The 144,179-nt window shown below is 43.3% G+C and overlaps 2 protein-coding genes across 2 annotated transcripts; both read left to right on the top strand.

Moving 5' to 3' along the window:
• The first annotated feature begins 11,146 nt into the window (after positions 1-11,146).
• Positions 11,147-11,818, top strand: LOC147424819 (uncharacterized). Its single transcript, XM_086499994.1, has one exon. The coding sequence runs from the start codon at positions 11,147-11,149 to the stop codon at positions 11,816-11,818; it is 672 nt and encodes a 223-aa protein (XP_086356120.1).
• Positions 11,819-72,348: 60,530 nt separating this feature from the next.
• On the top strand, positions 72,349-143,944 carry LOC147424818 (uncharacterized). Its single transcript, XM_086499734.1, has 4 exons — positions 72,349-72,772; positions 87,925-88,168; positions 141,978-142,102; positions 143,620-143,944. Exons 1-4 carry the CDS (start codon positions 72,530-72,532, stop codon positions 143,704-143,706), a joined length of 699 nt encoding a protein of 232 aa, XP_086355860.1. The 5' UTR covers positions 72,349-72,529; the 3' UTR covers positions 143,707-143,944.
• Positions 143,945-144,179: the final 235 nt, after the last annotated feature.

The following is a 144,179-nucleotide window of genomic DNA, read 5'->3' as shown; positions in this document are numbered from 1 at the left end:
GCACTATTATGCAACAAAATGTACGTCGCAAAGCATATGAGGAAAGAAGCAAGAAGGTTAAGGTATCACCTCAAGAAGAAAAGCCACTTAAGGAGGATGCAAGTCCACCCAACAAATAGGGACACATGATCTATGAGACCAACTCACGCTTGCGAATAAGCTTTTGGAATTGTAACGGGTATCCATGGAATGCAGGAATTGGCATTGATGAGCTTACCAATGACTCCGATGTGATACTTCTTGTCGAAACATGGGAGCATGATGCGCAACGAATTCTTGGATTTGACAAATACGATGTGCATTCTTTGATGTGGGCCAAAAATGCAAAGCAACGAAGAGGCCAAGGAGGCGTAGCATGTATGACCAAAAAGGGTTTGAAAGATGTTTCCATTGTCAAAGAAGATAAGTATAAACGCTACTTATGGCTGAAAATCAGCCCACCAAATGGTCAAGTCATGTTTGTGGCCGGTTGCTACATTCCTCACTATGACTCCAACTTTTATGCTTGCTTGAATATGGATAGAGATCAGCCCTTTGTTGAACTAGAGGAAGACATTGCTCATTACAAAGATCAAGGTGAAGTCATTGTTTTTGGAGACATGAATGCTCGCACAAATATGCTACAACACGACACACAACAAGTAGACATGCCTCATGTCTCAAGAAGAATGGATGACTCATACATGTATAATCGAAGTTCTAATGATGCAAAAGAAGTGGATCACTATGGAAAGTTACTTCTACATATGTGCAATAGTACCGGAATGCTCATTGCAAATGGTGTATCTCTATGGCAAGGCACCAATGACTTTACATGTAGAAAGCACAACGGTGCTAGCGTGATTGACTATATGTTGTTCTTGGAAGCCACTCTAGAATGCATACAAAGCTTTACACTTGGTGAATGGAATCCGGAATCGGATCATAGGATGTTATGTATTGACCTCAAGTGTGGTAAACGGCCCAAGCATGTAGCTTCCAATCATGATGTGAATCATTTGTACCTACGTCTAGACTTCAAACGAGCACTTATATATGCTGATATGGTGGACCAAATGTTAAGCATGATAGAGCATCAAGAGAGCCCAACATTAGAATGCAAGTGGAAAGTTTTCAAAGAAGTAATTTTCTCTTGTGCGAAGGAATGCTTTTCGGTGAAACACATGTCTTGCAAAAGGTCTAAGAAGGGTAGCACCAAGAAGAAATGGTTTGACATGGAATGTAGTCAAGCCCGAAAACACTTGCTAAGATTGGATGCAATCAAAGACAAGGAAGTTTACTTGGAATGTTCACACACATACAAAGCACTTGTTCAAAAGAAGAGGAGAAGGTGGGAAGTCGAAAAACAACTTCTTTTAGCACAAGAGAAAGCACATGCATGTGGCAAGTTTTGGCAAAATCTAAAAGGCAAGCGCGTTGAAAGCTTTGGTGACTTGACTCTTGAGAATATGTATATGCATTGTAAGAATCTCTATGAGCAACCCAATGTTGATAAGATGGAGTGTTGTAGCTCCCTTCCGTTTATGTCTCCCTTCTTTACCATTGAAGATGTATGCCGCGCGCTTGAGAAACTTGCTACTCGTAAGGCAGGTGACCTTCAAGGTGTCAAGGCTGAAATGATTAAATGGACAAGCAAGAAAACACGATATTGGATATGCGATATGTTTAACCTTGCACTTCAGTATGGCATGCCTCATGATTGGAGTGCAAATTGGATCAAACCTTTGCACAAAGGAGGAGATGTAAACAATGTGAACAACTATCGCACTATAATGGTTGGTTCTTTAATGGCAAAGTTATTTGGATGTATCATGGAGATGAAGATAAGTGAATGGGCTGAAAAGAATGGCAAACGTGCACTTGGCCAAGCAGGTTTTCGAAAGCATCATAGCACTATTGATCACCTTGTCACTCTTCGAGTTCTTATGGAAGCGTCTCGATTGAAAGGAAAAAAGTTGTATTGTTGCTTTGTGGATTTCAAGAAAGCTTTTGACATGGTACCACGAGGAAATCTTTGGAGACGTATGCAAAGCCTTCAAGTGCCGAGAGAATTTATGCATGCAGTCTTTCGCATCTACCAAAAAGTGATATGTCGATTACATATGGGAGATGGAATTTCAGAATTTTTTGCAAGCACTATTGGTGTCAAACAAGGATGCCCACTTTCCCCAACCCTCTTTGGGCTACTCATTGATGAATTGGAATGCATGGTTCTTGACTTTATGCAGCAAGAAGGCATAGAAGAGGTTAAGATTGGAAATGCGGTGATCATGCTTTTGCTTTATGCCGATGATGTAGTGCTCTTGGCACATACCTTAGAAGATGCACAAAAGCTTATGAGTGTCTTGGAACGCTTTTGCCTACATAGCGGGCTGATCCAAAACCAAGGTTATGCTTGTAAAGACCCTCAATGATGAAAATCCATGCATTGTATATAACAATGAGAAACTTGAAGTGGTAGATCACTTCAAGTACCTTGGCCTTGAGGTTCCATCCAATCATAAATGGAAGGATTGTGCAATGCGTCGCTTGGAAGCCGGAAAGAGGGCCTATTATGCATTTGAGAACATGTGCAATGCAGGAGAGATCAAGTGTTGGGCTCTCAAAAAGTACCTCTTTGACACATTGGTGACACCGGTGCTTCTTTATGGAGTGGAGGTGTGGGGTGGAAGCATCGGGAAGTCTACTTGGAAAGAGTTTGAGAATGTCCAAAAGCGTTTTCTCACCAACTTTCTCCAAGTCAAGACACAAACACCCTACATGCTCTTACTTCTTGAGTCCGGATTGCTTCCCATTGAGGTCTTGGGCATGCAAAGGGTTGTGGAGTACATGCGTAAGACACAACGTAGCCCTTTGCATCGACTTCCTAGAATCGCATATGAAGCAAGTCAAATGGTTCAAAAGACATGCAAGAGCAAAATACTAAGTTCGGGGTGGATGCTTGATATCAAGAAATGGTTTGGAAGATGGGATGCATGTCACTTGGTCAAGGATGCGTCGATCGACTCCCAAGTTAATGAGGCCTTCTTACAACGCCAATGTATCACGGCTTGGGAGAAATCCGGAGGTTCTCGCTTCAGCCATTACACCACACACGTTGCCCCAAACTACAAATCTCTCTTCTTCTTGGAACGAAGTAACCGAACCCATTCCTACATCCTTGAGCCCATCCCGTTGAGTGCGATCCGCACCATTGCCTCCATTCGTCTTAGCTCCCATTCTCTACGCTGCGAGACAGGACGTTGGGGCACTGGCGAGGAGTGTCATCGACTTTGCACCTTATGCCCTCGTCAAGTGCGAGAGAGTGAGTACCACACACTACTTGAGTGCTCAGCTTTTGACCACATTAGGTCCTCTTTTCCCCATATATTCAGCCATGATCTCTCCCTACATACCTTCATCTCCCAACCACGATGTGGACTCTCTATTGCGACGCTCATTTCAGCCATTTTTGAGCATCGAGAGTCACTTATGAACTCCACTCACACCACGTGACATGTTCATTTAGTCCCATAGGTCATATTTGACCTCCCAGGACGATAATAGAACTATCTATCTCTCTCTCTCTCTCTCTCTCTCTCTCTCTCTCTCTTCTCTCTCTCTCTCTCTCTCTCTCTCTACCTATGGTGAGACTGGAGAGCTATGCTCGCTCTTAGCACGAGCACATCTAGGACGGTTGACCAGCTGAAAGGCATCTAACAGGGGCGTTAACCTACGTGTGCAGCTCACTTTTTGGCCGCCAACTGGCTGGCTGGCCGGTGTAGTCCACTCCCCACCTCTTCCAGCCATAGCCAACGGCACCTTCGCTTCCAATCAGAGCAGGCATTTTCAGAAAAACCGTCTCCTCGAGGGCTGGCCAGAGCAGTTGTGCTCAAGATTGGCAGTGAGCCGTGGAAGATTCCTCAGCATCTTCTCATGGCTAGAGACTGGCTGCCCGACACGATGTGCTAAGGCTATCTTTTTATGTGTTCGATCTCGAGAGGGTATCTATGAATGACGGAAGGGTGTTTACCATAGAAGCTCTCTCTCTCTCTCTCTCTCTCTCTCTCTCTCTCTCTCTCTCTCTCTCTCTCTCTCTCTCTCTCTCCCCCCCCCCCCCCCCCAGAGTGCGGGCGATGGACTTGTGATGACGGGTGCCATAAGACCACCTCTCTCTCTCTCTCTCTCTCTTCCATCACCCGCACTCTCTCTCCAGAGTGCGGGCGATGGAATTGTGATTCCGGGTGCCATAAGACCACCTCTCTCTCTCTCTCTCTCTCTCTGTGTGTGTGTGTGTGTGTGTGTGTGTGTGTGTGTGTGTGTGTGTGTGTGTGTGTGTGTGTGTGTGTGTGTGTGTTACACACACACACACAACTTACTTTCACTGGAACACAATAGATTTGCCTTGTGTTATTGTTTACCTTGATTATCTAATATTGGTTTTGAGAATCCTACAAGGAGACCTATGCCACTTGGCAATACCTCATTGGAGGAGATAATATTAAAGAGGACGAAATATGACGCTTGTGGTAAAAAGGGCATGCCTGCGCGTCAACCTTTAATAGCAGTGTAGCGTCGTGCAGGAAAGTAAACAGCGCACGCACACACACACACACACACACACACACACACAGAGAGAGAGAGAGAGAGAGAGAGGAAGAGAGAGAGAGAGCAATTGACGACACAGAGCAGAAGAGAACAGGTAATTCTTTTTTTTCCATGCTACTCGTTCTTTTTTCCATGCTACTGCCGGGGAGAGAGAGAGAGAGAGAGAGAGAGAGAGAGAGAGAGAGAGAGAGAGAGAGAGAGAGAGAGAGAGAGAGAGAGAGAGAGAGAGAGAGAGAGAGAGAGAGAGAGAGAGCGACTGTTGCATGGGCTGCGATTGCTCAGCCGAGCAGGGCGGAGATGGGCTGAAGACACATCTACTGCGGAGAGAGAGAGAGAGAGAGAGAGAGAGAGAGAGAGAGAGAGAGAGAGAGAGAGAGAGAGAGAGAGAGAGAGAGAGAGAGAGAGAGAGAGAGAGACTACTGCATGGGTTGTGATTGCTCAGCCGAGCAGGGCGCAGAGAGAGAGAGAGAGAGAGAGAGAGAGAGAGAGAGAGAGAGAGAGAGAGAGAGAGAGAGAGAGAGAGAGAGAGAGAGAGAGAGAGAGGGGACTCTTGCGTCCACTATAGCGATCTGAAGGTAGTTGTGTTGCCCTTCATAGCAGCCCAATGTAGAGAGGTCCTGAGCGATTCGTCGACAATATCGTTGACAGTCTTGTCATTCTCTAGTGCTTTTGCATCCCTACCATCATCCACGTCAGCGTTGACGTCCTCCTCAAGGAGAGCAACCCTCTCCACTTCTCTTGGCTGCTTACGCGTTGGTCGCCCAATGGCTTTTTCAAGCGCTGCTGGGAAAGAGGAGAAATCAGAGCAAGAATGGGGAGCTATTCTCTCTCCTGAACAGTTTCGTATTCTTCGCCAGACCATGCCTTGCCACATAATGAAGCAAGGTTGCATCTGACGTCTTATTCTTGACCGGTGTGAGAATGTCGTAGCTTGGTTCCGGTTCCACTTTTGAAGAGCTCGAAGAATGGCTCTCATGACATCAACATGGTCATACGTGAGAGCCAAACCTATAGCAAGCTCTCCTTTATCATTTGCCATCTTCCAACTATCAGGAAATTTGGTCATTATAGCCTCAGCAACAATGCCTCTCTTAGGACTTTCGGAAATGGCAGCCAAGTGCAGGGGACGCGAGAGCAAGAGCGTAAGTGTAGGTAAATCTATGATCTTCAGGTTTTTCCTACGCTGCAGATTATAATTACTTCGGGTCAGAGAGAGAGAGAGAGAGAGAGAGAGAGAGAGAGAGAGAGAGAGAGGGGGGGGGGGGGGGGGGGGGGGGGGGACTGGTGCATCCAAGTTAGGGAGAGAGAGAAGGAGAGGGAAAGAGAGAAAGAGAGAGAGAGAGAGAGAGAGAGAGAGAGAGAGAGAGAGAGAGACAGAGAGAGGGAGTTTGTGTACATCTTGGCTCATTCCAAGTTCTAGAGAGAGAGAGAGAGAGAGAGAGAGAGAGAGAGAGAGAGAGAGAAAGAAGAAGAGAGTTTTAACGTCGTAGGAAACTATCCCAAGAGACCTTAAAGATCTAGCCGACGAGGCGTTGAGAGAGAGAGAGAGAGAGAGAGAGAGAGAGAGAGAGAGAGAGAGAGAGAGAGAGAGAGAGAGAAGAAGAGAGTTTTAACGTCGTAGGAAACTATCCCAAGAGACCTTAAAGGTCTAGCCGACGAGGCGTTGAGAGAGAGAGAGAGAGAGAGAGAGAGAGAGAGAGAGAGAGAGAGAGAGAGAGAGAGAGAGAGAGAGAGAGAGAGGTAGAGTGCAGTCTACAATCGCAAGATGCTAATAAAGACAAAAAAAAATCACGATGATATTGTTAGTCTAAGAGAGTTTTAACGTCGTAGGAAACTATCCCAACAAACCTTAAATATGTACCCGACAAGGAGTTGAACGAGAGAGAGAGAGAGAGAGAGAGAGAGAGAGAGAGAGAGAGAGAGAGAGAGAGAGTGCAGTCTGCAATTGCAAGATGCTAATATAGTCAAAAATAAATAAAATCACGATGATATTGTTAGTTTAAGAGAGTTTTAACGTCGTGTGAAACTATCCCAAGAGACCTTTAAGATGTAGCCGACGAGGAGGTGAACGAGAGAGAGAGAGAGAGAGAGAGAGAGAGAGAGAGAGAGAGAGAGAGAGAGAGAGAGAGAGAGAGGAGAGAGAGAGAGAGAGAGAGAGAGAGAGAGAGAGAGAGAGAGACAGACTGCAGTCTTCAATCGCAAGATGCTAATATAGAAAAAAAAAGATTCACGATGATATTGTTCGTCTAAGAGACTTTTAACGTCGTAAGAAACTATCCCAAGAGACCTTGAACATCTAGCCGCCGAGGAGCTGTTGTACTCAAGAGACAGAGAGAGAGAGAGAGAGAGAGAGAGAGAGAGAGAGAGAGAGAGAGAGAGAGAGAGAGAGAGAGAGAGAGAGAGAGAGAGAGAGAGAGTGCAGTCTGCAATCGCAAGATGGTAATATAGACAAAAAAAAAAAATCATAATGGTATTGTTAGTGTAAGGCTTTTCGATTATATTGTTGAGCAGCAGCCAATTACTTTTTTGAAGTAATTCACGAAGATATTGTTAGTCGAAGGCTTTTCGATTTTCTAGCTGCCTCCAAGTGGGGGAGAGAGAGAGAGAGAGAGAGAGAGAGAGAGAGAGAGAGAGAGAGAGAGAGAGAGAGGGAGTCTGCGTGCATCTTGAGTAATTCATGATCATATTGTTAGTCTAAGGCTTTTCGATTATACTGTTGCCAATTACTTTTTTGAAGTATTTCACGATGATCATTTTTCTTTTTTTTAAGATTTTACTAAAAAAACTAGCCCCTCTAACACTAGAGGAAAATCATAAGTCCCCTTCAACACTGGAAGGGATAAAAGTGGCGGGGGAAAGGCACAGTCCTTACGGTATTATAAAAAATGTGGAGAATTGTGCCAACTCCACACCATACTTATGTATGGTTTTTTTCCCACACCACACCAGCATTCTGTGCACGATGTTTGCACAAAAAACACTAGCATTTTGCACGTGCATGATGCTGTATTGTGCGGTTTACTGCAACAAATAATTCCATGTTGTCAATTAACGCAAAACTATTGCATTGCCTTTTTTTATTGAGAAACCATATTTCCTTAACACTGTCATTAGTTGGTGATTTAGTGATGAAGGTTGTTCATCTATTATGCAGTACTATGATGTTGTTGTTAAAAAGCCAGGGATCAATTGATTTTTAGTATATTGTTTACTATCATCAATTTATCGTTCCAAGTTTAGAGGTCGTTTTTTTGTGTACATATCAATTTAGTGTATTAAGAAGAAAACCGAATTTTATTTCTATTGTTGTGTAGATGTGAAGGACTGTATAACTCTCCAAAAGCCTGATCACTTCGACATCAATCGTCCTCTCAATTGCAAATGTCGTGCTCTCCCTTTCACACACTATAGGCATCATCTCATTTGTGCACGCCCCCGTCTTAACACTAGAATGGTAACATGACACTTTTATGTCCTTGGACACTTTTGTGTCCTGTTAAGTGACCATTTTGCTTGAATTATTTGAAGAGTATGAGAATGGATTTCTAGGTGCTATATATCCACAAAGTTGCCTTATGAGCTGAAAAAAACTTAGCATTTTTTCTGGAGTATCCATCTCACCATTAACCTTACTCTTGCACAACATTTTTGAACGTAAACTGTGTGAAAAAACGGGTCCTGTTTTTGGCTTTTTTTCAATTTTTGGCAACTATACCACTCTAAACTTCATGTTTGTGAGGTTTAGATGGCTAGAGGTTAGGCCTTCACAGTTCTCAACATGTTTTGATGCTTGTAGGGAGAGCTAAGTGTTAAAATTGAAAGTTATGACCAATTTACAAGAATTGCATAATCCTGTTCTTTTGCCAAAATTAGCACTTTTATGATTTTTTGGGGGGCTTTCTTGATATCCAAATTCAATTTTGATTGCGTAAGTGTAATATATAAAATAAAGCTAATCTTCCTTGAGTTTTGGGGGACCTAATATGCTATATAGCGTAGTATATGATGATGGTTGAGTTTTTTGATTGCTGAAGAATACGATACATTTTAGAGTAGCAAGTATAACTTTCTCGATATTGCTAGTTTCTTAGGCCAATTGTGTGTATTTTGTAGGTAGTAAACATATCTAATCATAGAATACAAACTTAGCTAGATATTGAGTAGTTTCTATGGGTTTCTAGAGGTCATAATGCTAAACCCAGTTTTTTTATGTTTGCTGTATTTAGCACTTTATCATTGCCCCCAAGGTTCCAATTGTAAGAGATCCATTATCCTTTTGACATGCTCCATGGCTCCTTTTTAATCCAAAGGCCCAAAGGGAACTAAGAAAACATGTATATAGTATGTGTATTGAGCGTGACTATAGAAACTTTGATGATAGGTCCGCAGAATAGCAAAAATGCAACTTTTTTGTACCTTTTTTTTTTTGCCCAAAAAAAAAAAGTGAGGTAAAAGCAACCATATGTTTTGGTCACCAACCCATTGAAGTTAACGGGGCATTTTATCTCATGTCCTACAAAAATCCCCACTCTTATTTATATGAAATCAACCGTAAGAAATTGCTGTTTTGGGCAAAATGCACTGGTCCATCAACTTTGGAGGCTTGTAGTGACCAAGGGATGAGAAAAATTACAAGTTTCTCATTTTTTTAATATGTAGTAGTTATTGAACTATAAGCTCATGAAAGGATTTTTCAAAATGAGTGGATCTAATATGGTTTTGGAAATTTTTCCCAAAACCCTGAAAGGACACTTTTATGTCCTGTTAGGTTACCATTCTAGTGTTAAACTGTAAAATTGAATTTACTTATGTTGTGGCATAAATATAGAGACCTATATGACACTCCAAAAGCCTGATCACGTCGACATCAATTGTCTTATTGATTGCAAATGTCGTCATCTTCCATTTGTGTGCATCCACGTGCATGTTGCTGTATTGTACGGTTTGCTGCAACAAATAATTCCATGCTGTCAATTAACGCAAAACTTCTGCATTGCCTTTTTTATTATTGAGAAACCATATTTCCTTAACACTTTGTCATTAGTTGGTGATTTTCTAGTGATCAAGGTTGCTCATCTATTATGCAGTACTATGACATTGTTGTTGAAAATCCAGGGATCAATTGATTGCTAGTATACTGTTTAGTATTATCCATTTATCGTTCCAAGTTTAGAGGTTGTTTTTCTGTACATATCAATTTCGGGTATTAAGAAAAAAATTGAATTTTTTTTTCTGTATATTCGATTTAGGGTATTAAGAAGAAAACTGAATTTTACTTTTGTTGTTGAGTAGATGTGAAGGACTGTATGACTCTCCAAAAGCCTGATCAATTCGACATCAATCGTCCTCTCGATTGCAAATGTCGTGCTCTCCCATTCACACACTATAGTCACCATCTCATTTGTGCACGCCCCCGTCTTAAACTATAAAATGGAGCTTAGTTCTATTGTGGCGTAAATATAGAGACCTAAATGACACTTGAAAAGCCTGATCACTTCGACATCAATCGTCTTATCGATTGCAAATGTCGTCATCTCTCATTTGTGTACATCCCTGTCTTCAGCTGTAAAATTTACCACACACCAAAAGAATGATTGCATCAAAACCAATCGTCCTCTCGATTGCAAATGTCGTTGTCTCCCATCCAAACACACTGTGGTGATTGCGTCCTTTGTACACACCCCCATTTTAAACTGTAATGTTGCAATTAGTTATAGAATTCCATTGTTTAAACTTGTCGACTACAAAGATCCGATCCCGTTCTACAACATTGGCTATCATTTTGACCCCCCCATGTCGTTGCGCCTAACCGAGCCACTTTCCGTTAGTTCCCATTGTAGGAGCACAATTCCCATTAGTTGTTACCCTTAGCACGCCATCCAATGTGAAAAAATTGCACTTTCTATTAGTTTGTACATGGAGGGCCCGTCCTAGGTTACGAGCATGGATCTTGCCCAAACATATTGCACTGCTTTATCAACTATTTGATGTCATTTACAAAATTCATTATATACAGTAGTTTATTGATTTCCATTTCCTCCTCCTTGTCAATACAATACCTGTAATTGCTGCAAGAAATCTAGCTCCCCTTTTGAGCTGTGAAGTGATAAATGCTCTCGCCAATACATCATAATGTCATTTGAATGGTTGTAGGTAAAATGCTTCCCGAACAAGCAATGCAATTAAAAAAGAGATTACGCACACAATTAGTGCGTGTAGTGGATGCCCTCACATTAGACGAGATAACAACAACCTTGCGAGATGAGCGGCGCTTGCAAGCCTTTCTCTCTGAAGTGGTCCGCTCAACAGCCTTAAAGTTTGAGGGTGCAGATATTAGTGACGTGCAGCATCTTCTCTTTAGTATTGTTGGAGACATGCCAAAATGCTCTATCGATCTGCGAGCTGACTTACCAGAAGATATACAAATGGAGAAATTATAACATTGGTATAATTGCTAGAAGATTGAAAAGGAAAATCCACTCGCGCAAGGAATATTCACACAAGAAACACCTTCAGTAAGAAATTGTGGAAGGAGACCCTTCAAGATACCAGAGGATCGATGTCTAGTCTACACATTCAGAAAACTGTATTCAACTCATTTTGCTCTGTCACCTTGGGCATTCCATTTGAGGCTATAAAACGAGGAAGGAAACTAGGATCTGGGTCATATGGAGACACTTATGAATGCAAGATCGAAGGGATTTGTTTCCTTCCGTCGAACAATGTGTACTGCTGTCAGGAATTCAAAGGTCAAGCAAAACAACAATTCAAATCATTCGCAATCGAGAGCAGTGTTGACCTAAATCAACGAGGTATTGTGCGTGCTCTTGCACATACAATTCAATCACCATGGATACTTATATTTCCTTACTTCAATGGATCTTCCCTTGGCAATTTGATGGAGTGTGTGCCTACACCTTTTGGAAGCATCAGTGAAATTGTACTTGCGATGGGTGATCAAAAACACAAAAAACCAATTGAACTGGAGTTGCAGCAATGCATGCTTATCACCTCGTCTTTGATTCATGCACTAAGAAAAGCTTTGGCATTTGCACATCACAATGGAGTTATTCACAATGACCTTCACCCTTGGAACATTATGCTAGACTTCACTAGAGAGGGAATACCAAGAGTAGGCATTATAGATTGGGGTCTTGCCCTTCGACCACCGTATGAGAGAAGACCAACAAATATTCGTAAGCCAAAAGAGCATGCCAAAAGGCCTTGGTGAGCAGCTGAACTATTGAATACCAGATCTACATGCCCTTGGAGCAAATCAACCGATGTATATGCACTTGCATGGGTCATCAATCAGCTCGGTATTTTTTGCAACGGATTTTGTGTGTATTACAAACTTGACTTAATACAAACAAGCACTGCTATAGAGGTTGAAGCCATACAAAATATAATCAACAATGCCTACCTTCTGGAGAATCTGTCTGAAAGAAGGACGCTCGCTAATTTAGATAAATATCTGGAACATCTGCATATGCACCCCGAACAATGCTTGCGTGCCATCTCTGAAATGTGTATTTCTTTTTTCCAATGATCCTAGAAAATTTAGCGCAACTACCAAGCTCTTTTTATTTATTTAACTGAAAGTTCCATTATGGTTTGCAATAGTTCTTTGAACATTAATTTGTTGCCTACTTCCATTATATTCATCCCTTCTACTTTTTTTTGTCGTCCAATTTCATTATATTAGTCCATTCTAATTTGAATCAGACTAATTTGTATCTGTTGTGTTCACAATTTCATTTAAGTGTAGGTCTTCTCAATGGCAATCGCTACTATGCTACGTGCTACCCGCAAAAGACACCGAGAATACCACTTTTCAAACTATGAATAGACGAAAAGTCCTACTCTGTCCTGTTGCTTCTTCATGGTTTAATGTGCAACATATTTATGAGGCTTGGCAAGAGGAATGCAACATCACAGCTCACAACATTTCCATTTGCGGAAGGTGTGGCATTTGCAATCTATCAAAAAAAGATACCCAGAACGATGGTCTTAATACCACATGCATGAAGCTAGCAAATGCAACCTTATTGCAAATAACTGCAATGCATAATGTCAAAGTGAATTAGACTTGCTGTTCTGCTTGCCTGAAAATTTCAAGAGCAAGCAGCTTTGTCATCTTGCAACCCGACTACATACAAGCCATCCTAAACACAAATCAACTAATTGTGCAACTCCTTAGCATCATCGATGTTACAATCAGCATCACAAAAACAGCAACTGCGGTTGCAAAAGGCCTGCTTGATAGAAGATCGTTACTCGACAATCCACTAATCTGCTGGTCGACAAAGCAAAACATGTCTCGGCCAACTTCGTTACTTACAAACACGCCACTAGCAGCAGTGCTAGCATACAACATAAAGAATAATCCAATTCTCAAGAAGTACTGGTGCATCATTGAGCAGCCAAACAAAAGGACATCTATATGTATTCTATCAGCATCAGCTATATAGAATATTGTAAGGGACGACTCAGAGAACAATCCATTTGAACTTATGCAACAAGCAGAAGCACAATGTGAAATTAGCATATTGCAAAATTTGTTCAGCACAACAAAGAGAACTGCATTTACTGCTAAAGACAAACACGAGTTTGGTTCCATACAAATACGTGATACTGCTTATCTAAGCGAGCGAATAGTCAGCTTTCAATACAATGGACTTCCGTCTCATGAATCTGAAGTGCAGGATATTACATTAGAATCAAGGATATTCCCTTTCCTCTTTCCCACAGGAAAAGGAAACTACCAAGGAGAATTCAACTTTAGTGAATACATTAGAATGAGAATCGGAACTTCCTTCTCTGTATACACATTTTATACACATTGTACAAGCCATATATTGCTCATGATGTACCAATTGAAACAAGCTATCATGATTGCAAACTCCACAAATAGTACATTTTTACAAAGGGATATTGATAACTACAAACGAGCACACACCGCGGCATCTACACATGATGCAGTAAAGCATATTATTTGATACAATCTCCCAGCCACAATGCCAGGTACTCCACCATGGCATTGACGAAACTTGAGAGACCTCATAACAATGGTGGACACGTGGGGACTACTACATCTGTTCTTGACATTCACTGCTGATGAGGTTTCCCAAACAAGATGGCAAGAAGTCATCACAATTGAAAAACTTGCTCAAGGCTACAACCAAGACTTCAAGTGGAACGATTGCCCTGTAGAGTGTGCAACACTGTTTCACCTTCACTTGCACGCTTTCCTGAATAAATACATCATCAATGGAAGCAGCATACTTGGTCATGTAGAGCATCACATGGTGCGCTATGAAGTGCAAAATCGAGGCTCATTGCATGCACATGTCATACTATGGATCCCTAGCGAAGATTTGTCCCGAGTTACAAACGAGATTGCTGCATACATACCAGCAGAATCACAAGACATCTTCACCACCGAGCTGCGGACCCTCGTTACCACAAAACAAATACACAGATGCAGAGACTCTTGGAGAGTCATGGGATCACCTAGAGTGCAAATACGACTTCCCGTTTGAACCACAATACATCATGACTTCAACTATGGATGCCTGTACCGCTAGATGGCTTTACTATCGTCCTGGGTATGACCATCGAAATCTTGTCCCGTACCATCCCACAATCTTGCTCTTGTGGAAGGCACACATGAATATTCAAAGAGTCACAAATTCATCTATATCGCATTACCTTCTCAAATATGCAATGAAACTAGAACCCCTTGGAACTGAACCTCTCCACAAACGATGCAGCAAAGCTTGGAATTCACGGCTTGGACAAAGTAAAGCTTCAACTAGTTGCAGCCTCTGTATTATCAAAGCCAATATCTGCAACAACAGAGGCAGCAATCAATTGTTTGAAGATTCCAATCATCACAAAGAGTCAATGGGTTGAGTACATCGACTCCTCTCCACCATCGCTACGGTAAAGGTTGCTATCTCATAGCCAGACTATAGTCATGTATCCAATTGATTTATATTGCGCAAGGCCCCTTCATTTTGAAAAGATTACATTCTATGACTACCACAAAAGATACAAAATTCTAAAGCCACACGAACATACTCCTGTAGTGAGTTTCCGTGATGCGTACAACAACAGCATCATAGAGAAACAACACCTCGTCAGATTTACAGAGTATGATCCTGGTCATCAAACAGAGGGATTCTTCTTCAACGTCTTGTTGCAAAAACTTCCCTTTAGGAATGAGATGGAACTTTTATCACCAACCAACACACTCTCTTCTTACTTCCTGGAGTGCAAAATCCGTCGGATTATTCTTGATGATGAAGACTTGGAGGTGTACATAAATGAGCACACCCAACGCAATATGCTCGTCTCTGAAAATACAGGACACACTTTAAACCTCATAAAACAAAAGTTCATCCTCAATCGTGAAGATCCACTCACTTGTATAGTGAATGACACAGTTGAACCAGGAGTATCTCAAAGTCGTGCTAGAATGCTGAAGCTACTGCAAGAGTTCGCTGAGACCAACAATGCAGTTCTTACCTCTCAACAACAATAAATCTTCGACCGTATATCTGGCTTAAGTAATGGCCTTCATGTCATTACAGGCGTTCCAGGATGTGGAAAAACATTCCTCATAAAATTCTTCACCTCAAGCTTCATAAAAAATAATAAGAGTGTTATCCTGACTGCATCAATTGGAGCGGCGGCTACTCGCCTTAGCAACCTTGCAACTACAGTCCACTATCAATTTAGGATTCCTTGTTCCAAACAGCATTTTCCACAAGCAATTCATCCCACAGATGAAAGATTTGTCGCTATACATGGTGCCAACGTCATTATCATAGACGAGATATCAATGCTAACGAGTACAATCTTCAATATGGTCGTTTGCCAAATAGTTAACATTAGCAACGAAACACTTCTTGACCCATTCAGTCAAAAGCTCATCTTGCTTTTTGGGGATCTGGCGCAACTTCCTCCAGTCTGCCATCACCAGGAGCCATTATGCCATGTTTGCAACATACAAAACTCAGCTTACATCCCTGCAGCCACTACCCACAACATGACTTTCTCACTGCAGACCCCGTTTACGTCCAATTCTTGGATACAATCCGTGTCAAGCAACCAACAGAACAACAGATAGCACAAACGCTTTCACAATGTGTAATTAATGAAACTGAACTCCTGCGAGTAATCGATGATGCTACTACATTGATATGTACTCATAGGGAGGATGTATATAGGTACAACAACTTGATTCTATAAAAGTCCTTCTCGGCATCCGATATTGTTGTCATTCCACTGAAGACCAATTCTCTTGACGAACCATTACTGCAGGAATGGCTCCAAGACAAGGCATTCCATGAGATGGACAATATTGCAATTGGGGCTAGATGTATGATTACAGAAAACATTAACTTGGCTATGGGTGCCCGAATGGCTCCACTTGTCGTACACTTTCCTATTCATACGACTGTAGCGGTCAAATCATATTAGGAAATTTCAGAGGTCATTTGGAGGGCCATATGAAGAGAGAGAAAAATAGAGCGCGTCCAATGAGCATGAAGGCTACGTTACGTAGGAAAGTACGTAAAAAGACTCAAAAAATAGGAAAATAGCATAAAACTTTCACGAATCTAGGATTGTAGCATAGTAATTTCCTTCCTTTTACCGAGCTTTTAGGTGCTTGCATGTGGTCCCACTTCTGCTATTCTCTTATGGTCATTAACGTACTAGAGGGTGACCATTAAGCCCGCATAAGATATTGGAATTCTAAAACACTTTCCCTCCATTAGAATGCTTTCAAAGTGAATCTCCCTCCACTAAAGCTTTTCTCTGAGAGCTATGGCGTCCACGTCTTCTCGCCCAAGAGGCTCCATGTGTTTACTGTCTCTCACACCAACAACCAACAACTGCACTTTGCCTAGAAGGCCAAGTAGTAGCATATCCTCAATTACAATACCAGCTTCAATAAGTGCAGAGAACCAATGGGTTGGACAAAGGATAAACAAAGTTTCATGGGTCCTCATGCAACCAAGAAGACCCAAGGGGTCTAGTGGTATCAACGTTTACCGCTCAGCATGGAAGGCCAGAGTGTTGGATTTCAAAGTTGAAATCGGCAAAAGATCTGTAAAGGAAGTTCTTGTTCAGCATGTGTTTACCCATCCTGAGGTGATAGCAAACGGTGGAAATGTATCAGATGTACATCAACCACGTTGCAATTGTAAGTACTCTTGACATGTGAACTTACTGATACTCTCATTATAACTTTTCTTATATATTTTGCAATGTTTCTCCCGCTTGTTATGAGTAATGTGTCCATTCTTCACATCTCAATTACATTAGATTTGTCATTTGTACTTATTGATACTCTTAGTTTAACTCTTCTTATATATATTGCAGATGTTTATCCCTCTTCTTATGAGCAATGGGAGCCTGTGGTTTGCATAATAGGCCTCTTCCATGTTGTTCATGCCCACATTGGTTCTCTAAAGTACTCAGAGAGGAGCAGCAAAAGACTGGCTGATGAGGGAATCTTTTTTTATGACCACTTTTACCAACTCAGCTCAAGGAATAAGAATGGCATGTTGGTGAAAGTGCCTCTACCAACCGATTGGAACACTGTGGACTGGCCAGTTCCCGAGGAAACAATGGTGGAGGCAATGCGAAGTAAGCTCTACAAGGATATACAAAGGTCTCTACGTAGCTCTATTCCCACCAAACTGGTTAGAATTGCAAACTTCTGTCCTGTTGCACTCTTCATAGAGCTGTTTCATAGCTACAACATCCGAGTTACAAAAACTATGTTCATGTGCAAGTCATTTCAGCAGTCATCCTGTGACAAACTTCTTGACAAAGGATGGTATGCAAAGGAAGAGATTGGTTTACGGTGCGAGGTCGCGCTTGATACTCTAGTTGTCAAGTACATGATAGCAAGCCAATGACTCTTACTCTCGTTTTGGTATATGCGATCACAAATGCTCAACGGTAAGTACATTCCTATGGACCAGGTTTCTGCAAGTTTGGAAGATAATCCTGCTGTGGATGTGGAAGTGATTGATAAAGAGCATGGCCTACTATTGGTGGTCACAATAAGGGAGCTATGCAGTCTTCAGCATTTGCGGCATGACATCATTGAAGAGTCAATGGACAAGGACCTATCAAATTTTTCCTTTTTCCTAGCTGGCCGTAAGGTGATGCGGCGAAGGGAAAAAGATATTTTGTGCAAAGAGTTGGATGGTCGGGTTGAAGTAGTGTCAATGTAACAGATATTCTTGTGAACCCAAGTGTATACAAATGACTTTCAAGACATGAAGTTTATTGAGCTCATTTTTCAATTGTGCCCTGTGAAAAAGTGTGCTTGAAATACATTTCTTTACCACGTCAAATCTCTCTCTCTCTCTCTCTCTGTGTATATATATATATATATATATATATATATATATATATATATATATATATATATATATGTTAGACAAGACAAAGACATGATAGAAGAGTCATCTTAATTCATTAGAAAGTACAAACTCGTCCGTGAACAATGGACTGAGATACAATTTCTGTAAGTATGGAATCAGAATGTCTTCAAGGTAAAAATCGAAGGAATGCCCCTCGAAAGAAGGTGGTGAGACAGTTGTTCCCGGCGGATTTAGTTCTCCCTTTTCAGGAGTATCATCAATTAGTAGTGTATTAGTTGCATCAAAGGGTACACCGATTTGGCTAAACGGTTTGTACAAAAGAGGTAAGTGTGGTTTTTTAGGGTGGTAGTGGCCCTCAACGGTAACGCATTTTCTTTGATCATACAAAAAGGCAAAATCTGACGTGTGAGCGTGGCATACACTGCAAACTATTGCAACTAGTGGCGACAAGTTTTGCCTTTGCATTGAAGACCATATGGCAACTCTGAAGCGCGGAAGAAGAAACTGAATAAATTCCTTGGTTCCTGGACGAACCACGACTTGACAAGTTCCCATCCGAAACGTTTGCAAATCCTCAAAGGGTCCTCTTTCACCGAGAGGCACCCGCATCAGCAGCAATCCATTGACGTCCAAGATAATCAACCTCTGTAAAAGTTGACAAGTACATATAAGTAGTTAGAAGCTGAACATATTTTGCCATACTTGAATAGACATTACCGGAACAACCGTATCTACAGGTAGCAAGGGTCCATACTGGGTCTCTGTAGTGTTCATGTCGTTGTTGCTCTCCTCTGCTTTATCTTCATAGTCATCATTCACATCTTCATCAGGGGTCTCCCCCATGGCTCTTTCTGCCTCATTCAAGGTTTCCTCCAAGGTCTTTTCGTCTCCCTCGGTTGATCGGCTTGCCTCATACATCCTTGCCTGATCCATATCATTTTGCTCATCCCTAGGCCTGCTTTCCTCATCCATATCCTTTTGCTCATCTATAGGCCTGCTTTCCTCATCTTGGGTTTCAGCCATAGGCTCTTTTGGCTCCTCCACTGGCTGACTTGGCTCTTTCATTGTCTCCTCTTGTTGTACCTTAGCACCTTCCATATGCTCATTTGACCTTTCCTCATCCTCGGCTCTTTCATCTTCTGCTGAAATGACCCCCTCGGCCCGTTGTGATTCCACTGTATCGGATGTAGGGGTTTGTCATGGTGGCACGTCATGTTTTGTAAGATCAATAGTGCGCTCATCCAAGCCGCTATCTTCAAGCTCTCTAGGGCTAGACATAGTAAGCAGGTGTTGTATTAAACTTACCCGGTATCTTTGCAAATAATCATATGTGTAGTTTTTTAAAGCACTCTGCAAAATTGAAAGACCACATGGTGAGAATTCTTTTATAGACTAAACCAAAACTAACTGAATGCATTGCCAAATGGATACCTTAGTCATGAAAGGTTTTAATGCAAAGTAGCTTTGCAGGACATATTCTGCATGGAGAAGACATCTCCAGCCGCAAGAATTTCCATCGGTTTGATTTGGGACAGGTACTTCTTTGATTGGGGCCTTGTATAGTTCATACCTTCCACATAGCTTGCCATAGGCAAGCAACAACCTCTTTATACAACTGCACAAAGCAATGTCAAGATGTTAGCATGAGGCTTCAAATTTACATGGATATCTATAAGAAACACTTTCTGATACAAAACACTTACAGCCTAATTTCAGGGTGGGTTCCTTTTATTGAATTGAACACCCACACTGCTGGTTGGTCAACATCAAGGCATATGAGACTCCAGTGATGGTTGTTCTCATATGGAAAGATGATCACAGTAACTTCCAGCATAGCACAGTGGAGAAACCAACTCTCAAAGGTCCCAGATGGACTGTTCTTTTGTCTAATAATCACTGACATTTGTGGATCAAGAAGAAACACCTCTGTGTGAGTGTGCAGTGGGAGTTGACTTTTGATCAGGCTGCAGAGACTCTACCTGAGTTAGCAAACCTATTATCTGAGTTTTCAAAGCTAGCAAGATAGTAACACTTACTTAAGACAAGCATAGATAATTGTGTCTGAAATCTGAGCATCTGGATTCTGCAATAAATTAATGTCCACTTTTTCCAGAGCTAGCTTTCTGGCTCCATCTACAAATGGTATCTCTGTAAGCAAACCATCCTTCATTGAAAGTAGAGTTTCTTGATTGCTTGCCTCTATGGATAGGGTCACATTGCACTCTGTTTGCCTCTGGGACTCCACTGCTACTTTTGCTTTCTCCTTAAGCTCTGCTTCCCTCATGTCCTCTGTTTGGCGAGCAATAGTCTCTGCCCTTGCCCTTGTATTCACATCATGTGTGACATCTACAACTTTGAGTTGTGGCACTAGCTCCGGGGGGTATAACAAAATTTTCCTCATTTTCTTATCCTTGCAGACATTGGGGACCAGTAGTTTGTCATACCTCCACCTTATTCTTTTCAGTGTCTCACTATCTTTGTCCATTATAGTAACCCTGTGGGCATGGGCTGCAACAATGGTCATGTCACTGAAGTACTCCAGTAGGAAGTCCTCTGCTGCTTCCTGTAGAGCCATTAATGCCACCACCTTCCACCTTTTGGTGCCCCAGGTAGCTTCATCACATATGGACCTCACCATCCTCTGGAAGGGCAGCTTTGGTATGCATAAATCTACACATTTCTGTGCCTTTCTGATTTCTCTGAAAAGTCCCATGCACGTTTGCAACTTCTTCATCCTTGGCTGTTTCAGAATTTTATTTGGTTTTCCAGGTCTTTTCTTTGGGGTTGCAGATCTGCTACTTGCTTTAGATGCTAATCCTGGTCCCTTGCCTGCCTTCCTTGCAGTGGCTTTTGTTCTAGCCATCTCACTGTACACCAAAAGAAGAGTCTCAATCCCTTTCTCTCTCTCTCTCTCTCTCTCTCTCTCTCTCTCTCTCTCTCTCTCTCTCTCTCTCTCTTCTCTCTCTCTCTCTCTCTCTCTCCTTTCTATAGCTTAGCATATTTAAATAGAGAGAGAGAGAGAGCCCATTACTAAAGGCGCGCGCGGAGCACGTTTTTACCTCAACAAACACCTCCGCGCGCCGTTAGTATAGGGTAAAATAAATACTCTCTCTCTCTCTCTCTCTCTCTCTCTCTCTCTCTCTCTCTCTCTCTGGTCAATGCACAGTACTAACGGCGCGCATAGAGACATGCACTACGGGTATGCCTCTCTACGCGCGCCTTTGGTATAGAGAGAGAGAGAGAGAGAGAGAGAGAGAGAGAGAGAGTATGCGTGTGTGTGTGTGTGTGTGTTTGTGTGTGTGTGTGTGTGTGCCTCTGTGTGTGTGTGTGTGTGTAAGTTATATTTGTGTGTGTGTGTGTGTGTGTTTGTATTTTAAAGATGTGTGTCTGTGTGTTTGTGAGTGTGTGTGTGTGTGAGTGTGTATGTGTGTGTGTGTGTGTGTATGTGTGTGTGTGTGTGTGTGTGTGACTGTTTGTGTGGGTTGTTTGTTAAGACTGTGCTTGGTACTGTGACAGAAACAGAGATAGAGAGATAGAGGCAAAGGCAGAGGGAAAGGCAGACCTTCGTTATGTCGATGGGTCGGCTTGCTGTCGGAGACGCAGACGACGGCTCTTGCACTCTCTCTCTCTCTCTCTCTCTCTCTCTCTCTCTCTCTCTCTCTTTCACTCACTCTCTTTCACGAGGTGTGGTTTTTCTCTCTCTTGACCTCTTTATATGACGTACAAAAGTATACGGTTTCAATAATGACCACACGTGTGACAACATGCAAATATACTCTAATTTATAGTGACACGTGGGGCACCGCCGTGTGTATCCGTTATAAGTGTGATTTTGAGAGAGAGAAAGAGAGAGAACAATAGAGAGAGAGAGAGAGAGCGAGAGCGAGAGCGAGAGAGAGAGAGAGAGAGAGAGAGAGAGAGAGAGAGAGAGAGAGCCATAGAAAGAGAGAGAGTGATAAAGAGAGAGATAGAGAGAGAGAGTGATAGAGAGACAGAGAGAGAGAGAAAGAGAGAACAGATTGTGAGAGAGATAGAGAGAGGGACTCCTTACTCTCAGAGAGAGAGAGAGGGAGGGAGAGAGACAGAGTCAGTTTGACACACAAAAAAGCAATGGAGGAGACACCTCCCTTGGAGTTCCTGCAAACCCCACCAACAAAAAGTGATATCTCACTCTTTCTCTCTGTATTTCCAACAGTTGGTACAAATTGTGTGTGTGTGTGTGTGTGTGTGTCTAAACAAAGAAAAACCGAGACTGTTGTTCAGCACACACACCTCAATACACATACTTCCATAGACAGAGACACAGACACACAGACACACACACAGATATATACACATTGTCTCTCTCCCTCCCCTCTCTGTACATGTTACTAACGGCGCGCATAGCCAACCAAATACTGGCTCCAGCTCTCTCCGCGCGCCTATAGTATAGTTATGACTCTCCGTCAATTGTACTTAAGGCGCGCGGAGAGAGTTGCAAAAAGCACTTTTCCGTCCTTGCGCGCCTTTAGTACAAATAGAAAAATACAGAGAGAGAGAGAGAGAGAGAGAGAGAGAGAGAGAGAGAGAGAGAGAGAGAGAGAGTCTGTGTGTATTTTTTTAGTGTTCTTTGGAGAGAGAGAGAGAGAGAGAGAGAGAGACTATGTGTGTTTTTGTTTGTGCTTTGGTGAGAGACAGATATATATATATATTTATTTATTTATTTATATTTATATATATTTATATTTATTTATATTTATATCTATCAGGAGAGAGAGAGAGAGAGAGAGAGATCATGATGGTTTGGTTTTGGCAGAGTTGTCATGTTTCCTGATGGTTTGGACTTGTCATGTTTCCTGATGAATAGGATTAAGGTCCATTAGGCAGAAGAGGCTGAAACCTAATCCAGAGCTTGTGCCAGGATTTCAACCCTTGCAGGCTCAGTTGCTTAATGTATCTGCCAAAAGAACTGTTGACTTTTGTCAGGACATATCTGAAGAAAAGTCAATTGGTGAAGATCAATCAGAGAGGTCACCAGGGCAAGAGGATCCCTCACCCTACAAGGCTGTGGTGTCCTCTACAGTACTTCTGAAGAAAAATACAAGAAAGAGGAATATAGACTTCTCAGATGATACAGATGTGCTAGAAGGAAGTCCATGTGCAACTAAAGGTAAAGACAAAGAGGATGTGCCTTCTCTGGAAGACCCAGCTGCAATTGATGAGAGGCTGTTTGATTTTGCAGCATCTTGTGGTGCTGGGGACAAGTTTGATCTAGTTCATTCTATGTTTAATCCAAAGTTTGACATTGAAGACCTGTTAGCTCAGCACAGTAATTTCTTGCAGTCCTACAGAGATAAGTTTGAAGTGATGGTGCAGGTAGGAAGGGTTGTTCTGCCTACTATGACTCTTGTGCATTTAAATGACTGTGGTGGAAAGGGACAAGGACTGAAGAAGTATAGGGAATTACCACCTTCTTGCCGACATTCAGCCTACCCTTTGCATCAAAAAGAATGCAAACTCATTCAGGAAGCCTTTGGCTTTATGATTTACCTGAACAGGCTGTTTGGATTCCTCATGCAGAATCCTGATGAGGTGTTAGAGGAGCAGGATGCAGCACCAGATGAAGAATGCGAGGAGACAACTCATATGCAAGAAGTCGAGGAGGTTGAAGACACAGTCGACCTTGAGGTTGAGGCAATTGAAGTACAAAGAAGTAAGATGCTCTCTGTGAAAACCACAGAAATCAAACTTCCATTGGATGTCAGTAACTTCACTGAGAAGCATGCTCAGATGATGTTGCCTGATGTGCCTGACTTCAGGATTGGAGACAGGACCTATATCTTCTTACATGATGTGCAAAGTGTCTTTTATTTAAGGGAGGATTTCTCCCTGGCTATTATTTCCAGAGTCCAAGAGGAGAGGAGTGGATTTGTTTCAGAGGATAGTAGTGATGATGAGGCAATGGAAACATCCAGCAATCCAATGGAATGCCTTCGAAGATGCTTTGAGAAAGCTGAAAAATACAAGGAGACACTACCTGATGAATCCACCTTCCAAGCAATAAGACAAAGCCTAAGACCATCGAAAAGTAACAAAGAAGTGGAGGATTGGTTTAACCATTCAGGTCAGGGGTCAACTACATCTGTAGACCTGTGGCAAGAAAACCTCTTTCTGCAGGATGAGAGCTTCATGGTAACTCTCTCTCTCTCTCTCTCTCTCTCTCTCTCTCTCTCTCTCTCTCTCTCTCTCTCTCTCTCTCTCTCTCTCTCTCTCTCTCTCTCTTTGTGTCACTTCTGATATGGTATGTGCAGTCTTGGATTGCTGACAAGGATGACTTCCTTCGGCGCCGGACAAGAGAGTATCGAGGAAGGGATGCGGCCCTAGCACAGTACCTTTCAAAGCTTTGCGAGTCGCCGATAGTAGTTTTTCACAATTCCATGTCACAAGAGGGTTCAATAGCAACTTACACATTCAAGACACTATCACGCTTCTTGGGTGGACCGGTGCTGCCCAAAAGTGCAGATAAAGTCATTCTTGTGGACAAAGTGTTTGCTAGAGATTGTTTTGGTTACTGCCCAGGCTATACAGGTGGTCGGGCAGCGTACTACTACACCTACACAGCAATGGCACTAGCTCTTGGTAGACAAAACCCAGATGAACTTTTAGAGTATGGAAAACATTTCATGATTCGTTACAAGGGTGACGTGCCAAAAAACAAAATTGAACCTTCAAAATCTTGATACACTTCAAGTAGCAAGTGTATAAGATCATGTATTACATAAATTTTGTACAATGTCATCCACTCAGAGTATCTTTCTCCACTTGTGATTCACATAGACAATTGTCTCTCTCCACCTTCGTTGACTTTCATGAGCTCCGGAGTTGTTGTATGCCATTGATCTTTTAACTTTTTGTTGTTGTAAATGTTTGATGGCTTGTGCTGTTGCTGAATTTGCCAAGACTTCTTTTGCCTGCATTCGATGAATGATTCTATGATAGAACCATTCAAATAGTTCTCTCAAACTGTTAGCCTTGATTCGAGAGCCACCATGTCGTGTGTGCCTGAAATAAGCATTTCTCGCCATGTAATGAGACTTTTCCATCCCTTGGGTATTCCATATTGCCGGGTTCCCATACTTCTGTATAAAATATGGCAAATGATTGAAGATGATGTGCTGGATATGAAAACAGATTAGTTAGAATGTTTTACAGTCACATATTTGCACATAAGAGAGAAAGAAATACATGATAATACCATGTAGTGAGTAATCTGGTGTCTGTCCATGCTGTCTTGAATGATTTTTTCAGAAGGTTGAGATTTTCCTTGAACTTGTTCATATCACCTTGTGACCAGTCATCTTTGTCGCACATCAAAAATAGGATGTCTATTGATCGCCAAACCTCAGCCTTCGCGTTACGAGTAGTTGGTTCGTGGTCTTTGACTGCAATATGTAGCTTTTTCCAGCTCTGATACTCTACCTTGCTAACATACGATGTGTTATATATTTTTCCATGTTTTGTTAGCTTTGGATCTCTTGTACCTTGGGGCTTAGATAAAAACCTCCGTGCCTTCACCCCACAGATGGATGTTTTGCATGGGACATCCTTCTCAGCAGTTGATCTCTTTTCATCCCGCTGGATTTTCACATTGCCACCATGAAGCCCCATATCCGACAGTACCATTTCTAAGCACTGCAGGGCTACTTGTCGTTCTGCGGAGTTCTTAATCTTCTAAGCAAACCCGATGTATAAGTAGACCAATTTCTCCACAATTCTACAAAGGGCATGCATTGTACAAATGTGGACATTCACAAGTGGTATTTTCAAAACCGGTCGAAAAGCAGGATCCTCAATGTGACATGTTGGAGCTTTTCTCCACCACTTTGGGTCCATGACCTTTGCAGGCTCCATGCAGAACAAACACGGTGACTTTGCCATTGCACCCATTCCACAATTATACATGCACTTTAATGTTTTAAGGTCGCCTGCAAGATGCCACTGAACTTGAAAGTCTCCCCTTCCATCTAGACGTAGTACCTCTCCCTGGTTAGTCTGTCGATCAATCACCTCCGGAATATTAGTTCGATGGAACACCCAATATAGAATCTCATGATCTTCTTTCTTTACCTGCAACACAAAATAAATGAGACTTAAGTAGATCTGAACATTTGAGCTTACTTGAGAATCTCGCTTACCTCAAACGCACCAAGCCACCATATGTTAGATTCTGATTGAACACTAAAATATAAAGGATCATCACTGAGACACTTTGAGAGGGCTCTATTCATTAAAGTAATAGTAACACGCTCTAGCTTTTTCTCTTTAACAAGCTCACACTCATCCAGTTTTAACACAAAATGTAATACCCCACGTGACTCTTCAAATGTGATGTTGTAAAACTCCACCATTCTCTTCTGTAATATCCGCAGGTCCATAAAAATATTGTTGAACTCATCATATGCCATGTTTGCTCCATGGCCACTGTAAGTTGCTTTAATATGAAAGGGCTGTCCAAGATAGTCTCCCTGTGCCTCGTTAAGCTGAAGCTTCTCTTTCCAAACACTTGAGGCTGATGGTAGAAGTTTGGATTTTATACCCTTCCTAACAAAGATGGATGAGATAGACTTTTGGATAGCCGAATATCCTCTTTTGCTTACACCAAGTGAATCAAGTGTGCCTTGTATCTCTTTTGCAGGCACTGAGTTCTCTGAAATAAAGCGGTCCACGTGGTTGAGATTTACTTCCACTTTGACTGTGATGGAGTTCAGACTCTCACTTTGGCAAGTTTTCTCAATTTGGACACGGATTTAGTATTCTTGCATCCACTCACACAAGAGTGAGAGTTGCTTATGCTCGTGTGGCTACAGATTACAGGCAGTCACAGACTTTACAAGTTTTTGGAGACCTTTGCAGACAGTTTTCTTATGGGATGCATTTTGATTCCCTACTTGTGTATATGGATATGCGCTTTATGCTTAGCTGAGCTATTTGTCCCAGATTGGGCTCACTTGGTTTAGTGACATTCTTTATGCCTGCAAATTGTAGAGCTATTTTATGCATATGAGAGCATTGTTTATTATGCAGTTGATCCTGGTTATGATCATGTAGAGGTCAAGTTAATCTCCCACTTTGACTTTCACTTATGTTTGCTCCCTACTTGCGTATATGGCTATGTGCTTTACGCTTACTTGAGCTATTTGTCCCAGATTGGGCTCACTTGGTTTAGTGACATTGTTTATACTTGCAAATTGTAGAGTTGTTTACGCATATGAGAGCATTGATTTTGACGCAATTAATCCTAGTTATGATCGTGTAGAGGTCAAGTTAATCTCCCACTTTGACATTCACTTATGGAAATTGACATGTGTGACAGTTCAGAGTCGGTAGTGATGACTCCTGAGAGAGTGCAGTCGCGTAGTCATCAATATATATGATGTTGGCATTGTGGTTACATAGGGTACATTAGGTGCTGCTATTTCAGATCTATGAGGAAACAACGTAAGTGTGTGCCTGATGTAGCGACAATTTTCACACATGCTAGAGTGGTGGCTTCATATGCCAGTGCGATGATGTTACGGTTATCTTTAGCGTTCCTCCTACTTACGTGTCTTTGAGAGGTGGCACTTCTCCCCATTGGTTGTTAGATCAGGATGTAGTTTTCCATGTCACACCACATCATGAGTGGTTTAGCACTTTCTCTAGGGGGAGCTTTGGTTGTGTACACTTGGCCGATGGTTCGGTGTTTGACATTGCAGGTGCAGGGGATGTTTGCATGTCATTACCCCGTGGTGCATCCTATATGCTATGCCATGTGTGCTATGTTCCTCAATTGAGACAAAGTTTAATGTCAGTGAGACAGTTATCACATTGTGGGTGCTAGATACTGCTTAGAGAGCAAGTCTTTCTAGATGCATTGTGGATCACTAGTGATTGCTAGGGGAGACCGCAGTGGCTTGGTATATCCTATGCATGTATCTGAGGTATGAGACGGCATAGTCTTGGTTTTGTTGTTGGCATCGTTGAGTAAAAGACGAGATGTGTCTCCTTTGTGAGTGAGCTCCACCATGCTCATGAGACAGAGCATATAGTTGTGCAAAACATGCCATGCTCATGAGACATAGCATATAGAGGTAGAGTGGAAGTGCTCTAGTGAGACATAGCATGTGTTGTCAGAGACTGTGAAAACAAAGGTAGAGCAGGTCTGCTCCCTAGAGACACAAATAGAGATGATAGACATGGAGTTCTTGATATACTCAAGCTAGAGGCTGATGAGTTGATACCAAGACACATAGTCCACCTATGGATGAGAGGGATGTAGCCATCCTATTGTCGATGATGAGACATCCACACGTGATGAGTAGTCTTGATGATGCAGTAGATAGTTATGTGCGCATCTGTCACATGTGTCAAAGCAAGGGACTTGCTGTACACTGTGTGCGAGCCACAAATGGCTACAAGCACACAACCAAACTATTTCTAGGAAGCTCAAGAGAGCAAGGGTGTGTCACTCACCGCCCTACGCTCGCCTTCGTGGCGGATTCCTCGCCGCAAAGAAGAAGGAGCTACCACCGTGCCGCGCTCAACCGCCTCGTCGTTGCCGTGCCGTTGCAATGCTTGATCACTCTCTCTCTCTCTCTCTCTCTCTCTCTCTCTCTCTCTCTCTCTCTCTCTCTCTCTCTCTCTCTCTCTCTCTCTCTCTCGCAAACAAGGAGATGAAGAAGAAGATGGAGATGGAGCAAGGGCACTCTTCAATTGCACAAATGAGAGAATGAGTGATTTTTAGGTTTAGGTGACTTTTATATGAGCTCGCTGTCAAGAAGTGCGCAGTGCGACTAGGAAAGCGTCGGACCTCTGACTGTGAGGATTCGTAGCAAAATCAAGCAAGGCGTAGAGGATTTGAAGCCAAAAACACACTAAAAAAGAACAAAACTCCAGCCATGAAAGCTCCACTTTGAAAAATAACCAATACTAACTCAAAACTCTTGTGTGTGTGAAGATTAGGTGTAGCCTCGCTCCCAATTGCACAGATGCAGTGCTCGTTCGACCTGTTAAAAACCCTAAATTTACGCTTCGATTCTTCGTCGTGACTATTTCACAGAAGCTTTAGTACTTCATTGGAGAAGCCCAAGTAGTTATTTGAGGAGGGGAAACCCTAATTGGAGGCCTCACAGCCTCAACCATGTAGTGGAAGCAGCACGGGACTGCACTAGCACCCTGTAAAGGAATGGTTGTATCTCCTTGCTCATGTGCCCAAATGAGCTCATTCTTGGCTCTAAAAATTCCCACACAACTTGAGAAACAACTCCAGAATCGTTGATGTGGCATTTTGAGCTATTTTGAGCATTTTTAAGGTTATTTTTGACCATTTTTAGGCCATTTTTAGCCCAAAAATATCACTTTTTGTCCGTAAAAAGCCAAAACGAGCTGGGAAAAATCCCTAAAATTGTGGAAAAATCCCATTGGGCTCAAATTTCATGTTGAACCTCATTTTATCACTTGGTAAGCACTTTGGACACGTCTTTTACGCGAGCGCACGAAACTTGCTATTTTTGGTCGAGATTGCCCGCATTGAACTTTCTACGCAAAACGAGCGTGCCACTTCGAAACACTTGACATTTGTACATTCCGAAAGCAAATTAAGCATATATTTATGTGAAAAAAAAGCATTCCATAGTACCACGTCGAGGGCCTCATTGTCCCCACAAGGTATATACAGAGCTACAACCGTGGCATCTATTTTCGCATATATCACACTATGTACATAATAGCATTTGGTCCCATACATCATAAACATTAAGAGTGAGGTAGATATTATTATTTTTCATATTATGCATGTGCCATGGCACGACATCCACCCCCTCTAAACCTGCACATCCTCCGGCATGTGCCACTCATATCTTTTGCAGGTTCAGTCTTCATTCAAGTCAACATACATATCAATTTCGTCATCACTTGCAACGAAATCTAATGCATCATCCTCTTGTTCTTCATCCACATCCATAGCATTTTCATCAGAGCCTTCATTTTGACCTTCCTGTGAATCAAAGGGATCTGTATCACCTCTTCTTTTGAATAACTTGATTCTTTTCCCTGCAATTGGAATCTTCATTTTTGTCCCATCTAATTCATGCAAGGTATAAGTCGCATTCCCATGTACATGTTGAACCACATAAGGACCAAACCATCTCTTTGAAAGCTTTCTTATTGTTGAATGTTGGTTTTCAAGACTACTGTCATACACCAACACCCAATCACCTTCTTCAATAGCTTTAGGTCTGAGCCTATGCCTCTTATCAAATCTGTCCTTATTCTTTAACCTTGCATCTTTCAATCGTGCTACTGCAATCTCAATATCTTGGGGCCTTCTTTCTAACTGTTGTATACACAAAGCAAGAAGATCTTCCCTACTCATTCCATCTTCCCAAGGCAATACATTCCATGTGGGAATTACATCCTCAATTGGCATTATAGGTTTCTGACCATACATCAACTCAAAAGGCATATAACCAGTAACCGAGCTATGAGTTGTACGATCAACCCATAAAGCATAAGGCAATAACCTAGGCCACTCTCCCATTTTACCTTTGTAGGCCTTAGCCAAAGCTTTAATGATAGGAGGATGCCCACGCTCTGATTTTCCATTTCCCTCAGGATTATATGCAGTAGTGAGAGCAAGTTTAATGCCCAACCTAGAGAAAAACTCCCTTGCTTTGTCAGCATCCAACTCACCCCTGTCCGCTGTTATTTTCCCAACACATCCATAACGGCTAATTATATCATCCAAGAGGAACTTACATATCTCTTCTGTGCTTTTTGTTCTTAGAGCACCACCTTCAACTTGGTTGGTTAAGTCTTCTCGTGCAAGCACTATGTATCTCATTTGCCATAAGCCCAATGGCATTGTAACCAGATCTACTACCCACTTGTAAAGCATGGCCAATGGGTAAGTAGGGTGCAACCCATCATGATGACGTACATTTTAATACATTTGACAGGTTTCACAGGACTCCACAAAGTGAGATACATCTTTATACATACCTTTCCACCAATACCTCTCTTTCATTTTAGTAAAGGTGGCCCATACACCTCTATGTCCAGCATAAAGACTCTCATGAAACTTTTTCATAAGCTCATTTTGAGCGTCCTTATCATTCACGACTCTCATTGGCATTCCATTTCTTTGTTTTGGACGCTTCCATAAGTACCCATCTTTCAGAAAGTATCCATAGGACTTTCTCCGTATTCTTTTGAACTCTTGATCAGTCCACCCTTCTTGCCTTGTCAAAGTGCTCAGATAGCATCCAATGAGCAACCAGTCACCTTGATATAGGTCCTCTGTAAATGACTCAAGTGCATTTGACAGACAAACATGATCACTCTTGGCATGAGAGATACTATAGAACTGTGTGCCTACATCATCGCCCTTGACAACCATGTCTTCTTCTTTTTCATACCTTGCTCTTGAAAGCATATCTGCAATAATTGGATTATCTTTCCCCGCAATATGCTTAAATTCTGGATTCAAGGACTTTATGTAGGCAATCTATCTCAACATAGCAATGTCAGGAGTTGAGCAACTTGTTATCATTCCAAGAAGGGGTAGACAATCAGTCTCCACTATTACATTTGCTCCTATCAAATACTCTTTGTCACATTTCAAAGCTGTGACTACTCCCCATAACTCTCTTTTTACCTGTGGATAGTTGCGTTGACGAGCACTTAGGACTTTTGCTCCAAACCTTACCACATATCGCTTGCCATCATTATCATCTTGCCCAATTGCCCATCCAATTCCTGTGGGGCTAGTATCCACTGTTACAATTACATATCTTCCACATTCATAGTTTTCTTTCCTCAAAGTTGGAGACATAAGCAACAACTTCTTTAATTTCCTCATGGCATGTGTATGCATTTCTTCCCATTGAAACTTTTGGTTCTTTCTCAAAAGTTGATACAAAGGCTCTGCTACATGTGCATAATGCGCAATCCAGATAACATAAAACACGCATGCACCCAAGAACCTTCGAACCTCAGTGACATTTATACATTTCTCTTTCATTCTTTGGATTACATCAATCTTTGCAGGACAAGGCCTTCTACCATATGGCCCGCACATATGTCCCACAATAAGAACTTCATTCACACCAAACACTGACTTTTGGCCAAACAAGGTAAGGTTCACCTCTTCCAACCTTGACAAGATATTATCACAATCGTTGATATGGTTTGCCACATACTTTCGGCACCCCCTAGAGTCTAGAGCCACATCTTTATCACTTACATCACATCCTTTGATTGGCACATCATCAAGGAAAGGCATTGTAGTTTGCGGTATGAAGTCACGTAGGACTTTGTTCATACCATTCATCATGTGTGCAACTGAATTCGTTGCCCCCTGAGGTAAGGTGCACATCCTTACTAAACCCAAGGGTGTCCTCATGGTAGTCAGGTCCCTGCTTTCCATTGCTATTTGGAACTAATCATACCCTGAGTACAAATCTCCCATAGAATATATTGCCCTCCCTGCAAATGCCTCTGCAAACTCATCAACAATTGGCCCTATACCCATATTTCTGATTGTCACCTTGTTTACAGGTTGCATATCTTGAATAAATCGTAAGGAACCATTTTTCTTTGGAATAGTGAACCACCTGTTTGAATATGGAGCACAAGAAGGCTCCAAGATACCCATCTTGATCTTTTCATTAAGCCACTCAATGAGTTTTGGCAAATGAGCCTTTGGAACAGGAATAGGTCTCAAGTTCCAAGGTACATGAGGGATAGTGAAGATCACCATAGGAGCAACAATGGATGGATCAACACACCCTATCTCATAAGGCTCAAATGCAAAAGCTTTTCCGTGTTTGGCAAGCATGTCTTCAAAGCATATCTTTTCAACTTTTGTCAAACTGTCCTCGCAACCAACCTTCAACTCTTTCAAAGAATCCTTTGTGAACTTGTGTCCAATCTTGCTTGGGTCACGAAGGCTAGGTTGCAAAGCAGCTTGTTCCATCTTATTTGTGCAGTCTTTTGGTAGAGGTAATGCCACTGGTTTCACTTTCTTTGCCACGGACTTATACTTAGTCTCCACTCGTACATCAACACTTTGAGAGTTTTTGAAATCCTCAATGACTTTGTACATTTCTATTGAGCATACTTTCACGACCTCACTTCCCATATGCAAATTGCAATCCACTAAAGACTCCAAATCTTGCATAGTATCCACAAAATAACACTCATCAAACACACCTGCAATGCATTCATCATCTTCTAGCAAACCATTCATCTTCAAACCTCTTTGTACACTATTTACATGTTGTCGTTCACCCCGCTTTAAGTCCTCACACTCTGTAAAAGCAATAGATCCATATTCTGATAATCCTACAAAACCTGTAGAAAATGTATCCTTTGCATATACATCATGCGAGAACTTTTGTCTTCTTGTACCACTGCAATCCCGCTCTACAATGGTACATGGCCAAAACCCCTCATATCCCTGTAGTCCTTGAATTCTTTGTTCGTCTTTGGCAAGGGTTGCTCTCTAAGACTTTCACGGTTCCTTTCATGGTCCACACACACAGTAAGTAATTGTACTGCACGCTTTCCATCCCTGCTCTTTATTCTTGCATAAGCTGACCCATCATCCATCACCTTGGTTTCCATGCGAGTAGCTGTGATGTATGGCTATCCAAGGATAAGAGGATATGTAGACATCTCCTGTACAAAGAAATTTTGGTCATCTTTCACATCCCCAATAGTCACCTTTACATTTGGACAAGCTCCGTACAACTCCCCTGATGAGTTGTTTGCTGCACGAATCATCCATCCATGATTTATATCAATTGGCCATTTTCCTTTTTGATAAAGACTCTTTGACATGAGGTTAATTTCTGACCCATGATCTATCAACGCAATGTATGGCTCTTCCAAGTCTCCCACTTTTACCAAAGTCTTAGTAGTTGCTCTTGCCCAATGACTATTCAAGTAGTAGCTCTTGTGAGTGGTCTCCACTTCATCTTCATCATCCAAGAAGCGAACGTGTTTTACTCCTCCCCTAGACTTGTAGCATCCAACAATAGTTTCATCACCTTGTTTGCCATAGATCTGTACACCCTGTGCATTTAAAATCTCTTCTTCACCCTGTACATGGATAGATTCAGTAAGAGACTGCCGCTTCCTCTTTATGATATCAATTATTTCTTCGTGGAATTCCCGCTTTGCTATACCAAGGACCTCACCCAAGGTAAATTCCACCTTACTGTTTAGAATCCTCTCTTCCAAAACCTTTTTGAGATCCGTTGCTGCCTCTATATCGGATTGGAGTTTGTAGGCCGGACCCTTTGCTTTGGATTTTGTTGCATCCTTCTTCTTGTCTTTAGAGGCTTCTTGCATAGGCACTTCGGGGATAGGCATTTGTTGTGGGGAAGGTGATCTAGGAGGCACTGTGTCATTTCTACCTCCACTCCTTGTTGCCCGCTTTGAAGGCCTTTCATCCCCATTCTCGCGCCTACGTTTCTCTTCAACAATGGCCTCATTTGCTTGACATTTGGTAATATATGCATGCACTGACAAAGAGTCCATAGGGTCATCCCAACCTGTTTCAAGCCGAATGCAATCTCCAGCTTCATGTAAAACCTCTGTAGTCATTTTACCCTTCATAGCAGACTCTATAGCGCATGGCCATAGCTCTCCAATACCATTAGATTCCTCTTCTCCAACCTTGACTGATCCTTTTTTCTGAATAGGATCCACCTTCAACCCATAGGCGGCTGCCTCAACCATTGAGATGGCATGGCTAGTAGCCATGTCCTCAACTAGTTTCTTCATCCCGCCTTTGCCAAAGTTTGTTCCCAAGAGATTACCTATTTCACTTAAGTGAATTTTTCCATCTTTAAAGAAAACAAGCTCCTTTGTCAAAGCGTCTTTAAAACTTTCACAATCCCTCCTTCCATGGTCAGTACTATCACACCATATGCATCTATTGACAAAGCCTTCTCTGGTTTGCGGTCGTTGCCCTGTAGATTGACCTGATGGTTGCCCCTTTTCTTCTAGCCTTGTAAGCTTTAACTTGAGCTCTTGCATTCCTTTGACAATATCATCTAGGATGGATTTATCACTCTTTGGAACCACAATCACAGGCTTTATAGGACTCTCTGGAACACTTGGGACTGTTAAGTATGGAGCCTGATTTACCCTTGTAATTTTCTGTGGTAAAAGCGCACATTTGTAAGGCCCCCATTATGAGGAGAAGCCATCGTGCGTGAAGGAAAATCACTCACCGGAAACCAAAATTTTCACGGACAAGAATCAGGGGCAACTTTAAAGGCCTTGGGGGCGGAGGTCCCCGATACTTTTTTTGCCGGAATATTCTTTTTCGCCGGAATATTATGGCCGGACGGCAGCCGAAAAGTGGTCGGAAAACAATCGGTCGGTTGGCCAGTGGCCGGTAGTCAATGGCTGATGGCCGGTGGTCGGAAGTCAATGGCCGTTGGTCAGAAGTCGGAAGTCAATGGCCGGTGGCCGGTGGCCGAATTCACATGCGGACTTGTCTTCTCAAGGGCGGCCACACATGGGCGGATTGGAGGGTCCGATTTGGACTTATTCGCACAAGGGCGGCTACACATGGCTGTCTCTCATAAGAGAGGGCAACCCTTTTGGCCTATAAAAGGAGGCCATTTCTACACACATTTCATAGAGTGTGAAGTTGATGCAACAAGGTGAGTGTGAGGTGGTGAGAGTGAAGCAAGGCGGGAGCTCTATTAAGGGTTTAATCCCTTTGTAAACTACTTCTTCTTTTGAAGTGCTAAAGCCATTCAGTGGCTGCTTTCCCGTGGACGTAGCCCACATTGGGTGAACCACGTATATCGTGTGTACTCTCTCTCTCTCTCTACTCTATAATCTCTTGTGTGTGAAATCTATCTCTCTCCATTAAGTAATCTACTCAAATATCTATTTAGCTACGTCTTATTTCCTAACATGGACTTGAGTAGGGTTGACTATCATCTTGTCTCTTCGTCGTTGTCGCTTAGCTAGCAGTGAAATGGCGTCTTCGACCTCATTCCAATCAGTCTTCAAACCCTGTTCCGCATCCTTATCCCCAAGTAGTAGCTCTAACTTCTCTTGAATCTCTTTACCTGCGGATTGCAAAAAGAGCTCTGTCTTCTCTGAGTTTAGGGTATCCTTTTTAGTTCTTGAAAGTTGATCATAACGGCGTTCAAATTCCCTTAGCAGTTCGGTAGGCGAGAGACCCTCTTTTGGCCGAATTACCCACTCTAAGAAAGTCCTTTTTGTTACCCTTTCGGAGTCCTCCATGATATACTCTTCCTTCAAGGCGAATTTGAATGCTTCCCAAGTTGCCCCATGCTCATTTCTAATTCCCCTTACATGCTCTCTGATCTCGGGAACCACAGCAAGTTCAAAACTTTGCACCATCTCTGCTTCGGGCACTCGATGAAGCTCCATCTCCTTTACATATCCACAAAGATACTTTGTTACATATTTACCTTTAAATTGGTCCAATTTCTTCACCACAGATTGAAGCGCTTTGGTTGAGGAGAGCTCCCTCCTTTTCTACAGCTTGCTGCTGCTACATAAACACTACAAAAGCTTGAAACATTTGCATTGTGACTGGATCAAACCGAACCCCCTGTTGCTCTTGTTGCTCCATAGCTTTAAACCTTTCTTTTGATACCTTCAATGAAGCTTTTGAACCCTCACCCTAGCCTACTTCGCGTCGGGTTCACCAAAAACGTGTCAAGAAGTGCGCAGTGCGACTAGGAAAGCGTCGGACCTCTGACTGTGAGGATTCGTAGCAAAATCAAGCAAGGCGTAGAGGATTTGAAGCCAAAAACACACTAAAAAAGAACAAAACTCCAGCCATGAAAGCTCCACTTTGAAAAATAACCAATACTAACTCAAAACTCTTGTGTGTGTGAAGATTAGGTGTAGCCTCGCTCCCAATTGCACAGATGCAGTGCTCGTTCGACCTATTAAAAACCCTAAATTTACGCTTCAATTCTTCGTCGTGACTATTTCACAGAAGCTTTAGTACTTCATTGGAGAAGCCCAAGTAGTTATTTGAGGAGGGGAAACCCTAATTGGAGGCCTCACAGCCTCAACCATGTAGTGGAAGCAGCACGGGACTGCACTAGCACCCTGTAAAGGAATGGTTGTATCTCCTTGCTCATGTGCCCAAATGAGCTCATTCTTGGCTCTAAAAATTCCCACACAACTTGAGAAACAACTCCAGAATCGTTGATGTGGCATTTTGAGCTATTTTCAGCATTTTTAAGGTTATTTTTTACCATTTTTAGGCCATTTTTAACCCAAAAATATCACTTTTTGTCCGTAAAAAGCCCAAACGAGCTGGGAAAAATCCCTAAAATTGTGGAAAAATCCCATTGGGCTCAAATTTCATGTTGAACCTCATTTTACCACTTGGTAAGCACTTTGGACACGTCTTTTACGCGAGCGCATGAAACTTGCTATTTTTGGTCGAGATTGCCCGCATTGAACTTTCTAGGCAAAACGAGCGTGCCACTTCGAAACACTTGACATTTGTACATTCCCAAAGAAAATTAAGCATATATTTATGTGAAAAAAAAAGCATTCCATAGTGCCACGTCGAGGGCCTCACTATCCCCGCAAGGTATATACAGAGCTGCAACCGTGGCATCTATTTTCGCATATATCACACTATGTACATAATAGCATTTGGTCCCACACATCATAAACATTAAGAGTGAGGTAGATATTATTATTTTTCATATTATTCACGTGCCATGGCACGACATCGCCCATTCACACTTGGGCACCCATGCTTAGCCAACTAACCCTTAAATGTTCGAATTAGAGTGCGCCTCTCATCAACGATCACCCTTACCCTTTTCCTATTGGACCAACAAGCCCGGCCCATGACTACTAGAAGTGGACACCGATGGTTAACATGCCCCCCTTCCTAATATAGATTCCGTCCTCGGAATATAACAGTGCAGCATCGGGATCCACGATAGGAGTACTTGTAGCAGAAGAAAAACAACATTGTGAAAGCTCAAAGGCAACATGTGCAGGCGTGCAATAAGTGAGATGCATACATGATATTCTAGGAAATGAAAAAAAAATAATCAATTGTAACATTGCCAACTAGAGCAAGCATAGTACCTGAATAAAATGCAATTGAGTTAAGGTCTATTAGTTGATTCTAAGAGAAGTACGTTACACAAGAGCTAGGGCTAAAGTAAGTACTAGATTGTCCAACGTTAATTAAAAAATGTCGAATAAAGAGTAGTTAACCCTAGGAATGCCCGTCGCGGTCTAAAGACTAGTGATCTTGTCACTTATACCACGTAAGTGTGATCAACATAAAATACAAGGAAGTTTATGCTATTTGCTTTCTCTTTTCTCTTTTTTTTTTCTTTTTTATTTGTTGTTGTTGTTGTTGTCATAGTTGCTACAAGTCGCTGGGGGACTCAAGGTCTCAAATACCAACAGTTGGGAAACTTGAGGTCTCAAATACTAGCTAAACACATGGACTTCCACAACACAAGTCACACTTAGGTGGAATAAGCTAGAGAGAACTATATCCTCATAGCTTAAAACATTACTAAAGTTACTACAACTAATAGACTATTTAGGAATTAAAGACAACAATTAAGTGGTATAGTTTAGCCCGAGGTCTTGATACCTTCTTAAAGCCAACTAATAGACCAAATTCAAAGAGAAGAACAAGGTACTAGAAGTTTGAAAAAATTATAGCATCTAAATTGGCAATGTCACAACTTCATAAATTTTATGCATTGTTAGAAACTCAAATGATAAGATGCAAACATGTAATTGTGGAAAGCATAGATAAAGGGAAGTAGTACACCTAATATAATGGAGAACATCCGTTGTAACATGTAAACATCCATTGTTGTTGTCCTTCGAAGGCATCCTTATGTAGTCACAAACTGCACAATAGTCACCACCAAACATACACCTTCCATAGGCGCATCAGTGAGAAAAGGTACCAACTCGTATTGAACACAATTAAAAAACATAAGGAACCCTAACCTAATTATTTGCACTCCCCCTAGAGAGTCAAGGGAATAGGATATTGTAGAGATTGGGGGGGACCCTAAGGCTAAACCCCTATCCTCATCATCGAAAAAACAAAGTCATCATCCATGAGACCATATGTGCCATCCGTGTAATCATGTAAATCGTCTTTATCATTAGAGGCACCAATGTTTACTAAGAAGGTCACTAGATGCATATAGTCATCTTGGTCAAGAGGGTATTCTTGTGCAATGGGAGAGACGCTCTCTACTAAGTATGGATGAGTCGTAATCAAGTGACGTATCAGCCATCCTAACTCCTCGAAATTCCTCTCACATGCTAGCGTACCTACCAAATCCCATTCACAAGCAAGCACCGAAAAGACCATGTGAAACACTTGGGAAAAGTAACGAGGGTACCTCTCACACAAGGCAGGAGTGGATGACTCTAGCGTACTAGCCATATCTGTACACACAGATAGATGATGGTTAGAGTGCAAATATTACAAGGGTCATGTCAAAAGGTCGTGGAACTCGTAGGTTCTTAGATTTTTGGTTGGGGGCTCTTGCTCTTTTACTTTTTTATTTTTGTTTTTTGTGAGTATAAGGCTTTATATATACATTCCCTAAGATTGGGAGATTTAGAGGTCAGGGGGAGCAAGTGAATGATTGATGTCAACAAACACTCCCCCCTTCCTTGGGTAGATCATATCTTTTGAAATGATGTCGTCACCTTTTGAAACCAATTGTTCCAAGTTTTTATGTGTGAAAGCTTTAACCAATAGTTTTCGACTACCCTATGTGTTTCATCTAGTTGCAAGGGTGGTAAGGTACTCTTCCATGATTTTATTTGCAACGTTGTTGTAGGCGATGAACTTACAACGGGAGGTGCAAACTCTTCCTTGTTTGTATGGATATGTACAATGGTAGGTGGAGGTTGTGTCGAGGCTTCTATTTCCGTATAGGAACTACATGAAGAGCAAGAAGCTTCATTTGACTTCCCTGTTCCTGAGTTAGGGTGGAACAAATCGTTCCCTGTTCTTAAGTTAGGTGGAACAAATCGTTCCTACCAAAGAAAGAACAAATAGTTCTTTCTTCTGTACCCAAACTAACTCTGGAGCGGGTGTGTAGCATTCCGTGATTTTTTCTTTTCGCGATTTTCAATTCGTTTTGGAGCTACAGGATTGGGCTCACATGGCCAGGTGACAAGTAAGAGCACAATTTACGTTTTGGCACCTAGATTTGATCATTTCCTTCATAGTAGCCTTTGGCTTCCAATAGTTTTTTAGGAATCCAACGCAACGTTTCTTTACATTAAATGGGGCGAGTGGGACGTCTCTTACCAGGCTCCTGTCTTTTAACACTAGCTATGGTCACTAAAGAAACTTTAGGGACCCACTTGTATGTTTTCTTTGCTATATTAGGATGGGTCTTGTGTGTCTCAAGCTTTATTTCAACTACAGAAGTTGAAGCTTTAGAGAGTTGGGCTATGGGGACATATGGTTCAACCTCTTGGACATGCAATGCTTTCGGTTTTATTTCCTTAAGAGACAATATCTCAGGGACTATGGCTTGAGTGGCAGGGCTAAGAGTTGGTTTGTGCGTTGTGACACCCCCCCATCCCCCAATCAATAGTGCACATCCACGTGCGTCCTATGTTTATATTACCCTCCATAGTTCCAACAGGCATGACCAAAAAGTCTTGAGCTACAACCCCATTTTCATAACTGACAGAAGTGTGTCAGATTCCAAAAATGGCAGCTTTTTTATTTGTTGAAACCCTTAACTTCGATAATACTCTCAGATAGAGGTGGATTTCCCAACTGACACCACATCCCGTATGATAGCAAATTATACTTAGCACCTGTGTCCAATAAGGCGTTATATAGCACTTTTTCATAGGTGCTATTTAGCTCAATAGGGTATCCTAGAGGTGTGTCAAAGTCCAACCAATCATCCTCTGTTTCAACGTGGAATACATGTGTAGCTCCATGGTTGGCCTCTTGTTGGTGTCTTATGGGTTGTTGTCGCTCTTTAGCCTTAGCTTGAGCTTGTATCTTCTTCAATTCTGTTTGTGCCTTGGTTGCCATTTTCTGGATGGCACGAAGCTCCTCTTGGCTTAAAGGATCATAGTATCTTTTAAATTTGCTACCATTGAGGAAATCAATGGTTTCAACTTCATCAAGAGTCTCCACACGAATGGTCCCTTGTGGGGTGATTTCACATACTCTATATGGTCCTTTTCCCGCATATTTCAACTTTTTCTTTTTGTTACGCACTCCATACATAAGGACTCTATCACCAACATTGATATCTTTGTTCTTTAGATGACGGTCAAACCATTTCTTCCTTCTATTTTTCTCCACAAGTGCATTTTGCACAGCCAATTGTATTTCTTCATCTAACCTCTCAAGGATGTATAAGCGCTCAACTAAAGGGTTACCATCCCAACCTTCTTGTGAAGCTACGTGCAGACTAGGAACACCACCAAACGCTTTGAAGGTATTCACCCCAGTTATCTACCAACTTCCGATGAGCATCACATGCCCCTATATAATTAAGCCATTCTGCGGTAGATTTCTTTTCATTTATTCTAGCATGCACATTTGCTCGATATCGTCGCCTCTTATATCTCTTACTCTTCTTGTCTAATTTTTTATTACGTTCGATCTCCAGTGAAGAGTCACTAGATGAATCGCTACTTGTGTCTTCTGCTCCCTTGGATAGATTGTCATCTAGGGTACCACTGGGCCTTGAATGGTTTGTCCCCACATTTGCACTAAGATTTAACTCAGATTCTTCGTCCTCAAAGTCAATTTCAATTGATGATTCTGACCCTAATGCTACTGGTTCCAATGCCAGTCAAACCTTCATCTTGTAGGTCATTAGAAGCTATATGCATTGCTTCTAGCATATTTAAGGGTACGCTATTTGGATTGTATTCCCCTCAGGTGTTACCCACGTCGTCCCCCTGTTTCCCCAAGTGTCTATGGTTGCTGCTAAGTGGACCCAATCCACATTGTCCGACTTAGTCATCCCAGGTAGAACATCCATATAAGGAGAATCTTTTCCAACATCAGTGTCCACTTTACATGTGTAACAATACTGCAATGGGGCCGAGTGAACTGTGGTGTCATATCTATGATCAATTATAAATCTGTTTCCTAGAGGATGTGCTCGACCAGTTACAAGATCCACTCGAATGACAGAATATTGGAACTGCAAGTAGACATGGTTTTTAGACCAGTCATGCACCATTTTTGCTTCCGTCATGAAAGGACGTCCTAAGATCATCTCAGATGCCATAGTGTGCTTGGAGAAATCCATAACAATGAAGGTAATTCTTGAGATCTTCTAGCATCCCAATAGGTTTAACAATAGATCCATTGGCCATCTTTACTACTATGGTTGTGGTCCCAAGGTGAGGTCTTCCCATAGTTCCCCAGCAATTTTTAGTCACAATGCTAACCCCAGTGCCACCATCAAGGATTCCCTTCACAGTTAATCCCTTGGTAGTGATTACTATCGTTGCATTGGATTCGTCGCCCTCAAAGTATTGTCCCAACTTATTAACAGGTATTTCTACAACAAGGTTCTCATTTAGGTTGGGTTGTGGATCTAAGTGTTCCTCCTCTATTGGCATCTCCCTAGATCCATCCATCTGTGCAAATTGTGGTAGCCCGACCTTCAGTTCTCCATCGAGGAAAGCTCAAAGAACTAAGAATAGCTTAGGGTCTCCATATAGTTTGGACATGATGGTGGTTCTAAATTCTGAAGCCATGAAATCCATTAATTCGGCAATGTTTAAAGCCACCTTTTGGGATTCAGTCTCTTGACGTGGGGAAGATGGGATCTCCATTTCTCCGATAGGGTCAGGTATCCCTCTATAAACAATCTTTCCAACAAGAAGTGAGTACGCCCACTTGCCCATGACTTTAAGCCAGTTTCTTCTTGGATGACACTAGGTATGGCTAGGGGTCTATGGACTTGGTGAGGTTGTTGTTGCGTAGGAAACAATGTGTTTGTAATCTGGATCTACCTAGGCGCTGGTTCTAGATCCCTTTGGGTATCTTCTACCAAACTCCTTAATTGCTTGACTCACTCGATCTCCTCTGTAGGGTTTGGGTAAGTTCCTATCTCCTTCTTGGATCCTAGCCATTGTGGCTTATGATGATCTTCCTTGTTGGTTTCTTGCTTAGTGGTCGTTTTGGTCTCCACGGTTTCACTTGAATCAGAATCCTCTTCAACGTCGTTCATATATACGGGGTCATCACCAGTCCCTATGTTGGTCTTTGAATTGGGGTCTGACTTCTCTGCTTTTTGCGATCTCTTCCTTCGTGTTTTCTTCTTCTTCTAAGATTGGGCAATGATGTCGTGTCTCCTTCTTCAAGAATATAATTTTGTTTTTGGAGCATCGATCGTGTGAGTACGTTTACTGGTGCCACATGTGTACTTTGTGATGGCTCCTCGGTAACCTCAATCAAGTTTAATGGCGTGATCTTCAGTGCATTTGGAGTATTTGGACATTGGGCAATCAAATGATTTATGCCACATCGATTACACATGAGTATCGGCATTGTAGACGTGCTCACTTGATTGGTTTGCATTAGTGTAGCATTCTTTTGTAGCCTAATAGGTCACTCGGCCACACGATGAGGACCTCCACACTCATAGCATTGAAGAGGTGGTCTCTTGGCAGTGTAATTGATATTTTGGCCTCTTACAGCAAGAGCAGCTACTTGATAGATAGGTTTGACTTGTCCCCAATAGTCCTCCATGTAGTATTGTGGACTTTCTTCAAGCGCATCAATCCCATAGGCAATATTATGGTCTATATCTTCCTCACAGCCTTCCAAACAAGCAATAGATGACTCACAATCCACTTGATTCACAGAAGTGATTTTTGGATGCGATGGTTGCGGTCCTAGCACTGGAGGTGGTAAGGGTGTTCTTTGAACAACATTCTGGGCCCTAGGGACCATGTGTTGTGACGTTTGTTCAAGAGGTGGGGCCGGCATCAATGCAGGCACTCGAAGTGTGTCTGTCTATGCTAAGGTTGGTGTATTGGCCATCGCGCGCTTAAATACTATGCAATCCTTAGCTTGATGACCATACCTCCCACAGGCATTGCAATTCCCATTGAATTTTACTCTAAAAGTAGGGCATTCACTAGTACTATGCGAACCATAGCATACTGAGCACCATTGTTGCTCCCTTCTTGGATACATATGATTGTTTTGTGGAGCATGATTGTCTCTAAAGCTCTCTCGAATGGCCTTGGTGAGATTTGATAAAGTCATCTCATATATCTTTGGCTCCTTAGCAATAGGCTTTAGGGTCATTGGCTGATGCCCCGATGATTGCGAGGTAGTAGATTTAGGCTCAGCAGACACTCTTTCTCCTTGAATCATTAAATTATCCTCCAATTGGATCGCATTGGGGGTGACTGATTCCCAAGTGGTGATACCTCTAATGACTAGGCCATTGTAGATATCCTCATGGCGTAATCCCCTAATGAATCTATCAAGCAATTGGTTATTATTGAAGCGCTCATTTGGATTACAACAAGAACTCAAATGCTTCAAGCGACTAATAAAGTCTCTCACCGACTCTCCTTCCTCTCGTTGGGCATTCTGGAGCTGAGAGGCTACACCCCAAAGCACTCCCTCTCGTATGTATTCTTTCAAGAATAGTCTCCTAAGAGTAGGGTAAATCGTTTTTTCTTCCACCCTTAGGGTTCTATACCAATCCTCAGCTTTCCCACTTAAGGTTAAGCTTAAAGCATTACTCTTATGTAGGTCATTGTGTTCTCCTAGGGAATCGCATATTTGTTCAAACACTTTGATATGCTTTCTCACATCCCCGTCTCCACTAAATTTTTGTGTGAGCTTGGCTATTTGTACTGCCTTACTTCTAGGCTCTCTATCAGGCGTGTTACGCATATTCTCAGCAATAGATTGATCGATAGCTTGAGCAAATGTTGCCAAGTCACCTAAGTGAGCAAGCACCATGGGTGAAGGTGCTCCAGAGACTACATGTGGAGTAAGTATTGGCATTGGGCTTGGCACATAGGAAGCCCTTGGGTTCCAAGTTTGGTACGATGTTGTGTCATGTGGTGGCCCAAAGTTCATATGTGTGGCCCTAGGCATAGCAGACGTAGGATGTAACATGCTAATGCTTGCCGGTATGGTCCCATGGAAATAAGAGCTTGGGTGTTGTGGTTGTGGAGCATAGGTTGTTGAAACAATGGGAGGGGTAGGAACTACTTGAGTACGAGGACCCATAGGTGTATACGATTGGTACACACTTGTAGGTACTGTTGTTGCAGGCATTGAGCTACCATGTAGGGGTGCTTTACTAACAAATGAGGTCCATGGCATGTTTCTTGGCATGCCCATCATTGGGGTAGGCATGGTAGCCTTGGTGTCATCAAGGGAAATATGAGCTAGACTTGGAAAGGTAAAGCTATTACTTGTGGGCTCAAATTGCGTTGAGACCCTTGGCGAAACAACATATGGAGGATCCATCGGACTTACATAGAGAGTCTCCATTTGCGATAAGGTCGGTTGTTTACCCTTCCTTGTATCCAAGAATCTCATGAGACTTGTTGAAGGCATGTGGATCCCCTTGTTCTATCTCTCTAGCTCAATAACCCTATGGATGATCTCACAGACTCTTTGTTGTTGATCCTCTACACTAGTAGCACCTATTGTGGATTGTCATCTAACCAACCTACGTGATAGGTGTGACCTGTGTATAAGCCGGTTAGAGTTTTCGTTTGTAGTTCGTACTCCTAGTTCTCATTTAGAAATGCTCCATCTAGGATTGAAATGCTAGGGGTGTCTTTTGAACTAGATGCAATGTGGCTCTCTATGGGTTGACCCTTAGTGGTTGCTAATTCAGGAGCACTCGATTGCTCTCCTAGCAAGGATATTGACATAGGGGCCTTTGCTTTTAACTCTCTTCATTGCTCCATCTTGCGTAAGCTCTTGATTTCCTTTTCCCTAGCTGCAATGATATATCGCTCAACCTCTTGCACTTCGGCAAGGCTTCTACCATCAGGTAATATAACCTCGGAGGGGAATAGCTCTAAAGAGTCAAGGAGTGCAGTGAATGGAATATTCACGTGCACACCCTCCAAGAGCATGGGAACTACGCTGATCATGAATGGCGAATTTGCTTCCCCACCCCCCTCATTTACATCGTTAGCTCCATGTTCCGAGCGAGTGGCTCTACTAAAGGTTTCCTTCAAGCGGCTAAGCACGCTCGGTCCAAACCGTGGGCCCATGGCATACATGTCTTGGCTTGAGCTATCATAATTAGGCATTGGGTAACCCTCCATGGTGTCATAGTTAGAGGAAGAGTCACTAGATGCAATATGCGGGTCCTGAGTGGTACTACCTTGGGTTCCCACTGAGGGCCCGGAACCTAAGGTAGATGGGTATTGAGAACTCGCAAAAGTCAAAATGCTCGCTAGTTGCTCGGTCTCTAGCACACGACCAGAGTGCAGATGCATGTGCCTTTGGCACCCTACAAGCGTCAGCAAATACCCTTGAAGGTTAACCGCTTGCTTTTTTGGGCGTTTTGTATCCCGTTTTCACTCGTTTTTTATGTTTTTTTAATGTCTTTTTATGATCGATTTTTGGATTAGAGCGTGTAATAGCTCGAAACGAGCATATCACTTAGGGGGTTGTGGTGTGCTTTATAGCACAACGTTCGGTTACTTGAAGCTCCGATGGTCCTCAAAAGGGTCGATTTTTACTTAGACGTGAGGCTAAAATAAGTAATTCCAAAGGGTGACGGAGGCCTGAGCCTGAGCGTGGGCTTGGGCTTGGCCTTGGGGAATGTTCTCGATCCCGGTCCTACCTTTAATTTTTTTTATTTTCTTTATTTTTTTTGGATAAGGTCGCCGCGGCCGCGTTGCGCGCACGAGCACACACACACCTAACCTACCTACTTGCAACTAACAGAGCTATTGTTACACACTAACACAGTACTACAACAACTATTGTTACACACTAACACAGTACTACAACAACCTTTAATTTTTTTTATTTTCTTTATTTTTTTTGGATAAGGTCGCCGCGGCCGCGTTGCGCGCACGAGCACACACACACCTAACCTACCTACTTGCAACTAACAGAGCTATTGTTACACACTAACACAGTACTACAACAACTAATTAACTAACAGATCTACTTACTGTACCTCACATATCTAACATTATAGATCTAATACCTTAAAGCTAACACCTTATGAACAGAAAACACAGTACATTGCAAAAAAAACTGTACACTGCAGCAAAAACAAAGGTCACAAATCCTTCTCAACAAGCCATATACCTTCTTTCTCTATGTTTCCTACATTTCATAATGCACCACAAAGTAGCATATAGTGCTATTCCAGCTTAGTACAGGGCATTTCCCCGGCAACGGCTCCAAAAATGTGCACATCTGTCGCACGTGTCAAAGCAAGGGACTTGCCATACACTGTGTGCGAGCCACAAATGGCTGCAAGCACACAACCAGACTAATCTAGCAAGCTCAAGAGAGCAAGGGTGTGTCACTCACCGCCCTATGATCGCCTTCGTGGAGAATTCCTCGCCGCGAAGAAGAAGGAGCTACCGTCGTGTCCTGCTCAACCGCCTCGCCACCGCCATGTTGTCGCAATGCTTGATCACACACACTCTCTTTCTCTCTCTCTCTCGCATACACACACACAAGGAGATGAAGAAGAAGATGGAGATGAGCAAGAGCACTCTTCAATTGCACAAATGAGAGAATTGAGTGATTTTTAGGTTTAGGTGACTTTTATATGAGCTTGCTTATTCACACTTGGGCGCCCATGCTTAGCCAACTAACCCTTGAATGTTCCAATTAGAGTGCGCCTCTCATCGGCGATCACTCTTACCCCTTTCCTATTGGACCGACAAGCCCGGCCCATGACTACTAGAAGTGGATGCCAGTGGTTAACAACTGAGGAGGCTAGTACAACCAGGTTTGCACAAATTTAGTCATCGTTTGGGCATCTCATGTATGACCTACTAGTGTCGAGGCACGACCTAACAACTACAATGGGAGCATTTGCAGCAAGGATTGTCAGTCGTACAATGATTGACACTAGCATGATGCATAGTGGAGTTATGCAGACTACACAAAGCTATTTCTGGGATTTACATGCAAGCTCTAGCATGGATACGCACGCTCACCTATCAGTAGACCCAATAAGGCCGCATGTAGATAGACTAAGCGAGTCAGTATCTGCAGGTTGAGAGAGTCTCTCACCTATTTTATTGTACATTCTAGTAGTTTAACAACAAGTAGCACTCACTTATCGGCACATTCACCTTTAAGTGGGAGGTTGTTGGGGTAAACACGATGTGCCTTTTGCTCGAGGCCAGACATCCGATATCACACCACCTATTGACCACTTCCTTATTCATGTACATATACAATGAATAAGAAGCTCCTCATTTTGAGGCTTGCTCCACCCACATAGTGCATTCTCTTCTGCTCTTCCCTATCCTACACCGCACCGTGCACACATGCATCAGTGCACCACGGACTCTTTCATTTTCAACATTATTTCCTCCTCTCTAATAAGTAACATGGACAAGGGTGGACATCATTTAGGGGACACAAGTGAAAACCAAGTCGTAGATTTGGTGCCCCCTCTCCTCATGCCCCATCCCTCATTTAGAAGGGATAGATTGTAGGGGCAATTTAGTAGATCCTCAATTAGAAGGTGACGAATAACTTGACTTGCACATGTAGCTTGACCCGAGCTCATTAACCTCAGTACATGATTTATGGAATTAGTTGCACACTTTAATACCGCAACCATTGGAATGGTGTAGGCCTAGAAACATGAATAGTCACTTGGGTTGTAAGGCATGTTTCTTAGCTTATTTATTCAACAATTTTTTTTGGATTCCTAGTGTGTCCACAAATGGACATGTGTTGCATGTGAGTATTGAACATCAAGGCATGAAGCCAAAATTTATGTCAACAAACAAAAAATTATGCCCACATGTTGTGATGTAGTCACTCAGAAATTACCTTCCTTTGTACCTTCTTCACCAAAGTTTATAGGAATTAGCTATTGTAGCAAGGCCAACCAAGCATGACTACTTCTCTTTCTCCTCAATGAAAGAGAATGTGGGTGCCTTGAAGTCTGCAGCTAGAGCAATAAACCCATAGATGAGTTGCAAATTGATTATTTTGACATGACTTAGTGGGTCACATTTCCCTCTACAAGTAAATGACATCCCTCTCTTAGTATGTGTTAGGCACAAGGCGGGTTAGGAGTGTGAAGTTGTAGGTAGGCATCAAGTTTGCGGGCTAGAGGGCTCTATGGGGTGACCACGATTACAACGCATGCTACAACCATTGTGGAATTCGGAGCTTTGATGGGCTGCATGGCATATGGTGTACTCACACCAAGTATGTAAACATGTAGCAATGGCATTGGGCACAATGTTGCAAGTCTTTGGCTTGGCAAGCTTCTATCCAAAGTGCCACGTAGTGGCATTCCAAGAACCAAGAGAGGGTTGGTGGCTAAAGCACAAAAGAGAAGCACCTTTCTGTTAAAAGTATGTACTTTTTGCTTGTGCACATACAACTTATTCCCTCTGACCCAACACTGTGCCACGATATTATGAGATCGTCCTAGATGCTCTAGTGGCAGAGCCAAGCTCTTTCATCTATCTCTTGCCTCTTTCTTTATGGACTCTTCCATGGTGTTGCCTCTTTGATCCATGCTCTATTGTTGCCATATCAAGGTGCTAGGCTTGTGTTATGTTGCCTTGCACTTGGAATATCTTATGATAATCTCTAGGCTAGACATGGCTAGTCAAGGGCTTGCTGTAGGAGCTATGGCTCAAGAGGACATGCAAGTTGTGAGCTCTTTCTGGGGGTAATAAGGGAGACAATGAGAAGTATGGAGCATGCCATTTTAACTCTTCAATCAAGAAGATAGAGGTTCACACATTTCAAAGGAATTATTTGTATTTAGACCAATCATTAATTACAAAAGTAAATTGTTGAATATAAGCCACAACAAACCGTATCTGTTTTTGGTTTCTAAGATATTGTATGTGATAGGTATACCGTATGGTGTGAAAATGTTAACAAAACACCAAGCAAAGATGAACAATAGAGTAATGCCAAATTTATTTTGCAGCTAATAAATATGACATTGTTTCTTTGTGTGTAAAAACTCCATATTTGGAAAATACAACATCTCTTGCTTTTCTCTTCTATGCTTATAAAATTAGAATCTTTCCTTGCTTTGTTTGTCATTGGGGAGTTAGTCTCATTGCTCGATACATAATGCTATAGCTTAAGCATTTCCAATTGCCATCTTTTCTTTCTTCACATATGTTTCCTCGTTAAGCGGGCTCATGATTTGTTCATTTTTCATTTAAAATGGATTGGAATTTGGGGTGCCCTCCTCAGCTATATCTACCACATGGTGGGTTCAATGGGATCAATGGTCCCCATGCAATGGCAGGCCCATCGCTTGATCTCATCCTTTATCTTATATACTGATCAATGGCTTGTGATTTGTTCATTTTTTATTTAAAGTGGAATGGAATTTGGGGTGCCCTCCTCAGCTATATCTACCACACAGTGGGTTGAATGGGATCAATGGTCCCCGTGCAATGGCAAGCCTATCGCTTGATCTCTTCCATAGATTAAAACTGATCTCGAGATCTCCATGTTAGTTGTTATCCCAAGATTAACATATTTGGATTTATTTTTAGGTTTTGTGCCTAAGCCCACACCATGGAGCTTTCCCCTTACTTCACTTTGTCTAGATTCATTGTATTTGCCTACTAGACTTTCCTACCACTTTTAGTTTATGCTTGCATTGACTCCACATGGTACACACACCCATGGAGAAGCATGCATGACCTAGAAGAGGTTTGGGCCGATCTTGATGCCTACCATCATCCATGTCATCGAAAGCTCCCTCCATAAGCCTATATATTGGCTCACTATATACTTGCACTTTAGTTCGTGCTTGTTATCTTTCTGCATCGAGTCTCCTCATTGTGCTTAGTGTGGCTGCACATGATGCTAAGCTGTCTCTATATTTTTAGGTTTGGGTCTTGTAGATTTGAGTAGGTTAAACTTTCTCTCATAAGCTAGGCCATTTCAATCTCTCTCTCTCTCTCTCTCTCTCTCTCTCTCTCTCTCTCTCTCTCTCTCTCTCTCTCTCTCGGATGATCACCACTCATAACTCTTACATTTGCATTTAGGTTTCCGCATAATGAGATTGGATTGATAATTCACTTGTGTGTGTGTGAGCACAAATCCCATTTTTGTACTTCACCTTTGATCTCATCATGGTCCCAAATCTTTGCAATTAACGTGTGTGTGTTGAGCTCCTCAACCATAGCTCTCAAATGAGCCAATTCATGGTCAATTTGGGGTCCATTTGGCCCATTTTCTCTCGGCCAAACTGTTACACAAAGCTTAAGTGTTGCAAAAGAGGGCTTAATCAAGGAAGCAAAGTCGGTGGTGTGTCTAAGGCAACTGCTCTATTTTTTGTCTTGTGAGGTCGCATGGTCAACATCAACTCCTTTGTATCCCATTTTCAGGTTTGACCACAGGCTTCCCCCCACGCCTTTGCCTTGAGAGCCCTTCACCTGATCGCCTCCTTGTAGCCTTGCACCACTTGCATAGTGGGTCTTCCCACCAACTGTGGAGACCTCATACCAACTAAAGGAGCCCTCCCACAAATCTGCAGAACATTGAATTTTGAAGAAGGTGTTCCCACGAGTATATTTTGGCTACCGCTTGACACACACAGTGTAATGGCCTATGATCTTTGAGGATAGCCGAATTAGGAAAATTAAAGAGAGCATTTTTCTAAGACTACTTTGAGAAGATATAGGGCGAACTTAATTGATGGTAGCAGCATAATCATAATACTTAATCAACTTGGCATGAACAATACTTTTGAAAAAGAGAGAGTTTTGAGAACTTGACAACAGTTGAGGACCAGATTTATGTGGAGCCGCTCTCTGTTGGGGTATAGGCGCCTGTGCCTTGCCCGGCCGCCCAGAGTTTGGGCGCCCACTGACTTGTATACCTTATACATAGCATAAGTGTATAGGGGGTTGCTCACTGATTGAGTCTCCCCACCCATATCTGTGTGTCGTGTGCTCTTCTCCTTCCTCTTCTCTCCTGCACAGTTCCTTCAATTAGTATCACAGCCAAGTTCAGTGAGTTTTTGCATAATTGCGCGCGCACACTTTTCAGGCAGATTCTGGATTCGGAGCTTGGAAATTCACACTCGGCGCTCCGGGAGCTTTTCCAGCAGGTGACCTGCGGTTTTACCCCCCTTTCGAAGCTGTTTATGCCCTCAGAATTTCGTTCTGAGCACTACATCAGAAGATAGGTTTCAGCTGTGCAAAGAAACCCGTCTTGTGTAGATTGGCAAGTAGGAGGTGGATTGGTTTGATTTGCTTGATTGTGAGCATTTGCAGGTGTTACAAGATCGGGTTTGACTCCCACGTACAGGTTGAGTCTAGTACTCCCACAGGTGTTGCCAGTTGCAGTTGAGTGGTTCTTCTACAGTGTTGTGGCTTGCATACATGGTCTTTGAGCGGGTAATGCTCTATGTATGCTTATGGGGTGAGCAGTAGATCTTGTGAGCAAGTGCAGAGGTTGGTTGTGGATGATATGTATGGTCATCTGTGGTACTCTTTGTGAGCATTTGTTGGACACAGGTTTGCAGATCTTATGCATGTATGTTGAGTGTAGTTAGATGCGCATTGATTGCTCATTGTATTGAGCTTGCAAGACAATGGTTATTTTGTGTTGATAGCCATTGTGCGTCGAAACTCTGGCGAAATTTTTCTGAGAGTTTTATGTGCATCATTTATGCGATCTAGGTAAAGATTGCGGGTTGCACTCAGCATTTGAGTGCGGTGTTCTCTGCAGGTGGGAGATTTGTGCGTGTGTATGCATCGATACCACACAGTGTGGGCTTGGTGATTAGCTCACAGATGTATGCTCTATGATGGCGTGTGTGCAGGTGATCTTCCGACCGAACAAGTCATAACTTCTTGGAGAAGTTTTGGGGTGATTCTTGATGCGCTACGGTTGGTAGTGTGGGGCTGAATTACGGACTGTTTTTGGCCATGCAAGAGGGCTGAGAATTTTGTAATTTTGGGCTGAATTTCAGGGCTGATTCGGTGAAGATTATGCACATGGTTATGGTCGTCATGAATGCGTCTTGTAAGTAGTGCGTTTGATTGCAGTGTGATACTAGAGCAGGCGAGGCTTGTATTGACATTGCGGGAGCTCTATTTTGGAGTGTGTCTCACAGGTTTTATATTGTGTTTCTAGCCATATTTGTAGACAGTTTCCAGGTGTTGTTGGTGAGGTGGTTTTGCTATCTAGCTTGCTACTTGTGCTCATGGTAGAGACAGGTGATCGATCAGATTGTGACCTCTCATAGATGCGCGTGTTTGATGGGTCAGACTTTGCGGCATGGAGAGATTGTATGCTTGATGCACTGACACAGTGAGGGTTTCATTGACCATTGAGTGGTGATCCAGGTAGACCTTCAAACATGTCTGATGATCAGTGGTGGCAGGAGCTAGAGGAGATGGCACTATCTACGCTCTCTTTGCACCTTGCGAAATCTGTATATGCTCTTGTTATGTATGAGAATACTTCGAGAGCACTTTGGCGCAAATTACATGATATGTATGATAGATCTGAGTCATCAAGGACTCGTGTGAGACATGTACATTCACGAGTACGCCGACAGGTGACATGTTGGTATTGTGGTCATTCTAGACACGTTAGACGGCGTTGTTTTCGTCGTATGCGACATCGTAGGAGACATGGCATTCTCAGAGATGTATGTAGTGATGCCATGGACTCAATTGCTTTGATAGTTGAGGCAGATGTAGTGTCGGAGTATACTAGTGACGGGGATGTCACTTTTACCTCGAGCTATGCACGAGATGCTATACATGTGGATAGTGCACTCCCTTCGCAGTGGTTGCTAGATGTAGATGCTATGTTTCATGTCACGTCGCATCCTGAATGGTTTTGTAGCTATTCTAGCGGGATGCTTGGCAGTGTACGTTTGACCGATGGATCGATGCATGAGATAGCAAGTGCAGGAGATGTGAGACTGTCATTATCGAGTGGTGCATCTTACTTGTTCGACATGTGTGCTATGTACCAGATTTGACAGTGAGTTTGATCTCGATTGGTCAGCTTAGAGATTGTGGATGTCAGATTTCGCTTCAAAAGCGAGATTTTGTGATGCATTTGGGTTCGCTAGTGATTGCAAGAGGTGCCAGGAGTGGTCCAGGTTACCCATTGCATGTGGATCACGGGAGAGACGGTGTTGTCTCTGTGATCATGCAGCCAGGTAGACAGCGAGAGAGCAGGCGAGTCTCTTTTGCTTGTGGGTTGCAGGATGCTTTGCATGGAGTGCAGAGTAGTGAGCTCATTGTGCACACAGTTGGGGCACGACTTGAGCAGTCACATAGAGAGGTGACAGAGTTAGACATTCATGCTTTGCTAGTGACTGAGCAAACCAGAAAGTCAGTTGTGCAAGATACTTCTATGCAGGATAGACAGGTAGAGTGGTCTTGCTCTAGTGAGTCACGACAGGAGAAAGTTGTGCAAGAGTCTATGCATAAGGAGTTAGAGCATGAGAGCTCTAGTGAGTCACAGCAGATTGAGTGGTCATGTTTGCAGTGGATGATTGTAGAGGAGGCTGAGACATCAGCGATTATGCAGTCATTCCTTTCTATGCTCGACAGTGAGCATGGGGATATAGTTGTGCAGGATATGTCTTCTAGTAGACACCTAGAGCAGCTGGTTTGCTCTGAGGTTGCACGACAGGTTGATGCGTCTTTTGCGGACAGTCAGGAGATGAATGTGGCTGACACGCCTTGTCAGTCAGAGATGCCTATTGCCAAGGATATATATGTCGATGCATGCTCCGTAGAGCTAGCAGGGCCCGCTAGCATTGCATCGGCATTCGGTGGTCTCATGTATGAGATGCTGATCTTGAGATTGGATATCGCAGCTGTAGTGGGAGCATTTGCAGTTGGGGTTGTCAGTCGTTTGTTGACTGATGATGGCATAGTGCACGAGGGAGATATGCAGGTATTGCGTACATACTTGCAGTACGTGTGCGGTATGTCTGGTGGTGTATGGACTTACACAGGAGCAGGACATCCGGATGCACACGATCACAGCCAGCCAGTGGGCATCGATTGAGAGCAATCTTCTCTCGCCTTTTGTAGTCTTTAGACTAGGTTCCTTTGCTTAAAGGCACAGTCGCCTTTAAGTGGGAGGTTGTTGGGGTATAGGTGCCTGTGCCTTACGCAACCGCCCAGAGTCTGTGCGCCCACTGACTTGTATACCTTATATATAGCATAAGTGTATAGGGAGATGCTCACTGATTGAGTCTCCCCACCCATATCTGTGTGTCATGTGCTCTTCTCCTTCCTCTTCTCTCCTGCACAGTTCCTTCACTCTCCCTTCCAATAGGATTTTGTATTATAGGTTCTCCGATCAAGAGAGACTTGGTACATTACAATCTTTGTGTTCCTTGTGACCTAGGTGATGCAATGAATATGGAAAGCTTCATGCATCACGAGCATAACATAGACTTTGTAAAAAGCATTAACTATCCCCAACCTCAGTCCCAAGGCCTCAAACACCTTCAAAGATGGAGAGAGCTAGCGGGGAACGAGGGTAGGGAAGAGGAAGAAGAAACATTCTTAGGAGAAAGAAATAATTCCTCACTTATCATCACTCTTCTTGCTAGCATACATAATAGCATAGTAATGAAGATGGAGAAGATGGCAAGTCTAAGCATTGAAGCTTGGCTCTTGGTTGGATTTGCATTCCATAGCCAAGAGTGTTCGTATAGGCTCTCAACTTCTCGACAAGCTTGGAGAAGGAGATGGAGTTCTTGCACTTCACCAAGTGAAGAATGAGAGAAAATGTGTGTGTGTGTGAGAGAGAGAGAGAGAGTGAAGGAGTATACCCCCCAAGCACACCCCTTGCTTGCTTTGGTCGACCCCCCCTTGTAGCTCATGCTCGAAGCTCATCGGACCCCTCCAGGCCTAGCCAATCACATGCAAGAGGTTGATCAAGCAACAAGGGTAGGTTTTAGACAAGTGCCCTTCTTTCCCCTTTGAGGGAGAGAGTCTTGATAATTGCTTAATTAATTATTTAATTAGTCTAAATGCTCAATGGACCCCTTTTAAGCCTATCCAATAGGATTCAGGCACACCTTGATGGCAACATGGGTAGGGGCTTGACATGTGTTGTGTGTGCTTCTTGAGGTTGCGCTTACCTTATGTGTGTGTGTGTGTGTGTGTGTGTGTGTGTTCTCTCTCATCCCCCTAGCTTTAGGGCTCGACCCTCCTTTGTAGGGATTTTGTTGACTTTTGGAACTTAAGCACCTTAACCAGCAAGCACGACAAAGAACCTCAATCTTGGGTAGTGTACCCACAAGCACCTCAAGCTCCCTAGTAGGCAAGCACGACAAGCATCTCAAGCATCTTAGTCAACAAGCATAACAAGCACCTCAAGCATCTTAGTCAATAAGCAAGACAAGCACCTCAGGCTTGGGTAGGTTTCCACCTCAAGCTCAGCCCTAGCTTACCTAAGGTCAAAGGACTTTTAACACAAACCATTGGAGTTCTTTAACGAAGCTAACCTTAAGGTCTTGAAGGTCCATTGTCTAGCCTTGCTCTTTGACAAATCATCTCTCATTTGGACCCCTTTACCTTTGGCCCCATGTTGAGATAGACCCGTAAATACATGTCTATATTCTAACCCTTATCCCTGTCTATTCTCCAACTTAAATGATCATTTTAATATGAGAAAATCATTTGGGTTGGTTGGGTGACGTAGCTCACGCAAGCATGTATGTTCTTTAGTCCATTTCATTCTCCCAAGTAGAGTGACAAATTCTACTTGAGAGACTTCGTCATCACAAACTTGATTCTAAGCATGCATACTACTTTATTTTGTGCACAATAAAAAGATAATTAGTCTTATAAGAAACATTGATCATTTAAAAGAAACATGTACATTTGCTTACTCCAATAGCATTGTAAGCATTGACAAGGTTCATACTACCCTTAAGCTGTATTTCTTGCATCCATCTAGCATCTTCATGATAATTTTTGAACTTAATAAGATATCGTCGGATAATTTTACCATGTCATAGTACCTTGTCTTCATGCCGAAGGATAGCTTAGGGTTGTAGCACCTCTTCTTGGTCTTTGATTTCAGGAGGGTCTTCAATAATTGGTTTACTCGATGGCTCTCCTTTGTAGGGCTTAAGTAGGCTCACATGAAAAGCATTGTGTATGAGCCAATGGTTGGGCAACTTGAGTTGATAAAGCCATCTCATTGATTGAATTCAAGATTTGAAAAGGACCATGGTATCTTTTTGCTAGTTTAGCATAGTACTTTTGATGGCCCGAAGGATTTTTGCCCGTCGTTTGCCTCAATCGAACCTTGGGAAACTTAAGGAAGACCCAATCATTTTTTTAAACATTAAGGCCCTTTTGTGCTTGTCAGCAATAGCTTTTTGCCTTTTTTGAGAGATGGATATAGCCTCCTTAATCTTTACGAAAGATTCTTGTAGGTCACGGCTATACTCATCGGCAACGAAGATCTTCCCATGTACCTTAAGTAGCAAGGGACTTTTAGGTCTTCCCTCAATGATTTCAAAAGGTGTTTTTCCCATAGAAGTATGGATAGTATTATTGTACGCATACTCTACAAGAGGTAAGTACTTTTCCCATTGTGAGTGTTGATCTACTTCTGTAACATAAGTATATAGTAGATTGAGTATTGTAAGATTGGCTATCTCACTTTGGCCATTCGTTTGTGGGTGATAGGTCAAAGAGAAATTCAATCTTGTACCTATATTTTCAAAGAGACGTTTCCAAAAATTATTCGTCATTCTAGGATCTCTATCTAACATGATGGATGTTGGCAATCCATGGTGTTTGAAAATTTGAGATATGAAGAGAGTTGCCATTTGGTGTGCCTTAATAGTTTTTTTTACAGGAATAAAGTGTGCTTGCTCGCTAAACCTGTCAACTATTGTCCATATTCCCATGGATATACTCTCCGATGGTGAATTTGGAATAGGCAATGGCTAGAGTAATCTAGGTTGCTTCCCTCTATCATACTTTCTCTTTTGGCATACCACACATTTTGAAACATACTCTTGTATGTCTACTTTCATGGTAGGCCAATAAAAGTACGTCTCTACTCCTTGAAGAGTAGGTTGAATGCCTCTATGTCCCGCATAGGGAGGAGCATAGGATTTATACATAACTTTCTCACGAAAGGAGTAAGTCACACATAGCCTATTGCCATGGAGAAGATAACCATCTTGCAAGGTGAATGGTTCCTCTTTCTTCCCCAAAGCAAGGGCTGACATTACATCTTTAAAGTCAGGGTCAGTGGCATACTCATCTATCATAGAAGATAGATCATTGTGAGTAGCTATAGACATCGCATTAACTTTTGGTCATTGTGAAAGTGCATTGGCCACTTGATTGTGCTTACAACAATGTGAGCAATATGAACATAAAATTGCAAAAGAAAATTTGCCCACCTCATTTGTTTGTCGAAAAGCTTGGTTTGCATTATGAAAGTACTTGCGACTCTGGTGGTCTGCACGTAAAATAAATGGAGTTCCCAATAGATAGTGCTTCCATGTGTTTAGGGCATGTAGAACAACTAAAAACTATTTCTCATAAATGCCCAAGACTTGTTCATCCGTGTTGAGCCTTCGGCTCTCATATGCGATGGCATGCCCTTCTTGAAGCAAGACTACTCCAAGGCAATCACCACAAGCATCACATTGGACCTCAAATGGCTTTGAAAGATTCGGAAGCATAAGGACTGGTTGGGAGGTAAGCTTCTCTTTGAGCTTTTCAAAAGCATTATTCTCCTTAGCAGTCCATGAGTACTTAACGTCTTATTTGTTATGTCATGTAATGGTCCGGCTATTTGATAGAATTTTGTTATGAAGCGTCTATAGTATGCACACATATCAATAAATCTTCTTAGCTCATGTATATTCCTTGGATTAGGCCATGCTTTTATTACCTCCAACTTTGATGGATCCATACGGATACCATCTTGAGAGATAATATGACCTAAGTATTGAATCTCTTGAAGGAAAATTTCACTTTTCTTTTGATTGAGAAAAAGCTTGTTCCCCCTCAATGCTTTAAAAATCATTTGGAGATGTTTCTTGTGTTCCTTCAAGGACTTGGAGAGATGATGATATCATCAAAGAACACTCCAGTAAATTTGCGGTAGGGTCTAAAGTTCTTTTCCATTAAACGATTGAACGTGGCTAATGCATTAGTCAAGCTAAAAGCCATGACTAGATATTCATAAAGACCAAATGTTGTATGAAACGCGGTCTTTAGGATATCTTCATCCACTATACTTATTTGATGCTAGCCACTTTTAAGGTCAATCCTACTGAAGTAGGTAGAGCCTTGTAGCTTATCTAATAGATCTTCTACCCGAGGCATGGGAAATCAATCTATTTTTTATAGTGATATGGTTTAGTGCTCGATAGTCCACACACACACGGTATGTACCATCTTTCTTTTGCACTAAAAGAATTGGAGAACAAATGGGAGAGGAGCTAGCCCTCACCATCCCTTTGTTTATCAATTCTTGTATTTGCCCCATGATCTCCTCTTGTTGAGCTTGAGAAACTCGATAAGGAGGCTTGTTAGGCGGTGAGCTTCTTGGTAGGAGCTCAATTCGATGGTCATCATCCCCTCGTTTTGGAGGTAAGTCCATAGGGATATCATGAATGAACATATCTTGAAATGCTTTTAGAAAATTAGACAAGTCTAACTCTTCTTGATTCCTACCATTTACATTTGATGAAACATTAGGGCCTTTTGGGGACTCTTTGACAAAAATCATGTACATACAAACTGAGCTCTTTATTGATTTATCAAAACCAGGAGGATTTACAAGTGCTATAGTACCACTAGACTCACTAGCATCTATATACATGTTCTTTCCCCTGTAGATGAAGTAGATTCTCCTTTCAAGAAACATGTTGGCAGCCATGCGGTTGAACGATGGTGCCCCTAGGATAGCATCCTCATGCTGGATAGGCGAGATAAAAAAGTCTTCTTTGTTGACATAGCTTTGTACATGAAGCCTCAACTTCCCAATCAAGGGAGTAACGGAGGCTTGTTGTCCCTTGAAAGCTGTGTCAACCGTTACAATATCTCCCATCTCAAAAGCTTGAATGCCCAACTTGGTGGCCAACTCCATTGATATGAAGTTGTGAGTAGAGCCAGGGTCAAACAAGAGGAAGACATCATGCTCCCTTACCTTTCCCCAAGCATAGCAGAGAGGTGATCCTTTGCAATGAGCATCCTCTTTTGGAGCTTCGATAGTGGAAGCTCTAGGATTCTCTTTGCGGGCATTTCTTTTGGGGCAAGAACGATAGCCATGTCCTTACTCCCCACACTTAAAACATTTGTGTTCCTTGGGAAAAGCTTCAAGCTCTTCAGGAGAGAGTTTGTTTTTACCTTTGTAAACTCCCTTATCCTTGGACCGATTGTTGTTGTTGTTGGAATTGCCTTGGGAAGAATTTTGGGCATTGGTTTTCCCCTTTGCATCATTTTTGTCTTTGTTTTCCATGGGCTTGACATTCCATCTAGCCCCTTGTTGGAAATTGATGCGCAAAGCAGCCATGGTGTGGTGGATTACTTCGGTGATAGAACCAGGCCGCTGGGAGTTGACGTACTCGACCATCTTTTCAGGTAATCCCGCAAAGAATTGTTCCTTTTGCTCGGCAAAGTCTATCTTTTGAAAGATAGTAGCCTTGAGATGTAAATCCCAAGACTTGTCTACGTATTTGTGGATAGACTCATGGGAGAGAAGTTTCAAACTCCGTTATTCAGTAAGCACGTTGTCCTTTGAATCAAATTGCTGGATGAAGGCCAATACTTTGTCGGTGGAACCAAAGGTGCCATTATAGGCGAGAAAAGAGATACTCTTTCCTCCCTCTTTAAACTTCTTGAGCTTTTGTGACCTTCGCCATGCATGGTAAGATTTGCAATGTCCTCCCCTCTTGTATACTCTAGGAGAATAGCCATAGCTTTCATCAAAAGAGGAGGAAGGTGAAGAAGAAGGAGAAGAGGGTGCCCTCTTTCTTGCCCTTTTCTTCCTTTGTCTCCTTTCTTCCCTTTCGGAGTGACAAGGAGAAGGACTGTGGGTTGATCGTTTCCTCTTGGGAGGAGTTGGCGACCGTCCAGACCGCCGTCTTCATGGAGCTACATCTTCATAGGAACTTAGGGATTCATTACTTTCTTGTTCTTTGTATTCTTCCTCTCGTATGGGAGAGAGTCTTCTTTTGGGGGTCTCATCAAGAGGCCTCCTAAGATCTCTCTCCTCATGGAGAGGAAGGGAAATCCCATAGCGTGAAGTTGTTGAGTAACTTCGCCTTGCAAAGCACGGTTACCCATAGTTTGATGCAACCTAGTAACAAGATAATTGACAAACATGGGGGCATCATCATTAGCACCTTCATGTGCAAAATCAAAGTTATCAATATTCATTCTACTCTCTTGATTATTGACAGCCATGTTAACAGAATTTGTGTGTTTACTTAGTGTCTTCTTTGGCAATTCAAAACTTTAGTTGTTGCTCCTCTGAGCCTTTGTAAATCAGCACTTAAGCATCTACACCCACAGCTCCAATTGGTTAATTAAAGAGAGTAATGGAGTGGGTCTAATATTGTAAATTTGTCGAGGGATACCTCCTTTCATACTTATGACTAGATGATGGTAAAGCCGTAGGCAAGTTTAAAAAGACCCCATTATTAAGATCAAAGCTCCCGAGGTGTGCATCATATCTTACCTAGTGGGCTCAATAAAACCGATAATAGATCCCAGTCCCACTTACCCTAATATAATCAACAAAATCAACCAATAATAGGCTACTTAAGGACCTCTCTTCTTAAGCAAGAAAAGAGAAACCAAATGCTCTGATACCAATGTAATGGAAATGGCCTATGAACTTTAAGGATAGCGAAATTAGGACAATTAAAGAGAGCATTTTTCTGAGACTACTTTGAGAACAGAGAGGGTGAACTTAATTGATGGTAGCAAACATAATCATAATACTTAATTAACTTGGCATGAACAATACTTTTGCAAGAGAGAGAGTTTAGAGAACTTGACAACAATTGAGGACCGGATTTATGTGGAGCCGGTCCCCCTCCAATAGGCTTTGTATTATACATTCTCCCATCAAGAGAGACTTGGTACAATACAATCTTTGTGTTCCTTGTGACCTAGGTGATGCAATGAACATGGAAAGCTTCATGCATCACGAGCATAACATGGACTTTGTAAAAAGCATTAACTATCCCCAGTCTCAGTCCCAAGGCCTCAAAAACCTTCAAAGGTGGAGAGAGCTAGCGGGGAATGAGGGTAGGGAAGAGGAAGAAGAAACATTCTTAGGAGAAAGAAATAGTTCCTCACTTATCATCACTCTTCTTGCTAGCATACATAATAGCATAGTAATGAAGATGGAGAAGATGGCAAGCTTAAGCATTGAAGCATGGCTCTTGGTTGGATTTGCATTCCATAGCCAAGAGTGTTGGTAAAGGCTCTCAACTTCTCGACAAGCTTGGAGAAGGAGATGGAGTTCTTGCACTTCACCAAGTGAAGAATGAGAGCAAATGAGAGAGAGAGTGAGGGAGTATACCCCCCAAGCACACCCCTTGCTTGCTTTGGCCGATCCCCCCTTGTAGCTCATGCTCGAAGCTCATTGGACCCCTCTAGGCCTAGCCAAATCACATGCAAGAGGCATATCAAGCAACAAGGGTAGGTTTTGGACAAGTGTCCTTCTTTCCCCTTTGAGGGAGAGAGGCTTGATAACTGCTTAGATAATTATTTAATAAATCTAAATGCTCATTGGACCCCTTTTAAGCCTATCCAATAGGATTCAAGCACACCTTGATGGCAACATGGGTAGGGGCTTGACATGTGTCCTGTGTCCCTCTTGAGGCTTGGGCTTACCTTGTGTGTGTGTGTGTGTGTGTGTGTGTGTGTGTTCTCTCTCATCCCCCTAGCTTTAGGACTCGCCCCTCCTTTGTAGGAATTTTGTTGACTTTTGGAACACAAGCACCTTAGCCAGCAAGCACGCAAAGCACCTCAAGTTTGGGTAGTATTCCCACAAGCACCTCAAGCTCCCTGGTCAGCAAGCACGACATGCACCTCAAGCATCTTAGTCATCAAGCACGAAAAGCACCTCAAGCATCTTAGTCAGCAAGCACGACAAGCACCTCAAGCTTCGGCACGGTTTCCACCTCAAGCTCAGCCCTAGCTTACCTAAGGTCAAAGGACTTTTAGCACGAACCATTGGAGGTCTTTCACGAAGCTAACCTTAAGGTCTTTAAGCTCCATTGGCTAGCCTTGCTCTTTGACAGATCATCTCTCATTTAGACCTCTTTACCTTTGGCCCCGTGTTGAGATAGACTCGTAAGCACATGTCTATATTCTCACCCTTGTCCCCGTCTATTCTCCACCTTAAATGACCAGTTTAATATGAAAAAATCATTTGGGTTGGTTAGATATCAGGTTTTATGAGACACAATAGGGCATACACATGAGGAGCTCGACCATTCTCTTTAAGCTCACACCCTTCATCATCTTCTTGTGTATCCCCCATCAAACCCATTTTTTGTGTGTGTACTTCCTAAGTTTGAAAGTAAACCCCCCAAAATTTGTAAGCCCTAATTCAAGGGGTTGATTCTCAAGCTTCAAACTCTTTATACTTTAAGAGGTGCTACACAAAAGTGGAGAGTGGCTTCACAAAACAATTTGTAAATCTTTTTGAGAGGTTTAGTGTGCACAAAGATTGGACACTGCTTGTAACGGAATTGGACTTGTAACATGGAAAGTAGCGGAATTAAAATAACTATAGTGATCATTTTTAAGAGAATTCTTCAAGACCCTACACCTTGTTGTCTACCATTCTCAAGGAGAGGGATTTTTGGCCTACACTCTATTGTCATCACTCTCTATGGGAGGCACTTTTTTTTTTGGGTACACCTATTTAAATAGGAGACTTAGACCCCACTAGAAGGTCTCTTTGACATTTGATGTGCTCAAACACAAAAAGGTGAGAATTGTTAGGTTTTGTGTTTAAGCCCACATCATAGAGCTCTCCCCTTACTTCACTTTGTCCAGACACAAAAAGGGAGGATTGCTAGACGTGAGCCCACACCATGTAGCTCTTCCCTTATTTCACTTTATACAGATTCATTGTATTTGCCTACTAGAATTGTCTATCACTTCTAGTTGATGCTTGCATTGACTCCACATGATACACACACCCACCCACACACTTATGGAGAAGCATGCACAACCTAAAAGAGATTCGAGATGATCGTGATACTTACCATCATCCATGATGTCATTCACAGCTCCCTCCAGAAGCCTATATAATGGCTCACTATGTATTTGCACTCTAGTTTCATAATCAATCCAATTTCTACTTGTTATCTTTGTGCGTTGAGTCTCCTAATTGTGCTTAGTGTGGTTGCACATGATGCTTTCACCATCATCATCATGAATGCAAGTCTAATATATCTGTTACGAGACTGGGCACCCTCCTGTTGTAGTGGTTAGCTGCAATTGGGATAGCTGAGCGTAATGGTTAATTATGTGCTGTCTATTTATTTTACTAATTGAGTTGATGATGATTTTGTAGAGTGGAATGCGGGGAGTTGATGAAGAGGCGACGGCAATTACTCTTGGCCATTTTATATTTGCACAGGACCTTAGAACATCATTTCAATAAACCACTATGGCTCTGTAAATAGTTGTAGTAGGAACTCCCCTTATGGGTCATGCAAGAACTAATGAGCTTCACTCATTTGCAAAAGTAAAGTGGTTGTAAAAAGAGGGCCCTCAATTTTTGGCACCTTAAACTCAAAATAATATATTAAATACCAACTCCACAAGAGAGGTGCCGTGGAGTTTGGGCTAGATTTAGGCCTTTCTCTTGCAGATTCTCTTCTCTACTCTCTTAAGCTATGGTTATTTGTTGTGTACTCTCTAATCTAGTCTCCATCTCTTACACATCTCTTACACTCTCTTACAAGCTTGTCTATGTCAATTCTATGTTTACTGTGTGTGTGTGTGTCATAGTCTAGGTGAGTGTGTGTGCTTGGAAATTGAAAGAAGAGGTGGACAGTTTGATGGTGATTGCTTGGAAGCTTGTGTTGAATATTTTAAGCGGTCGATCTCCCCCTCTTCTCCCAACAGTGGCATCAGAGCAAGGTGGTTCCATTTACTCGGAGTAATTATGCGGCAAGAAGACTCGATTTCATCAATCAAGAAGCTATGGTTACAACCAAGGTACACTTAGAAATTTTGATGCAAATTTTCATTAAGGAATTGTAGAATCCGAGCAAGGATCAAGGAAAGCTATGTCGACCACAATTCAAAAAAATCGACAAGGCTTTGAAATCTTCTCTTGAAGACTCGAAGGTCGAAGAAAAGAGAGAAGGGGTTGAAGAGGCCAAGAAGACCTTGTTAAAAATCCGGGAGCGGAGTTTGGGAGGAAAGTTGCACCCAATCAACTAACTCAAGGTTGAGTTGTCAGAAAATTGACAGTGGGAACGACCTCCTGAGCCGAGAAAAGGGAAGCTCTGCACTACACCAAAGCGACCGTAACTGCATCCGTACGAGGTCGCCTTGGGCTGCTAAGCGTAAGTTCCCCTTCTGCAGAGATCGAGACGGCCCACACAGGGCGCTGCATCTCCATCTCCCCCTCATCCTGTCGCTTTCGGCTGCCTGCACGCTGTCGACCACGTTTTTAGCCATGCTTTCACACCTTTTATTAAAAGGTGAGGTTTAAATTAAAAGCCAGTTGACCAGCCGCCCAATGGAAGTAAAAATATAAACATAAAAATCACACAAAAACCTTGCTAACCCCCATTCACACCATTCCGCTCAAGTTCACTACATCTACTTAATGAGCTACACCTCCTACCTCCACTAAATCAGTCTTCCAACTCAATTGGCACTTCCCCGTTCGGTCGTTATTTCCCAAAAAGTATCGAACTCATAAAGTGCCATCAAGAAATGGAGGGACAATTACCGAGGTAAGTCCAAGAAGTTCGAGTTTCCCTTCTTTCAAGTCAACGGGTTGGTATTGGCACGAGAGATTTCCACAGTTGCCAAATATTTTTGCAACAAAAAGTATTTTGGGCTAAGGGAGACTCGACGCTGTAAAATTCAACTGGCTCGGTGACACACCGTCGGACCGTCTACTTCTCTGGCAATTTCCTAGCGCATCGCCATTTCGGACTGGACGCCACCGCTATTTCTCAGCTAAGTATATTACATTTTTGTTATTTATTTTATTTTATTCCGCATATTGCATCTGTGAATATCACCAAATAGCCTCTTTAAGCACTACCATTTTAGTAATTATTTAAATTATAAAAAAAAAGCACGCAATCATGGCACACCTTCCTCATGCACCCACGATTGCAGAGCAACTTCAAAATTTGTAGCAGTCACTCACATATGAACGCATGCGAAGGCAAGAACTTGAAGATAAATTATTGCATTTTGCACGCACCGAATCTGCACCGGCACCCAAGAAAAACAAAATTAGCAGAAAAGCCTTCACTTTCAAAGATTCTGATGGCACTAAAGATGCTAGCACGGTTATAGCATGGGTTAGTCAACTAGATGACTATTTTCATGATGAATTTCCCGAGTGTGAAATGATAAAGTGTGCATTCAATCATCTCACTAGCAGCGCTGCATTGTGGTGGAACGCCACCAAACAACATGGAAGAAGACCACGCACATAGAATGCATTTAAAAAAGTGTTTTTACCCTAATTTTTGCCCACACAGTACAAAGCTAAAGCACGACATCAATGGGATTTGATTCGACATGGTAGAAATGAAGATGTACAGGGTTACACTGACCGTTTTTGGAATTGTCTAATTCAATTGCAAGCTATTGAACATGTTAGTCGCAGGAAATTGAAGCGAAAGTACATATCAGGCTTGGCACTACAAATTAGTGCTGAGGTAGATATGTTCGAACGAGATTCTCTGTCAAAGGCCATTAATTTGGCTCTCAACGCAGAAAAGAAGAAAGGTGGACATTCCTCTCACACTGATCAACCTGCTAACTCTAACCGCAACAAGAGACCTCCTTTCTCTCCTAACTTTGACAGAAGCAAACACCAAAGCCGTACCTTTTACAAAAGACGAAGATTTGACCATCCTCCTACCACTGCTCAACCTCATACGAGCAACAACCACAACAACACTCAGCAACAAGGCAACCAGCATCCTTTCAACCAGCGTTCTCCTCCAAATTCTAATGGTAACAAAAAGGTGAAGTGTTTTAAATGCTTTCAATATGGTCACTATGCAGATAAGTGCCCAAATGGTCATGCTAAGGGCAATGGTCAATCCAATGGCCATTCAAATGGAGTCAACAGGAATTCAAGTCAAAAACCCTTCAACAACAACCGCCCCAACAGAGCTACTCTTAACCTCATCGAAGATGCTACACCCGACGACAATGAAGTGGAAGTTAACTACGGTGAGGGATATAACCCTGATTATGATAACGATGACAACCCATCCTCAGGTACTCCTATATCTCCTCACACTTTGTTTAAAGTGCAAGGCACTGTTAAGGGTGAAAATGTCACCATTCTGCTAGATGATGGTAGTAGCCATGATTTCATTTCCACACGATTGGCACAACAACTATCACTCTCTAAAATTTCATCACCTCATAAGGTAAAAACTGTTTTTAATAATCAACGTTTTAATTGTAAAACTCAAGTCACTGTTGAAGTTTGTATTGGTGAATTCACACAAGCACGTACATTTTTGGTAGCACCATTGCATGGTCTTGATATGATTTTGGGAATGCCATTTCGTCATGAATTTGACCCGTTGATTAATTATAAAACACGTACAATGTCTCTCACTCATAATAATAAAACTTTCTCTATCCAAGCAACACTGGCACATCAAAAATTTCCACTCCTCTTCCACACTCAAGCCAAACGAGCAATTCGAAAACAAGGGAAAACATATTTAGTATTGGTAAATCAAATTTCTGTTGAAACTGAAACTTCGTGTAATTCCACACACGATGAATTTCTCTCACAATTTAAAGATTGTTTCATGCATGATCTGCCACCTGGAATTCCACCATCACGCCCAGAAGACCACAAAATTGACATCATACCGGGTAGTGAACCTCCTTGTAGAGCACCTTATCGTGTAAATCCTACAGCACACAGGGAAATACAAACTCAAATCACTGATTTACTTGACCGAGGCCTAATCCGACCTAGTAGTTCACCATACGGAGCTCCAATACTTCTTGTCAAGAAGAAAAATGGAACCTTTCGTATGTGTATCGACTACAGGGCTTTAAACAAGATCACCATTAAGAATAGGTTTCCTATTCCTAGGGTGGATGATCTACTAGACAAACTAAAAGGGGCACACATCTTTAGCAAAATTGACCTTAAATCAGGATATCACCAAAGTCAAAATGATTGAACATGATATCTACAAAACTGCTTTCAGAACACAAACTGGACACTATAAATTTCTTGTCATGCCATTTGGTTTGACAAATGCACCAGCTACATTCACACGCATGATGAATTGAATTTTCATTGACCATCAAGGTTTTGTGATTGTACTTTTTGATGACATTTTGGTATTTAGTAAATCTGAAGAAGAGCATAAGCAGCATTTAACACGTGTATTTGATCTGCTTGCACAAAATCACTTGTATTTGAATCCTGAAAAGAGTTCATTTCTCCAATCTGAAATTGAATATTTGGGACATATTGTATCGGGTAAGGGAATACATGTCGATCCAAAGAAAATTGAAGCCATTCAATCCTGGCTTAGACCCAAAAACTTGCATGAGCTACGATCTTTCATTGGTCTTTGTAGCTATTACAGGAAATTTGTTCGTAATTTTGCTTACAAAGCACATTATTTGACTCTCTTATTGAAGAAAAACACGCCCTATGAATGGACTAATTTGCAAGAAAGCTCATTTAATGCACTTAAACATGCTTTGACTAATGCACCTGTATTGCAATTGCCTGATTTTGAAAGACCATTCTTTGTGGTAGTCACTGATGCTAGTGGAAAAGGTATCGGTGCAATCCTTATGCAAGATAACCATCCAATTGCTTTCGAAAGTCATAAATTCAAACCGTCTGAAACAAAGTTCAGTACTTATGATAAAGAGTTGACTGCTGTGGTACATGCATTGAAAATATGGAAACACTATGTAATGGGTATCAAATATATAAAACTGATCAACAAAGTATCAAATATTTACTTTCTCAACCCTTAATAGATGATAGACATATTAAGTGGGCCGCTTTTATTCAAAGTTTTCAGCCCAACATTCAATACCAACCTGGTAAAGAAAACGTTGTAGTTGATGCTTTGAGTAGAAGACCCTCACTTAATCACCTATCCACCATTACGGGAACTTCATTTGACACTATGTGTGACACTTATGCACATGATGATGACTTCAAAACGACATGGTTGCACATGCTTGATAATTCTGTGCACACATTTCTCGAATACACTATTCAAGAAAACTTCCTTTATTTCAAACAAAAATTGTGTGTGACTAAACCTTTCCGTACATTAATTATTGAAGAATTGCACAAACCTCCTTACGTTGGACATAGAGGATTTGCTGCAACTTTTTTAAATTTATATCGTGATTTCTATTGGCTTACTCTGAGAATGGATGTTAAACAGTATGTGTCAACTTGTTTGATTTGTCAAAAAATCAAAGCAGCTACTACAGGTAAGAAATTGGGACTTTTACACCCTCTCCCCATTCTTGACAGACCTTGGGAACATATTTCAATGGATTTTGTTACTGGTTTTCCACTCACAATGCACAAACATGACATGATATGGACTATTATTGATCGTTTCTCTAAACAAGCGTACTTTGTTCCATGTAAGAAAACACTCACAACACATTAAACTGCACTTTTGTTTTTTAAGACGGTTTTTTCACATCATGGTTTGCCTAAAGTGATTATTTCTGATCGAGACTCAAAATTTTGTAGTGCTTTTTGGACTACTGTATTTGAAAATCTTGGCACTACACTTGACTTCACTTCTGCATTTCATCTGGAATCTAATGGTCAAACCGAAGTCACCAACCGCACTATTATTGACTTGTTAAAAGCTTATGTTTCTTCTCAACCTAAGAAATGGGATGATTACCTACATATTTTACAATTTGCATACAACAACACCACTCACACTGTCACGGGTAAATCTCCATTTGAAATTGTATATGGTCACTCACTTCCTACTCCTGCTTCGCGTCTTTCTAATGTTGTGCCTGTCCCGCTGATGATTTCACTACTGACTTTCATGATATTTATGCAAGTGTGCATTCTGCCATTAAACACTCACAAGAACTTTACACAAAGCGTGCTAACAAGCACCGCAAGGCACACCAATTCAAAGAAGGTGATCATGTTTTACTTCGGATCGAAAAATGAAGGATCAAAAGTGTCAATACTAATGTATTTGTTAAGCTTGCTCCTCGTATTTATGGACCCTTCAAATTTCAGCTGTCATTAATGATGTTTCTTTCCGTTTAACACTACCTGCACATTGGCACATTCACAATGTCTTTCACATTAGTCTTTTACACCCATTCCGAGGACCCCTACCTACACACCACATTTATGAAGACCCACCTTCACTTGTAGACCAAGAAGAGCAACTCATCCCTGACAAAATAGTTGACCATGAGATCATCACTACACGCACTGGAATGGTTTATAACCGTTACCTTTTGACTTTCAAGGGCCACCCTAGAGAGGATGCCAAATGGATGCCTGAAAAGTTTTTTCGCAACTTTCCCGACCTTCTCCATACTTTCCATCACTCACGGTCCAGTTGATTTCTCTATTGAGCAACTGAGGACAGTTGCTATCCCTGGTGGGAGGGATGTTACGAGACTGGGTACCCTCTTGTTGTATTGGTTAGCTGCAATTGGGATAGCTGGACGTAATGGTTAATTATGTGCTGTCTATTTATTTTACTAATTGAGTTGATGATGATTTTGTAGAGTGGAATGCGGGGAGTTGATGAAGAGGCGACGGCAATTACTCTTGGCCATGTAATATTTGCACAGTACCTTAGAACATCATTTCAATAAGCCACTATGGCTCTGTAAATAGTTATAGTAAGAACTCCCCTTATGGGTCATGCAAGAACTAATGAGTTTCACTCATTTGCAAAAGTAAAGTGGTTGTAAAAAGAGGGGCCTCAATTTTTGACACCTTAAACTCAAAATAATATATTAAATACCAACTCCACAAGAGAGGTGCCGTGGAGTTTCGGGTTAGATTTAGGCCTTTCTCTTGTAGATTCTCTTCTCTACTCTCTTAAGCTATGGTTATTTGCTGTGGACTCTCTAATCTATTCTCCATCTCTTATACATCTCTTATAAGCTTGTCTATGTCAATTCTATGTTTACTGTGTGTGTGTGTGTGTCATAGTATAGGTGAGTGTGTGTGCTTGAAAATTGAAAGAAGAGGTGGACAGTTTGATGGTGATTGCTTGGAAGCTTGTGTTGAATATTTTAAGCGGTTGATCTCCCCCTCTTCTCCCAACAGTATCCCCTTTAATCTATGTACTTAACATTTATAACCACGTGGCTTCACATTTAGAACAAGATATATATGCAAGTATAATGGTTAGGGCGTTGGGTTCTCACCTTGCCTTTGAGAGTTCAAATCTTGGGTTCGAGGGCCAGGACGTCCCGAGATTAGGAGCCCCCCATATCCAACCTCCATCGTCAATCCCATGCAGCCCCCGCCCTCCTGTCAAATAAAGCTAAGGGGGTGCCCTGGAGGTGAGAGTCACCGTGACCTGCATGGTTGCTTTTTCCCGGGCCTTTTTGTTTCCATAAATGTGATGAATATATTAGAAAGGAAAAGAATTACATGTTGGCAGCCCCACAGGCAACTGCTGCAAAGCAAAAGCATAGCGGGAGAGGAGGGAGACAAGTAAAAGGTGAGTATCAGGTAGAAGACTAACAGGGAGCATACTAAGCAGTAGAAAGGAGGTCACCGATTTCTTTATGAAAGTAGAAAACGGTTGCCCTCTTCAATTTGAGACTCCAGGTGGCTGATGTTGATCATCGTGCTCGAAAGCAGTTCTGCAGAATGCAAACTACTAAAGGATGAGATTTGCGTCCTACTTTGGACCCGTTTTTATGGCCACGTCAAAAATCAGTCCGTGAGAGTCTAGAGAACGCAACGTGATTGTCCTGGATTCGAGCATTGATTTCGTCTCAGGCGCCGCTTGCCTTTATAAAACCTTCCTTTGAAGCAAGACTGCAGTCAAGAGAGCAGCTGCAGGGAAATGCTGCGGCAAGCAGGCGTGCGGGCCTGTCGGACTTTGGTGGGTCGTTTGCATAGCAAAGGTTTCCAGCACACCTTCTCGATTCCCCGTCAACCCGTGCGCTACTGCTCTGCATCACATGGCCTCCCTCCTCCCCGGCGCACCATCGCCCAGCTCTACCTACACATGCTGGCCAAGCGCCCTATATTGACTAAGAGCGTCACTGCTTCCACCATTTACTTCTTTGCAGACATCGCATCTCAGGTCAATATGAGAGAGAGAGAGAGAGAGATAGAGAGAGAGAGAGAGAGAGAGGAGGTGTTTCTACTTGGCTGATTATTTGCATTGGCTGCCTGGCATAACCAGACACACGAATGTGGTACTTGCACATGTATGATTATTGCATATCCTGTATTATCTGTGCGTGCAAGCAATCACTTGGGTACATATACATTCAAAACCTTAACTGATGTTTTTGGATGCATCTTTACCAGAATGAACCGATTCTACCTTTTTAGCTTAGCAAGGAAAGGGAAAAGGTTATAAAGGAGACATGAGAAGTGCAAATTTTATCACCAATTTGGCAAATTCTGATACCATGTTTTGGGTACAAAAGAGAAATGCTAAAATGAATCTAGGAGTGCTACTAGCTGGAACTGTGTGGGGTATGTGTGATCACTGATACAATCGGTGCCCAGTACAAGAGGGTGATATAATGGGTCATGAGTCTATCTTCATGTGTACTCTGGATGTCGAGATAGTATGGCTTGAATCCTCTATTGCAGTCTACATCTATGCTGTGAAGCTCCTCTCCTTGCTCGCATGCGTCTCGATCTCCCAAGCTCCAATGCTTGGTCAACGAGAGTACCGTGGGTGTGAGTATGAGTTGAGCTTCGCAGTGGTGGCTGCTCCTCCATTTGTCTAGTGTTTGGTGTGAAGAAATCGGTAATCTGTCTTTGGGATTGTCTCTCTTCAAATCTCCTTGGTAAATTGTCTCTTTGTCTGTGTAATTCAAGTAGATACAGTCCAAGGTATCTTTGGTCCTAATAGCTCATGACTCTGGAGAAGGCACCTTAGGAATCCAAAGGTTCCGCAGTACATGAAGGTTTTCTTATGGAAGGTTGTTTGGGGTGCTTTACCGACGGGGGTGAAGATTCAGGAGAGAGGGATTGGGTCAGATCGATGCTTGGGGTGCAGGCTAGCTAGTGAAGATTTGGCCCACCTATTCATGGACTGCCCAGCTATAAAAGGCCTCGCAGGGAAAGTATGCAAGTGGGTCCAGAGAACATGGAAAATTAGTTTTTTCAAGACTGACCTATGTCCTGGAGGGAAAAATTCAGGTAGTCGTGCACTCCTCGTCAGCACTCAGTCGTCATATACTTCTTCTTTCATAATGTATGGCAGACAAGGAACCGCCGTGTTTTTGAAGGAGGATTTGAGGTGGCAAGCTTGGCAGAAATTATACAAGAAAGCAAAGTGCTAATATGGGCACTCGGGCGCAAGCAACACTCGGAGAATTGGTCTAGGACTACTTGTGCTTTGTTGTCAGTAGATGGAATGCCTAGGATGGGGGCAAATCTTGGCCATCGGTAAATAAAAGATATCAGAATGAGGCGGGGTGGTAGGGGTGGCTGCCCTGATAGCCATTGTAATTATGATCCCTGGATGATGTCATGGCTTAACATGAGCATGACAAAACCTTGTAATTTTTTGGGCTGTGCAATATAATCCACTCACAATTGTGAGTTTTGCTTTAAAAAAAAAAGAAAGAAAGAATAGAGCTCAATCTAAGATCACTCATTGTAGTATATACGAATGAACATCATGACTAAGTCTCATAGTAATCAAAAAATGTGACAAGCATGTAGGTAAAGAACAAGAGGAGGCAGTGTAGCAGGCTTGGTGTAAGGTGCAACGGAATGAATGTTGTATTTTCTCAAGATGAGTGATCTATATTTGCTCAAGGTTCCTTTTAGTTCTTATGGAAGGAGAGAGCCTTCCGTCTTTATGGAGAGTGCTATGATCACGAACAAAGTGAGTGGATATTGTGCGTGCAAGTGTATGAGACTGAGAGATAGAGAGAAGAGAGATACGACACCCGAGAGGTTGTAAAACCCTCCTCCGAAGGCCCCACTCTCGTCGGCGAGAGTGGTCTACTTTTGATTGCACAAAGGTGTACAATGATGAGGCATGGACTGATGCAATTCGTGACTATGTCGGTGACGATGATGATGACTTTAGGGCTGAATTCAGTGCTCTTCTATCTGCTGTCCACAAGGGGGTAATGGCTGAGAATCTGGGAGAACTTGGGGCTGAAATCTGCAAACTTTGGGGCTGTTTTCATATGGCTGAAAATCCCTTGTTTTGTCGAGGGTCTTATGGCTGATAAAAACGCTGAAGACTAGCAGGACAAGGCTGCGTTTTTATGGCTGCTATCGAAGGCTGAAACGCTGAAGATTAGCAGGTTTAGGGCTGAATTGAATCGCTGCTGTACCTGCTATAAAACGCTGTCTTGCTGCGTTTTTCAATGCTGAAAACACTGAGGTAAAAACGCTGAATTCTGCAGCTTGGCTGGCGATCCAAATGCTAAGGGTTGGGGCTGCTGTAGGGGTTGTAAAAACGCCAAGATGCTGGCCTCTTAGGCAATGGCTGATTGTGGAAACGCCAAGTGGGGAGAAGTATGGCAAGAGTAAAACGCTAGGGGCTGGATCGGGATGGCTCACCAAGGGAGGCTTGGAGAGGGTCTTGTTAAGAGAGGGAGGGAGTACCTGTTGCTTGAAAGCCTGTTGTGCTCCTTGCTCATCTGCCCAATTGTGCTAACTTGGGTTTGCTTATATATTAACTTACCCAATTTGCCCTACTTAGTTCCCAATAAAAGTCACTTAATAAATAAGTGAAAAATGTCAAAAATAGGGAAAATAGGATAAAGTCATTGGAAAAATCCCCAAACTGACTGTGATGGAATCTGATGGAAATGCTTATGCTTATGTAGTGTGCAACGAGAGGAGAGGATATGCATCTACACTAAGTGACTGGGCATGCACGGTCTACGAATAGACTCACAAAAGTGCAAGATCACTTCTAATCTAGACTGATTGGATTGACGGGAACCCTGTTATGGTGTAGCTTGTCCACGGACACATAGGGTTGGATGTGTCACGTGACATCCCCTCCTTTTTAAAGTGAGGTACTGGTACCGAGTTGCATGGCTTCCTTGTAGCGTGCCAACAACTCTGGATAATCCTTGAAGAACTCTTTGTCTACCCACACCGCTTCATGGGTTCCTCGATCTTTGAACTTCAAAATATATTGTCGTACTTGTTTCTTCGAACCATGGCGAAACCGATGCAACAAGACTTGCTCCGGCTCCATGACTTCAGCTTCATCGATGATCTCCAGTTCTTCTTCTTCCGAAACGTCCTTTGGAGGTGTTCCCTGAAACACTTCCAACTAAGAAACATGGAAAACGTTGTGCATTGACCATGAGTTAGGCAACTGCAATTTCATTGAAACCTCATTAATCTTTTTGATGACTGGAAATGGACCATACGTTCAAAAAGACAACTTAGGACATTTCTTTCCAACTTTCTTAAGACGCTGTTTCATGATTCATAGATAACACCCAATCTCCTTCCTTGATCGAGACCTCCTGACAATGCTTGTTAGCCTGCCGAGAATAAGATTCCTGAGCCTTGCTTAGCTGAAGCTTCACACTCTCAGAAATCTCATCCAAGGACTGACTCTTAGCATTGGCATCAGGCATTTGATTGACCAATCTAGTCAAAAGTGATTGGAACGGACTGCCAAAAGCTGCCTCATACGGAGTTCGACCAATAGCAAAAGAAAAGGAGTCATTTAGAATGGCCTGAACCAATGGGAGATAGAGCTCCCACTGAGACTGCTGATCATGAACATAAGATTTTAACACATCAAAAGCCAACTGATTATAAATGTCTGTTTGACCATCTGACTGTGAATGAAAAGCCGATGAAAAATTCAACTTTGTGCCAAAATTTTCAAAGAGTGCACGCCAAAAGTTGGACGTGAACTTAACATCCCTATCTGAAACAATGGACTTTGGCAAACCATAGAGGGGGTACCAATGCTTAATGAACAATTGTGCTACATCTTGTGCAGTGATGACTGTGGCTTTACAAGGAATCAACATGCAAAATTTGCTGAAACGATCAACAATTGTTAAACATTGAGTGTTCCTTGAATGCAAACTTGGTGGTAAGTTAGTCACAAAATCCATTGAGATATCCTAAAAAGGTCCCTCAGGAATAGGCAGCGGAAGTAAGAGGCCTTGCTGCTTATCCCGAGGAGCTTTTACTTTTTGACATATAGTGCACTGTGTGACATAACGAAAGACATCTTTCCGCATTTTAGGCCAATAAAAAAATCGTTCAATTTTTTCCAATGTGGTGTTTATTCCCCTGTGCCCACCCGTGAGATAATCATGTGCATCATGCAATATGGTTGGCTTGAGAGAGGGCAACACACATAAACGTTGACAAAAAAATAACAATCCATCACGAATGAGATAGTTGCTGGGCCCTTGGGAAGCAAGAGCCTGCAACCAATACTTACCAAACTCCGAATCTGTATACTGATTCTTCATGCTGTCAAAAGACTCACCCTGTATAGAAAATGTGGTTCTTGACTCAAGAGCCAAAATCTGTCCTTTGCGACTCAACACATCTGCAACAACAAGGTTAGCTTTTCCAGGCACATACTCAATCAAACCTCCAAATTGCTCAAAAAATTGTGACCACCGCGCTTGGCGATCAGTCCAATGTGCACTAGGCATAGACTGGAGCTACTTGAGGGCTTGATGATCTGTGCGCACTGTAAACTCTCTACCATACAGAAAATGCTTCCAATGCTTAAGAGAGTGAATGACAAACAAAAGTTCTTTATCATAAACGGAATAATTCTTTTCCGCACTATTGAGCTTCCGGCTAAGGAAAGCTACTAGGCGACCATGCTGCTGGAGCACAGCGCCTATGGTGACATTGATCGCATCCGTCCATACCTCAAAGGGATCATCCCAAGAGGAAAGGATAAGACACGGTGCTCCTGTCACCGCAACCTTGAGAGCTGCGAAAGCGTCAATGGCTGCCTCGGGCAAGTCTATGCGCTGACGGCGAGTCTTTACCCCTTTCAAAACATCAGTCATAGGTACAGCAATGCGTGCAAAATTCTCTATGTGTGAACTATATGCTTGATATAAACCAAGAAAAGAACGCACATCATATGCAGTTTTGGGCAAATCCCTTCGCGGGATCTAGCTTGACGCCTTCTGCAGAAATGATATAACCCAGATAAGTGACTTCAATAAGAAAAAATTCAGACTTCTTAGCTGCAATGTACAACTGACACTCATCCAAACGAGTTAGTACCCTTTCAACATCTCTTTCATGTTGTTCCCACGATGCAGAAAAAAATGAGAATATCATCTAAAAAGATGAACACACATACACTGACCATATCGCCGAAAGGACCTACCATGAGACGATTGAATGTACCCACGGCACCTGTCAATCCAAAAGGCATAACAATATACTCCCATTGCCCTCGCTCGGTGCGAAAAGCGGTCTTCAAAATGTCGCCTTTGAATACCTGTACCTAATGGTATCCACTCTTGAGATCGACCTTGCTGAAAACCTTTGTCCCATTGAGCCTATCGAGGATATACTCAATGCGAGGCATCAGAAACTTGTTCTTGACGGTCATCTTGTTTAATGCTCTGTAATCAACACACAAACAAGACGAACCATCCTTCTTGCGAACAAACAAAATAGGGGCAGCAAAAGGACTTACAAGAGGACGTATGAATCCTCTAGCCACCAACTCCGTGAGTTGTTGCTCTAAATCTTCCTCCTGTGACTTGTTCAAACGGTAGGGAGCCTTACTGACAGGCTGCGCTCCCTCCATAAGCTCGATGCGATGGTCCTTCGGCCGCTCAGGTGGGAGACGAGGTGGAAGATCATCCTGCAAAAAGAGATGTTTAAACTTCGTAAACAACTTTGAATACTTAGTTGGAGCCTGAATGCTCTGGGAAACTGGAGCCAGCATAGATGAATGCCGCTTGTGCTCCTCGTTGTAATTCACGCTTTACCTGCACATGAGAGATGAGAGGCAAAGAATGCAAGCCCTCCTCAGATGAGGGGGGATTCAGTGTCGGAATGTAAAGTGATCGTGTTAGCACCAAATTTAATGTGAGCGTCGAGTTCACGAAACCATTTAATGCCCAAAATCATATCACATCCTGAGAGAGGAGATACAAGAAATTTCCTACGAAAAGAAGCGGTAAACATCACATCAAGGCACTCCTTCGTGATGAGAGAGTCCATACCAGGAGGGAAGCCAGAAACCTCGAGAGGAGCTTTCTGACTAACCTCTAGGCGGGCTCTCTCAATGAGAAGGGGACTAATCACATCATACATACTGCCTGGATCAAACAATATGATAAAACGCTGTCCCTTTACATGACCATAACACTTCAAGAGAGACTCATCAATGTGTGTGAGAGTCAGGAGAAGATGTAGGTTGTGTTGTGACAATGCTTGTGGTAGCTGTGGGTGCCTTTGGTTCTTTAGGTGGGACTGTCTTAGGACAGGCCTTCTTAATGTGACCCTTGACGTGACATTGAAAACATCTACCTTCTTTATCATAAATCACTTGTTCTTCAGCCGTGATGTATCCTCCTATAATTCCTTGTGAAGCTTTTTCATCAGGGGTTAGCTTAAGTTTTGCAGGTGCTTTAGCTTTACCCTTAGATTCATTGTTAGAGTTCTTTTTAGAGGAATTAGAAGAAGAAGGGCTAGTAGAATTACCATTCTTACCGTTCTTACCATTCTGCGTGTTCTGAGAATTCTGCGGGGTTCCTTGAGAAGTCTTGTTTTCCTTAGGCTTTCCTTTGTTGTGCTTCATCTCGTGTGCGAGAGCAATTGCTACCGCTTTGTTAAGATTGATTGGATCAAGTACCTCGACATCGTACTTGATATACTCGTCCAATCCGTAAAGAAATGCCTTTTTGCGCTCCGAATCCGATTTGCGTAATTGAGTGCCGAGCTGCAAAACACGATTAGAGAAAGACATAACCGGCATACCATTTTGCTTGAGAGCGCGCCAATCGTCCTTCAATCGTACAAGGTACTGAGGTGGCATAAACCGCGCCTTGAGCTTGTCTTGGAAATCAGCCCAATTGAAGGAAAGGGGCGTGAAGTCGTCGGCTTCCTCTAGGTACGCAGCTAGCTGTGCCTCTTTTCATGCGTGGTACCAATTAATGGCATCACCGGCAAGGTACATAGCTGCCGTCAAAACTTTGCTATTGCCTGTCTTCTTAGTTGTCGCAAAATAAGCATTAAATTGATGCAACCAAGAATGAATAACCGTAGCATCCATCTTATCGTCATACTTACTGGAAGTCAACTTCTCTGTGATCGGGTTGCTGGAATCCGTATCGTGGCTTGCGCCACTTGATGAACTCTTACGATCTTTAGGTGGTTCGGTTTTCGAAGCTAGCGCTTGTCGAAGCAATTCTTGAGTGCGTAGCTCTCTTTGAGCTTCACGCTCGGTCTCCAAAGCCAATCTTTGAGCCGCCTCCTCCACCTTTCTTTGTTGTTTTCGTTCTTTGCGTGTGTCGCGCTCGCGTGCTAAAGCAAGGCGATTGTCTTCTTGTTGTGCGGCAAGTCTTGCGTTTCTTTCGTCGAGCTCACGATCTTGAGCAAGGCGATTTGCTTCTTGTCTATCCATCATGGCCATCATCTGATTGACCATTGCCTCCATAGAGTTTGGTACACTTGGTGGCGTAGATGGCGAAGGGGGAGGGTTGAAAAAATCTCCTGGTGGGGAAAAGTCTTCGTCGCCTCTCTCATGCTTATCACCTGTATGCGAAGTATCCATTCCGCTTCGGGTGACGACCATGCTCTATGATCTTTGGTTCTTAAGTCCACGAGGAACTTGGGTTCTTGAGGGTCTTGGGTTCTTGGTTCTTGAGGTTTTCTTTTGCTTGCAAATCGCGTTTGAGAAGGATCTTCTCTTCACCCGAGTTCTACTCTTTTCCGTGGGCGCACCCCTTGGCGGCCTTGCGCTCACACCAAGGTTGCTTTTTCCCACCTCACGTCGATTGGCCGGCCGCTAAGTGCACGGTCCGCTCTCAATGAGTGAAAAGAGATACAAGGGGAGGCTGGACAAGCCCTTCTTTCTTGGGATTCCTGTCACTCTTCAACAAAACACGATTAGGAATCGACACGCCCAAGCGAACTTGGGTTCGTGCGACAGCAACAAGCAAAAAAATTTCTTGTGGTTCTTGTGGTTCTTTCCTTGAGTAATACAGAACACTTCCAAAGCTCTGATACCAATGTAAGGTGCAGCGGAATGAATGTTGTATTTTCTCAAGATTAGTGATCCATATTTGCTCAAGGTTCCTTTTAGTTCTTATGGAAGGAGAGAGCCTTCCGTCTTTATGGAGAGTGCTATGATCACGAACAAAGTGAGTGGATATTGTGCGTGCAAGTGTATGAGACTGAGAGAAAGAGAGAAGAGAGATACGACACCCGAGAGGTTGTAAAACCCTCCTCCGAAGGCCCCACTCTCGTCGGCGAGAGTGGTCTACTTTTGATTGCACAAAGGTGTACAATGATAAGGCATGGACTGATGCAATTCGTGACTATGTCGGTGACGACGACGACGACGACGACTTTAGGGCTGAATTCGGTGCTCTTCTATCTGCTGTCCACAAGGGGGTAATGGCTGAGAATCTGGGAGAACTTGGGGCTGAAATCTGCAAACTTTGGGGCTGTTTTCATGTGGCTGAAAATCCCTTGTTTTGTCGAGTGTCTTATGGCTGATAAAAACGCTGAAGACTAGCAGGACAAGGCTTCGTTTTTATGGCTGCTGTCGAAGGCTGAAAACGCTGAAGATTAGCAGGTTTAGGGCTGAATTGAATCGCTGCTGTACCTGCTATAAAACGTTGTCTTGCTGCGTTTTTCAATGCTGAAAACACTGAGGTAAAAACACTGAATTCTGCAGCTTGGCTGGCGATCCAAATGCTAAGGGTTGGGGCTGCTGCAGGGGTGTAAAAACGCCAAGATGCTGGCCTCTTAGGTGATGGCTGATTGTGTAAACGCCAAGTGGGGAGAAGTATGGCAAGAGTAAAACGCTAGGGGCTGGATCGGGATGGCTCACCAAGGGAGGCTTGGAGAGGGTCTTGTTGAGAGAGGGAGGGAGTACCTGTTGCTTGAAAGCCTGTTGTGCTCCTTGCTCATCTGCCCAATTGTGCTAACTTGGGTTTGCTTATATATTAACTTACCCAATTTGCCCTACTTAGTTCCCAACAAAAGTCACTTAATAAATAAGTGAAAAATGTCAAAAATAGGGAAAATAGGATATAGTCACTGGAAAAATCCCCAAACTGACTGTGATGGAATCTGATGGAAATGCTTATGCTTATGCAGTGTGCAACGAGAGGAGAGGATATGCATCTACACTAAGTGACTGGGCATGCACGGTCTACGAATAGACTCACAAAAGTGCAAGATCACTTCTAATCTAGACTGATTGGATTGACGGGAACCCTGTTATGGTGTAGCTTGTCCACGGACACGTAGGGTTGGATGTGTCACGTGACACTTGGACAGTCCAACTGAGAAATCAATAGCAACACATGAACATAAACTTCAAAATCATTGAACTTTAAGAGAGAGAGAGAGAGAGAGTTCTGCACCCAAAAGCATTGGCCCCAAAGATTAGCGCTCCTTTGGTATTTCTTTATCATTGATCATTGCAAAATACAACTCTTAGGGTCCTCTACTCTCAGACTATGCGTCCAGATGCTATGCAGAGTGAGGCCCTAGGGGCTCTTATAAAGAGTATAAGGAATGCCCAAAAGCAAAGCCCCAAAAAGCATCAGGTTCAAAAGCAGTATACCCTAAAAGCTCTGGTCCCCAAAAGCTAGCGCTAAAGCTGCCACGTCATCACCCCAATGCAAATTGTACAAAACCGTACATGGCACCAACAAAGCAAAATGCGAAAATCCACGCGGTCTGCCATGTTAGTATGTCAGTACGATTTACGGAAATTTCTCACAAAGTCCAAGTTTTTGTCTTTTAGGGTTTTGGGCAACACGGCCAGTGCTCGTAAGTTCTTCAAGTTGGTCGGTTCGATTTCTCTTGTTCACTCAACCATTTCTCTTTCAGTCGTTCATGCCACATCATCACTTTGTGCATTCCCCCCTCTCGAAAGAATTGTAATCGCCCTCAATTACGGTTGCAAAAACAGCCAAAGGATAGAAACTTTCTTCAGTTGACACTGACTCTATGTACTGCAGTCGACTCCACTGATCCAGCACTTCTACAAAGACATCAGTCAGTGATCAATCACTTTTCTGTCGAGGGTCTCAATAACCATTTAGCAATCACATCCAGACCACACTGATCTTTTCACAGATGTCTTGATCTACTAAATCTTGTTACTATCAGATTCATATCTTTTCATTTCACATTTCAATCAAGCAAACCATGCCTATGACCATCCGCACAAGACATTACATCCATATAGCATGCAATCCACAAATCACACACTTAGTTCACACGGAACATTGTGTTTCAATCATTCAATCTAGCCATCTCATTCCGTCTAAAACTCTTGATGCACCAAGATCTCTGTGTAGCCATCTCATCCTTCCGGAACTCTTGACGCACTTGCAACAATATCCAGTCATCTCATGCAGATAGACATCTTGATGTTCTAGAATTTCATTCACTTAGGCATCACATCTAGAATTCACCGATCTTTAACATTTGTCGAGATGCACTAAGTTCAAATCACATTCATTCTTCATTCACTTAGCCATCACATCCAGATCTCATCGATCTCTAACAGATGTCTAAATGCACATATTGTCAAGTTTGTGTCTTTGTCCTTCTATGGTTATTAGCAGCCTCTGCTTCGTAGGTTTGTAGTAGTATTCATTTTTCGATTTTGTATTTAGCTTACGTTAGGACTTGAGAATTTGTTCCTTTAGAAGTTGTTGTGTGAAGTTGTTTTGTGCATGTCTTTTCTAAAAACATTTTTAAGTTAATCATATTTTGTTTTATCTAGTTTTGTTTCGTAGCAAAGCGATTTGACAAGCTGTATGTTGTCTGGGAGCTTTAGTGTCTGGCCTGTAAGGTGACTGAAAAAAGATTTTCCTACAGACAATATAAGAATTCGTGTTGACAACGCTCCTTTGTGTACTATTGGAGCCAATGTTTTCTCCTTGGGAAAAGGGTGCTTTCGCATGTAGTTTGAGTCTTTCAATCATGTAGATATAGTTCTTGCACATTGCTCTAGTGGTGTTACCAGGGCCATTTTTTCATATGTAAGGATCGAGTTAGGGCATGGATTTCTCTAGCATGGCATTAACACTTAAATTCAGGGTATGTGGGCTTCTTTGGGAGTTTCTGGTCTGCAGCCAGTAAATTGGAAGGAGTCTGGTCATGTATGTGGTAGGGTTGACATACTTCCAGATGAAGACCGTACCTCCACCAACAGGGTGATTCTACACTAGTCTTTGGAGGCTTGGTGAAGAGTCCTTGTTTCATTTCTCTACCTACTATGTATGGTAGATAGTTCAAATTTGAGGAGGAGGTCAGATCGGAGGAGTCTTTTGGTGGCTCGCCAGCTAGACGAAGATGAGAGATAGAGAAGGCTCAACGAAGCAGTCAAAGAAAGGATGCACACTTCTTGAGTTACGTAGACTTAAGTTGACCTCCTACTGATGTTCTTCTATATTAACAAGGCCATCTCCTCCTCCTCCAATCTTGGATCCCATTGCAGAATCTTTAGATAGCATGTTATTTCAGTTTTGTGAGGTATCAATAGCAGTAAGTCCATGACTAGATGTGCAACATTTTCTCTCTTTGGATCATTCTCGAAAATATTACCTGCGTGGATGTTCCTTGACTGAAATGGGTGTACAGCTGAAGAGCTGCACCTCCTACCATTATCGAGCACCACCTTAGTGTTAAAACACGCCAGATGTTAAACGTCACATAGAATCAGAAATCACACTGACACAAATTCTCCTTCTTGCTTGTGTATGTTAATACTGAATTATTTACTTCTTAAAGATTGGACATAGAGATGGATCTCTTGAATAGATAGGCAGACCTAATAGAGAGAGATCTGGCATAGAGATGCTGAATCTGAGAGAGAGAGAGAGAGAGAGAGAGAGAGAGAGAGAGAGAGATTAGATTTGACAGAGAATGCTCTATTGATGACTAATGAGGGAGTGTAATGTAGCTGCTTCATATACGGATTTTTTCTTTTCCCTCTCCTCTAAATCAGCTATTTTTATTTGACAAGCGGCTCAAGGCTAAGCTGAGACACACTTTTCTGGAACAGTGTGAATCTGCTCCAAAGACTTGGGCTCAGTTTAAGATTGCTTTTGCCAAAAATGGTCTCACTGGCGCTTTTGAATCGAAGATTCTCTCAACTTGGAATCTACTGATGTTGTATCGTATTGAAACTCTTGACGACTACGATCAAAATTTTTGGATGCGACAATGTTCGTGGCAGATCAATGCGAGAAATACTTGGCTAGGGGAGGTATCGCTTGCCATGTTTCCATCAAAGTTCCCACAATGCGTTGGAGCTATGTAGTGGCTGGCTACTGATGTCACGTGCACATCTAACCCTTTGTACATGTGGACAAGTTGTAATTCTTATTTCTAGGATATAGGATAGCTTAGGAAGTGTTTTGGCACCCTTATGAGCCTGTACGCAGGATGTGCATGTCGGGGCACTTTAGAGTAGCTGCATATCCTCTGATTGCCCATGATCATGACCAATGTCTGCTAGGTGTAGGCACTGGGGAGTTTTCCCATACATCACCATTAGTACCAAGCCTAGGTAATAATTGCATACGAAGCACCTTTTATTAGTAGTTCTTCAACTTATCAAGAAATGACATATCGGCATCATTTAATAAAGTCGTGGGTGCTCAATCTGATGCTGCTTGACCCAGACTTTTCCACCTATATAGGAGACCCTAGGGGTCACCTCTCCAAACATCCAATACCCGAAACACAAGCACCTTCAACGTTTTTCAGCCGTCAGCCCATCGCCATCTTCATTAGCAGAATCAGTCCAACGTTTTTAGTTTCAGCCCTAGCCTCATCGTTAGATTGTAGTCCCAAGTAGATCAACCCAAGCGTTTTCAGTTTCGGTCTTTAGCCTCACAGATCCAAGCATCTACAGCAAGATCCCATCAACATCTCAACATCTGAGACCATTGTATCAACATTTGTGCAATCTAAAGCAAATACCTCTCTAGTGATAGAGCGGGGGGCCTTTGAGGGGGGTTTGGGACCCCATCTAGTGTTAGTCTTCTCTTCTCTCTCTTTCTCTATCACTCATAGAACCTTCACTGTTAATATCATTCTCTCTTCTCTCTCTAGTCTTTGCACATCTCTCATGAAGTAAAAGGAACTCTCTCATGAAGTAAAAGGAATGTCACAAAGTGATGACGTGGCAAGTCCCTAGCAGTTAAAAATGACTATAAGTTGTCCTAACTTATGGTCGGGCCCAAGGGACGCAAGGCTTATGTTATTGCCCAGGAAGTGTTGACGTGGCAGCTATACGGACGCCGCAAAACGTGCTGACTGTTGATGTGGCAGAGTGTACCGAATTCCGCGATTTGCTTTGCAGCTTTAGGGCAGCGGCAACTTTTGGGAGAGATGCTTTTGAGTTGAAGCTTTTTCATGTACTACTTTTGAGAGGCCATGGGCTGTTAAATATGTGCCTAGGGCCACTCTTTCTCTCAGTTTTGCTGACGAGCAGCTGAGCAGAGAGGACTCTCGAACTCTGTAACTTTGCTCAAGCATTAACATGAAAATAAATTCCAAAAGGGGCACCAGACTTTGTGGCCAATACCTCTATGCACGGAACTATGATAAAAGTTGTGAAGTATTTTTAAGTGATTCTCTCGTGTGTTGTGCGAGATTCCCGACTTGAGGTGTCCAAAGTCTGCTACAGTGGTATCAGAGCTCAATCAATTTTTCCTTCCGGGAAAATCCGATCCCTTTTACCGCGGCACACATGGATTCAGGTGACAAGTCCCGCAAGAATCAGTTGAACCCACATGACAATTCTGGATTGGGTGAGCATGGAAAATTCTAATGGACAACTAGACAAAGAGTACGGACCACGACGGCCTACAGAGTATGAATGAATGGAAATGCAGTGTCAACAGCAAGTTGATGCTTGTGCGAAATAGATGCTCTTGTATTCGAAGGATCCCCAGTACATGAAATTTTTGACCTTGCACCCGATTGATGAGATGCATTCTTGATGGCGTACGGCCATCGATTCACCCTTACAGTCCGCATTGAAGAAAGCTTCTATTCCACGGATGTTCACCGAAGATGAACACGGCGACGTTGTCGAACGACGAGTCACCCAACCCTCCAGGTACGTGGCCATTGAGATGTGGGCTCACATCCCTGATTCCATACTGCTGGTTCCATCTCTGTGCCAGACTTTGTAGGATACTTGGTCGATTGGTGTACTCATCTATGCAGACCCAGGAGCATGGCTTGCTTCGTGAATCTTTGCATCTTCTGAGGCATGCCGCCCTACCTACATACATACATATACACATCTATATCCACACACACACACACACACACACACACAGACACACACACATGTATATGTATGTATATAGATGTATATATGTGTGTGCGTGCGTGCGTGCATGTGACATGGTACCAAAGGTGCAGAATCTGCAACCACATTTGCTTTTTATAATCTCCTCAACAGTGCTGATGGCCTTCCCCCTTGTGCTGCTGCTTCTTTCTGTTTTGACGATTTTCCATCTGGCGGTTTCACGTTCTCCAGTGGTGTTTTGTGGCTGGATAGCAGTGGATCTCTCTGCCTCTTTTAGCGCTTGGCATCTTGACTCTTGTTATCTCAAGAAATGGTGTCTCTGTGTGATTAGATAGCTGTTGGCTGCTGTGACTTGACCAATCTTGGCACATCCTATTGCATTCCTTTGTTGCAGTGTCCACGTTCCACTGCCCCTTGGGTGAGGTGATTATCTTTAAGGGACCAAGCTCTCACTGTTTTATCCGTCTTTGGGTAGAGAGAGGGGCAAGGTAGAGGGGATTAACATATGTATTCCTGATGACATAAGATGTCCTTTGGGATGGAGCTGTCTGAACCTTTTTGCATTTTAATGATCTGCTCCTAGAAAACAACAGGTATGGCCGCTGAAAAAGTCTCACGGTATTCCATATAATGTCATGAAATGGCTCAACTAAGCTTGATGATTAGGACACTCGTTAAGTTGCTTAATAGAACATTATTTTGTTCTTCTTGTTTTCGTTTTGCAGCATTATTTTGAAACATTTCTTGACTTCGTACAGGGAATTGGTAGGTATCAATCTGAACGCCCTGAGGAGGTTCAATGGGATACTCCAAGGACGCTGCGGATGGTAGCTGCAGGGTTCTTCATGTCCGGTCCCACACTGCATGTCTGGTTCAACTTTGTGTCAAAACTTATTCCAACACGAGACTTGTTTAGTACTTTCAAGAAGATGGCAATGGGGCAGCTGATCTATGGACCAATCTTCACAGTGGTTTTTTTCTCTCTAAATGCATTTGTGCAAGGTACGTGTTGGGTGAGCTTGTTCAAGAAGAATTTGGCTAGAAGCCTTAATCAAGCACATTCTATGCAGTATTTTACGCTATTAAATTTTGTGTATAATCTCTCTCTCTCTCTCTCTCTCTCTAATTTTATGTTGACAAGACGTACAAATATATCACATATTTTTAGCCTCTTTCACAAGCATGCAGTTACTGTTGCATGTAGTTGACACTAGGTTATGCATCTTTCAATTCTTCTTTTTAGGTAAAGTGCTCTTTGTGCAAGCTTTGCCTAGTGAGGACTTACAATCGTATTTTGTATGATTCGCATCTTATGTAGGTTTATATGTAGGTGGTGGTACTTTGGAAGTGACAGGTAGACATTCTTCTGAAGGCATGTGCTTGAAGATGCCTCTCAGGAATTGAGAAGCATCTCCAGAGCTCTCACATGAAGAGGTAACAAGGGGATTATGAGAAAGGGAAGGAGGAAGAGGAGTAGATTTGAGAAGAGAAGAGAGATAGCAGGGTAACCGGAGGATTAAGAGAACCCAAATAGTTGTGCAAAGCCTCCTTTGATCATTCGTCGGGTTTCTCTTTTGTTGCTCGGCCAGATACACCAATTGTCGAACCATGTATTGAGCATTGGTTTCCTCTTGCTCGGCGAGATACACCAATTGTCGAACCATGTATTGAGCATTGGTTTCCTCTGGATGCTTTTGGATGGAAGAACTCCGTGGATTTCCGCCTCTCGTTTTGACCTCCATGTTCTCTGTCCATGTTGTTAGGATCGTGCTTTGATTTGCAAAGGGCAAGGAAGTAGCCATAGCTTTTATACCACTGAAATCACTTCCGGCAAGTGATCTAAAAAAAGACAGAGAAACTACAATCTACAATTCTTGGGAACACTTTATTATTACTTCAAACAACTTGAATAACTGAATCGGAACAAAGAGTGGAGAGAGAGAGAGAGAGAGAGAGAGAGAGAGAGAGAGAGAGAGAGAGAGAGAGAGAGAGAGATGTTTTATTAACGTCTTCAAAAGGCCAAAATGATCTATGAGACAACCTGGTGAATCTACTACAATGTCTGGGTACCTAGAATAAAAAATGTACTGAAAAAAGTACTATAAAATCCTAACTGCTGAAGGTGAGCTAAGCAGCTAGCTGGGACTGTATAGTCTATGAGTAGGGGTGGATGTAGTGAGTGATACAAAAGCTGATACGAGGGCTGACATAAAAGCTGATACAAGGGCTGACATAAGAGCTGATACAAAAAAAAGGGGGCAAGATATGTAATCCTCATCTGGATCACAGGATATCCATCATCGGTCGCTGGCATATCTCATCAATCTCCTCCATGGTAGTAATCTGACCGGGGGTCGTGCATGCCGGGCCAGGATGATCCGAATCCTCTGATGTAGCCTCCGTCGGTGATGTGTAGTTCTCTGCAGTCATGGGCGTCTAGATCTCCCTTGCTTGGTTGCACGATCAATCAACGTGCCTCTGATGTGAGGAGCGTGTGAGCTCTGCTGTGGTATCTGCTCCTCCGTCTGCTTGGTATATGCTCTAAAGAAGTCTATGATCGGTCTCTGAGATTGGCTAGCCTCTCCCCTCATCAGGCTCTCTCTGTGTCGGTGCAGTTCGAGTAGAAACAATCTCAAACATCTCTGGTCCCCATACCTCATGACTTTAGAAAGTGGTCCAAAGCCCTCTCTAAATAGACAATGAAAGCGACTTCGTATCTCATAGTATAGTGGCAGTGGCATATGTAGTGCAACTTTGTCTCAGGCTTCTTATGGCATAGGAGACATGTCTTGGCCTTTGCTCGTACTCCTCTATATCTCTCTCTCAAATTGAACTCTCCTCTTACAAGGAGTCCGAGGGCTGAAATCTGAGAGTTGGTGCTCAAGTAGTCACGCAACACCAATCTGTATGTGTCGTATGTCTCAAGTGAAGGGAAAGTGCTACCTTTATAGCTTATGTGAGGCAACAGGAATAGGAAACATCAAGAAAAGCTAGCGCCCAGATTTCTGGCCGCCTCTCCCTCTTTTTAGGGAAATTGCCCAAAAAAAAGCAATTGATTCCATATTTTTGGGGACGCCAAATTTTATCCTCAATATACTCGAGATTTGGGATACTATTCCCATGCTCCATCTTGAATGTCAAAATCGATTGACTTGAAAGCCTTTGGTTCCTAATCTTAGGGCAAAAACCGTAGTCTCATATGTTCCTTGCTTTGAATCCTTGAGAGAGCCGATGCTCTCAATTCTAGAAAACGATTTCTAGTCTCGAGGGGTGGCAACCCTAAAGTTCTATTCCAACTCTACTCTCAGAGTCCTCTCTGGTACAAATCATAGCACCTACCCTTTCATGGACACGAAGTCTCCCTTGGGGAATTTCTATTGTCAATTTGTAGAGTGACTCCCTGACAGTTGAACTCTATGGATTATTCAATATGTAAAAGGAGTACCGAAAGGGGCAATCTGCCAGAACTAACCCCAAGGCTCTTATTGAATGGCACTAAGACCCAAAGCAATAGATACAAAAGTTGATACCCGAAAGCTGCGACAGTTAAAAGTAGGTCATCCCCAAAAGCTGAAAGTCAATTGCTTTAATAAATTGACGCCAAAAAGCCTTGCCACATCATCATCAAACGGAAGGGCCATGTCAACACCATACGCCTGGGATTTTTGGGAAGAATTCTCTCTTTCTTTTTTTATCGTGTGTCAACCACAACATCACTTTGTCCCCCCCCCCCCAAAACCCCTTTAGAAAAGTAATCACCCTCCATTACACTTGCAAAACATATATTGAACAAAATAGATCAGTAGACATTGACTCTATGCTCAAACCATGCACTGACACAAGGCATTGAACAATCACAATCACATTCACATTCACTTCATTATCCCCGTCAAGATGTGAGACACGAATTGTGATTATTAGGACTTATTTAGCAATCACATTGAGATCGTGCTGATCTCTAACGGTTATCTTGATGCACTAAATGTTTTCATCTTGTCAAGGTTGATAGACGTTAAATACGATATGTAAAGTATGAGAAGTAACATTGTATGATAGTGGACCTCAAGTTCGAACTATAAATTGTGACTTTGGGGGGTGATTATATGTGTGTGCACACTGCAGTGGAATGCCTATGTAAAGTGCAAATATCTATGTAATATTATAAATCAATTTATGACATAGGCTTGTTCGTATGTGCTCATGCCACACTAAGCTTACTTGTGGGAATAGTAAATACAAAGAAGAGAGTGTCGCCATGATATGATTCACACTTCCATAGTATAAGAAATCAGATAGCGTTAATGTTTTATGTAAATGAGGTTCCAACAGGTCTTTTCGTAAAGAGAGAATCAGAGCATGGCGGAGAGAGAGAAGAAGGAGAAGAAGAAGAAGAAGAAGAGAATTTTAACATCGTAGGAACTATCCCAAGAGACCTTAAAGATCTATCTGACGAGAGAGAGAGAGAGAGAGAGAGAGAGAGAGAGAGAGAGAGAGAGAGAGAGAGAGAGAGAGAGAGATGAGGCTGTTCCACCCGATTGGCACGCCCTCATTGGAAGACAAACTCTTTTACCTTCTCATCATGGATGGGTATACTTCGATTCTCACTTGGGAGACTCGATTGTTTCTCAGCAAGGGACTTTCGTCTTGAGCATTGTGGAGACTGGCCATCATGGAACGTCTCATCAGACTGGAGTTTCAGGGTGAGGTTTCACCTGATTAGTAGTTGACTACCCACATTGGCAGCTTGTTAGAGTGGTAGGCTCTTTCTAGAGGTGGTCATGTGTTGACCTTGTTTTCACTACTGAAAAGGCACCACTTTAGAAACTATGGATTTGGTAGGAAAAGCTACTTGTTCAGTTTGGGATGAGATCCTAGTAAGTGGCAGTGGCCTTCGTTGAGCGATGATGCAGCTCCTCTATCCTCTTTTGAGTACTCTGTCTCCCTTGGGAGGAGGCTGCTTTTGTAGATTTGGTACTCTCCCCACCGTCCACGCCAGTCAAAGGTATGGTAGGATCAATGCATCCTCCCCAGAGATAGTTTTGGTCATGCATCTAGACCCTCCGGAGCAGCGGCAAGATATGTTTTTTCATGTGGATGATAGCACATGCAGGATTGCCCGAAGCTCCTGGGACTATTAGGGATAAAAAAAAGGGTCAAAACCCTAAATCTGCAAAAAAAACAACAGGCTGTATTTCTTTCTTTGGGCCCTGTTTTGCGTGCCGGTCGCATCCGTACCAAGCCCTCGAGCTCCGCACCTGTAGGGCTACTTGCCCTTTGATTTGGACGAGATTTCTTGCGTAAAATCTCTGCGAATCAACCTGTACGTGCGGGGGATCAGCAATTAGCTAATCCAGTACGTGTGCAAGAGGTTCTTACCTCGGCAATCGCGCATAAACCCACACAATTGTACATACAGATGAGTAGCCCTTGAGCTGGGCATTGCGTTTCTGTATTCAAAAGGGGAGAGGTGTGCACGAGAGCGGAATCATCGTGCTACATAGAACAAGGGAGAAGGCTAGCTTTCTATTGAAGTGGTAAAACCTGCACCCACTACTCACACACACATTGTAGGCTTCACAATGAAGAAGAAGGGAGCCAAAATCAGCCCTCTCACAAAATTGGGCGTCCCCAGCTGCTGTGACCATGTGTCCAGTTTGCCCCTTTTGAGTTAATTTCCTAGTACCCACCAACTCATAAAGTGTCGCGTGGGGCCTAAATGACTTTGAACTCAGCGTAGCCAACCTTTTACTACTCGGATTCCAGTGCCGATCGGTCCAACCAACTCGTGGCGACCTGGCCTTCATTGCTGCGCGTGAAACTCCTGGCATCGGCCGTTTCACGTTGGCCATACAATGTCTGGCCATTTGTGACTTCAAAAGAGGGTTCCAAAAATCAAATAAAAAGCAAGGGAAAGAAACTAGCAACTAATGTTAGTGGTCGTCACAGCCTCGTGTCATACCCCCCTCTTGAAATCGCAAATGTCTCGATGGCATGCTAGATAAGCATGCCATAGATGATTTAGTGTGTTTAGCACCCTTTTATCATCACATATATTCACAAGAAAGGGCATAAACATAGATACAAATGACTTAATGAAACCTCATACGTTTGTCATTTTTGTTTACGATAGACGTGAGCATTGTACCTTTAACACTTGTTGAGCAATGTACACTTATATTGCATTGATCAGTATGTACATATGATGTGCTAGCTCCATCATCACCCCTCTTTTGAACACAGGGCATACGTAGGTTGTAATTCAAAGGCTTCAAGGTAAAGCTGCAATACATTCGGTGACTCTAGCAGTTCATTTTCTTCCCTCCACTTTGCATCCCATAAGTGGATAGTCCTTGAACTTCACCAAATAACGTCGTGCAACTTTTCCCTCAACTTTTCTCTCCTTACGTGCCAAAATCTGCTGAGGTACTCGAGTTCCTCAACTTTTGGTCGATCTTCATCTGGCATATCTTTTGGCACATCACCCATAAAAGGGTCTTAGAAGACTCACGTGAAACGCATTATGAATCTTCCAACTGTCAAGCAATTTCAGCCTATAAGCAACATCACTGATCTTGTCAAGTACTTGAAAAGGCCCATAGTAACGCATGCTGAGCTTAGGAAATAACCTTTCCTTGCCCTTCATCTTCTTTAACCTTGCCTTTTCAAACCGCAAAAGAACCCAATCACTAGGTGAAAACAACAGTTCACTTCGGTGACGATCAGCCACTCGCACATTGTTCACAATGAGTTAAAAATCAGCCTCCACTCAATTTTGGGCGCCTCCTCTTTGATGAGACTTCTAGAACTTGAGAGTTGACCTGCAGGTTGCTCTCCTATTGCCATGTGTCTAGTTTGCCCATTTGGTTTAATTTTCCTGGTGCCTACCAACTTAAAGTCCTGCGGATGGGCCTAAATGACTGTAATTGAGCCTAGCCACCCTTTTACTACTAAGATTTCACTGCCGATTAGCCCAACCATCTTGTGGTGACCTAGCCTTCGGCCGTTTCACATTGGCCATACATGGTCCATTCATTTGTGACTTCAAAAAGAGGGTCCCAAAAATCAAATAAAAATCAAGGGAATGAAACGAACAAATAAAGTTAGTGATTGTCATAGCCTCGGGACAGACGTCCTGAACGCAGTCTTGTATACATCTCGAGGAGCCATCCTGATCTGATGATAGCTGCATTCTGCTAAAACATGTAGATCCTTGTAGCTTGTCCAGTATATCATCGATCTTGGGTGTTCCTGATGGTGATTCTGTTGGGAGCTCTGTAGTCAATGCACATTCTCCAGGGTCCATCTTTCTTCAGTACCAACAACACTAGCAAACAGTAAAGTGATGTATTGGGTTGAATTAGACCCTTCTCTAGAAGTTTTTTTACTTGGTTCTTAATTTCCTCAATCTAGGCTCTGCTAACTTGGTAAGGTGGCCGGTTCGGTGGTGTGTTCTTAAATCAATCGTGTGATCTTCAGGTCTTTGAGGAGGTAACTCTCTCAGTAAGCCTTCAGAAAAGCAATCGGCTTGAGCTTGCAGAAAATCTTGTCGTTTCTTCTCAAGGTTGGACAAATTTCATGTTTTATTGTCATTCAACTCATTCAAGTAGATCGAGTAAACAAACACATTGGATTTCATTAATTTCGAAATGGACGAAGCCGGTACAAGTTGGATAGACTCGCCCTTTATTTTACATCAAGAACTATATCTCTATCCTCTTCATTCTTTAATGTTGCTTTCCTCGCCCTGTGGTCGACTACAACGGCGTTCTTATGCAACCAGGGGATTTCCAAAAGGGCGTCACACCCTTCGAAAGCCATGATATAAAAGTCTTCGTGCCCTACATACCGCTGACAATGCAACCAAAGTTTGCCTCTGACAATTGTAATGGCAACATCCCGTCCCGATGCCGCTAGAACTGCTTCAGCCGGTAGTCCCATTTCTTTTGGCGCACTTCCAAGTCGAGCCACTAATTCGGTCGAGATGAGTTGGCCTTGGATCTGTTGGGTTAAAGGCCTAAATAACCCCTCTTTGTACATTTTTATACTTTGTTCAGGTTCACATTGAACCTTTTTTAAATTCACTTATAATAAAAGTGGGAAAGCCCAAAAACTCACTAATTGAGTTTTCACCAAATCGTACGAGCTCTCTCTCTCTCTCTCTCTCTCTCTCTCTCTCTCTCTCTCTCTCTGTGATTTCGATCCCTAGCGCTTCTTCTCTGTTGCACTGTGCCTCTTGCTTCTTGCCCCAATCCTGCACTACATCGCGACGCGCACATACCGGTACCCTTTGTTTCGCGCTTTCAACTGGTATCAGAGCCCTAGGGTTTCAAAACAGCCCTGTGCAGTCTGTTGGGCAGCAAGTCAAATTTTCTCTCCTGCGATCGATTTCGCTTCCATCGTGAAGCCCATTGCTTCCAGGGTCGTAAAGGTCACCAAAATTGCCAAAACAGCCAAAAACATACTGTTTTTAGGTCAAAACAGGTGATTTTCAACTAGTATAGAGTCCTAGGGTTTCAAAAGCAAGTCAAATTTTCTCTCCCGCGATCGATTTCGCTTCCATCGTGAAGCCCTTGCTTCCGGGGTCGAAAAGGTTAACAGAACTGCCAAAACAGCCCAAAACATGCTGTTTTTAGGTCAAAACAGATGATTTACAGGTTATTACAGGTCAAAACAGCAATACGCAGGTGTACCAAAGTTGTGGGATCACATGTATTGATGTTTGTCGCGACAAATTGAGTGAAAAGCTGAGTACAGGTGCTTGAAATTGCACATTTCAGCTGATAATTCAGATTTGGACTCTTTCATGTAAAGAAACTGCGGCTCTTTGTATGCAAAGTCTTGTGGTTGCTACTATTTGCTGAAATTTCAGCCTATTGCATCTCTCTTGTATACACACTTGTGGTTGAATTAAGATGGCTTCTTCCTCTTCCGCATCTGACACTAAAAGTTTGACGGAAATCAAATGGTTTGATGGTCAAGGCTTTGATCTTTGGCAAGAACGCATGCAAGGTATCCTTTAAAAAAAAAAAGTGAAGATGCATTGGAACAGAATAAGCCAACAGGCTTGTCTGACGAAGAGTGGGCCAGGTTAAATAAGAAGGCTATGGCCTACATCAAAATGGCTATCAATGATGACATTTTGACGGACATCAAGCATTTGGACTCTGCTTATGCAATATGACAAAAGCTAAAGTCCAATTATGAGAACACCACGCCTGTGAACCAGGTGCATTTGATGCGAAAGTTGGTGAATATGTAGCTTGATTACTCGAAGTCAGCTTCTGAGCATTTGAGTGCTTTTACAGGTTTGTTGAGTCAGTTGCAAGAGAGTGGGCTTCAACAATTTGATGATAAGATGAAAGCTATTTTCTTGCTTATGACATTGCCAGATACTTAGGAAACATTGGTTGTCTCCTTAAGTAACAGTCCCACCTTCACGTATGACGGTGTGAGAGGGTCTATTCTCAATGAAGAGATTAGACGCAGGGGAAGGTGGCAGTTCTGCCTACATTGCAAGACGTAGAAATCAAAAGCGTGATGCAGGCAACAGGACTCAAAATAGAAGTAAGAGCAAGACAAAGGATAAGGATGTTACTTGTTATCAATGTGGCAGAAAGGGTCACAAGAAACCTGATTGCAGGTATTTCAAGAAAGAGTAGGAAAGGAAGAAGGAAACTTAAGATAAGAAGAAGAAAGATGAGAAGAAAGGGAAAAAATCAGCAGGTGATCCTCCAAGGATGCTGAGAATGTAAATGTATCCTCTAGTGTGGTCATTGAGGAGTTGTCAGACGTTGAGGAAATCTTGGTTGCGGCTTCATGCCCCTCAGATTTGGTGATAGCTAATGCATAAGACATGTTTATCTCGAAGAAAGATGTCATTGATGCATTGCTTAGTGCTAATGATGACCTATCTCAGTCTTGGACTTTCCATGTGACTCCATCTTTGGAGTGTTTTGCTACATATGCTGTAGGCAATTATGGCAAGGTGTATCTTGGTGATAATTTTGCTTGCAACATTGAGGGAATGGGTACCATGCGTTTGTCTCTTAACAATGGTCAAGAGCTTGTGTTGAATGATGTCAAGTTTGTACCAGGCATTAAGAAAAGTTTGCTATCTGTTGGCCAGTTAGATGCACATGGTTATACTACCGTCTTTGCTGGGGGTTCATGGAAAGTTGCTTAAGGGCTCTATGCTTGTTGCAAAAGGGTCTAAAAGAGGTACTTTGTACTATCTTCGATGCAAAGCTTTGCCTGGCAAGTTCCTTGCTGTTGCTGAAGTTGCTTCACACACGGAATTGTGGCATAAGAGACTTGGCCATATGAGCCAAAAGGGTATTGATGTGCTTTCCTTTTTGAAGAGGGTTGATGTAAAAGGCAAAAACTTGGATTTTTGTAACGATTGTCTTTATGGAAGCAAAAGAAATCTTCTTATTACTCTGGTGTCTCTCACAAAGCTAATCCTCTTGATCTTATTCACTCCGATGTATGCACTATGCCTGTTAAGTCTTTTGGTGGTGCATTGTATTTTGTTACATTCATTGATGACTGTACTAGGAAAGGATGGGTGCATTTGTTGAAAAGTAAAAGTGATACTTTTAATGCTTTTAAGAAGTTTCATGCTTTTGTCACTATGCAAAAGAGTACTAAGCTTAAATGTCTCAGATCTGAAAATGGAGGAGAGTATGTATTTGCTGAATTTCAACGTTTTTGTGATGAAAATGGGATCAAAAGGGAGTTGACAGCCTCTTATAATCCGTCTTCTAATGGTGTGGCTGAGAGGTACAACTGTGTTTTATGTGAGAGAGTGCGTTGCATGTTGTCCACCGCTAATCTTTCCCAAGAGTTTTGGGGGGAGGTATTGAAAACTGCAGTTCATCTTTGCAATCGCTCTCCTAATAGTACGTTGAAAAATGACATTCAAGAGGAGGTTTGGTCTGGCAAACCTGCCTCTTATGATCAGTTGAGAGTATTTGGCTGCGAAGCTTTCGTTCATGTACGCAATGACTTGAGAACAAAGCTTGATATGAAGTCCATTAAGGGAGTCTTCTTAGGTTATGTGGAAGAAGGTGAAATGGGTTATAGAGTGTGGTTACCACAGTTTAGAAAGGTAATGCGCAGCCGAGATGTAGTGTTCAATGAGGCAAAATTACTTAAGAATACTACAAAATCTGATGCTGATAAGAAAACAATCAGATTTTAGCCTTCCGTGCCACCCATTGATGTTGAAAAAGAGCCTCATGATGCATTACTGCAAGCTGAAATCGATAATCAGCCGGTTAATCTTGAGCCAGAAGAGGTAGGACATGATATTGATGCTCCTAATGAGAATGGATAGCCACCTGAATTGGCTGAAAATGATTTTCAGCAGCATGATAGTGCTGAAAGTAAGTTGCCTTATGATGTAGAACTGTTGCTTGAGAATGTAGATCATTGGGTACGCAGGTCAACTCGTTTGAGAAGGCAACCGCAGAGATTTAAACCCTCTTTGGATCATGTAATGTGGACAGATGAGGGTGAACCTCTTACTTATAAAGAGGCTAAGTCATGTGAGTCGAGCAGTAAGTGGGAGCTTGCAATGCAAGAGGAAATGAAATCCTTGTATGCAAATATACTTGGGATCTTGTGTAATTGTCTAAAGGGAAAAGGTATAGGCAAGATTGGTTGCAAAAGGATATGCACAGAAAGAAGGAATTGATTTTTAAGAAATCTATTCCTTTGTTGTAAAGCTTACAACTTTACGTGTCCTTTTTGCTCTCGTTGCGGTGCTTGATTTGGAATTGAATCAAATGGATGTAAAGACATTGTTTTTGCATGGTGACATTGAAGAGGACATAAACATGAAACAACCTGAACGTTTTGTAGTTCCTACACGCGAGGAACTTGTGTGCAAATTGAAAAGGGCTCTGTATAGTTTGAGACAATCATTACGGTAGTGGTATAAGAAGTTTGACACTTTTATGCTGTCTCAAGGCTTTAAACGCAGCCATGCAGATCATTGTTTGTATACGAAAAGGGATGAAGATGGTAGTCTCATCATACTTGTTCTCTATGTTGATGACATGCTACTTGCCGGGAAACATAAGACTACTCTTGAAGATCTGAAATGTAAGCTAAATTTATCATTTGCTATGAAGGATTTGGGTGATGCAGAGCATATTCTAGGCATGCGTATTAAAAGAGATAGAAAGCTGAAATTACTGTTTTAATCTCAAGAAAGGTACATTGCAAAAGTACTTGACAGATTTAATATGGTTGATTCTAAGCCTCTTGGAGTACCTTTACCTCCATACACTAAGCTTAGAAAAGCAGATTGCCCAAAGGATGAGGTGGCATTGAAAGCAATGAAAGGAATCCCTTATGCATCAGCTCGTGGTTCTCTTATGTATGCTATGGTTGCCACTCGTCCCGACATTGCTTATGCAGTGGGAGTTGTTAGTCGATACATGTCGAATCTTGGCAAAGCGCACTACGAAGCTGTCAAATGCATTTTGAGATATTTGAAAGGTACACAATCAAAGTGTATTTGTTAGGGCAAAAGTGACTTAAAGTTGCAGGGATATTGTGATGCAGTCATGGCAGGTGACATGGATACCAGAAAATCTACCAGTGGATATGTATTTGCTATTGCTGGTGGTGCAGTCTCTTAGTGTTCTAGGTTGCAGAAAATTGTGGCATTGAGTACTACTGAGGCTGAATATATTTCAGCCACAGAGGCTTCAAAGGAGGCCATTTGGTTGCGCAGACTTGCAAAAGAACTTGGCATGCCTGCTCATACTCCAGTGTTGGGTTGTGATAGCCAGAGTGCTATCTATTTAGCAAAAAATGCCATGTTTCATGCGCGTACCAAACACATAGATGTGCGGTACCACTTCATACGACAGGTATTGGAGGATGGTCTAGTCACTTTGACTAAGATCCATATCAGGATAACCTTGTAGATGTTCTCACCAAGAGTCTTGCTAAGGCTCAACATGAGCATTGCATACAGCTAGTGGGAGTTGGTTAACTTAAAGGCGTCATTATTGCCTTTAAGTGGGAGGTTGTTGGGTTAAAGGCCTAAATAACCCCTCTTTGTACATTTTTATATTTTGTCTAGGTTTAATGACGCCTTTAAGTGGGAGGTTGTTGGGTTAAAGGTCTAAATAACTCCTCTTTGTACATTTTTATATTTTGTCCAGGTTCACATTGAACCTGGACACATTTTTAAAAATCACTTATAATAAAAGTGGGAAAGCCCAAAAACTCACTAATTGAGTTTTCCCCAAATCGTACGAGCTCTCTCTCTCTCTCTCTCTCTCTCTCTCTCTCTCTCTCTCTGTTTTTGATCCCTAGCGCTTCTTCTCTGCTGCATTGTGTCTCCTGCTTTTTGTCCCAATCCTGCACTACATCGCGGCGTGCACCTACTTGTATCCTTTGCTTCGCGCTTTCAGGCTCCTCCATCAAAAGTAGATAAGGGCTTCTTGATCTCGTACTTTGCCCCACGCTCTGTAAAACTCCGTACTTTCATCCATTTGGACGCTTTGTTGGGGCACTTGGCAAGCACATTCTCTTGTTCTGCGCATCCGCAACATTTGCCCTCCTTGTAGAACTCGGCTCGCCGCTCTGCTGACAATCTAGGACCTAAAGGTTTCTTTTTCTGTTGTTTCCCCTTCTTTTTGTTTTATTCATTGTAACAGGGAATGGAGGGAACACAACCCAAACGCTCCGAAACGGCGTTCCGGACAAGTCCCGTTCCCGAAACGGAGATGGGAACGGAACGCCGTTCCGGAACGGGGTGTAACCGGAACGGTGTTCCGGAATGGGCAAAACATGAGGCGGAACGGCGAAACGGGCAAAAGTAGGCATTTAAGGGGAAAAAGGTGGGCTTTTGGGGACAGATTTGGGGTTGTTTGGGGAACATATTTGGTGTAGTTTGAGGACAGGTTAGGGGGCAGATTTGGGGGCAGTTTTGGGGTTGTTTAGGAGTTTATTTGTGACTAAGCTGAATGGAGGTAATTCAATCCTTACTTTAGGTTGACCTTTCCAGCCCCGTTCCCGTTTCGGCCCCCCCTCCTCCTTCCCGTTCCCGTCCCGTTCCGATTCCGGGTAACTATGGTTTTATTGGTCGGTTCTTGTGTCACCAGCGTGTGACTACTATCTATCCTTTTTGTTGATTTCTTTCTTATTATCTATTTACTTTCACTTTTTGGAAACACCCCTCGGGAAATCTAACTGCCCTGCATTGCATAGCTAGTGTGGAACTGTCCAGAGGGAGTCCAGGCCTGAGGGCAAGAGAGCACTAAGGTTGGACAAGGACTATGGTTAGCCAAGTGGGGTCATTGACTAGCCAAAGTGGAATCCTTTGCTACAGAGGCTACATTTCAGTTTTGGATGTGGCCGCAGTGTACAAAGAGGGTCGGATGACCTAGAAAGATACAATGGCAGCATCTCCTAAAATTTAGGGAACTGCTATTTTGGGACCTGAAAATGTCTTCGCGTCATTACGTGCAGTTTGACATGGGGATCATTTTGTTACTCTGTGACCAAGTCAACAGAGGCTGCAGGTGAGATATTTTTAGACCCGAGGGTCTAAAGCGGGAAAATGCACAAATGAGTGACACTTGGCACTCTGAGGCCAGTTTACTACTTATAGAGAAGGCAAAAACGTGATTTATAGCTGGGAGGCTCATTTTGCAAGTCTCTGTCACAGGTTAAGAGCTATGGAGTGCTTGCTTTCCCTCTTATGCACAGTGCGGTGCCAGGAGTGATGCCCTGCACGCTACGCACTGCCCTCTCTCTCCCCTTTGGCAGTATGTTATGCCCCTCTAGTGGGCTCTTCATTTGACCAATGTACAATTGTGTGGGTTCATGCGCGATTGCCGAGGCAAGAGCCTCTTGCACAGGTACTGGATTAGCTAGCGGCTAATCCCCCCGCAGGTACAGGTGAATTCGGAGAGGTTTCACGCCAGAAATCTCGTCCGATTCAAAGGGCAAGTAGCCCTACAGGTGCGGGAGCTCGAGGACTTGCTAGGGATGCGACCGGCACGCGAAACGGAGCCCGAAACAGTGAATTACAGCCTGCTGTGTATTTTTGCAGGTTTAGGGTTTTGGCCCTAAACGGACCCTAATACCCCCAGGAGGTTCGGGGACGCAAGGGGACCGCTGTACAGGCGATCTGGCGTATTTTCAGGGCTGAAAACAGAGAATTCAGCGTGCTGCAGATTCTCGCCAGGTTTTGCAAAGTGCCCGTATGCGTCGGGAAAGTCAGTCAATGCGTGGGAATACTGACCGTGAAAGGTTCTAGTACAGTTATGCTGCCGAAATCGGGCTGGAACAGTGGAAATTCAGCCGAGTTTGTGCGGGGCAGCTTGTAGGAACCACAGCGTTTATTCCCTCTTTTGAACAATAAAGAAATACCGAAAGGGGCGCCTAAGTTAGGGGCCAATCTGGTGTCTGTCTACTCATACAGGTGCAATCTAGCAGCCTGTATCCCTCTCCCCTTTGTTGTGTCTTGAAAGTACAGGTAAAATAGACGACTAATAATGGGTGAAAGCTAAATCAAGGTTTAAAGTAAAGTCTACCGCCCTTTTTGGATTGAACAGGCCGGTTTCATGGTTCCATCGACGGGATTAAATCACTTTTTTCCATAGAAGTGAGCCTTGGTCAGTTTTGGGCTTGAAGACACAGGGGATCATAGACCAGACACAGGGAATTGTAATTATGGCTGACAGACCAGATGATGTGACTGAAGAGGTTTCCTCTTCACAGGGTCAACAGACACATGAAGTGGGTGAGTCCTCAAGACCACCACAGACTGATGATGATATATTCAGGACCCAGTTGGCTACTGCTGTGGCTATGTTCACACAAGTAATGCAGAACCCAAGGTTTTTAGCCTTTCTGCAACCTCCTGTTCCGTCTCAGCAAGTTGGGTCACTGGATCATATTCAAAAGCCTGTTAAGGCTCGAGCACAGGTGATTCATACCGCACAGTCAATGGAAACACCTGTACACTTGACGGAGAACATGCAGTCTCCACAACCTATGCCTAAGGTGCAAGAACAGGTGGCTGAGATGCCAGTTTTTCAAGCTGTACCAATTCAGCCCGCCACCTTTCAACAACCTATAGCTGGTTCTAATGGGCAGGGAAGCAACTTACAGGCTATGCAACAGGTCTTCCCACCACCTTCAGTACACCCTGGCTATTTTGGAGGTGGATCGGTATTTCAGAGCATGGCTGGTCATGCACCTGGAAATCAGTTTTATACGCCAGGAACAGTGTTTGGGGGTGCTCAAACGATGATGCCTAACCCCATGTACAGTGTCATGGGTATGCAACCAGGGTTTCAAAGCACTCAGGGACAATTTGGGATGCCACAAGCAAATTTTGGTATGGCTGGAATTACAAATCAGCAGCCAAATATGGCATTTCCAGGTCAAGTTAATAGCGGCCAAGGAACACAGATGAACCCTAATAGTGTTCCCATGTTTCAGTCACTTCCATATGACAATTTAACGCCGCTGGAGAGGCCAACTCCGTACAAAGAAGGTGGCAAAGGTGTGTCATTCACGACCTTTACAGGGTTTGATGACAGGAAGAAGGCTCTTTCATTCCTCCAGCAGTTTGATAAGGCCTATGCAGGGGGAAACTTTACAGAGGCTTCAAAGGTCCGCAAGGCAGCCACTTTCTTGACAGGGAATGCGGGACAATGGTGGACAACTTTATTGCTTCAAGGGCAAGCTCCGTCCACATGGATTTACTTCAAGCAGATTTTTGCAGCAGCATGGTTATCTGATGATTTCGAAGCAGATGTCATGACAGAATGGCACCAGCTTAATGCTGCCACTTGCAGAAATCTGGATGATTACAATCGGAAGTTTTGGAAAGCTCTACTTCCAGTAACTTCCTATAGGTTTGTGCCATTGACAGAACAGATTGAAAAATACTGTTGTGGCCTACCCAAAGGATTGAGAAAATACTGCACAAAGACCAAAGTCACTACTTTGACGCAGCTCATCGAGGTAGCAAACACTGGCAATGGTTTGCTCAAGGGAGAAGATTGTGAATTTAACACTGGCGTCAAGGCAGGATCAGGCAAGAAAAATTCAGCCAAGAAGCACGTTCCCAATGAGGCTCCTAAAGGGACTCAGGAGTCAGCCAACGCAGGGAAAGACAAAGCTACGGCTGAATCAGAAAAAGGACCAGCAAAGAAATGGAAAAGACGTTTTCCTCGCAAGTCAGAAGAGCAAAAGAAGGTCCTGAGGACAGAGAACAAATGCTTTATATGTGAGCAGCCTGGCCACATTGCTTACAACTGTCCTACAAAGAAAAGGCCAGCTGATTCTGAAGACAAGGAAGACAAGAAAGGAAAGAAGCCCATGGCTGGTCTAGTGCCAGATATGGTGGGCGACAAGCCAAATTCAGATGCAAGTGAGCTTTGCAGAGCATGGGGAAAGGTTAGGGATCAAACAGTGCTTATCTTCTTTGATCCAGGTGCCAAAGCCAACTTTATTTCCCCAGAATTGGCTTCAAAGTTGGGAATCAGACCTGAAGAGATGGGGTATACAGCAGAGGCAGGTTTGGCATGTCCTGGCCATACAGAGGCTGTGACACCCATCATTGGAAAGTTGCGTCTACATATCCAGTCCTATGTAGATGCTGAAGAATTTTACATCATGCCACTGGACGGATGTGATGTGTTGTTAGGTATTCCTTGGTTATTTCGTGTACAGGGAATCATGGATGCCTACAACAAAAAGATCACTGTACAGAGCAGGGGAAAGACTCACATTCTGGATGTAAAGCTTAAAGGGGAGTCTATTCCTACTGTATCAGCTTCTGCTATTACTTCTGTAATGAAAAAGCATCTTTCTGCGTACTTGGTTTTTGCACGTGAAGTGTCAGATTGTGATGAATCAAATTTATCTGTGCTAGATAAAGAAAGGTCAATGTTTTTACAACAGTATAGTGACTGTTTTTCCGATTCATTACCGTCTCAATTACCGCCAGAGAGACCCGAGGACCATGCGATAGATTTGGTGCCAGGCTGTAGCCCACCAAATAAGCCTCCGTACAGGGTTAGTGCGGCTCAGCAGAAAGAGATAATGGGCCAAGTACAGGAGCTGTTAGAAAAAGGGCTGATTCAGCCCAGTTCATCTCCATTCTGTTCTCCAGTATTGTTGGTGCAGAAAAAAGATGGCTCATGGCGTATGTGCATCGACTACTGTGCACTGAACAAGAATACCATCAAGAATAGGTTCCCTATACCTAGAATTGATGATATTATGGACAAATTAGAAGGAGCAGCTATGTTTAGCAGGATAGATCTAAAGAGTGGGTATCATCAGATCCGCATTAGATCAGAGGATGTGCACAAGACTGCTTTTAGAACAACGTTTGGCCTTTACGAATTTTTAGTGATGCCCTTTGGTCTCACAAATGCTCCTGCTACGTTTAATAGGATGATGGACAGAATTTTCCGTCCACACCAGCAGTTTGTTGGTACGTTCTTTGATGACATGATAGTCTACTCAAAGAATGAAGAGGAGCATAGGCATCACTTGGCCATTGTGTTCAAAGAGCTACGCAGTCATAGGTTGCTCATCAATGCAAAGAAAAGTGAGTTTTTTCTGGAAGAGATTCACTTTCTGGGACACATTGTCTCAAAGGATGGTGTCAGAATGGATCCTGCAAAAGTCGAAGCGATCAAGTCATGGCCAAATTTGAAGACGGTGCATGATGTCCGAAGCTTTTTGGGACTATGCTCCTATTACAGAAGGTTTATCCGAAATTTCGCTGAGATTGCTTCACCTTTACATGCTCTTCAAAAGAAGGCAGTCACCTTCAGATGGACACAGAAAGAGATTTCAGCTTTTAATCTCTTAAAGGAAAAGATGACTTCAGATCCAGTCATTGTGTTGCCGGATCTTAGGAAGTCATTTGTGGTCCAGTGTGATGCCTGCGGTAGTAGCATTGGTGCAGTGCTAATGCAAGATGGCAGGGTAGTAGCCTATGAGAGCAGAATTTTGCAAGGGCCAGAGATGACCATGCAGGTCTATGAGAAAGAGTTACTGGCTGTGATTCATGCGCTCTTAAGTTGGAAACACTACCTGCTAGGTGCAGATTTCGTTGTCCAAACGGACCATCAGACCTTGCGATACTTCTTGACACAAACAAAGTTATCTGAGAAGCATATGCGATGGGCAAATATCTTGTCCATGTTCCATTTTCAGATTGTGCATGTGGAAGGCAAGAAGAACGTTGTGGCCGATGCCTTGTCAAGGAAGCCACAAATTTCAGCTGTGTCGATTCCTTATCATCATGAACTTGATGATATGAGAGAACAGTATGCAAATGATGAAGATTTTGCAAGGGTCTTCGAGCAACTAATGGATGGACAACGTCATGAACACTATCTTCTTAAAGACGGGTTCATGATGATGCATGGCAGATTGTGTGTCACAAAGCCATTGCGACGCAAAGTTATGGAAGAGAGTCATGTCCCACCGTATGCAGGGCATCGTGGTATCGATGCTACAGTTAAAGCGGTAGAGACATTCTTCTATTGGCCTACATTGAGAAGGGATGTGGATGCCTTTGTGCGAGAATGCCTAATATGCCAAAAGGTCAAGTTTGACAGGCAAAAGGCACCAGGGTTATTGCAACCACTACCTATTCCAGATAAACCATGGGAAAGTATTGCTATGGATTTTATCTTTGATCTTCCAAGAACGCAGACAGGAAATGATGGTATTTGGACCATTATTTGCAGATTCAGCAAACAGGCTCATTTTATTCCTGTCAGGAAGAAGATAAAGCCAGATCAGATGGCACGCTTGTTTATGAGCAATATTTTCAAGTATCATGGCATGCCACAGTCGATTGTTAGCGACCGTGATCCACGCATGACTAGTTTGTTCTGGAAAGGCTTGTTTGAGAATATGGGTACCACGCTCAAATTCTCTTCGTCATTTCATCCTCAAACAGATGGGCAGTCAGAAGAGGCAAATTCTACTGTCCTAGATCTGCTGAAGTGCCATGTGTCAGAACATAAAGGAAAGTGGGAGCAGTATTTGCCATTGGTGGAGTATGCATACAATAATACAGTGCATTCATCAACTGGCAAGGCACCTTTTGAGATAGTTGAAGGTGGCAAGAAAGTTCCTCCCATACTGCATACAAAGGACAAGATATTTGAAGCAGATAAGTATGTTCAAGACATGGATGAAATGTACAAGAAGGTCAAAGTGGCCTTAGAAAGGACTCAGGCAAAGCAAAAGAAAGCAGCTGATCGTCACCGTCGTGAAGTGGTATATTCACTTGGTGATTGGGTGCTTCTACGGTTTGAAAAGGCAAGGTTAAAGAAGATGAAGGGCAAGGAAAGACTGTTTCCAAAGCTCAGCATGCGTTACTATGGGCCTTTTCAAGTGTGCGACATAATCAGTGATGTTGCATATAGGCTGAAATTGCCTGACAGTTGGAAGATTCACAATGCGTTTCATGTGAGTCTTCTCAGACCCTATGTGGGTGATGTGCCAGAAGCTATTCCAGCTGAAGATCAGCCGGAAGTCGAGGAACTTGACGAGATCTTGGTCCCTGAACAGATTTTGGAACACAAAGAAAGGAAAGTGAAAGGCAAGGTTGCTAGGCGTTACTTGGTAAAGTTCAGAAACTATCCACCAATGGATGCTAAGTGGATGGAAGAAGGTGAACTTGCAGAGTCACCAACTGTGTTATCACTTTACCTGGAAGCCTTCGATTTGCAACCTACCTTGACCCCTTGAGTTTCAAAGCTACATGGATTGTCAGTGTGACAATGGCTTCTGAAACAAATGATGTACATGGTATTTAAAGTGAGCTCAAATGAAATACCTGTTACATGAATGTTAGAGCTGTACAGATTGTCAGTTTGGCAATTGCTCTTATGGAATGTCCAAAAGTTTGGTTAGTGCTATAGAAGTGAGTATTTCTTGTCAGTCTGTCAAGGATACAGTGATTGCTTCTATTAAAGAGTACATGTGTAACTGCATTCTTAAACTGTCGGTTTGGGTATGCTCGAAAGTGTTACGGGATCCAACGTGTACTATAAGACAGTGGCAAAATGTGCAGCTACCATTTTGTCATTGGAAAGTTAGTGACTCAAAGCAATGGCAGAGTGTGCAGCTACCACTATGTCATTGGGACAGGGTTCACACGCAGGCAATACATGAGTCGACGAGGTGTTGAATACACCAGGGTTGACAATGAGCATGTATGTGTCGTATATGTGTCGACAGGTGTTGAATACATCAGTGTTGACAGTAAGCATGTACGACATAGATGCAAACGAGGACGTTTGAGATTTCAAGAGGGGGGTATGTCACCAGCGTGTGACTACTATCTATCCTTTTTGTTGATTTCTTTCTTATTATCTATTTACTTTCACTTTTTGGAAACACCCCTCGGGAAATCTAACTGCCCTGCATTGCATAGCTAGTGTGGAACTGTCCAGAGGGAGTCCAGGCCTGAGGGCAAGAGAGCACTAAGGTTGGACAAGGACTATGGTTAGCCAAGTGGGGTCATTGACTAGCCAAAGTGGAATCCTTTGCTACAGAGGCTACATTTCAGTTTTGGATGTGGCCGCAGTGTACAAAGAGGGTCGGATGACCTAGAAAGATACAATGGCAGCATCTCCTAAAATTTAGGGAACTGCTATTTTGGGACCTGAAAATGTCTTCGCGTCATTACGTGCAGTTTGACATGGGGATCATTTTGTTACTCTGTGACCAAGTCAACAGAGGCTGCAGGTGAGATATTTTTAGACCCGAGGGTCTAAAGCGGGAAAATGCACAAATGAGTGACACTTGGCACTCTGAGGCCAGTTTACTACTTATAGAGAAGGCAAAAACGTGATTTATAGCTGGGAGGCTCATTTTGCAAGTCTCTGTCACAGGTTAAGAGCTATGGAGTGCTTGCTTTCCCTCTTATGCACAGTGCGGTGCCAGGAGTGATGCCCTGCACGCTACGCACTGCCCTCTCTCTCCCCTTTGGCAGTATGTTATGCCCCTCTAGTGGGCTCTTCATTTGACCAATGTACAATTGTGTGGGTTCATGCGCGATTGCCGAGGCAAGAGCCTCTTGCACAGGTACTGGATTAGCTAGCGGCTAATCCCCCCGCAGGTACAGGTGAATTCGGAGAGGTTTCACGCCAGAAATCTCGTCCGATTCAAAGGGCAAGTAGCCCTACAGGTGCGGGAGCTCGAGGACTTGCTAGGGATGCGACCGGCACGCGAAACGGAGCCCGAAACAGTGAATTACAGCCTGCTGTGTATTTTTGCAGGTTTAGGGTTTTGGCCCTAAACGGACCCTAATACCCCCAGGAGGTTCGGGGACGCAAGGGGACCGCTGTACAGGCGATCTGGCGTATTTTCAGGGCTGAAAACAGAGAATTCAGCGTGCTGCAGATTCTCGCCAGGTTTTGCAAAGTGCCCGTATGCGTCGGGAAAGTCAGTCAATGCGTGGGAATACTGACCGTGAAAGGTTCTAGTACAGTTATGCTGCCGAAATCGGGCTGGAACAGTGGAAATTCAGCCGAGTTTGTGCGGGGCAGCTTGTAGGAACCACAGCGTTTATTCCCTCTTTTGAACAATAAAGAAATACCGAAAGGGGCGCCTAAGTTAGGGGCCAATCTGGTGTCTGTCTACTCATACAGGTGCAATCTAGCAGCCTGTATCCCTCTCCCCTTTGTTGTGTCTTGAAAGTACAGGTAAAATAGACGACTAATAATGGGTGAAAGCTAAATCAAGGTTTAAAGTAAAGTCTACCGCCCTTTTTGGATTGAACAGGCCGGTTTCACTTGTCTAGTCTTGACCGCCACCAATCTGTCTGTAGGGTAGGTGAGAGTTGTGGCATGCATACAACACTGAGTTTGGCATGTCCCATGAACCGTTGCATGGACTCAAACTTCTTCTGCAAACAATAAATCCGTATTGCTTTCGGGAGTCCGAAATCTCTGACAATTAACATGTCACAAATTGCTGACGTGTCAAGCCATTGAAGAACGGAGCCGACTTGCATATCCCGGTCGAGGAGCCTAAACCCTAAGTGAAGAAGCAGAAGCAGGAGATGTACGGAATTCCGCAATTCACGTTGGCCTGCTAACGTGGCAGATTGTATGGATTCCGAATTTCGTGTTGGCTTACTGGTGTGGCAGTTGTATGGATTTCCGTAAATTGCACTGGTTGCTTTTGGGGCCAGATGCATTTTGGACCAAGTGCTTTTGAGTTTAAGGCTTTTCATGTAAACTGCTTTTGGGCCTAGGGTCTTTAAATATGAGGCTAGTTCTCATTCTCTGATACACTTCTGGGAGAAGGTGTAGAGCGTGGAGTACCGGCTTGCCATGTGTTGATGCAATATAAAGAAATACCGAAAGGGGCGCGAAGGTTTGGGGCTAATACTCTCTGGGGTGGAATTTCACCACTCCGTGTCGCGTGTCGTCTCTCTTTCAGTTCAGTTGTTATTGAAGTGCTAAAAGTCTACTGTTCTTTTCTATTGGCAAGTGGTGCTCGTTATGTGACAGTGGTATCAGAACATCAGGCATGTGCTTTTCTGAAAGCGTACTGGTCCTACAAAAGAGCAAACAGAGCAAACCAGAGACCACGAATTTTATTTGAAGTATCTTTGAGTCCCGACCCCGGACTTATTAGTCACTCCCATCGGGCGTGCTCCCGTCTTCAGCGCTCATGTCTTATAGGGCATAAGCCATAAAGATCACTTGAAGAGAAGGATCCAAGATTTGTTTCGAGCTGCTGTTTTTCTCAGAGGCAGTGCCATGCAATGGTGAAGTCTATAGCTACCAAGCCGCACACTGCAAGGACTTGGCAAGCTTTCAAGAAATTTTTGCTCGAAGTTATATGGTTTCTGGCAACTTCCGGCAGAGTGGGGTATCCTGAAATGATTGCCACGGAAACCCTAGCATATTATAAATGAAATTTTCGACATCTCTCAGTAGGTGTCTCCTCTCGAGCTGATAACCTTGGAGGTCTAGTGTGATTATTGTGTCTTGGGACTACCATCGCCACCAGAGGAACACTGTCTGTCCAAGAGCTAATGGACCATGCTGTGGTCGGCTACAACCTTATGAAAGGAACCCTAATTTTTGGTGTAAATTTCAGGATGGAAAGTTAGTCGACTTTTCAAGCTCGACTGATGTCGAGATTGCTTTTTAAGTTTGAGTTCTGTTTGGAACTTGTTTGGTGATCCTGTTTGGAATTTGTTTGAAATGGATGGTATCTGTTTTAAACCTGTCGTGGTACCGATTTGAATTGTTTGACGCTGGTTTTCATACCGGTTTCAATAATTGGTGATTTTACTTTCGGGTGGAGTGGTGACGAATGATCTTTGAGAATGCTTGCTCATTCATACTCATGGCCCGAACCCTTGTGGTTATTTGCGAGGGGAGTATTGAATGTTTGAAAAGTGCTATTTTTACTCATGGCTCGGACCTGGATGGTTTTTTACGGGGGGAGTATTAAGAAGTTTGAGTAGTGGTTACTCTCAGCACCTCCAAATGATGCAGACTGCGGTTTGGGGGGCGTTTGGTTGTAAAAGGCCTCTATATATTATGGCCCAGATCTTTTTAGGTTATTTGCAAGAGGAGTGATGAGGGAGTCATTGAACAACTCATGGCTTGGACCTGGATGGTTATTTGTGGGGGAGTGTTCATCGACGACTTTATGTTTCTATGTCTTGTAACATGCATACGTGAGCATTTTTGTTGCATTGTGATGTGCCAACCACTGAATATTCCTAATTGGATGAGATTGCTTGGGTATGTATTTTTAGTGCATAAAGATACCCGTGGAAGATCAATGCGATCTGGGTGTGATGGCTAATTTTACTACGCCGGAATATCAAGAGTTCTGATCTGGACGAAAGGAGAAGCCAACTCCTTGATCAAAAGAGTCGAAAGGAAAAGCCAACTCCTTAACAAAAAAAGAGAGCAAATGGATTGTCACTCGAAATGTCCCTCAAAATTTTCTTTGAGCTAACTTGAGTTGTTTTCCGGATGTGTTGTAATCGCGGACGATCACTTCCTTTCAAGAAGGGGAGATGTCACAAATTGTTGACGTGTCAAGCCACTGAAGAACGGAGCCGACTTGCAAATCCCGGGCGAGGGGCCTAAACCCTAAGTGAAGAAGCAGAAGCAACAGATGTACGGAATTCCGCAATTCATGCTGGCCTGTTGATGTGATGGATTGTACCGATTTCCGCAATTCAGCTGGCTTGCTGACGTGGCAGATTGTACGGATTTTCGGATTTCGCGCTGCCTTGCTGATGTGGTAGTTGTACGCATTTTCGTAAATTGCGCTGGCTGCTTTTGAGGCCACATGCTTTTTAGACCAGTTGCTTTTGAGTTTAAGGCTTTTCATGTAAATTGCTTTTGAGCCTAGGGTCTTTAAATATGAGGCTAGGGCTCATTCTCTGACACACTTCTGGGAGAAGGTGCAAAGCGTGGAGTATCGGCTTGTACTGTGTTGATGCAATATAAAGAAATACCGAAAGGGGCGCCAAGGTTTGGGGCCAATACTCTCTGGGGTGGAATTCCGCCACTCCATGTCGCGTGTCGTCTCTCTCTTTTAGTTCAATTGTTATTGAAGTGCTAAAAGTCTGTTCAATCTGTTCTTTTCTATTGGCATGTGGTGCCCGTCTTGTGACAGACATCCAATGTGTCTCCTTTGGTCATCCTCAGATAATTCTAAGCAGTGATCACATCTTGTTCATATTCCTGAGTGAGCCATGAAGAGGTGAAAACTCGCTTGAACTGCAACCACTTCGTCGGTGCTTCCCTGCGTAACAGTAGGGTAGACCACCATGTTTGGGCGTTCCCTTTGAGATATGGTGTCGCTTTTCGTACCTTGGAGTGCTTTGAGTAACGCTCTCCTAAAAAAGCGATGTCAAACTACTGGATAAAAGCAAGGGCTCTATGGGTATCCTTAAAGCCTAAAAATGTATCTAACTTTAAAGCATGCCCACCTCCCTACAATCCTTGGCCTTCTTGTCCTTATCCTCAAGGTAGTCATACTGGTTGGCTCGTTATAGATACTCTCTTCGTTGCGTAATTGCTCATCAGAATCTGAACTCTTAGAGGACGAGGAGTCACTCATCCGAACTATCAAAGTGCTTCCAAGATTTCTTTGCGGGATTCGCTCTTCTTTGTCTTCTTCTTGCCTTTGTTGTTTTTTTGAGTCTTTCTCAGCTTCCTATCTTTTCTGCCCTCATCATTAGAGTCAGAGGAAGAGGAACTCTCCAAACTGTCAGAAGTGGACGATGATGAACTGGGATGAACCTCGAAGCAAACACGCTTCTTTGGTTTACTGGCGGCCTCTAAGGTAGATTTGTAGGTGGGATAGTGTGTTCTTCAAGCCTTTTTCCACGATTGCCTCTTGGTTTTTATGGGTCTACTAACTTGTCGCTCTAGAGCTTCATCAAATTCATCCTTTGAGTACACCCTTGTCTTGGTACCGCCGATGTTGGTTTCTTCTTTATAGACGACCTTGGGAGGCGAATGGATGATGACAGATTGTTATCGAGAGTGCACCTCATCCAGTGGATGCTTCGCCAAAAATTTCACGTATTGGGGATCCTTGGAGTACTGTAGCCTCTGTCCAGCTGAGTTATCGACCTATTATTGGCACTGCATCTCCATTCTTTCATGAGCTGTGGGTGGAGACCGACCATACTCTTCTCCTGAATCGTTGGAAAAAAGTAGATGCCCGTTGGAATCTTTGTCGTTTTCTTCTATATCAGAGTGGTCGGGTACCACACTTTCCTTTTGGCGGGATTCGTTGACTGAATCCATGTTTGTTGCAAATAAAGGGATCAGATTGTAACAAACTTGGACACCCCAAGTCAAGATTCTAGCGCGACACAACAGAGATTCATTTCAAAGCAGTTCACAAAGATGACACGGCCCGGCGTAGTTCCCTGCCTAGAGGTATTGGCCCCAAAGACTGGCGCCCCTTTTGTTATTTCTTTTATATTAATCTGTGTTCAAAGTACAAGAGAGCAGGCAAGTGCTCACTCTCAAACTCTGCGTCCAGATGCTCTGAGAAGCAAAGCCTTACCCACTTATTCATAAGTACAAGGGATGCCCAAAAGCAGAGCCCCAAAATCTTTAAATTCAAAAGCTTATAATCTCAAAAGCAATTGTATCAAAAGTTGTCGTAAAATCTGCCAGCGTAATTTTCAAAATTCCGTACAGCATACAGAATGCCACGTCATCAGCGTGAAATCCGCTACAAAATCCGGGGGTCCGTACAATGCCATGTGTCAGCCCGTCGGCGCATAATCCGGGACCTGCCACATCAGCAGTGTGTGTTCGAGTATGTTGGCATTGCCATGTCATCAGTTTATGACATACCCCCCTCTTGAAAGAATTGTAATCGTCCTCGATTATGCCTGCAAAAATAGATAGAGGCCATAAACTATCTCAATAGACATTGACTATTAGTACCGACGTACTAGACACAACACATCTAGCACATGTACGAATCGACAGTCACATCACAGGACATCACTCGACATCACATGACATCACATGACAAATAACATTCAAATTCATTCCAAATCTCAGACCACGATTCATTGGTAACATGTTTAGTAATCGCATCTAGATCCAGTCCTGACCTCACAGATGCCCGATTAACTAATCCATATTGCAATCATGTCTATAGAGATTTATGAGATCGAAATCCTGCAGTCATTTCGTCTTTCAGTTCCTGCACTTAAACAAGTCAAGTACAAATCAATTAGTATCATTTTCATTTTCGGGAATTCAGTTCATAAAGTCATACAACAGAATAGTGTCAGCCCAGCAGCATCCCTGAAACCCAAAGGGACATCAGTGACTCTATATCAAAAATTGGGGTAATCTATTGACAAAGGAGCGGAGTGACTCCCCTCTTGTGCAAACCCGTTGCACTTGTCACGTGACACATCCCAACCGTATGTGTCCGTGGACAAGCTACACCAAAGCAGAGTTCTTGTCAGTCAAGTCAGTTAGATTAGCAGTGATCTGGCACTTTTGTGAGTCTATTTGTAGACCGTGCATGCCCACTCACTTAGCATAGATGCATATCCTCCGGTTGCACACAACATGATCATCGGAATTCCCATCAGAATCCGTTAGCATCAGTTAGGGGAATTTTCGAGTGCATTTAGCCTATTTTCCTATTTATTGGTTATTTTCACTTATTATTTTTAAGTGACTTTCCAACAAAAGTAGGTAGGGCAATTTTGCTAAGTTAATATATAAGCAAACCCAAGTTAGCACTTTCTGGCAGAAGAGGCAGTAGGAGCTTCCCGCTCAACAGGCAACTTCTCAACAGTACCCCCCAGCAGTAGACCATCGCCATACTCCCACCTCTGGCGTTTCCTCTCTTGCAGTCATCGCCATCAGCCACAGTACCCTAGCATTAGCAGATTCTTGCAGATCAGCCCCATCCTCGGAGTTTTCTCGCGACAGAATCACCTCAGCATTAGCGTTTTCAAGTCAGCCTTGCTAGCGTTTTTGCTACTTCAGCCATGCAGCGTTTTTGGATCAGCAACATCAGCAGATTACTAACGCCAGCAGAACAGTAGAGCCAACGTTTTGTACAGCAGGTACTTCAGCGTTTTAGCTTTGCAGATGCAGATCATCCTAGCGTTTTTCGCTAGCAGCAGGAGTGCAATCAGCGTTTTGTTTTCAGCCATAAACCACATCAGATCCACAGCATTTCAGCCTTAGATACAGTAGTAGATTTCCCCCAAGTTGCAGATGATCCCCCATTTTCAGCCATAAAAACGCAGCCAAAACAGTCATTTTCAGCCACCGAATTAGTCCCAGAATTCAGCGATTAGAAGATCACAGATTTAAGCCATCAAGTCGTCGTCATCACTGTCGTTGTCATCGGCATAGTCCCATTCCATCAGTCCATTGCATACACATTGTACACCTTTGTGCAATCAAAGTAGACCACTCTCGCCGACAAGAGTGGGGCCTTTGGAGGAGGGTTTTACAACCTCTCGGGTGTCGTATCTCTTCTTTCTCCTTCTCTCAGTCTCATTCACTTGCACGCACAATATCCACTCACTTTGTTCGTGATCATAGCACTCTCCATAAGACGGAAAGCTCTCTCTTTCCCTAAGAATTAAAAGGAACCTTGAGCAATAAAGATCACTAATCTTGAGAAAATACAACATTCATTCCGCTGCACCTAACATTGGTATCAGAGCTTTGGAAGTGTTTTGCATTACTCAAGGAAAGAACCACAAGAATTTTTTTTTGCTTGTTGCGATTGCCCGAACCCAAGTTTACTTGGGCGTGGCGATTCCTAATCGTGTTTTGTTGAAGAGTGACAGGAATCCCAAGAAAGAAGGGCTTGTCCAGCCTCCCCTTGTGTCTCTTTTCACTCATTGAGAGCGGACCGTGCACTTAGCGGCCGGCTAATCGACGTGAGGTGGGAAAAAGCAACCTTGGTGTGAGCGCAAGGCCGCCAAGGGGTGCGCCCGCAGAAAGGAGTAGAACTCGGGTAAAGAGAAGATCCTTCTCCAACGCGATTTGCAAGCGAAAGAACACCTCAAGAACCCAAGACCCCCAAGAACCCAAGTTCCTCGTGAACTTCAGAACCCAAGACCCTCAAGAACCCAAGTTCCTCGTGAACTTAAGAACCCACAAGAACCCACGACTTCAGAATGATCATCACTCGAAGCGGAATGGATACTTCGCTTGGAGGTGATGAGCATGAGAGAGGCGAAGAAGAATTTTCCCCACCAGGAGGTTTTTCCGACCCGCCCCCTTTTCCATCTACGACAAGGATTGCACTAACTCCTATGGAGGCTTTCGACAAGAGGATGATGGACAGGAAGTTAGAAAGCGAAGAAAGAATCGCAGCCATCGAGCGTAAGTACCAAGAAAGAATGGCAGCCATAGCGCGTCGAAGCGAGCAAGCACGCTTGGAAGCCAAAGAACGACAAGCAAAATTGGATCATGAATTCAAAGAAAGACAAGCAAAAATGGAACGCAGACAAGCAGAGAACCAAGCAAGACAAGCAGAATTTTATGGCGAGAACAAAGCACGACTGCAAGAGATGTTGCGACTCTTTTCTCAAGTGCAGGCACCGATGCAAGAGATTCGGGAAAAGGACTCTCTCAGTCTCTTCTTCTCCATCGCATGATACACAGGATTTGCATGATTGTGTGAAGCATGATGATGATTTGGATGCCAATGATTTGCATAATGATTTGGATGACAATGACAAGCATGATGATTTGCATGATCAAGATGTGATAATCTCACAAGCATGATGAGATGCATGAAGATGATGTGATTGTTCACAAGGATGAGGTGTTAGTGGATGCTTTTTCTAGCGAAGCTAACCTCGTTGCAGATTCGATCAATCACGAAGGATCGATCTTGGCTCTCGAGCCTTGGTCCAAAGAACCCTCACAGGAAGTATTATGTGTTCGCATGATTGATACGCACGCATTGTTCGAGTGTTTCATTCGAGAAGGTTTCGTGTATTTTAGTCAGCATCGTTCTGTGATCCCTTTTCCTAGGCATGGCATATTGTATGTTGTGTGTTTGATGAACGGGTTGTCACTCCGTCTCTATGTTCATCTACATTGCATACACAGTCTTTAGAGAAGACAAGATCTTTTTCCTTCACTTTACATGGAATGGGTATGTTCATGGTTTTGTGTTGGAGATGGTTTCAGGAATTTTCAGCCATGGAGATTCTTGAAGATGAAAGAAGCAGGACTCTAGACGAAGTTGAAGCAATAAAGGAGATTCAGAAGATTTTGTGTCGCTTTCGGCACGGCCCAAAGAAGCAAGCGTTGCAGACTTTTATGAAGTTCAAGTACTGCTCCACCCACACAGTAGAGTGGGCCGGCGAAGAGTCCCTTCCAGGATTCCGGATATTGTTGGCGATCTCCCTCGACGCCATACAGTTCGATACCAATACCTCACTTTGAAAAGGAGAGGATGTCACGTGACACATCCCAACCCTATGTGTGCGTGGACAAGCTACACCAAAGCAGGGTTCCTGTCAGTCAAGTCAGTTAGATTAGCAGTGATCTGGCACTTTTATGAGTCTATTCGTAGACTGTGCATGCCCACTCACTTAGCATAAATGCACATCCTCCGGTTGCACACAACATGATCATCGGAATTCCCATCGGAATCCATTAGCATCAGTTAGGGGAATTTTCGAGTGCATTTAGCCTATTTTCCTATTTATTGGTTATTTTCACTTATTATTTTTAAGTGACTTTCCAACAAAAGTAGGTAGGGCAATTTTGCTAAGTTAATATATAAGCAAACCCAAGTTAGCACTTTCTGGCAGAAGAGGCAGCAGGAGCTTCCCGCTCAACAGGCAACTTCTCAACAGTACCCCCCAGCAGTAGACGATCGCCATACTCCCACCTCTGGCGTTTCCTCTCTTGCAGTCATCGCCATCAGCCACAGTATCCTAGCGTTAGCAGATTCTTGCAGATCAGCCCCATCCTCGGAGTTTTCCCGCGACAAAATCACCTCAGCATTAGCGTTTTCAAGTCAGCGTTGCTAGCGTTTTTGCTACTTCAGCCATGCAGCGTTTTTGGATCAGCAACATCAGCTGATTACTAATGCCAGCAGAACAGTAGAGCCAGCGTTTTGTACAGCAGGTACTTCAGCGTTTTAGCTTTGTAGATGCAGATCATCCTAGCGTTTTTCGCTAGCAGCAGGAGTGCAATCAGCGTTTTGTTTTCAGCCATAAACCACATCAGATCCACAGCATTTCAGCCTTAGATACAGTAGCAGATTTCCCCCAAGTTGGTTGCAGATGATCCCCCATTTTCAGCCATAAAAACGCAGCCAAAATAGTCATTTTCAGCCACCGAAATAGTCCTAGAATTCAGCGATTAGAAGATCACAGATTTTAGCCATCAAGTAGTTGTCGTCATCACCGTCGTCGTCATCGGCATAGTCCCATTGCATCAGTCCATTGCATACGCATTGTACACCTTCGTGCAATCAAAGTAGACCACTCTCGCCGACGAGAGTGGGGCCTTCGGAGGAGGGTTTTACAACCTCTCGGGTATCGTATCTCTTCTCTCTCCTTCTCTCAGTCTCATTCACTTGCACACACAATATCCACTCACTTTGTTCGTGATAATAGCACTCTCCATAAGACGGAAAGCTCTCTCTTTCCCTAAGAATTAAAAGGAACCTTGAGCAATAAAGATCACTAATCTTGAGAAAATACAACATTCATTCCGCTGCACCTAACAACACTAGATTCACCCATGCTAAAATAGGGGTTCTATCGGAGTAGACTATGCTAAACCGAATGCTTCAAGGAAAAGTTTTAAAATTTGAGGAGTATCTGCTAGGTCCTCCTCCTCCATCCACTTCACATCCAATGCAGGATAGTTCTTGAATTTAACCAAGAACCGCCTAATCACTTTAGTTTTAATCTTTCTATCTTTATGTGCCAATATCTGTTTTGGAACGAGTATCTCCTAGCTTTCCTCCACTTCGGGTTGCTCATCTGGCTCCCCATCATCGGGCACATCGCCTTTAAAAGGCTTCAAGAGACTAACATGAAAAGCATTGTGAATTCTCCAAGTATCGGGCAGCTTCAGTCTAAAGGCGACATCGTTTATCTTTCCTTTTATCTGGAAAGGTCCATTGTATCTCATGCTAAGCTTTGGAAAAATCCGCTCCTTTTTCTTTTTCTTTCTTAGGCATGCCTTCTCAAATCGTAAGAGCACCCAACGTCTTCCTTTAATTTCAAGATCTGCTGCCTTTTTGTGTCTTTCTTGAGATTTCGCTAAAGCTCCCGAACCATGGCAAAAGCAGTGTCCAAGTCTCTCTCGTGTAGTGGTCGGCTTCAAAAATCTTATCTTCGTGCTAAGGAAGGGTGAAACCTTGGCCTTCCCCGTCGAAGAGTGGATCGTGTTATTGTGGGCAAATGCCACCAAGGTAAAAACTTTTCCCATTGAGTCTTTTGATAAAAAATGTAAGATTTTAATAAATCCAGTACGACTAAATTTGCAATCTCAGATTGCCCATCTGTTTGTGGGTGGAAATATGATGAGAACTGCAACCGTGTGCCAATGTTCTCCCAAAGCCTTCCAAAACAAACTCGTGAATTGGGGATCTCTGTCAGGGCCTATTGTCTCAGGTATGCCATGTAATCTGAATATCTGGGCAATGAACAGTCTCGCTAAATGGTCCGGCTTGACTGTTTTCTTCACTGGAATGAAATGAGCTTGCTTGATAAGTCTGTCAATAACAGTCCAGATACCATCGTGCCCACTGTGAGTCTTCGGGAGATAAAAAATGAAATCCATAGCAATACTTTCCCAGGGGTGGGTGGGAATGGGTCAAGGTTGTGACAATCCCTGTGCTTTATGCCTGTCAAACTTGACCTTCTGGCATACCAAGCGACTGTGTATAAAGTTGTCCACATCCTTCTTGAGTCTCGGCCAAAAGAAGTAACACCCCACACCTTTCAAGGTGGTATCAATGCCGCGGTGACCCGTAAATAGTGGACAGTGGCATTTGGTTAGAACCTTTTCCCTCAACGGCTGTGTAACGCACAACATCGTTCTCTTCATTAAGTAGCCATCTTGTATGGAATATACCGCTAATACGTCCCCATCCTGTATTCATGTGAATACATCCGAAAAATCTGGATCTGTGGCGTACTGATCGACAATGTCCTCGAAGCTTCTATGGTGAATTGTGGAAATAGCCAAGACTAACGGCTTCCGGGACAAAGGATTTGCCACCAAGTTCTTCTGTCCCTATACATGGACAATCTGGAAGTGAAACTGTGACAAGATGTTAGCCCACCGCATGTGCTTTTTCGAAAGCTGCTTTTGTAACAAGAAGTAGCGTACAGTCCGATGATCAGTGAAGATCGTAAAATCGGCTCCGAGTAGGTAATGTCGCCACTGAGTTAGAGCATGGATAACCGCCAAAAGCTCTTTTCTCATAAATCTGTGTTGTCAATTCCGGCCTTGAAAACAATCGGCTCTCATAGGCAATGACATGGCCTTCTTGCATTAAGTCCGCACCCAGGCTACGACCACAAGCATCACAATATACTTCGAATGACTTTTGCAAATCCGGCAAAGTCAAAATTGGTCGTGTAGCCAACAAAAGATCTGTACTCTCTCAAAATCCTATCCATCATTCGGTTGAAAGTCGTTTGAGCATTGGTAAGGCCAAAAGGCATCACCAAAAATTGATATAAATCGAAGCTCGTCCGAAAAGCTGTCTTGTAGACATCCCCCGGCGCGATTCGGATCTGATGATATCCGCTTTTCAAATCGATCCTACTGAAACAAGAGGATCCGTGTAGTCGGTCAAGAATATCAACGATCCTCGGAATCGAAAATCTGTTCTTGATGGTGATTTTATTGAGAGCTCTATAATCAATGCACATTCTCCAAGATCCGTCTTTCTCTAAAACCAACAACATTGGAGAGCAGCAGGGTGAAGTAGTTTGCTGGACAAGACCTTTTTTTAAGAGGTCTTTCACTTGGTTCATAATCTCTTCATTCTGGGCTCGGCTCACACGGTAAGGTGGCTGGTTTTGTGGAGTGCTTACAGGTATCAGATCAATAGTATGATCCTCAGGACGAGATGGTGGCAACTCGCTTGGCAGGCCCTCAGAAAAGCAATCGGCATGAGTGGTGAAAATCTTGGCGTTCTTTATCAAGTTTAGACATATTCGTCCCGTGTTCATCATTTAACTCTTTCAAATAGATCGAGTCAACAAATAGACTGGATTTCATTAATTTGGAAAAAGGTCGAAGGCGATGCAATAGGGACAGACTCGCCTTTCAGTTTCACATGAAGTACAATTTTTCGGCCCTTTTCATTTGTCAATGTCGCTTTCTTTGCCCGGTAATCGACCACGGCGTTGTTCTTATGGTACCAAGTGACTCCAAGGAGGACATCACAACCTTCCAAGGGCATTATGTAAAAGTCCTCGTGTCCCAAATACCCCTAACGATGCAACTGAAGTTTGCCAATGACAGGTGTAATGGCTATGTCCCGTCCGAGTGCTGCTAGAACTGCCTCTGCTTGTGGTCCTATCCGATCGGGTGTAATCTCGAGCCGCCGCCAATTTAGGTGAAATGAAGTTGGCCTTGGCTCCTCCATCAAAAAAAATTAGGGCGTCTTGATCTTGCACTTTGCCCCAAGAGTTCTGTACTTTCATCAATCGTGCTTGGGTCAGTACCCATGCAATCTGGAACCAGTCCTGCTTTCATCTTGCCTTTTCTGCCACGTTCCTCAGCTGCTCTCAAACTCTCTGGCCTGTCTTCAGTGTGTTCTTGCTGTGCCTTTTTAGGGCACTTCGCGGAGACGTGCCCATGTTCCCCGCGTCCAAAACACTTCCCTTCTTTGATGTAATTGGCCCTCTCTCGAAGAGTGAACTGGGGTCGTGTATCGTTGTCTTTCTTTTCTTGGGAACTCTTTCTCTTTCTACTTTCATTGTTAGAAGTTTGTTAGGTTCTCTGAGTCGAGATTCATCAATGGGGTAAGTCAAATTGCCCGAATGTATTGCAAAACCCCGTTCCGCATGATCCATCAATTCTTGAATAGAATTTCTTCCAAGCAGTAGTCTTGGATCTCTGTAGGATGTCTGTAGCAAAACCACTTAATTTGTTCTTTAAACGAGACCTTCTTAAATGAAGAGGCTGGTAGAAAAGAGTTTCAAAATCTCTCGCAATAAGTGTCCTGAGAATCTCCCTTGGTCATTCAAAGATTATTCCAAGTAGTTCTTATATCTCGTTCGTACTCCCGAGTTAGCCAAGAAGAAATAAAAAGCCTTTTGAATTTCAACCATTTAACTGGAGCTTCCTTCCTCAGAAGAACAATGGACCACCATGTTCGAGCATTTCCCTTGAAGAAAGATGTAGCCCTTCTAATCTTGGAGTGCTCTGAGTAATGCCCTCCAGAGAAAGCTATGTCAAACTGTTGAATGAAGGCCAAAGCCCTCGGAGCATCTCTGAATCCAAAAAAAGAGTCGAACTTAATCGACGTTCTTTGAATTCTTTTACCTTCTTGCTTTTATCTTCAAGGAAGTCATATTAGTTGGCTTTGTATCTTCTTTGCGTAAAACATATGATCGTTGGAGTCCGAGCTGTCTGAGGATTACTCCTCTGTAGAACTATCAGAAACTGGGCGAAATCTAGGCTTCTTTGCCTTTTTCTTGCCCTTTTCGAAGATTTGCTTTTTGCTTCGCTTTTTGCCTGTTCTGACTCCTTTGCTCGAGTCAGAAGAGCTAGAAGAACTGTCAAAAGAAGAAGAAGAAGAAGAAACTCGGTAGTCCTTCAAATCGTACACGCTTCTTTTGCATCTCTTGCCGATGCAAAAGAAGATTGGCGACCCAAATAGCTCGGAAGTCAGTCCCTTTCTTGTGCTTTTTATCGTGCTTTTTGAATTTGTTGTTTGCGTCCAAAAGTCGGCTAATCTGTGTCTGAACCACCTCTTGTAATTCTTGCTCTGTAAACATCCTCGGAGAAGGAGGTTTCTTGATTGCCGGTTTGATGGGTGGCTTTGTGGCCTTCTGCCACTGGGTATGTACTTCTGCAAGGGATTACTGAGACAAAAATTGTGCAAATTTTGGATCCTTCGTAATTTAATCATTTGCTTTGTTGCCTCGTCAACCAATTGTCGATGTTCCATCTCTTCAATCTCGAATTGAGTAGGCCAAGGTGGGCCGTACTCTTCCTCTGATTGCTCATGAGAATCTTCTTTGTGATCTCCTCTCGCATTCGCAAATGCAGAAGAAGTCGATTGTTTCTTGTTGGAATCCAGAAATGCTGCGAGAAAAGGATAAGATTTTTCGGTAGAAGAGAAATCGGCCGCGTGGCTTGCCTTAAGCTTGAGTTGATTTGTGGTCAGTTCTTCTGCGATCCAAAGCTTTGTCCCCTTAAGGGGATAGGATTGATGTAGCAGCCTCGTCCGCTCTTCTTTGTTTTTGAAAGTGAGGATGCATTGACCAAGTGGCACACGCCTATGCGTATCGTTGATCCAAGAGATAGTGTCGGGCTCGATTTTGATTGGTTGAAGAATGTCATTGAGCTTGGTGATGGCTTCTTCAAGGGTGTCCTCCTCAGTGCACCATGTTGAGCAAAGCCCTCCAATCCGAATTTTGAGGCCGAGGGCTTCTTGTAGCCGGCATTCTTGTAAGGTTGCTTGTATTCCGCTATCAATCTTCTTATGTATTGCTTCATGGTCTTCTTTCTGAGCTGTCTTGACAGTCTCAGTGAGAGAAGCTTCGACTTCGTGTGTTTTTGCAAGCAAACTTTTGCTCTCCTTTGCCTTTGTCTCGAGCTTACTCAAGCGTTCTTTGAGTTGAGCATTCTCTAGAAGAAGTTCTTGGATCTTAGCCTCTAGGGATGTGAGCCTTGCATCTTGGCGAGCGGTGGGATCTTTCTTGGGCGCAGCTGCCACTGCAAGAAAACTCTTGCGTGCACTAGAAATCTGCGTGTTGAAGGAGGACATTGGAGTTTTTGATCCTACAGGGAATCCAAAATCTCTGTTATGAAGCCTCCACAGAGCAAGGAAAACCAAAATCTTTGTTATGAAGCCTCCACAAAGCAAGGGAAACGCTGTCCTCTTTGGTTGGTTGTGCTTGTTTTTTGGGTAAAGCTGTGGGAACAGAGTCCTTTGAGTTTGAGATAGGCTTGAAGATGCAACCCGTCAATAGAGGTTATGCAGAGTGGTCTGCACCTTTGAAGTAGGACCAAGCCTATGGCTCGTGAAGACAAGGCGGCCTTTGAAGGAGGGCCAAGCTTGCAGTTATTCAAGAATAGGTCGTCGAGGTGAGAGAGAGAGAGAGAGAGAGAGAGAGAGAGAGAGAGAGAGAGAGAGAGAGAGAGAGAGAGAGAGAGAGAGAGAGAGAGAGAGAGAGATGCAGGTCCTCACAAATCGCAAGATTCAAAACAATTAGGTCGAGTGAGCCGGAGAGTTGAATTCAAACCAGTAGGTTGCGAGTGAGTTAGAGAGATGCAGGTCGAGAGGGCGCACGAGCTGCATGTAGAATCTCGTTGTGTGATGGTGGGCGACCTTGAGGGCTTAACGCCCCTCCACAGGCCCGCCCTTCTCGGTATTTCTTTATTATTATGGTTCAACAAGTACAACGTCAGAGGGTCCTCTCTCTCCACAGTGCTCCCAAGCTAATTAGCCAAAGGAGGAGGCCTTGGCACACTCTTAAAGGCCCTTGGCCAGAAGTAGTTACATGAACAACTCTTAACTCAAAAGCATCAGGTCTTAAAAGCTAGCGCCCCTTGGGGTGTTTCGTAAAACGCGTAAATTCCGTACAATGCCACATCAGCAGTCAACACGATTCGTAGGTCTGCCTACAACACTTCCACGTTAGCATTATTTAAGCAATTGGGGTCCCTTGCTATATTTACGAGGTTTTTAGGCCCCTCAGCCGGGGTACCATAAGTTGGTACAACTTCTTAGGTCAGAACTCTTAATTTGGGCTCTGTCCATAAGTTAGGTTCGAGATCTTCTACCTGGGCTCTGTCCTTTAGGCCATGCCACATCATTATTTTGTGACAATCTCTTTCCTTTTTTAGACTAGGGCTCTATATAAAGAAGCTCTTTCCTCTCATTTTAGGCTCTTTTCGCGAAGAAAGAGAGCACGCATACGCACTCTCTCGTGCTCCCTTTAAGGATTAAAGGGTGAAGAAGCCACACACACACACACACACCTTAGAACGCCCAAATGGTACTGACTTTGAGGGCAAGAACGTCATTGATTACAAAGTAGGCCCGAAGGCGACAATTTAGAAACTGTAAAAACTGGCCTTAGAATGCCCAAATGGTACCGACTTTGAGGGCAAGAACGTCATTGATTACAAAGCAGGCCCGAAGGTGACAATTTAGAAACTGTAAAAATTGGATACAGCTAGCCACATGGCTAACTAAAGCAAATTGAAAGCTAGGGTTAAAAAACCTCTCCTAAAGAGAGTAAAAAGTGCCACTAGCAAGCTAAGTGGAGAAGGGATGATAGGAGCTTGTAATAGATTTGGACACCCCAAGCCAAAGATTAAGAGCAACACGCGAACATAAATTGCAAATAACTAAATTGAACTTGAATAGAGAGAGAGAAGAGGAGAGTCAACACGGAACGGCAGAATTGTGTCCCCAGATGCATTGGCCCCATGCCCCTTCTCATATTTCTTTATTATTGCTTCATAACACAACTCCCTGAGGGTCCAGCTCTCCGAGGCTCTGCCTCTAGATGCTCTCTGAAGACTGCCGCAGGGGCTCTTATAAACAATATGAGGAATGCCAAAAGCAGAGCCCCAAAAGCTCTAGCCCATAAGCACCAAAAGCATCTACCCCCAAAAGCACACACCAAAATCAGCCAACACAAAATCCGGAAATCTGTCTAGTTGTGCCACGTCAACATATCAACGCAAATCTGCCAAGCCCTCGCGCTTTTGTTTTTTAGGGTTTTAGGCCCCTTCGTTGGTGCTCTTCAAGTTGGCACGGGTTAGGTTTTCAAAACCCTAACCCCCCAAGCCCCTCGACCACAGCTTAAGTTCTTCTAGGTTAAGAGTTTGTAACTCTTAACCCCTTGTCTTCTCGGCGAGTTCCTTAAGTTGGGGATGCCACGTCACAAACTTGTGATAGAGCCTTTGAAAGATAGGCACTTCCACCACAACCTTACTTTGCTACTGTATATCAAAAAGTTGAACAACCAAAAGCCACCAACGGTGTAAAGGACAAGGAACATCTGCAAGAGCTCTAACGGAAATAGGAATTAGCTTGTCCACATGCACATAGGGTTCGATGTGCACGTGACAGTTGAGCCAATCAGCATTGAAATCCGAGTAGTAAAAGGGTGGCTAGGCTTAGTTAAAGTCATTTAGGTCCCTCAACAAGACTTCAAGTTGGTGGGTACTAGGAAATTAAACCAAATGGGCAAACTGGACACATGGCAGTAGGAGAGCAACCTGCAGGTCAACTTTCAAGTTCCAGAAGTCTCATCCAAGAGGGGGCGCCCAAAATTGAGAGAGGGCTGATTTTTAACTCATTGTGAACTACAGTGAGTGTGTGAGAGTGGGTGCAGGTGATCATAGCTTTAATGGAAAGCTTGCCTTCTCTCCTGTCTCATGTAGGTCGATGATTTTCTCTCGTGCATCTCTCTCTCCCCTTTGCACATATGGTAATGTCCCCCTAGTTGGGCTTCTCAGATAACCATGTAGAGTTCCGAGGGTTTCATGCGCATTTGCCAAGGCAAGAGCCTTCTGTATAGGAACCACATTAGCTAATTGCTAGTCCCCCATAGGTACGCACAGTTCCACCGCGAAGGAGATGGAAGCTTCAATCCATTCTGTAGTGTCTCCTTGAAGTAACAATTAGATAAAGGTATTGTGATAGTTGCCACGGAGTTTCGAAACGTTTTGTTTGAAACGAGTTTTAGAAGTTTCGAAACGGTTTCGTCCGAGAAAGAAACGCCAAAACAGAAGTTTGGTGCAAACTAAAGAAATGTACGTAAGTTTAAGTGGTATAAGCTGAGATCTATGTTTTAAGCATTACCTTACAATTAAACATGAAAAAGAGGGAGAATAGGACTAACTTTCATCATTAGAATACATAACTTTTTTAAACGATAAAAAAATCAATGCTACAGCCTGACGTGCGAAAACTTACGAGCCTTGACTTTACCTTTGAAACGTCCAAACTCATACAGAAACCTTTCTGAAACGTTTCGTACGTTTCATGAGTGAAGAAACGCGTTTCTTGGCAACACTGGGTATTGTCCAAGCCTCAAGCTTATAATATTCTGTAGAATTCAGATTAACACAAGAGGTACACACAAGAAGGGCTTAAATCTCCACCTCTGCTTACCTCCTTGGTGTATGTCTGATGCTTAGTATGAAGTGAAAGTTTTGTGATATGGAAGCAACTCGTTGGTGGAAGTCTACAATTCAAATGATCAAAACCTACAAGATTACACATGTCTTCTTCTTTGAAATGTATTACCATATTGAACATGGCGTGCCCAATTGGAAAGAAATGGCCGAGAAAACAAGAGAAACTGAACCCAGAAGATGGCGAATGCGACCTAAGGGATTAGGGTTTTCAAAAACCTAACCCCCTTCAACTTAAAGAATTTAAAGAGCACTAGTCGAGGGGCCTAAACCCAATTTTTCAAAAGCTTGAACTCTGGCTGAGTTTTTCATAAATGGCACTGACATGCTGACGTGGTAGGCTATACGGAATCCCGCGTTTTGCGTTGCAAGTGATGATGTGACAAATTGTACGGATTTTCGCTTTTTTTTGCTGGTTGTTGGCAGTTTTACGTAAGCTTTTGGAGAGCAGGTGCTTTTGGGTGCAATGCTTTTTGACTAGGTGCTTTTGGGTATCCCTTGTACTGTATATAAGTGCCCTTCGGGTCACTTTTGTGCAGAGCATCTCGACACAGAGTCTTGGACCTTGGGAGTTGTACTTTGCGAGCATAATAATAAAGAAATACCAGAAGGGGTGCTAGCATTTGAGGCGAGTGCATCTTGGCTCGGAACTCTGTCGTGGCGTATCGACACTCTCTCTCTCTCTCTCTCTCTCTCTCTCTCTCTCTCTCTCTCTAAGGTGCAGCAGAAGTGAATGTTGAACTTTGCTCAAGATGAGTGTTTGCTCAAGGTTCCTTTTACTTACTGAAGGGGAGAGCCTTCCGTTCCTTTACTGAGAGAGTGCAATGGACACAAACAAAGTGATGAACACTGTGAATGAAGGTGCTGAGAGTGAGAAATAGAGAGAGAAGAACACGACACCTGAAAGTTGTCAAACCCTCCTCCAAGGGCCCCTCTCTCTACGGCGAGAGTGGTCTAGTATTGATTGCACAAATCTCTACAATGCTTTGGACTTGCCGACGATGTCGATGACGAGATGGGCTGAAATCTGAAAATGCTAAGGGCTGAAATCTGAAAATCTTTATCTGACTCTATGTCGGCATCGATGTCGATGGCGACGATGCGACGACGACGTGCTGAAAACGCAGATGCTGAAATCTGCGTTTTCTGGGCTGAAACTGCAAACTTCGGCGGATCTAACCGTGCGGCGAGGATTTGCTGCGGGAAGGTGAGATCTGCGAGGTTTGGGGGTTCTTCTACGGTTCTAACTGCTGAAAACTGAAAACACTGGTCTATGGGCTGATTCTGTTGCGAAGATCTGCAAAAACGTTGAGGGTGTTAGGCTAATGCAAAAACGTTGGGCTGATCTGGTCTTGCTGTGGAGAATCTGCTACGCTGGGGCTTCTGCTTGGTCTACTGTCGCCAGGAAATCTGCAAGAGCAAAAACGCTGGCTGTCCTGTGGATGCAAAATGCTAGCCTTGCTATTGAATCGAAGCTCCTGCTATCTCTTCTGCCAGAAAGTGCTAGCGCCAGGTTTTCTTATATACTACACTTGCCAATTTGCCCTACCTAGTTCCCAACAAAAGTAAGTTAAAAATAAGAAGTGAAAAATGTCAAAAATAAGGAAAATAGGTCTATGCACTCTAAAAATGCTCCTTATGGGTTTTGATGGAAATCTGATGGTCATGCTGTGTGCAGCCAGAGGATATGTATCTAAATTAAGTGTTTGGACATGCACGGTCTGCAAACAGACTCACGGAAGTGCCATATCACTTCCTATTCTAGACTGACTGAACTGAACTGAACCCTTGTCATGAAGTAGCTTGTCCACGTACACATAGGGTTAGATGTGTTACGTGACATCCCCTCCTTTTCAAAGTGAGGTACTGGTACTGAACTGTATGGCATCGAGGGAGATCGCCAACAGGTTCTGGAATCCCGGAAAGGACTCATTGCCGGCCGACTCTGATGCGTGGGTCATGCGATACTTGAACTTCATAAAGGTCTGCAACTCTTGCTTCTTTGGGCCGCGCCGAAAGCGACACAAAGTCATCTGTGGCTCCTTCAATGCTTCAACTTCGTCGAGAGTCATGCATCTACCTTCTTCAAGAATCTCCAAGGATGAAAATTCCTGAAACCACTTCCAACACAAAAACATGAACATACCCATTCCATGTAAAGTGACTGGAAAAATTCTATTTCTTCGAAAGAACTATGCATGCAATGCACATTGCAGATGAACAAAGTGACGGAGTGCCAAACAGTTCATCAAACACACGCAAACAATGGGGTCGAAACTCGTTTTTGTGATCTAAATCAATCAACTGTGGCAAATCACAATGAAAATGCCGATACTTGATGCTCAATGCTCTTTCGGATACTGTGTCATGCCAAGGAAGAGACATGAAATGTGAATTCCTTGAATGCAAACATTTCATCTTTTCATGAGTAATCCGCATACATCCGTGCTCATTCATGAGTGAATCGTGTTCATCATGCAATATGGCATGCTTGTGTTAAAAGGGATCACATAAGGACGGTGACTAAAATACAAGAAAGCATCACGAATGAAACACTTGAACAATGCGTGCTGACTAATCATTCGTACACATAATACTTCCGGGGGCGGGGGGGGGGGGGTTCTGTGGACCTAGGCTTGAGAGCCAAGATCGGTTCTTCCTAAGGGGTTCTTTGGACCTAGGCTCGAGAGCCAAGATCGGTTCTTCCTGAGGGGGTTCTTTGGTTCTAGGCTCGAGAGCCAAGATCGGTGCTTCGTGATTGATCGTCTCGTTAGCTTCACTAGAGAAACTATCAACTAACACATCATCCTTGTGAACAATCACATCATCTTCATGCAAATCATCATGCTTGTCATTATCATGCAATTCATCATGCTTGTCATTATCATTCAAATCATCATGCTTATCATTGTCATTCAAATCATCATGCTTATCATAATCATGCAAATCATGTTGTCATGCTTGGGAGAAGAAGAGACGGAGAGAGTCTCCTTTCTTGCATCTGTGTCTGCACTTGAGAAAAGAGTCGCAACATGTCTTTCATGTTTTGGTCGTTCATTTCTTTTCTTGCTTTGTTCTCGCGATCAAATGCTGCTTCTCTTACTTCGCGCTCACGATCCAATTCGGCTCGTCTTTCTTTGGCTTCCAAGCGTGCTTGTTCGCTCTCACGCGCTATGGCTTTCATTCTTTCTTGGTACTTACAATCAATTTCTGCCATTCTTTTTGCTCCTTGCGCTTTGCGTTCTAACTTCCTTGCTTTGCGTTCTAACTTTTTGTCCATCATCATCTTGTCGAAAGCCTCCATAGGAATTAGTGCAATCCTTGGCGTAGATGGGGAAGGGCCTGGTGGAGAAAATTCTTCTCCTCCACTTCCTTGCTCATCACCTCCATGCGAAGTATCCATTCCGCTTCGAGTGATGACCATCCACTGAAGTCGTGGGTTCTTAAGTTCACGAGGAACTTGGGTTCTTGTGGGTCTTGGGTTCTTGGGTTCCTTGAGGGTCTTGAGTTCTCAAGGGTCTTGAGGGTGTTGAGTTCTTGAGGTTCTTGAGGGTCTTGAGGTTCTTCTTTAGCTTGCAATCTGTGTTAGAGAAGGATCTTCTCTTCACGCGAGCTCTTCTCTTTTCCGCAGGCGCACCCCTTGGTGGCCTTGCGCTCACACCAAGGTTGCTTTTTCCCACCTCACGTCGATTGGCTGGCTGCTAACTGCACGGTCCGCTCTCAATGAGTGAAAAGAGGCACAAGGGGAGGCTGGACAAGCCCTTCTTTCTTGGGTTTCCTATCACTTTTCAAAAACACGATTGGGAATCGACACGCCCAAGGTGACGGGTTACGTGCGACCGCAACAAGCAAAAAAAATTCTGTGGTTCTTGTGGTTCTTTCCTTGAGTGATACAGAACACTGCCAAAGCTCTGATAACAATGTAAGGTGCTGCGGAAGTGAATGTTGAACTTTGCTCAAGATGAGTGCTCCGAACTGTGCTCAAGGTTCCTTTTACTTACGGAAGGGAGAGCCTTCCGTTCCTTTAGTGAGAGAGTGCAATGGACACAAACAAAGTGATGAACACTATGAATGAAGTGCTGAGACTGAGAGATAGATAGAGAAGAATACGACATCAGAAAGTTGTCAAACCCTCCTCCAAAGGTCCCTCTCTCTATGGCGAGAGCGGTCTACTAATGATTGCACAAATCTCTACAATGCTTTGGACTTTCTGATGATGTCGACGACGATGAGGACGACAACGACACGGGTTGAAATCTGAAAATGCTAAGGGCTGAAATCTGAAAATCTTTATCTGCTGAATTCTGACTCTATGTCGGTGACGATGTCGATGGCGACGATGCGACGACGACGCGCTGAAAACGCACATGCTGAAATCTGCGTTTTCTGGGCTGAAGCTGCAAACTTCGGTTGATCTAACCATGTGGCGAGGATCTACTGCGGGAAGGTGAGATCTGCGAGGTTCGGGGGTTCTTCTGTGGGTTCTAACTGTTGAAAACTGAAAACGCTGGTCTATGGGCTGATTTTGTCGCGAAGATCTGCAAAAACGCTGAGGGTGTCAAGCTGATGCAAAAACGTTGGGCTGATCTGGTCTTGCTGTGGAGAATATGCTAACACTGGAGCTTCTGCTTGGTCTGTTGTCGCCAGGAATCTGCAAGAGCAAAAACGCTAGCCTTGCTACTGTGTTGCAAAAACGCTAGGCATTGCTGGGGGGTCTTGCTGAGAAGGTGCGTGGTGAACCGAAGCTCCTGCTGCCTCTTCTGCCAGAAAGTGCTAGTGCCAGGTTTTCTTATATACTATACTTGCCAATTTGCCCTACCTAGTTCCCAACAAAACTCACTTAAAAATAATAAGTGAAAAATGTCAAAAATAGGGAAAATAGGTCTATGCACTGTAAAAATGCTCCTGATGGGTTCTGATGGTCATGCTGTGTGCAACCAGAGGATATGCATCTAAATTAAGTGTTTGGACATGGACGGTCTGCGAACAGACTCACAAAAGTGCCTGATCACTTCCTATTCTAGACTGACTAAACTGAACTGAACCCTTGTCATGAAGTAGCTTGTCCTGTGTCACATGACACACTCTCTCGAGTCTCCCTGAGTTCAATGCTTTTGCAGTTTCTGTTCTGTAATGTTTAGCGGAAGTGAATGATGGTGTAAGCTCAGGATGAGTGAACAGTGAGTGCTCAAGGTTCCCTTTACTTTAGAGGAAGGGAGAGCCTTCCTTGCTTAGAGAGAGAATGTGCAATGACCAAAACAAAGAGTGGAAAACTGTGTATACAACGTGCATGAGAGTGCTAGAGAGATGATGATGATGTTGTATTTACGTCCTCGGGGGGCCAAAATGACCCATGGGACCACAAAAAAAATAAAATCTACAAGAGGCTCCCCTCATGTGTGTAGAGGGGGTAGTGGGCTAGTAGCTTTCTTGTGTGTTAGTGTTGTGTGATGATCCAATACTTTGGCAAAGTAGATGCCTAAAGCTACTGGGGAGGGGTATGTCCGAGAGAGAAGCTCCTCAAAGGTGACATCTCCTTGCAATAGCAATGGGAAATCAACACGGATGTGTGCGTATGTTGGGCACTCGATGGTGACATGGGCCTCGCTTTCCACTTTGTTTAAATTGCATTGTGTGGATGTCCTTCTATTTTCCTTAATATTCAACCACCCTCCCGTTTCAATCTTGAGCATGTGTGATCGCGTCCGCATCAAAGTAATGGCCCGTCTTGCCTGGTGGGACATAGGTGTCCTGATATGCATCTGGGTGTCCCCAGTCTTGTAGGTCTCCCAATATTGTGTATTGATGTGTTTGCCGTAGTATTCAAATTTGGACCTGTGTACTGCTGTACTCCATCTAGTGTGTAGGGCTTCAAGTATGCTTCTCTCAAAATTCAGCCCATGCTCATGTTCAGTGCCTTCCTCTATGTGCATGTCCACATGGTCTCCCACATTCCATCTAGAGAACCATTTCCGTATGTCTTCTACGAGACTGGATGTGAGAAATTTACTCTTGTAATTCTTTTGCGGTTTACATCCGGCTTGCCATGCCATGTGGGGTAGATGGCTCTCCGGCATCATCTTAACTTTCATGAGGTATCTGTGTACCCTCTGTAAGGCTTGCATTTCCAAGGGTCTCTTTGCTGTCTCCAAAAGCATCACTGAGTATGGGGTGGTAGTTTTGATCCCCATGTGTCTACATAGGAATTTTTTCTGTATCTTTTCAATGTCATTCCAAGTGCTAGCAGGGATACTCCCCTCCCATACCTCTACACCGTAAAGTATTGTTTGGACCACGCATACATCAAATGCTAGAGACTTGATTTCCCATCGCCTTGTGACACTTTGCTTGCACATGTTCTCAAATTCATAGTATTTCGCTTGTCCTGCATCAATTCTGTTTTGCGCGCAACTTCCCCATGCATGGTTTGAAGGTACATAGATGCCCAAGTACTTGAACCTCTCAACCGCTTGGAGTGCTTGCCCGTCATACGTGATGATGGGCTGATTCTCATTTCTACATGTGTGGATTGACATAACCTTTGTTTTTGGCTACATTGACTGACAAGCCCGTTGCATTGCAAAATGCATGTATTGCATCCAAAAGTTTCTGTAGAAGGAGTGCCTTGTAGGCAAAGAGAACCACATCGTCGGCATATATGAGGAGCAGAAGCGTGAAAGTACCAATGCTAGGGTGATCTCTCCCCTCTCCCATAGCCTTGTTAATGAAATCATCAAGCTCATCTATGCATAGTCCAAAAAGCGTAGGTGACAAAGGGCATCCTTGTTTAACTCCCTTAGTGCTCCTGAACTCTTGTGAGAAACCTGTGTTTGTCTTGAGTTTACATCTGACCTCTTGGTAGAGACGTCCCACTGCTGCCCTGAGATGCATAGGAACTCCCAGAGTTTCCATACGTGACCATAGCCCTTGACGGGATACTGTGTCAAACGCTTTCGTGAAGTCCACAAAACAACAATACAGGGTTTTGCCTTTTAGCCTGGTTTCATCCATCAAGACCCGGAGTGTGATAAGGTGGTCTATCGTGCTGTGGCGGGCTCTAAATCCTTCTTGTCCAATGGCACGTTTCCCGTTATTTTCAGCCCATGTGCTAAGATCTTTCTCAATAATGCTTCCAAATAGTTTTGCCATACATGAGCTCACCATGATGGTGCGATAATTAGCGAGCAAATTGCGGTCACCTCCTTTAAAGAGCGCTTTCACCCAGTTTTCTTGCCAATCTTGGGGTAAGTATTGGTTGATTGCTTGATTCATCATATGGTGTATCCATTTCTTAGCCTCAATACCTGACCATTTCAGCATTTCAGAGGTAAGATGTAATGTGTCAGTTGCTTTCCCATTCGCCAGGCTTTTGAGGCCTTTAATGACTGCCTGGAAGGTGATGGGCTTTGGATGTTCGGCATGAGCCCCCGTGTATATCGCCTCTTGAGTCCCCGACGGGGCATACAAAGTTTGTACATAAGCATACATTTCATTTAGGCTGAAATCTCCCATCACATCCCCTTTCTTCCCCTTCATGTTATGCCAAGCCTTCTTTGGCTCTTTCTTGAACCTGCTGAGGTCTTGTTGTTCTTTTGAGAGTTCATACATGCGTCTCTTTTTCCTCTTGAGTGTATTGTATTCTCTAGAAGCCCATTCCCATTCAGTTGATTGTTGTGCTAAGCCTCTCATCTTGCGTTTGGCCTCCTTGCATTCTGCATCAAACCAAGGATTATGAGGTAAACCCTTCCTGGTCTTACTATTTTGATACTTGCCCATAGTAATTTTTGCCGCTTCCTCCATTGCATGTCGGAAGATCTTCCACGTCTCTTCAATGTCACAAGGCATGTTCCGGTTAAACAGTAATCTATCTAAGAGACTAGCATAGTCCTCTTTCTTCGTGAGTTGCATTTTGTATGACCAATTTGGTGTATTCATTGTGTTGACAATAGGCATACTGGGCATGTGTAGGCATATATGAATTGGGGTATGGTCGGAGGTTGGTAGCCTGCTACCCACTTCAAAACTATGGACCAATTCCAATGCATCGTATCTCACCAAGGCATAATCATTTGTACTCCTCCCATGACTTGTCGTGTAGCAAGTGTATGATAGAGAGAGAGAGAGAGAGAGAGAGAGAGAGAGAGAGAGAGAGAATTGCACAAGGTTTGGTACAATGCTTCTAGATGCTGTGGTACTTGACGACGACGGTGATGTTGACGACGACGACGAAGGCTGAAGGCTGAAAATGGAAAACGCTAGGGCTGAGGCTTGGCTGAAAACTGAACGCTGGTCTAGGGCTGAATCTGCAAGTGCCGGTGACGATGACATGACGACGACGAGGCTATGCAAAAACGATGGTGGCTGAAATTTGAAAACGCTGGCTGAATCTGATGGCATTGGCTAATTCTGGCGAGGATTTGGTGCGGGAAAGTGGTCCTGAGCCGCGAGGCTAAGGGCTGATTTGCTGATGCAAAAACGCCAAGGGGCTAATGCTGAAAATGCCGAGTTCCTGCTGAGAAAAAATGCGAGGAATGCTGGGTCTTGAGGTGCACTGTTGTTTGTGTTGCTTGGTCTTCTTACCTGGAGTCTTCTGTTTCTTCATGGTGCCCCGTGGGCCACATATATAGGTGCTTATGCCTGGGTCGAGCAGAGCTCCCCCCAGCCCACGATTTGTAAATAAAAGTTCACTTATTAAATAATAAGTGTAAGAGGTGGTTCATTTGCACTTTGGCAAAAAAGGGTTCATGTATTGGAAAATGCTCATGCTTGGTACTGACGATAGTGCTACTGATCATGGATTGTGCAATCAGAGAGTATGCAGCTACTCTTAAGTGCCTCAACATGCATGGCCCGCGTACAGTCTCACGAGGGTGCCAGAACACTTCCTAGGCTACCTAAACCTTAGAATTAGGAATAGCTTGTCCACATGCACATAGGGTTACATGTCACGTGACATGATCGTGTGTTGCTATTGATTTCTTGCCTATAGTGTCCAAGCCTGTAATGGGATCTGAGTGAAGAACGATTCTTCTTCAAGGGAGGATCCGATCCTTTCTGCAACACACGTGGGTTCTCATAGAGAATCTGACAAAAAAGAAACCCCTCTGCGGGTAGGTGAAGAAAAGTTGAGTTCGGCATTGGGAATTGAAGAAATCAACGAAGATTTATGTGAATTTCCGGCGGGAATTTTGCGAGAACGGAGTACAAATGTCAAGTGCAGGTTGACATGTGTGAAAAAAGATTGATCAAGTACTCCCAAAACCCGAAATATGTGAAGCATTTGAAGGATTACTTGATTGATGAGATTCATTTGAGATGGCGAGAGCCCGTCGATTCTCCTCTCAAAGCGTGAAGGAAGCTGAAAGAAAAGCCGACTGCAGAAAAGTGGAAAGTGTACTCGTAGAAAGAGTTTGACGAAGCTCTTGAAAAGAAGATGAACCAGTTACGAAAAGGCTCAATGGATTTCCTCGGTTATTTGACCTGGAAGTCGAATTTCAAGGTGGTAAGCAGATGCAAGAAGCGTGTTTGTTTCAAGGACGGGTGAGGTTTTTCTTCCTCTTGTGAGAGTTTCGACAATTCGTTGTCCTCTAGTTTCAAAGAGGATGAGAAAGGGCGGAAGAAGCGGAGGAAGAGCAAGAAAAGTAGATTTTTGAAAAAGGCTAGAAGGCATGGAGGCCATCTAACAATTTAGAGGAGGAGATCTCGTCCTCTATTGACAGTGAACAAATGGACAAGAAAACCAAGTTCAAGGATGGGATCAAGCAATCAGGTTTGATACATTTTCAGGCTATCAAAACACCCGTCGAGCCCTTGAGTTCATACAGCAGTTTGACGTCACCTTCTTGAGAGGTCGGTTCTCCGAAGGCTCCAAGGTGCAAAGGGTGGCCTCTTACTTGAAAGGAAAAGACCTCATGGTCTACTCTGTTGTAATGCAAAGAAGCACCTACAACGTGGATAAAATTTAAGAGAATTTTCACATCAAGTTGGATATCAGAGGATTATGAAGAAGATGTCGTCACTGAGAATGACTAAGAAAGACACGTTGGATGACTACTGCAAGAGGTTTTAAGATACCTCTTTGCTAATGTCCTCGTTTCGGAGGGTCATTTTGAGAGACCATATTGGGCAGTTTTGTTGTGGTTTGCCAAAAGAGATTCAACAGGTATTGTTTGCAACAGAAGTCCAATTCTTTTCAGAGATTGATGGGACATGCCAAGCAAGGTTTTGGAATGCATGCGTTTCATTCACTTATCATATGGACAGGCTAGTGTCCACTTCAATAGGGCAAGAGTTGAAACCGGCCCGTGGGGCGGTAGGCTTTGGCTTTCACCCGAAATTCTTTACTTTACTTTAGACACACAGAGAAACTTCACTAGTAAGCCTGTGATTGGAATTCAACACTTCAAGACAAACCACGGCCTGGCAGCTAGAGCGCTACCAAGCAGACAATGATACCCTGTCTGCCCCAAAGACTGGCGTCGCTTCCGGTATGTCTTTATTCTTATTATACTTGAGAAAAACCTGTAAACTTCCACAAGATGTCCCACTTTTATCGGGCTGAAATTCCTCTACTCCAACTCGGCAACATAACCACAATAGAAGTCTCCACGAACAAAATCCCAAGCAAACATTGACTTTCCACGCACTTTAGAGCGCTTTGCAAAACTTGGCGAGAAATTGCAGCTCGCTGAATTCTCTGTTTTGCGCTCCAATCCGCGTGCCGATCACTTTTCTGGGTAGCCCTCGAGCTCTCGCACCTATAGGGTCACTTGCCCCTTGAATTAGACGAGATTCCTCGCTTGAAATCTCTCCAAAATGGCCTATACAAGCACCCAATGCGTTCGCGAGGCTCCCTGACAAATAAACGATCCGAACCCTTGCACCTAGTCCTCACCAAGCTGTCCAAACCTGTCCATGGCTGTAATTGCAGGTTTTTGACCCAATTCCGCCAGCATAACGGCGCAAATATCCCTGTAGGTCAAAAGTACACGTCAAGGACACTTTCCCTTGCGGTATGGAAGCTTTCCAGTGAGCTGCAGGTCAATTTCAGCATGCTGTAATTTTTTGTTTTGCCACTTTTAGGTTCCTACTGCCCTGTACACGCATCCCAAGGCCTTTCCGAGGCCTCCCTGACGATTCCCCGCAGTTTAGGTGCGAAACCCTAAACCTGCAGAAAAACATAGCAGGCTGTAATTCTTTGTTTTGGACCGTTCCGGGCGGGGCGAGCACGCCTACGCGTGTCTCATGTGCTCCCGCACGCAATGGGACATCTCCCTTTCAAATCCGACGAGTTTTCAAGCGAGAAAACTCTCTGTTTTCGCATTCCTTCCTGATGGAACTGTGCGTACCTGAAGGGGATTAGCAATTAGCTAATCCGGTTCCTGTACAAAAGGCTCTTGCCTTGGCAGACGCGCATAAAACCCCCATCACTGTACATGGTCATCTGAGAAGCCCAACTAGTGGGGCATTACCATATGTGCAAAGGGGAGGGAGATGCGCGAGAGCAAATCATCGCGCTACATAGAGCAAGGGAGAAGGCAAGCTTTCCATTAAAGCTGTGATCATCTGCACCCACTACTCACACACACTGTAGCAACCGCCAATGAACAAAAACTAGCCTCCACTCTCAAATTGGGCAGATCTGGCAGATAAGCCTGGAGCCGCCATGTGTCCAGTTTGCCTCTTTTGAGTTAATTCCCTAGTACCCACCAACTTGTAAGTGCCGCGAGGGGCCTAAATGACTTTAAGCTGAGCCTAGACACCCTTTTACTGCTCGGATTCCGGTGCCGATTAGCCCTACCAACTTGTGGTGACCCGTCCTTCCCGACTGCGGGTGAAACTCTCGGCCATCGGCCGTTTCACACTGGCCAGGCAATGTCTGGTCATTTGCAACTTCAAAAAGAGAGTCCCAAAAATTAAATAAAAATCATCGGAAAGAAACCAACAACTCAAGTTAGCAATTGCCATGTCCTCGTGACAAGAGTCTTCTAGTAAAGAGAACGAACGTGGGGAACCGGATGGAAGTTCATCAGAGGGTTCCGATGAAGTAAGGGAATCGGATGGTAGTGTATCCGAGGATTCCGACAAACTAAGGGAACCAAATGCAAGTTCATCAAAGGATTTCGAGGAAGAAAGAGAACCAAATGGTAGTGCATTTGAGGGTTTCGACAAAGCAGGTGAATCAACTAATGGTTCATCTGAGGGTTCCGACGATTGAGATTGAAATGCGAGCATACAGGGGAGGCAAGCGAGGCTACCAATAGGTCCCAAGGCACAAGAAACAAACATAAATGGAATCAGCTAGTAGATCAGAGAATTTTAAAAGATCCAAATTGACGTGCCAAGAACGGAGGCCAGCAGGGCTACCAACTGGCCACACCCTGCTACCAATTGGCCACAGGGTACAAGAAAAGAACAAAAAGGTAAGTTAGGTCCGCTGGATAATTTGGTCAAGGGTACTTTTTGGCCTCTTGATGCAAAGTGGATGGAGGAGAACATTGCAAATTCTCTTCAGAGAGAGCTGTACCTTGAAGCTTTTGGATTATTAGCGGTGTCTATGACAAAAATTACCGATGAATCAACATCATGAATTTGGTGCGGTGCGGAGCCACTCCTCTCCTTTGTCACAGATTGTTCGAGATTTTAGGGATACTGACAAGCTGACACGGCCTAAGGGGTTAGGATTTTAAAAAACCTAACCCCCTGCCAACTTAAAGAACTTAAAGAGCACCGACCGAGGAGCCTAAACCCAATTTATTGAAAGCTTGAACTCTGGCTGAGTTTTCCGTAAATCGTGCCGACGTGGCAGGCTGTACGGAATTCCGCGTTTTGCATTGCACGTGATGACGTGGCAGACTATACGGATTTTTGTTTTTTGCGCTGCTGGCTGTTGGGCAGTTTTAAGTAAGATTTTGGAGAGCAAGTGCTTTTGGGTGCAATGTTTTTTGACCAAGTGCTTTTGGGGCTCTGCTTTTGGGCATCCCTTGTACTGTTTATAAGTGCCCTTTGGGCCACTCTTCTACAGAGCATCTGGACGTAGAGTCTCGGAGAGAGTTGGACCCTCGGGAGTTGTACTTTGCGAGCATAATAATAAAGAAATACTGGAAGGGGCGCCAGCCTTTGGGGCCAGTGCGTCTTGGCTCGGAGCTGTGCTGTGCCATGTCGACTCTCCTCTCTCTCTCGTGTTGCTATTGATTTCTGGCCTGGAGTGTCCAAGCCTGTAACAACAAGAATTGTGGGTGGACTTTTGGCACTTGGCCATTATGAGATTGAGACTTTTAAGTTTTTCGTAAGGTCCATTTTTCGGATGTCTTTTTGTAACTCTTTGGTCTCTCTTGTGGTTGTAGTAGTAGGAGCCAGTGGCAAAATATGTAGGTGTGTATGCACCACCTATGCATTTGTAGCCATCGCTCTTAACTGTTTATAGAGCTGAATTTGCTCACTACCTATTGTATGGGCTTCCCTTAGCCCAATTGCATCATTTGTTTGAAATTCCCTTCTTTGTTTGTCTTCTCTACTGCGACTGCTTTCACTAACTGTGCCTGGTTCTTCGACTTTGCTTTCCATTGTAGAGTACTCTTCAATCCCACCATGAAACAATCCTTCTTCATCATGGCAGGAGGGTTATGGCTTTCAAACTGCTGATATTTATGGACTCAGCTTCTTCCACCATAGCTCTGTTTGAAGTCCTTTTAGTACTAATGAGTGAATGCTTTAGGCACGCTTCACTTTTGTTTGAGCACACCCTCCTTCACAAAGGACATAAATGCATGCGCACACACGTGCACTCCACATATTCCAGTATGGCTAGTGTCCCTGTTTTTTCTTGTCTGGTTTACCTATGTAAGGTATCAAGAGTTAGTAACTTGAATGATTTTGTGGTCGGCTCACTTTTTTTGGGTTGTTTGGTGCAGGCGAATCACCAGATGAGATATTTTCACGCCTCAAACGGGATTTTGTACCCACTATAAGAAGTGGTCTCATGTACTGGCCAATTTGTGATTTCATTACCTATCGATATGTGCCAGTTCATCTCCAGGTATGTTCTGTAATATTAAAAATGATTTTTTGGGATAGCAACAACGACAGCTTATGATGCAATCTTCTGATGACCATGTGAGTGTGCGTGTGTGCTTGTATTGGTACATTTGAGTGTATGTATACAATATCCTCCGCATGGAGGTATATGTGCTTCTCTTGATTGTGCGTTTTGTGCTGAGTGTTTTAGCCCTTCTCATAGTTTGGAAATTCATGCCTTTCTGACCTATTTCTGTGCGTGAACAAATGGCTTGAACACAAGGCCGAAGTTCCTTCTTGTCCAACTCAAACTTAAGTGGGTGCATATGAGAGAGAGAGAGAGAGAGAGAGAGAGAGAGAGAGAGAGAGAGAGAGAGAGAGAGAGAGAGACACACGATGAAATGAAATGATATATAAACTTCTTCAAACTGACCTATGAGACCAATCTGTTACATACTGGTGAATCTGATACCATGTCTGGGTACAAAAAAGGAGATACTAAATTGAATCTAGAAGTGTTACTAGCTGGAACTGTGTGGGGTATGTGTGATCACCGTTATAATTGATTCCCAATACAAGAGAGAGATACAATGGGTGATGAATCCATCCTCATTTGTATTCTGGATGTCAAGATAGTATGGCTCGAATCCTTTGTTGTAGTCTTCGTCGATGCTGTGAAGCTCCTCTCCTCAATCGTGGGCGTCTCGATCTCCCTAGCTCCAATGCTCAGTCAATGAGAGTACCGCGGGTGTGAGTATGAGTTGAGCTTTGCAATGGTGGCTGCTCCTCTATCTGTCCAGTGTTTGGTGTGAAGAAATCAGAAATCTGTCTCTGGGATTGTCTCTCTCCAGATCTCCTTAGTAAACTATCTCTATGTCTGTGTAACTCAAATAGATACAGTCCTAGACATCTCTGGTCCTGATAGCTCATGACTCTGGAGAAGGGTCCGAAGCCTTCTCTAAATAGACAGTGGAAGCGACCCCGTATCTCGTAATACACTGTGCACTAACATATATAATGCATCTCTGTCTCTGGCACTGTATGGCATAGGTGGCATATCCTGTTAGCTGCTGGTATTTCTCTGAATCTACCAGTATCAATCTCAAGCTGGTGGGAAGATGTCCATATCTGACCAATGGCACACCGTTATCCTTGAGATAGATGTGTATCCATATAGCTGGGTCGAATCACAAACCCATCCCGTGTGAGTCGGAGAAGATGCTCTCTATAGAAAGCCATCTTCGTGCCCAACTCTTGTGTCGGCTCTATCCATGTCCTCCTGGTGTCCAATTGGGCCAGGTCCTGGCGAATGAGGAGAGAGAGAAGAAGAAGAAGAAGAGAATATTTAACGTTGTGTGAGAGAGAGAGAGAAATGAAATGAAATGTTATATTAACGTCTTCAAAAGGCCAAAATGACCTATGAGACCAATCACAGAGAGAGAGAGAGAGAGAGAGAGAGAGAGAGAGAGAGAGAGAGAGAGAGAGAGAGTTACTGTTTAGTGCAAGTGGTCTAACATGTCTCTTCTTATTGTTTTGCAGCCTTTGGTTAGCAATTCTTTTTCTTTCTTGTGGACAATATACTTCACATACATGGCCTGCTCAAGGAAGGTTGAAATTGTTTGCTGAGGGGGGTTGTTTTCATTTCTCATTGCAATTTTATGCACCATTCTTATTTTTGGTGGAGATTATAAATTGCTTTTGGATCTAGCACCTCCAGAAACTTCTACATAGAGGTCAGCAGACAGAAGCGTACACGGCGAACTTTTAGGTTTAAAAATCCTCGAGAAGTCCTCCACCTTGTAGTAAGATCCATTTTTACATTTTATGTAGTATATCAAAGTTGTATCGAGAAACTATTATGACTGCCCCCCCCTCCCCCCCCCCCCCCCCGCTCTCTCTCTCTCTCTCTCTCTCTCTCTATTCACCAATTGTTTGTCAAGTTCTGAATTATTAGCTCAGAATAGTTTTGGCTTAGGATTTGCATTTGTAGATCTCTTTTTTTTTGGAAGTTATTTTCACTATTTACCTCTACAGGTGCCACTGTCTTGCATCAATCGATCATATGCAACTATTCACCTCTACAGGTGCCATTGTCTTGC

This window comes from Adiantum capillus-veneris, chromosome 25 (genome assembly GCF_014529385.1).
Source record: "Adiantum capillus-veneris isolate H3 chromosome 25, ASM1452938v2, whole genome shotgun sequence".
Lineage (NCBI taxonomy): Eukaryota > Viridiplantae > Streptophyta > Polypodiopsida > Polypodiales > Pteridaceae > Adiantum > Adiantum capillus-veneris.
The sequence above is the reverse complement of the archived record's forward strand: the minus strand, read 5'-3'. Positions and strand labels throughout refer to the sequence as shown.

Excerpts from the sequence above, each read along its gene's own strand:
- LOC147424818 (XM_086499734.1), top strand. The coding sequence starts at position 72,530 with ATGCTGCGGCAAGCAGGCGTGCGGGCCTGTCGGACTTTGGTGGGTCGT. Across the intron at positions 88,169-141,977 it reads TCTAAATGCATTTGTGCAAG|GCGAATCACCAGATGAGATA; the intron begins GTACGTGTTGGG and ends TGTTTGGTGCAG. Across the intron at positions 142,103-143,619 it reads ATGTGCCAGTTCATCTCCAG|CCTTTGGTTAGCAATTCTTT; the intron begins GTATGTTCTGTA and ends ATTGTTTTGCAG.
- LOC147424819 (XM_086499994.1), top strand. The coding sequence starts at position 11,147 with ATGTCTAGTCTACACATTCAGAAAACTGTATTCAACTCATTTTGCTCT.